Source organism: Artemia franciscana, chromosome 11 (genome assembly GCF_032884065.1).
Source record: "Artemia franciscana chromosome 11, ASM3288406v1, whole genome shotgun sequence".
NCBI lineage: Eukaryota > Metazoa > Arthropoda > Branchiopoda > Anostraca > Artemiidae > Artemia > Artemia franciscana.
In genome coordinates, this window is record NC_088873.1 from 39,301,983 (window position 1) to 39,428,061 (window position 126,079).

Here is a 126,079-nt window from a genome sequence, read left to right on the forward strand (position 1 = left end):
CATTTGTTTTTCTTTTTTTTGTAAAACAGTCACACAGTTTTTACTGTTTATATTTGTAGCTTGTATTGTTGTTCTTTTACATAGTATTAGCAAATTTTTCAGAATAAATAAGCTACCAGCAAAGAAAAATTTCAATACTTTCTTGAAATAAAAAAAAAATCTGTCTACTGGATTTTTTCCCTTTTTCGGCTAGCTCTGTTTCCATTTTTTTTTCTCAATTCAAAGCAATTTCTAAGTAGATTAAGAAAAAACCCTACTCAGTATCACCATAATATCGTGGTTTACTAATCTTCAGATGTTTCTCTGAGAAATAAAAGCAGCTTCTTTCAAATTCAGAAGTAATGAAAAGCATACATCTTTGGTATAGTGAAGATCTCCAATATGTTTTCCAGAGATTGGTTCATCACTGCGTGAATTGAGATCGCCTTGGAGTTCAATCAAAGCCCATTCTTCAGGATCTTCTTTATCCTTGCAAATTTTGCTGAAATTGCAGAAAGTTAATAAATACAATAATAATCCATAATTTAAGAACTGCTTAAAATTCCATGAAAATTTCAGAGCCTGAATTTGGGAAAACCATTACGAATTCTATGGAAAAGAATGTTATTAAATATGAAGGTAGAGGACCAAGGAAGGAGAAAAATGATTACGTTCTGGATAAAGCCTTGTCACTTACAGTAAAATACAATCTCGCCCACCCCACTTCTAAAAAAAAACATGTTAAAGAGTAGCCAAAATGTAGAGGAATAATGGGCATTTTCGTTTGTTACTGCTGTTCAAAGGTGCAACACAGCCAAACAAGAGAACCTGCATACATATTTCCTGGGGAGGGGCTAAAATTTGAAAAGCTTATCTTTTTGGTAAGAAAGGTATCATAACTTTTCTGAAAGGTACAATTTATACTTTCTATATATTTCTAGTCTCCTAGAGCAATTGAGTCCCTAAGCCCATCCCTATCAGTGTCCTTGCAGTTGAACTCTGAAGAGGAGTGGTGCTGAATCTTTCACAAGGGCAGAGTTCTTGAAGTAAATTTCATGTCTTAAGGGATTCTCTAAAACATATGCATTGTTTTTTGTTTTTGTCTTTTTATTGTAGGTCACATGTTTCACTGGGACTTTCTCTTTCTTGCAGAACCAATAATTGCAAACTTGGTTGAAAAATCCCTTGATATTTTTATTTGGATATCGGAATTACAAAATGTTTATTTCAAGCTCTGAACAAAGCTGGTCATTTCTTTTTTTTTACAGATTTTTCAATCTTAAAATTATCATAAATCAGTATATTCAGGAGGCCCATTAATCATATTTCAAATGATTTTAGTGTAACAAGAAAGTGAGCAGTGTAACAAGATATAACAAGAGAATAAACACATCAAAAGAACAATGGTACAAAACCAAACCTTGGAAACCTGGTGTGAGACAAACCTTGGAAAAAAAAAATATGAAACAACAATTTTTATTTTCACAAGAAAACCACAAAATTACATTAAAAAAAACAGTAAAGTGAAATATGTAAAAAAAACATAAAGAATAAATAAGGTATAAAGGTAAAACCACTTTTAAAAATTAAAAAATAATAAAATAAGCCAGAGTCACTGAATGCAAAATGAATCATTATTGGAAGTTAGATATATGCATAAAACAATCATAATGCTGAGAGAAGGGAGGGGTAAGATCAATAAGTATCTATGATAATACACAGATCAGTCTAAATAATACACTGGATAGGGAGCTAAATATGTAGGCTGCCAAAACTGAACTACAATGGAGGGATTGGACTAAAAATAAAAAATAAAGGAATAATAAAAGAAATAAACAGAGCATAAATTAGAACAGCAAACTATCTTCAATATTTTAGAGATATGCAGCTTAACTAAGTCAATAAAAGTCAAGAGATTTTTAGGATATCATATCTATGTTGCTTCCTGAAAGTTTTATTTGCAGGTTTTTATTAATTTTAGACATAAAAAAAAGTAGTTGAACTTAGTGAATGAAACTTTCAACAATTATCAGGAATTTATATCTAAGGTGATTTCTGAAAATCTTATTCAGCTTACCACAACATTTTTTAAAGTTATCAAAGAAATTTTATCCAGAAAGCTATTTTTTACTTTCTCTGTATCTGAAATGTGGTTGTACCTAAGATAATACTATTTGATCTAGCTAAAGTGTAGTAATTTTCAAAATCTAACAAAGAAAAATGCATCAGCAACTTTCCAAAGTAGTAAAAAGCTGTTAAATAAGAATTTACCAAACATTTCGCTGCTATTTTGCTAAAAGACAAATTGGCTTCCTATATTGAGTTTCATGAAATAATTCATAAAATAGCATCACGAATTAACTGATCACTTTAGGCTATCATGAAAGGCATAACTTTCCAAGACTTTGGAATAAGGAAAGAGCAGAGATATAAGCTTGAAAACACCTTTCCAGAGTGTAATTTATGTCTCATGTCACCTCCCATGAGAGAATTTTTTTTTTGCTGACCCTCATGTTCCATCCAAATACCTAAGCCTGGTTGAGAGACCTCTCTGGTTATATTTCCATTGGATCAATGTACTTCCATTTATTTTAATGACAATGCTCTCACCTATGGGCTCTTCATGTCCAATCAATTCTTGAGACAAGATCAAGAGAACAACTTGAGAAATGTAATGCATGGGAGATAATGAACAACCTAGAAAATCAAAACTAACGAGACCAATCCAAGCAGCTAAGGCAGTAGGGTCTGAAACAATGATAAACAAAAATAAAGATCAAACAAATATGTAGCAAGAATATTAGTAAAACCAAAATTCAAAAACTAAACTGAAGAACATAAAAATATGCAGTTAAAAGATAAGTGGCAGCAAGAATCACAACAACGCAAAAACAAAAGTGAAGAAGAATAAGTAATATTGAGTAACAAGACATGCAACAATGAGGATTAGAACAAATCGAAATGAAGATCAGAGGATTGTATGGTTAGAAGATATATGTCAAAAAGAACAAAGAAATGTGTAGTTATAGGATAATCAGCAGCAAAAATGACAAGCAACAGTAGGAATTAGAACATGTCAAAAAATAGAAGTGAAGACCAAACAATTGTAGGGTTAGCAGACACACAGAAGCAAGTATCTGAAAGTGTAAAAAATTACAGTGAAGAACAAAGAACTGTGCAGTTAGAAGACAGTGAGAATCAGAACAAGTCAAAAATGAAAGTGCGTGAAGAAAAAAAAAAATATTATGTTAGAAGAAGAATTCCATTGCAATTTTCTATATGAACAGACTGTGGCAGAAAACCAAGTAAAAATGCACAAGGAAGCCATGAACTATGCAAGTAGTACTTACAAGTCACTCGGACCCTTCAACTCTGTATATATTCACTCTGGAATCCTCCATTATCCCACAAGAAAAGTAGCCAACAAAGATAATTTAATTGGAGGCTGCTACCTGCTTGGTCAAACTGCATTCCTTAAATACCTTAGATTGCATTGTCCAGCAAAATAAGGATTAAATCCTGAAGAATTGTTGGTTAGTGATGACAATGGTTGAACATCTCAATGGCATCCCACTCAGTTTGCCATGGCTTCAATGACCATTCCACATTAATGGCTCTTAAAGGCAGCAGCACTGGGGCAGTGACTGCTTCTTGGGTGAGCATCATTATTCCGTTAGTGAAAAAACTATTATACAGTCTAGTGGCAGCTCTCTTCTGACATAGTTTCTTACTATGCCCCCTAGTTCTGGTTGATTGGTCAATTGAAATGGCTTACTTGACGGAGAGGTAGAATTCAGAAGCTTATGTGTCATAATAAATATCACACCTTTTATATCTGTAGACAAGAGTGAGGAGTTTCAGTTTCTTCAGACAGGATGAGTAGTTTAAGCATTTGTATCCATCAATTACTTTTACAGCCCATCTCTGAGCTGAGTCTAACTCCTGCTGGTCATCTTTGTTGAGGAGGCTAGCAACACACATGCCAAACTCTAAATTAGGCCTGACACATGCCTTATATAACTTAGTCATCACCACATGGTGACCTACTAGTGATTGTTCTTATTATAATGCCAAGGGTTTGGAGTGCTTTGGCTACAGCTGTCTGTGTTTGCGTAGTGAATTTTAATTCTTTATCAACCATGTCCCCCAAGTCTATCTCTCTGCTTCAGACAAGATGATAGTCTGTCTTGATATGTCAATCTCTATCATATGATAAAGCCATTTCTCATTTTTCTTGTCAAATTAAACTGTTCAACATTTATTTACATTGAATTCAAGCCTCCACAAAGTTGCCCACTGGGAAAGTACCCAAAGGTCATTCTGCATGGAGGTTCTCTTATTGGGATGTTAACCTCTTCTGATTTCTATGTCTTAGAAATTTTTCTATTTGAATTGTCTCTACCTATTGGAATTTTGACAAAATAACATTAACCTTAGTTTTTGGTTTCTTTTTCTCTGATTTTGGCTTAGAAAATGTAATTCCTGTTAACTGAGCAGGAATTTAAATTGTATTATTTTTTTTTAATTGAAGAATGTGTTTACAGATCTTTGAAACCTCATAAACTGGGATTATGCCTAAAAAAAAGTTGTGAAGGTGGAAATAATCTGCTAGTGCTTCATTTAAGCAGAATATCTATTTTGCAAGGATTCACTTTTGTAAAACAAAGGTCTTTACATGTCATCAATTGTCAGTGCAGTCTAGAGGGAGAAGGAGTGGAGGTAGATAGTTCAAAATAGCCTTTCTTCCTATGACAGTTCTTCTATTTTGAAAGTTAGCCTACTTTAGTCTATAAATCCATCCCTGAAAATTTCATGTTCCTAGCTTAACCACTTTCCAAGATGGAAAAAGCTGCTTGTCCAGAATTTTACTAAGAATTGTTTTCTTGACATGATTCCTTATCAATAGCCCTAATTCTAAATTGTTACCAAGACAATTTTCCCTTGACATGTTTCCTTCTCAACAGTCCCAATTCTAAGCTTAAATCAGGATCTATTGTATGTTGTTTTGGATTAACGACGCTTCTTGACTACTAAGGTCCCTGCGTTGGCCCTGCAGTGCATTCCTGCAGCATGATTCAATCTCTGGGTCCTGTATTACCAAGCTAATGTCAAACCCACTGCACCACCACAGGGCAAATTAGGATCTCTTTTTAAGCAGTTTTGAGCCTAAGAAATATGAAAAGAACATGCACAAGTGCTTGAAAAGGCCATCCAGGATTCAAATTTATTTTTTGACTTGATTCAAGAAAATTTTAATTTCCCAACTCAGCTAGCCAACTTTTCAAGACAGCCTTTCATCCTGTATTTTATACTATACCTTTTTAAGAATATCTGCATTTTGAGCCTTTATGGGACCAAGACTGTGTTGTTGTTGTTGTTGATTATTAACGTCTCCTCTAGAATCCAGCTTCTGTTGAGACGATTTTCCTTGTTCCACACTTTTCTCTTTGTTTCTTGTTGCGGTAATCTGAAACAAACTTCATAATCTCTTTTCTCTCAGTCCTCTTTTTTTTCTTTTTTTTTATACAATAATACATATATAACACACAACAAGCAAATAAATTCCTGCCCACCCTCTTCAATATTTATTCCCTAATACTAGAACATATCAAAATAATCCTTCCCTTTTTTTTCTTTTTTTATATATATAATTAAAATCATGTAAAATCCTAGCTAAAATCATCCATTCTGCCACTTAATTTCACAAAATTCAAAAACATCATCATCATTTCTAGTCTTATAACATCATCATTGATCCCTATCCCAAGCATAAGACTAACATTGAGACTGCCTAGCTTTTCTCTTTGGCATAAAATTCTCATATCCTTTCTAAGTCTCTCATAAACAGGACACTCAATTAGATAGTGATGTACAGTCTCATTCTGCAAATTACAAGCTTTACAAGCAGGGCTATCAATTTTCCCAATCCTAAATAGTCTAGCATTAGTACTTATATGACCTGATCGAAAACGGAATAACAAATTACAATTTCTCTTTTTCAACATACTATAGATTTTACTATCAAAGTGGGTATGTTTTTTCTGGGCTACAAGCTGACCATGGATTAAATCCTTCAAAAGTCCAAATCTTCTTTTTCTCAATCCTCCTCTGATTGCTCTCAATTCCTTATATTCATTTCCCTCTACACAATCAAGGGGTTGTGCTGCTGCTATTTTTGCATGTTTATCAGCCATTTCGTTGCCTTGTATACCTCCATGTGCTGGTGTCCATACAAGCTGAATTTCATATCCATCTTGGAGCAATTGGAAAAGTGTGTTGTAACAAATGCTGACTTCTTGGTTTTGGTTTGAAGCAAAATGTTTTAAGCTCAGTATAGCAGCTTTTGAGTCACTACAAATAGCAAATTTTCTTTCTTCTTTGTCCTTTATTGTGGTCTTTTGGATTAAATCTAGTGCTATCTAAATTGCTTCAATTTCTGCTTCAAAGACTGTTGAGTATTGTCCTAGAGATCTGGATGCCACTAAGTCCTTCCAAGGAAGAAAAGATGAAGCTCCCACTTTCTTTCCTTCTACTTTGGATCCATCAGTATATATTAGACAGAAATTTTGAAATTTTTCTGTGATAAGTTTGTTAAATTCCATTTTTGTGTATAGTGGATTTCTTTCATTTTTTTGTATTTTTTCTATGGTACAGGGTATTTGCATCCAAAGCCATGGTGGGGTTTCTATGGGTTTCTTATATTGCAACATTCTAGTAATAGAGAAATTCAAGCCTTCTACTCTCATCAGTGCTTCTGCTTTCTCAAATGGGTTTAGATGTTTCCTTAGTTTATTTGGGTTCATGATATGGAATAGCCCATGCTTGACAATATGTTTCTTGATTGGATGATTTTTATCTGCTGTCCATAGTTTTTGAATATATTTAAGTAATAGTACATTTCTCCTTGTTGACAGTTTTTCTATACCAGATTCAATTAATAAGAATGGAATTGGTGTGGTATGTTTTGCACCAAAAACAATCCTTATAGCTGTGTTTTGTATAACTTCTAGCTTATTTAGCTGACCTTCATTTGCACTGCCATATATAGTGGCCCCATATTCAATTTTCGGTTGTATATACTTGATATATACTTGATATAAAATTATCTCATTACTGCTGGGTTAGCTCCATACCTCCCCCTGCCATCATTTTCATAAGATTTATCTTTTTAAGGCATGATATTTTCAGATTTTCTATATGTTTGGTAAATCTCATCTTACAGTCCAGTATTATCCCTAGGGCTTTATATTCTTTTACTATTTCTATATTTTCTCCATAAAATTTCAAAACAGGTTGTCTGATATTTCTCCTTTGTGTTATTAACATGGCTTTTGCTTTGAATAGTTCAAATATTATATCTAGAGTACTTGCCCATGTTTCTATTTGGAAAAGTATTTGTTGGGCTTCTTTTTCAGCTTCCTCTAAAGTATCCTGGACAGTCCAAGTCTTATTGTCATCAGCAAAATAACAGCCATTGCATGCATCATCCTTAATAGGAATGTCATGTTCACATATCTTGTAATAATCAGGACCAAGGACGCTTCCCTGTGGAACTCCTCTTTTAATTTGAACATTGTTTTCTGATGTTGATTCTCCAACAAGTACAGCAACTTCTTTGCCAGACATATATTCTATTGAAAAATTCATCAGTGTGCCTTGAATGTTTGCTTTTAAAAGTCGATTTAATATTTGTTGGTGAACAATGTTGTCAAATGCACCTTTAACATCTAGAAATATAAGTATCATGACTTCCCTGTTATTTAATGCATAGAATGAATCTCTCAAAATGCTTAGAAGACTGTCAGTTGTGCTTCTCCCTTGCCGGAATCCATTTTGAATATCCTGAAGAATTTGTGTTTTTTCCACTGTGTCAACCAACCTTTTTTTGACCAGTCTTTCATAGATCTTTCCTACAACTGGCAGCAGGGTCAGTGATTTTCCACTAAATTATTTTTACCAGGTTTTGGTATCATTAAAGCTATACCTTTTTTCCAACAATCTGGAAATCTTCCCTCTTTCAATAAAATGTTAATTATTTTTAATAGTTCTTGTCTCCATGTAGTTGGAAGATTTTTCAATAATGCTGGGTGGATTCTATCAGGCCCAGGGTCTGTTTCTAGCAATTTATTTAACACAATTTCTAGTTCTACATCTGTGAAAGGCGAATTGTATGGTTCATTACTTTCCTCCTCTGCAAGTTTTCTTGCTTTAGCAAATACTTTAGAGCAAAGGACTGTCTTTATAAATGGATCCTCTTTGCCTATGGTCTGACTTAGGTGCCTAACTCCTGCTTCAGCTTTTTTCTTGTCATCAAATATTAGCTCTCCATTAAATTGCACTGGGGTGTTTGGATTTGGAGGGCTATTTCTACTTCCTATTTCTACTATTTCTATCCCATTCTTTTTATAAATTTGTAGACTTTCCCATATGAATCTCTAAAATTTAAACTCTCTACAAACTTTGTCCATGAAGCACTTCAAGCATCACTTGTGGCTCTTACAAATTTTGCTTTAGCTTGCTTTAGTTTAATGTAGTTCTCTGTAGATGGGATTTTTCCATAGTTGTTTGCTGCCCTATTCATTGCTTTCTTGGTATATTCATATTCAGTATTCCACCATATAGGTTCTTTGTGACTAGTCTTCCCTTTTTTGCTCTGTGGGATGATTTTTTCTACTGTCTCCAGCAGAAGATTGCTGGAATTTACAAATTTTGTCCTCTATGTTGTGAAAAGAATTGAGTTCTTTCTCCAGTTCAATAGATCCTAGACTTGTTCTGTACTCTTTCCAATTAGCTTTTTTGAATATGAACCTTGGCTGGTTATCAATATTTGGGCTATCAATTCTGCCTTCATTATCCACAATTACAGGAAAGTGGTCACTGATGAGGTCACTATTTATTTCTGATGTGACAGCTGTCTTAGTTGCCATTCTACCACATGCACGGGCTAAATCAATTGTTGAATATAAACCCCTGTGTGGATTTGCCCTAGTGGGTAACCCATATGGTGTCAAAAGAATTATTTCATCTTGTCCTTCTAGGATTTTCTTCAATGCATTTCCACTACCATTTTTATTTCCACAACCACACCAAATATCAGAGTGGGCATTAAAATCCCCAACTATTAAAAACTCTTCTGTTGGTTTTACAGCATTTTTTTCTAAATTAAAAAACCATCTCCAAATCCATATTGTTTCCTTCTGGGTTATACACATTGGCTAACATCAGTGCTGGTTCTCTATATCTATAAACTCTACACAACAACTCTTCTACCTTCTGATTTACTAATGATCCAAAATTTAATACCTGATGGTACACTGTCTTTTTGATGGCTGTAATCAATCTGCCTCTTCCACCTTCTTCTCAATCCTTTCTAATTATGTGAAAATCTTTCATTAAACATGTATCTCTGCTTGTCAGCCATGTTTCTTGTAGGCAGATAATACCATTTTCTTTTTTCTTTGCAAAGTTCTCAATTAAGTCCTTTTTAACTCTTTTGACTGATTGAGCATTGAATGATAAAATTCTCATTCAAGGGCTTATGTTGATTAGCTTTAGAATTTCACTAGATTCTAGTTTCTAATTGAATAATGTTTTCATAAGAGAGCATAACTTCTGGACCCTTTCTTGTAATTCCAAGCCCCTCAAGTCAACCACTTCTGGAAATCACTAGCTTTGTTAGAATGTCTTTTTGGATTTTGTTTTGTTCATTGATCTCTATGGCCTTTTTCTTATTTAATGCATCTGCATAGGATCTATATGCTTTGGAAGCCATATTAAAGCCAATATTTTTTTCTTGAGATAATCTTAAAATATTTTTATTTTGATCTCTACCCTACACAATCCAGAAGTAGAAGAATTGTTACCCCTACAATTTACACAGCTATACTTTTGGAATTTTTCTTCTTTTAATGTTACTCTCTTAAGTTCACAATCTTTTGACTGGTGAGGACCTGCACATCTGAGACAAACTGGTTGTGGTGCCCAGCATTGTGCCTACATGTGTCCATACTTTTGACACTTGAAGCACTGGATAATAGGCCTTTGGTATCCTTGAACTTCTCTTTTCCTATCATATAGCCATAGAGCTAAGGGCAAAAGATTATTTTCAAATGTAATACAAATTGATAGGGTATCTTCTAATTGTTTTGTTTCTCTATTAAATCTTTTTACAGATTTCACATTAGCATTAGACTCAGATTCAAGATCACTTTTAATCTCTTCTTCAGTGATTTCTTTAGGTGTTCCTATTATTACTCCTTGACATCTGGGCTTAAATTCCTCTGCTTGGACTTCTGTTTCACCTATTTTCTTAATTGTCAATGCTTTTGCTATCAATGCTTTTGCTACAGCAGATTCAGTTGAAAGAAATACTGTGACTCTCTTTTTATCTTTGCTCAGTTCAAATTCAAAGTGCTCACGTTTCAATGCTTCAGTAAAATTCTAGTCCATTGACTTCTTGCTATCTTGGAAAGTTGTTGGGCTAGAGAATTGAAACTTTCAGGGATGTGTCTACAGGCTAAAGTATATCCCGGGAAGTTATTTTGAGGTCCCTAACTATACCCCTTCTCCCCTCCTCTATATAATGCAGTTTTTTTGTGCATTACAGCTTATATTTTGGTCAAATTTGATCCTATATTACTATTAAAAGTGCAAATCCTTGCTTACCTTAGAAAAATTCCACTTTTCAATGTTTTTTAAGCTACTATATTCCATAATTAATTCACCACCATTGAAAAACAATTATTATCTTTTGTGGTATAGTTCAAAATGTAATGTAGGCATTTAAACGCATCCTGTTTGAAACATCTTATCTTTAAATGGCTTTTGACAGGGGTAATACAGATAAGACTTTGAACTTTTAAGGGGCTTCTCACTCAAAATTATGATTCATTGCTACAATTGGGTAAGGTTATTATGTTATATTAATTGGAAAAAATTAGAAAGATGTATTTGTAACTTACAAATGGGTGATCAAATCTTAATGAAGTTTGATATTTAGAAGGATATTGTGTCTCAAAGCTCTTATTTTAAATCCTGACTGGATCTGGTGACATTGGGGGAGTTTGGGGTGGGGGAACTTAAAATCATGGAAAACGCTTAGATTGGAGGGGTCGGGATGAAACTTGGTGGGACAAATAAGCAGAAGTCTTACCAATCTCTCTCTCTCTCTTTCTCACAACCGCCCACATATTTACATTCTCATTAAAACAAACAGTCTTCTCAATATTTGAACTTCACATTACTTACTCTTTTAAATACCAGATGACACATGGAAAGGTAATCACAAGTGACATAACAATTCCCCTGGAAGCCAGAACAGCTTTCCAGGATCTGAAAGGAGCTTTTGATGAAGTTATAAGGTAATTTAGCATTCTTATTTTTAATATAGTTGTGGAAAATCTATAATGATGGAAATATTGTTAAAGACTGCTTACAAATCTGTAAGTTGTTCATAAGTCTTCTTTGTGTTTGTTGAGTTGAGAGATCCCATCTAAGACAGTGTCAAATAACACAATTTAAGAGGTGCAAAATGCGTTTTGAAAATATAGCAGGGGGGGGGGGAATTTGTTGTTCTTTTTCAAAGAAAACACAAATAAAGGCATTTTCAATGAAAATATAAAAAAATCTAGAGGGGGACTATGAGGCAGTTCCAAGAATATGCAGGGCAAGTTTAAACTGCTGGGAGGAATAAATCATTATTCAAAGTTTCATTTATTCAAAAAAAAAATGTGTTGTTTCCACTTTTTGTTGAAATTATGTCTGTTTTCTCTCTAGTATTTATAAGATAATGCTATATTTCAATGTCTGGACTCCAAGTATATTTTAGCCTGATGAAGGGTTATAAAGCTCTGATAAGTGATTTCCATGAAGGGGGTGCAGGATTTCTTAGAATTTTTTTAAAGAACAATGAAAAAATAAGTATGAAAAGTTTCTTCAACTTGAGAGAGAGAGAGAGAGAGAGAGAGAGAGAGAGAGAGAGAGAGAGAGAGAGATTGGTAAGACTTCTGCTTATTTGTCCCACCAAGTTTCATCCTGACCCCTCCAATCTAAGTGTTTTCCATGATTTTAGGTTCCCCCACCCCAATGTCACCAGATCCGGTCAGGATTTAAAATAAGAGCTTTGAGACACAATATCCTTCTAAATATCAAACTTCATTAAGATCTGATCACCCATTTGTAAGTTACAAATACATCTTTCTAATTTTTTCAAATTAATATAACATAATAACCTTACCCAATTGTAGCAACGAATCATAATTTTGAGTGAGAAGCCCCTTAAAAGTTCAAAGTCTTATCTGTATTACCCCTGTCAAAAGCCATTTAAAGATAAGATGTTTCAAACAGGATGCGTTTAAATGCCTACATTACATTTTGAACTATACCATAAAAGATAATAATTGTTTTTCAATGGTGGTGAACTAATTATGGAATATAGTAGCTTAAAAAACATTGAAAAGTGGAATTTTTCTAAGGTAAGCAAGGATTTATACTTTTAATAGTAATATAGTATCAAATTTGACCAAAATATAAGCTGTAATGCACAAAAAACTGCATTATATAGAGGAGGCGGGAAGGGGTATAGTTAGGGATCTCAAAATAACTTCCCGGGATATACTTTAGCCTGTAGACACATCCCTGAAAGTTTCAATTCTCTAGCCCAACAACTTTCCAAGATAGCAAGAAGTCAATGGACTAGAATTTTACCTTACTCTATTGCCTAGTGATGTGGATCCCAATTACCTGCATCCCAGGTAAAACACACCACTATACTATTGAGTGATGTGGATCCCAATTTACCTGCATCCCAGGTAAAACACACCACTATACCCAAAAAATGAACAAAAATATCAAACCCTCAAATCAAAAATAATATACCAAGCTGAGCCGTTTTCCTCAAGTACACCGAGTGTGGCCACGGGACATGGTTGCCAAATAGTGAACGAATTTCCTACTGTCCTAGTACGATATATGCAAACTTTTCGCAACATTTGACAAAAAAATAAATGGGCCATTAAAAATTGTACCTGTTATTCTGAATTTAAAGCTTTATAGAAACGTAAGGTGCAAGCAACTGAGAAACTAAACATTTTATCAGAACTTGCTCATTAATATTTGACTCATTAATTTTTAATATTTTCTCATTAATATTGTGAAGATCGTGTATATTTTAACATAAGATTTTGATACCCAATGTCTGGGGGAATATTTCCAAAGAAATAAGCATAAAAGATAAGAATTGTATTATTCATTAGGCATTCTTATTCTACGGTAATACAGGCTATCCTTTCGAATATTTCCCTTTATTTTTAGACTCTGATTTAGTCTATTCCCATCTTTTATGCTTTTTACATATATTGTAGTTATTGCGCTTCATTGGCTGCAGTGGACCATTTTTGTGTGAATATTTTGCGATTTTCTTGCCTTTGCTATCCATGAGTCGTTTTGCGTTAAAAAAATTGCATCTATGTCAACAAAATGTTATACCTCCAGCTATACCCCAACTTTACGCCGGTTTTCTTTTTGGCAGAGAATATGTGGTTTTTATGAGAAACGGCGGCATGCAACAGATTTTTTGCCGGTGTCGTGCGACTTGCTGAAGCCAATGTTTCTTATTAGTGGGGAGTTTCAAATATCTTTTAAAAACCCCGAGTGACGTATTGTCAAAATCCCAATAAACTAACAAGTATGTTAAGCCCTTCAGAACTCCAAAGGCCCGTACTACGTAATAATGGTCGTAAATGCGAAGAAAACGCAACGCAAGCAACAACACTCAAACGTTTGTTGGATCAAGTGTTCTTCCATACTTCTTAACCTTTTGCTTTTCAATACACAGTAGTGTTCACTTCCCTCCCTGGTTGTGTTTTCATGATGTCTGTCTTTGTACTGAATAAAATACAGCAATCACTGTTCCATACATCTCAACTCAGTATGTGTCACCGTAGTGAAGTTGCTTTTGATCTTTGTGTTCAGCAGAACATAGAAGTCGTTTGAAATCAGTTTGTTCGGGGGAAAGGGATAGAATGCAACTGCTTCTTTCAAATATCTCTAGCATTTAAATTAGACCCAGTTTGAAGGCCTTAGCCTTGAAAAATTTGAAGATGGAAGTCACAATATATGTTAATGCAGAAGTTGATTTTGCTTTTTATTACCATTTTAACGGGCAGGGTTCCCGCAACGGGAGAGGGGGGCAGCAGCCCAAACCTCTTGAGATTTGGTGAAATATGAATCAATAGAATCCGAAAAAAAAATGGAGTGGCTCCAACAAAATTTCAAAGTCAAAGATTTTAATACAATTCATGACCAAGTTCAAAATACGGTAATGAAGGTCCAAAATTCAGTAGTTCAGCTCATAAATTCTGCGAAGGAAGTCTCGTAGTGATACGTATAAATTATTGAATATAGTTAAAGCCGAATTGGAATATAAAATCGCACAGCAAATTTGGAAAAAAAAATGAGGTTTTGATAAAATTTGTACGAAATTTCAATCTTATTCCTCTCTTTTCTTAAAAACCTAAGTTAATCTTTTGGAACGGATATGGTAAAACACAAAATTCCCCAACCTCGCATTTTCGTAGTTCCACCGAATCGGCCCAATTTAAATTATGAAAGCAAAATCTGTTTCTGAAAATAAACAAATTATTCACTAGCCAAATTTGAATTTTTTTGCATTGGTGTGACCTTTTGTTTTTTATTTTACATTTTCTTTCACCGAAGTTAAAGAGTAAGCAATAAAACAAGCAAATATGGCCTAGGTTGTAAGGGTTCAATAATACACTTTCAGTTCCCCGCTTCTTATAAATATTTTTAAATTTCCCTCGAGGTATTTTTCTCTCAATTTAAGCATGTAAAATTTGAAAAAATAAAATCGTTGTGGCTTTCTCAATATTATCATAGAGAATTTGAATTGGGTTTAATTAAACTTTGTTAAACCGAAAAATAATACACAATTTAATTGTTTGACGAGCAGCCATCTAAGAAGAAACAAAGCTCTGAGGACGGACGACTACAACAGTCAATGTCAATAAATGCAATTAAATAACTACAAAAAATGTATATATAATAATAACAAGTAAATCAATTATCAAAAATCAATCTCTCTCGTCAAAAAAAAAAAAAAAAAAAAAAAAAAGACCAAATAAACTATGATTCCCTATCCTCCGCTCTAAATAAATTCTTCTTTAATCTTTTCTTAAATTGCTGTGGATGTTCGGTCCCCTTAATATTCGCCAGAAGCTCATACTTCTTTAATCTTTTCTTAAATTTCTGTATATGTTCAGCCGCCAAAAGCACATTCCAAGCATTTGGTCCCAAATAGCGAATCATAAATCCTGCCTGAATGCCCGAGTGAAGAAATACCTGGGAATATATTATTCCGACATTGATATACAACAATTTCAGCCTGGTAATCCCTGAGCTGCCCAACATTAATTACTCTTAACTTACTATAGTGTGTCTCTGTATCATTTAAAAATTTTACGTATTCACCAATTATTATCACCACTTTATTTTGCAAAGTTCCGGTACATTTGTAATTAGAGCAGAAATTACTAACCCATAAAACACAACCACACAAGATATAAGGACACCTTCATTCCAAGTTAATAAATCATCCCTTATCTTAAAACTCAAACTTATCTTTACCAAAAACCCAAGGCCCCCACGATTCATTGTAGCCCCAGACATTACTTCTAGATGGTAACCTGGAAAAGAATCAAACAGTTCGTGCTAACGAACTGTAGTAAGGAGCAACCCGGCTCAATAGTAAACGAAACTCTAAAAAACGGAACTTTTGATTTTTAACGAACGTTTTTGTTAGTAAAAAATATACGTAACTTAAGAATTAACTTACGTAACAAACTTTTATATTCTTATATTTTTATTATGTGTGCGAGGGGGTTTGTACCCTCGTTAATACCTCACTCTTTACACTTAATCGTAAGTTTTGTCCCAATTCTTTAAGAATGACCCCTGAATCAGAAAGGCCGTAGAATAAATAGTTGAAATTACTAAACATACTTTAGCATAAAGAGCGAGGTGTTTATCTCCTCCTAAATACCTCGCTCTTTATGCTAAAGTATTTTTAGAACCCCTCATATGCGTAATAATCTCTGTTCGTTTTAAGTTTCAATGCTACTCCTTACTTTCAATTGAAAAAAGTTTTCATGTTTATTTTTTCATTGTTTTTTTATAGTAATACTAGAAAATCCTGTGCCCTTTTCATTGAATTTTTCTTCCCCCATGACATATTCCTCCAAGCAAAGATCCTCCCTCATAGCCCCCTCCCCTCAACCCCACCCCCAAACCAAAAAAATCCCCCTGAAGACGTCTGCACACTTTCCAATAACCATTACTATATGTAAACACTTGTCAAAGTTTGTAACTTACAGCCCCTCCCCCAGGGATTGTGGGGAAGTAAGTTATTCCCAAAGACATAGTTATTATGGTTTTCGACTATGCGGAACAAAATGGCTATCTCAAAATTTTGATCCGTTGACTTTGGGAAAAATGATCGTGGGATGGGGCCTAGGTGCCCTCTAATTCTTTTGGTCACTTAAAAAGGGCACTAGAACTTTTCATTTCCGTTAGAATGAGCCCTTTTGCAACACTCTAGGACCACTTTGTCGAAACGATGACCCCTGGGAAAAAAAAACAAAAAACAAAAAAACAAATAAACACGCACCCGTGATTTGTCTTCTGGCAAAAAATACGAAATTCCACATTTTTGTAGATAGGAGTTTGAAATTTTTATCATAGGGTTCTCTGATACGCTAAATGCGATGGTGCGATTTTCGTTAAGATTATATGACTTTTATGGGGTGTTTCCCCCTATTTTCTAAAATAAGGCAAATTTTCTCAGGCTCGTAACTTTTGATGGCAAAGACTAAATTTGATAAAACTTATATATTTAGAATCAGCATAAAAATACGATTCTTTTGATGTATCTTTTAGCATCAAAATTTTGAATCTTTGCCACAATTCTGCTTTTTAAAACAATTAAAAACTTTAGTGTAAAGAGCGAGGGCTTGCGGAGGGGACAACCCATTTCATATACGGAGTAATTTCTGTTCGTTTTAAGTTTTAATGTCGCTTCTTACTTTCAGTTATAAAAACTAGCTTTTTTTTATTTAATAAGCTGAGAGAGACTGATCCTGACTCATGAATGTTCCACAAATTCCAATTATATCCAATTCACTATGCGAATTCTAAATCAACTGTAAAATATCTAAATAATCAATCATAACGTGGCAATTCCATGTGCAAACACGAATCATTTGCTCATCTATACCTGAACTACAACCATTCTTTGATGGTCTGATAAGCGTACTTTGCCTTAGAGTTTTAATTTGATTAAGCATCAAATCATCACGTCTAATAGGACTTTCAATATGATCCTCCATCAAGAACTAATTTTCTAAATAGCTTTCCAATGCATTATTTGAATCACTATTCATCATGGATTCTAATTACCATAAAACACACCAACAGATATGACGAAAAAAATACAACAAAATAATAATAATAACAAAACAACAGCAAAACACCTACACATAAAAAGAAAGAAAAAAAGATAGGGGTTGAGTAGCCTACATGAAAATAAATGAAAAAAAAAACACCATATTTAACACAATTAACAAACAGTCACTGTATGAACACTTCAAAATGTGTCAGCAAGTGATTTCACACTAAAGCAGTTCAAATTTCAGAGTAAAGTAGTTCAAATGTTTTGTTAATACACGACACATTGAGGTTGTTTTAAAGGGAAGGAAGACAAAGTTTAAGGAAAATGACACTTTGTAATCCACTAAATTCAAAATATTTCGCCGGTTCCTGACATACTGAGTCACTTGAAAGACAGAAACTTATATTCATTAATCCGAGATTGATATTGAAAAAAAAGAAAAATTTCTCCGCAGATACTCCCCCCCCCCATGTAAAATCCCCCCAGAAAATTTATTCGGACAATTCCATCCTCACTGAAAAATCACCCACAAGAAATATCCTCAGATTGCTCCATATGGAAAATTTTCCCTTGCCTACTTTCATCTAAACAAAACATTGTTTATAAATTCAATTTTCGATCGTTTTTAAAATCCTGCCAGAAATCCTCCTTCTTGGAAATTTCCCCGGAAACCTTCCCCTCCTTCTCCGATGGAAAGGTTCACCCGTGGAAAATTCCCCATTGAGAATTTCTGCCATGGGAAATTCACCGTGGGGAGTTTCTCCCAGAGAATAACCCTCCCTCCCCACAGAAAAAAGGCCAATTCCAACAGCACTGAAAGTTTCCTACGGTTATTTCCCCACGACATTTCCAAATGTAAAATTGACTTGCCAAAGAAAAATTAAGACAAATAAAAAAAATTTGCTATGGGAATTCGAGCAAATTGCACCTGTGTAAAATTTCCCCTGGAAAGATGGGCCCGAAAATAGCCCTCTCTAAGGAAAATTCCCTCCGTTGAAGCCCCCCATGCAGAAAACCCCTCCACTTCCAGGAAAAGTCTGTATATACCCTAATAGTAAATACTTTTGTACGCAGTGTGCATATTCTGTAACTTACAGTGCTTTCCCCAGAGGCTGGGAAAAATATTTACTATCGGGACATAAACGGACTTGAGGCGTGTCATCCCCAGAGGCATAGTTGTTGGATCTTTCAATTCTGCTGAACAAAATAACTGTTCCAAAATTTTTATGAGATGACTTTTGGGGAAAAGAAGAAGGGGACTAGTTGCCATCCTTTTTTTGGTTACTAAAAAGGGCACTAGAGCTTTTTACATCAGTTCCAATGGATCCTCCTCCAACCTTCTAGGACGATACGACCGCCCCTTGGGGAAAAAAACAACAAATATCATTCTTCTGGCTGCTAACGCGATACTCTTAATTTTGAAGTGATTCAGACCCTCTCCGCCTCTGGTTACGCCCTTGTTTCCAACAGATTTTTTTAAAATAAATATAGCGAGAAAAGAGAGTTACGCCAAAACAGACGATACAAAGACTTAACAGATTGACTTATTCCTACAACTTTGTGAGATTATCAGTATGTTTTTCCTGGTAAGGATTTGGCATAAAAGAGCATTTTATGCTGATGTTTTATTAAAGGGGAGGGGCTTTTTCGATATGTCTCTAACTGGAAATTTTTCACTATTCTCCATTTTCTATGAAAGTGAATTAAACTGTACTTGTACAGAAGTTCTCTATTTTTTTATGTCTTTTGACTTAAGCATTTTTGTTTGTCAGCATTTGCGTTTACATAAAGCAAAAATATTTTTGAACACATATAGTAGAATCTGAGACGGTTAGAAAACACACTTTATTCTCACATTGAATACATACAAATAAATTTTGCGTTCTTAGGGACGACTTAAAGCACTTGTATCGCAAAAGGAAAAACTGAAACAATAATATTATGGTTATATATTTGGGCACACAAAATATCAAAGTAAATCGACAAAAGAAAGATATCACAGAAAATAAGACACTTCATATGACTATACAGTTATTTTTCATCTTCTAGTAAAGAGAGTTAATCATTCACAGGGTTGCCATTATTTCAGTAGCCAAAGTACTGTTAGTGCTTACTAAAGGACAAAATCTTAGGTCATTCACTGTTTGCCATTTTTTCTTCTAAAAGAGGCAAATGGTGCGGAAAATACTCCGTGGTAGCCTAGTTCATCAAAGTTCAATATATTTTGCACTTTAGATTTGGTTTTAAAAAGTTAGCTATCAAACGGAAAATATTCATCATCATAGGATTCTGGATAATTTCTTGTTTCAATATAACTGTCTTGCTTATAGTACCATTTCTGTGTGGACGATACATCCGGAGAGTTTGTCAGCTCCTGTTCAGGGCTACCAATTGCTGCTTTATTGAATGCAAACGGCCAACTCTAGAAAAGGATAAGAATGGAAACATAAATAACAGAACAAAGATATGAACAGGGGTGGACAAACAATTTGACCTTCTGGAGGGGGGGAGGGTACGTGTCCCTAAGAAATCCACCTTCATCGGGCCCTGGATATGAGCGGTACTAAAGAAAGCATTACAGTCGCACGTGCATGCATTATTATGCACAATTAATTATCAATGATGGGCTGTTAATGCTGGGCTGGGCAATGCAACCCAAAATATTTCCAAGATGTAAAAAAAGACTATGAAACCAAAATTATGCCATGCCCTTTTCAAAACCTGTGTGTATTGCATTGCATTTTTAACTTTGTACAAAACATTTATCCATGTTCAGAGGGGTCAATTGGCGCAGAGGGTGATGGAATATTTCTTCTTGCTAGTTTATATCCCTTAGGTTCAGAGCTTTTTTTTGGTATTATAATTGAAAAATTGTATTAACAGCACCATTATCCCAAGATTTTAAAAAATACATTTTGCCCCTCCATCTGTTTTCATGAAATGACACCGCTGTGCATCTTGCATATTATTCATTATGGATCGTTAAATTATGTACTTGTTAATTTTTATACGGCAAATTCCTGCAATCTGCAATTACAATATGCTGCAATTTATGAGCAACTTTTTGTGTAATTTTTTCTAATAACAAGAGATAACCCTATATATATATATATATATATATATATATATATATATATATATATATATATATATATATATATATATATATATATATATATATATATATATATATATATATCTTTTTTCTTCTGAAAAGTTGACATCCTTCAGTTTGTTAAGGGTCTTCAAGATTAGAAAAAAAGTTACAGAGCCGTTCGGGTTTTTTTTGGTCAAGGAAACCCCTATGTAAAAAAAGAGGCCCATAATTGGGGATATGGGCGTCAAAAATGGGAAAAAAAAAATTCTGATCAACTTCAAAGTTATTGTCATAAGTCTTTGAGCTAAGGGAGTCACATTCAAAAAAATAAACCAAGGAGAAATTTGGTTCGCCCAAAAACGGGGTCACCAGAAAAAGGGTTATTTTTCTTTTTTTCAAAGGGCTTAAAAGTTGTAGCTATTAGCTCTCTGGATAACATATTCCTAATTTATAATAATTTTCTGGGGATTGGGACTCGAGTTTCCCGAAAAAGGTACTTGAAAAAGGTCCAAAAGCCTTTTTTTACTGATTTGAAATCTAGTTCCTTAACTTTTCGGGCCAAGAAGACCTAAATGTGCAAAAAAAAATGAAAACAAAATATATATGGTTCACTCATAAAGAGGTTCTTTTTACTAAACGGCTCGAAGTTTAATCCTGTAAGCGCCCAGGCCAAGGTGAACCTGTTAAATAAACAGAACAGGCCACACAAAATTTTGCCAAAAAATTTGTTGTCGATTGGTTTGAAACTATCATGGTTGCCAGGATAACTGCAACCTTGCAAATAGCGAACCACAGCCATTAATAACCAAAAGTTTAAAATGTCCTTGTAGAAAACTAACTAGTGGGGAAAAAAAAACTCTATTTGTAGCTTATTCAGGTGTTATAACAATTATTTCGATAATCTTGATATTGAAATGTTATTTTGAAAACAAATTTACTGGAGTTTTAAAAAAGAGCCTTAAACTCCTCAAAAAAGGCTTCAGATCGAAATGAATGGTACACGATTAAAATGCCGTTTCCAAAACTCTGTACAGGACATTTACAGACCCCAGCTGGATCAATAAAGAAAATTACTTTTTGGAACGGGTAGCACTGATGCCCTCTCTTGTTCTGTTCCTTTTTTTCTTACACGCTAGCGGAGCACTAGAACATCACAAAGATCTGTCAAAGGACCAAATTATAAGAAAATATTTGTATCTAATCAGTTTTTAAAAATTTGACTTGATAACACCAACATAAAGTGCCATATGCCTTCAGAAAAGCGAAATTTAGTCCGTTCCCGGAATGGAAAGGCTGGAAAGGAACAACATAGAGAGCTGTTCTAGAACTTCTCTAAAGGGAATTTTATGTAAATAACCAGTTTGTGCAAAGTAGACTTGATAACACCATCATAGAGTGCCGTACCAAAAAAAAAATGATTTTTGGCGTTTCTTTTTAAATTTTTTCAATGAAAATAGCAAAATAGGGACTTTAAAATCAAAGACCCCCCCCTTCCCCGTCAAAAAAGGTTTGTGTCAAAATATGAACAAGAGAAAGAAACTATGGAACACGGTAGCTCCTCCCCCTTAATTACTCCAAATGAAACTAACACACAGGTAATGTCGGAGAGAGATGTTTAAAGGCTCAAGTTACAACTATGGGTCATGTCAGTGTGAAAGTTTATTGTAGTTTTGATTCACTATGATAATCTCTGAAAAAAAGAAGATAAAAGGGAGCAGTAACGGTTATGCTACCTTTGATTTCCAAGATGGTAAACAAAAAACCTCCAGTTAAGGGTTGTACACCATTAAAATTGTTTGGATATATTATTTTTTGTATCCCCAACCTTTCAGCCTTCTTTGGGCAGAAACTGATGCTTTGTGACACAAAATGATAAAAAATGGTACTTTACTGTATTGAAAAGTTTTCATTGCTTAAAACGAGTGCTAAAAATTGCAGCTTCTGTTCAAATGAGCCCTCCCCTAGTATTTTAAAACCACAGCTTTAGTACGATCATCATTGCAAATAAAACGGAAAAAAAGAAAAATGTATGCTATCCATTTAAAACTGTGATTTTCTTGTTTTTGAAGATAAGATCCTGTGAGTCACTAGTTTAGGGTTTTTGGCGATGACAATTCCAGTAGTGTGCAAGGTTGCCCAGTTGCTCCTGATATATTCAGATGTATTATAGACAATGTTATGATATGCACGACCCGGATGTTGTAGGCTATGTGGTGTTTGGAAAAAGCCGATGATCAAATGAGCTACCGAAATGAAGATCCTTGATGCCACAGTCTGGTCGATCCTGCTGTATGCGGCTGAGACTTAGCCTGCGACTGCAGCTGTCTAGTGACGTATCAATACTCTTCAATATAACTGGCACCGGAGAATTGAAGGAATCTAATGGAAAGATTTTTCCAGTAATGACCACCAGTGAGGTATGACTTCCCAGTTGTACTTTACACACCAGGCTGCCCTGCAGACACTTTGCTGGTTTGTACATCTTCTGCAGCTACCTGCCGAAGCCCTAGATCGGATTCTCTGTGACTTCTCTGCGATAACCCAATTAGTAGTGGTTGGAAACGTCCAAGAGGAAGTCTCAACTTTCGGTGGAATGAAAATATGGGGAGATTCATTGACTAGGCTGTAATTCCACTGTCAGATGGCAAGGCCCTTGCTACTGACCACCCCACGTAGAAAAAACTGATGAGTTCTTGATGCTACCCTGGCAAAAGGACAAGTAAGAAAGATCTTTTTTTTTCGATTTGATATCATTTTCAAGGATTTCCAGCTTCGTTTCGGAACGTTCCAAAAATTTGATTAATTACAAAGCACTACTCAATTAGACTTGAATAGTTGTGTATTTTTGAATCAGTATACACTTAAAATGACTTTCACTGGACAGTTGCTTTAAAAATGAGCTTCTTAAAATGTTTCATAGTATATGCCGAGGCTTGTTCTTTATTTGGCTGCAAATATGGGTGCAGCTATGATATATAAAAGGGGATATGTTATCTAAGACTTTCGTCAGAGAAACTATCCCAGGAGTAGCACCAAAATGTTTTGTACAGGTATTTTTTTTTTTTTTTTTTTTTTTTTTTTTTTTTTTTTTTTTTTTTTTTTTTCTGTGCGGAATAGGTACAGACCTTAAATCTCTCTTGAATCCCTTGAATTATGCTATTAATGAATTTAATTAAGTGACTACACTGATTAAAAGGGTGTTTTGCAGAATCGAGTAAACATGAACTATGTACTGACAGTGACGTTAATTAAAAGATATGGGGTCTGGGACTCTTAGATTTTCGCCCCTCCCCCTAGATTTTGTAATATACTCTTTTAGGGTATATTCATCGAAAGTCACTTTTGATATTACATAAAAAAAATGGACAAACAACAAATTACCACAACCACCACCCCACAAAAAGGAAGAACACACCCCCTTCTATTAAAGAATTACTCCGTGCTCTCCCCTTGATTCATCGTGAATTGACACCACTGTATACATAACAAGAACAATGAAGTGTCAAATAAGATTTCTTATTAATAGCTTGGTTCTGAATTCATAATAATTTGCGTTAATTTTGTATTTTCTTTTAATTTTCACACTGTGTGCCTTTCCTCTTCTGTTTTTAAGTCCCCTCACTCAAATTATGGAGCCACCATGGCAGGAGGCTATTCTAAAACAGTAGCCAAGAATTGGCTTCTAAAAAACATTTTTGATTTTGTAACACAAAGTTTCGTCTTCTTAAGAGTCCAAATGCAATATTGAAGTTCTAATTGTTCACTTTGTAATTCTTATAATCTCCTTAATAGAACTGAGTAGCTGCGTTAACTTATAGAAATTCGGGAGGGTAGGGGCAAATTTTCTTTTTCAGAATCTAGGTATTTTTTCAGTTTTTTCAAATAAAATTCCAAAATGGCAATTTCAATGAAAATACCTCCTTAAAAATTATGGTTCAAAAACAAGGAAGGGGGAAAAATATAAAAGGCTGGGGAAAAATATCCTTCAATCTCCAAATCAATGCCCAAAATAGAATACAAATCTAAAATTAAATATGTCTAAAACCGAAATTAAAAATGTCTAGAAGTATCAACTTAATGAAAATAAAAGAGGCAATTTATTGTGAGAGCCAGTCTTGGGTCATGCTTAAACTGTCTATAGTTGACCGTTATTGCTAAGGACTCTCATAAGGACGCTGTGGGAAATCTCTACAGGAAGCTAAGTATGCACTTAAACATTTGATTTGTTTTTGATTCTTGATGATTATATTTAGGAAACGCCAAGATCAAAGGCCATACTTAACATGTTTATTTTAACAGCAAGACTAGCCTATCAAAACAATCACGCAGGTGGAAGATCTCATTCGCTGGAATCCGCCAACTCTCGCATCCGGACGTAGAATCATCCTTGGAAAATGGAACGTAATACATTTGTTTTAATCCTTTTGAATGAGTGAAAAATCGTTAACGTTTGTCCTCTGAACGATTTGCAAAGAACGAGAAAAATCTGGCTAGAATAAACAAAGCTTGCTGCTAGTTACACCAAGTTCTAATGATAAATTGAATATGAAGTTAGCGTAGTGGTTATATTCTGGGGCTATGTCCAGACACGGAGTTTGGTTTTCACTCAAGGGGGTGGGCAACTATAGATTTTGCCGTCCCCTGCCACACCATAAATACTGTAAATATTATAATTTCCCCAAAAGTATTACCATTTAAGCTTGTTTTCCCACCCCCGGGCAATTGCCCTCATAGCCCCCTAGACCTGGCCCTGGCTATGTTCTCTTCTCTTTAAGTTCGGAGATAAATAAAATTTGTTTTTGAAAGGCAATATATCCTTAAAACAGGAAAAACAGGGATTTCTTCTGAATTACCCCTCGACTAGGATTATAATGGCTCTTGCTCCCCCCCTCTTTCAAAGAAAAATTGAGAAGAAATTTTTAGTGATCATATATAACTTAATTTTCCTCTCAAAGCTCAAAATAATCCGAGTAAAAAAAAATTTACGCAAAAACGTCGAATCCGGGTATCCCGTTTTTTCGCGCCGTGCTCAAAAGTTCGCTGATAGCATTTTGGTTCCAACAATTAGGTCCCACATCAATGCTTTATCTACATTAAATAAGAAAAACTGAAGGTTAGGAACAATGTTAAAACTTAAAACGAACCGGAATTATTCTCTGTATGAGGTGAATGCCCCTTCCTCAGTCCTTGCTCTTTAAATTAGAGTCTTAAAGTTTTTCAAAAATACTTCTCATTAAAATTCAACGTCCCCTGTGTTTAAGCAGTCTTTCTTTAAAAGCTTTGTCAAGAAGCGATAATTTAGCTTAAAGAGCGAGGGTTTAAGAAGCGGCAGCCCCCCTCACTTATGGAATAATTTCTGTTCGTTTTAAGTTTTAATGCTACTCCTTATTTTCAGTTGAAGCGAACTTTCTTTTAAACTTAATTTGTGACGGTTTTTCAAATCATGCCAGGAAATCCCCCTCCCCCAGTGTAGAAATTACTCTTAAAAATCCCCCCTAGAAACTTTGATAAAGAAAAATTCGTGGAAATCCCCCTCCCCCCCGCAGGAAGGAAAAGTCCGTATATTTCCCAACAACAAATACTATATGTGAACAATAGGCAAATTGCATAATTTAGAGCCCATTCCTCAGGAACTATAGAGGTCATGTCATCTCGAAAGGCATTTATTGGACTTTTCAGCTGTGCTGAATCAAATAGTTAAATCAAAATTTCGATCGGGTGCCTTCGGGGGAAAAGGGACGTGAGAGTGGGGCTACCTGTCTTCTATTCTTTTTGGCCACATAAAAAGGGGGATAGAACTTTGAATGTTTATGTGAATGAGCCCTCTCCCGATCTTCTACGACCTTTGGCTTGGCACAATCAACTCTGAGAAAGATAATACATACATCCGTTATATTTCTTCTAACAAAAAAAAAGAAGAAGAAAAATTCAGATTCTCGTAGATAGGATGTTGAACCTCTACAGCAGGGTTCTCTGATATACTGAATCTGAAGGTATGATTTCCTTAAGATCGCTTGGGAAAATTTAAAAATCCTTAAGCAAAAACAATAGTTTTTTTTTTCATAAGAAATACATTTTTTTATAGTAAAAATTTATGAAAACCTTAAGCAAGAATAGATTGCCACAAATAAGAAGGGGTCTTTAGCATACTATAGCCTAACTATTTCGAGACATCTATATGTAAGATTCAGCAATAAATCGTTTAGAGCACCGATTCTTATCTCCAAATTATTGTGGAAAAACACGCAAAGAGGAATTAATAATAAAATACTACAACTATATCAGGCAATTAGGCCAAAATCCATAAGAAATCGAAGCACTATCATAAATTAAAGGCCAAAAAAGAGAAAAAATCCATAGACTATGACATAAAAATAGATTTATTCTACTTTTTGTTTCCCTAAGAAAGTTAACGCCTCTGGCTCTATCGATGGACAACTGCCCTTATATTCAATTTCTTCTAATATCCGTATGTGAATGGTAAAATATGCTGTCAAGATGTGTCCATAGCAAAAAACATTTTAGTTCATGTAATTCTCAATCATGTAATTGCTTTGAATCAAAGACTGAAATCCCAAATTAAATCATAAAGAAACTTAATTCGAATGTTTTGCAGGAACATTCTAGTTCTGCTATTTCTCTAATTCTTTATTTTATACCAATGAATATATACATAGATAAAGGAATATTTGGATGAGGCAGTCAAATATTTCTTGTCTTGATTTTACACCTAAATTTTTTTTTAAACAGAATCCAAAAGCAGATTGAAAGAATTTCAAGCCCAATAATCTTGTCTCTAAATATGCTTTTAAGCCTTGAATAGTTTTCCATTTTTACCTGCTATACAACCTCAGAAAAAACTTTTCTTGGCTCAACCTCTCTTTACCAGGGCTGATGATTACCAAAACTGGACCCAGGGACAAACTTTTTCGTTGACTAACAACAGCGATGCTAGTTAAGGTAGCAGACCTCAGCCTTGAGCATAAAAAAGGTAGTAAAATCCCCCTTAGCACAAATGTTTTCAAGTGGTATTCCAGAATGCAGGGTTTCTTAGGCCCGAAATTAACTTGACCTTTTTTTTACAGTGCGTTTTTTTGCCGTTTTTACTGTAGCGCTTATATCAGTCAAATGAAAGCATTATCAGAACAACATCAACAACATCAGTCAATCAGAGATCTGACCTAGTAATTAGTTTTAATTAAAAACTAATTTTAATCAATGATTAAACAATAAGAATACTCCTTATATTGTTGCTGGTAAAGAATAGAATAGAATTTATTTGCGTTAAAAACCTATAGGCCAGGGTAAAACTTATAAAACAAAGAAGTATTACAAAGAAATTACACAAATCCTAACATAATCCTACAGAAATTTACTTTTATGATTCATTACGAGACGAAGGAACCGTGTCAAGCTTCTGACACCCATAAACCATTCATCCGCACACACTCTCGCCAACCACTCAAAATCATAATCCCCCCCCTTACCAAACACTTCAAATCTCCAATCACTCAACTCCTCACATTCACACATCAAGTGATATACAGTTTCATTTAAACCTCCAAACAAAGGACAAAATTAAGGACCAGCTTTTGACCTTTCCCTCCCGATAAACTTTCTTCTTTGGCCCAGTGGCAAAGTATCAGCACTCATTTCAATTAATAACTTATACAGAAGATTAGGTGAAATAATTTATACAAAAAAAAGACTAGGTTTAATAGTTCTTAACTTTTGAAATTAATTCCTTTTGTAACTGAAATGGAGACACGGCATTTATCTAATGAAGCAGGAGGCACTTGAATCAAGCTTGAATCACTTCGCTCTGCACCTCCTGTGCAGTAAGACTCAGTTTTGCTTATTCAATTGATGTAATTTTTGGTGCAAGCTTAGGTCCAACTATTCTCTGTTTGTTCATTGAATAATTCTTTTTGTATTTTTAGAACAGTCTCCTAAAGTTTTTTTTTAATTTAAAAATGTTTACCTTTATAAAATTTACGTGCTGAATATGTACCCACCACGATATGAGATAGGGCGTACATATTCTTCAACCTTCAAAGAGTAAGCATACGAAGAAAAAGTATCAAATGGCAGAAATGACAAAATTAATAACACTCAACACAAGTTAATATAACAAATCTTAAAAGTAGGAAGACGCCACTGTTTTAGCAGAAACACCTACCAATACAACTCAGAATAAGGCACAACTTAAAAGATTAATTCTATATAAAACTGTCTGAAAAACAGATTCGATGGATTTTTCATAAAATCTTAATTTGCTGCAAGTATTACAACAGGAAAGTAAAACTATTAAGACCTTGAAGAACTTACCAGAGGCGTTGAGTTGCAAGAACTGACAGTTTGAGAAGAACATGATCCTTCTTCGTCTTCTAACAATGTTTGACGCAAATGGGCAATATAAGTTGTTGCAAGTCGAAGAGTATCCAGTTTTGAAAGTTTTGTATCTGAAGGTACCCATGGCAGAGTTGTTTTTAACCGACAAAAGGCTTTACTTAAAACACGCATTCGGGATCGTTCTCGTGCATTGGCAGCGTTTCTTTGAGGGGGACGAGCTTCATCCCTGGAATTTTATTGTTAATTTCAAATATTTTAGACCCACAAGAAGTAAAAAAAAAAATTATAACACACTATAGAACATTTGAAGAAAGAAGAAAAGACAAATACGATACAGAAACATAAACATTCAGCAAAAACAGCAACCGAAACAAAACTAACCATTATCAAAAAATAAAACTAAAAAGCAGGCTTATTCACACTAAGTATAAGAGTGGACAACTCCATTATGACACCCGTAATATCAAAACGTTTCAAAAAGGTAGCCCTAATGCGACAGCGATTTTCAATTTGGAATATTTTGTCACAATTTTGCATCAATTTACAGTATTGTATTTAGTATTTTTAATCAAAAAACAGTTTATACAGTTTTAACATTAACTTTAGGCCTATAATACCGAAAGTTGCCAGAATTGTGTTAGCCTAAATACAATAAAAACGAAAAACTCTCAATAAACACATGCATGACTTCGTTTTGATTGCTGAATTTTGTGTTACTTGGTGATGAAAAAAACGTCCGCATCGGAAAATATACTGGTCTTTCGAGTATCGACAAAAGTGGAAAAATTCAGGCAGCCATTTTTCTTTTTTCAGGTCAAACTAACTCTTTGCGCCTTATTAAAAATATATTTGTTGCATGTTTCTTTGGATTGCAACTAAATAGGTACCATCATAACAAATCGAACTTAAAGATTTCAAGAAACAGCTCTCAGATAAAGCATTCGCTTCCGTAGGTGGATTCTGTGTCAATCGATGAAAACAAAGCTTGCACATGGGATAATACTTGGTTTGGTTGAGTTTTGATAAGAGTTGACTAGTTCTGGTGGCGACTTTTTTACGAGATAATAGAAGCTGGCTATTTATGCGCTGTCGAAAATGTAAAAGTGGCATTTTTTTTAAATTGCCACCCAAGCAAGTATTAACATGAAAAACCGAATTAAAAAAATCGTTTCGACAAAAACCGGAATAGAAAACAACCCTGAACAAGTAAACACAAAGCTTTCGGTTTTGGTGGCCGGATTTTGTGTCGCTTGTTGAGAAAGAACGTCCGCGTGAGAGGATATCTGTATTGCCTGAGTTTTGGTAAGAGCTGAGGAATCCTGGCGATCCTGATTTTAAAAAAATAAAAGAATTCTATTTATGCACTGGCAAAAATATAGACTCTGCACTTGTAATTTTTTCAAGATGCTATTCAAAAACACTAATATAACAAATTAAGCAAGAAATTCGCTTCGATAAAAATAGAAAAAGCAACGAATTAAAAAAAATGCATAAATTCGCATCGATAGCCAGATTTTGGATCGCTTCATGAGAAAAAATGTCCCCGTTGGAAAATACTAGGGCTGCTTGAATTAAGATAACAGTTGGCAAGTTCTGGCGGCAAATTTTCTAAGATAAACTAGATTAATAATTTGAATAACAAATTTTGTTCCAATAAAAAAAAATAAGAAAATAAGAAATTCTCAATAAGTATACGTAAAGTATTACTTCGATAGTCGGATGTACGATAGCTTCGTGAAAAACAACAACGACAACAAAAGAACACTCGCATGGGAGAATGTACGCTTACAAAAATATAGCACTGGTGTTTTTGTTAAGATGACTAATCAAACGAGCACTAACATAACAAATTGAGTGACAAATTTTTGCCGATAACAGATAGAAAAAGCCACAGCTCTCAATAAAGACACGTCTATATCACAGGCAGCGCAATAGAGCTAATAAGAGTAAAGAGCGATGTGGGCACAATGTATTATTTATTTATATATTTATTTTTTTACACCAGGGCTCTTCGTATAGAAGGAGATGGTGTAAAACGTCGAAAGGGGATCATTTGAGTGGAAATTAAAAAGGCTAATTCAACGATCAAAAGTGATTGGAGGACAATCGTCCTCCATCAGCACATCCATCATTCCCCCAAGCACATTTAATCAGTATTTTGAGATAACTTATGTCTTTGAGGATGACAACCCCCAACAGCTCTTAGGGCAAGGGCTGTAAGTTATGCCATGGGGCCATATAAGGCTTATTTAGAAAGGATGGACAAATGAACTTCGAAAACGGCCCATTGGACAGGTAATCAGAAGTTCTAGGGCTGTTTCTAAGATTCAAAGTGATCGTAGGGCAGCTAGCTCCCTCTTCTTTTTTGGTTTTAGACCAGGACACTTTTTAGAGAAAGAATTGTCGTAGAATCTTTGAAAGGGGATCATTCAATTGGAAATCACAACGTCTAGTGCTCTTTTTAACAGTCAAAAGGTATTGGAGGGAAACCATCCCCCAAGCCCATCATTCTCCCAAATACATCAATAAAAATTTTAGAGAGTCATTTTGTTCAGCGTAGTTGTAAGGTCCAGTAATGTCTTTGATTAAGGCAACCCCCAAGCCCTCAGGGCAAGGGTTGTAATTGATGCCCCGGGGCATATAATGTTTTCATGCAAAGGGCAGTCATATAAAGTTGTGAGGGGCTCATTGGATTAGAAATAAGAAGTTCTAGTACCCTTTTTCAGATTCAAATTGTCAGAAGGCGAAATTCCCCCCCCCCCCCTTACGCTCAATTTTTCTTCAATGCATCCACTAGAGATTTTGAGATAGCCATTTGATCAAAAAGGGTCCAAGATCACATAACAAGGTCTTTGGGGCTGACACAACCCACAGAATCTGTGGGTGAGTATTGTAAGTTATGCCCCTTGGGCATATGAGCTTTTTATGGAAGGGGTAGTTTTGTGAACTTTAGAGGAGGCTTGTTTGATTGGAAATTTAAAGAGTTAGTTCTCTTTTGAGAGTCAAACGTAATGGGAGGCAACTAGCCCCCTCCCTGACACCCTTTTTTCCCCAAACGCATTCTATCTAAATTGTGAGGCAGCCATTTTGTTCACAATATTCCAAAGAGCATATAGGAATGCCTTCAGGGTGGACACAACCCCGCAGAGCTTAGGCGCGAGGGTTGTAAGTTATGCCCAGGGTATATCAGTTTCTTAAGGAACAGATGGTTGCATAACTTTCGGGTCGGATGGGGCTTATTTAATTGGAAGTGGGAAGATCTAGTACCCTTTTTAAGAGTCAAAAGTGAATGGAGGACATCCAGTCCTTCCCACACAAGCTTATCATTCCCCAAAAAACATCCGATCGAAATTTTAAGGGAACTATTTTGTTCAGCATTGTTCAAAGGTCTAGCAATTATGTCTTTTGGGATGTCAACCTCCCCTGAGTCGTCAGGTTAAGTGCTGTTAGCTAGGCAATTCGTTCATTGTTTATGCGTAGTATATATTATTGTGAAAGGTATGCATGTTTGAACATTATTTTCAAAAAATACGAAGGAAATTCAGCTAAGCCTTTCAGAGAATGTTGAGGGGAATGTTAAAGTAAATTAAAACACGTTATGTGTATACGGATTTTCGAAAGTATGTAGCTCATGAATGCCTGGGTATATTGATTTGGAACTTTCAGGAAATGATAAGAGAAGTTATCGAAGAAATATTTGGATGCTACCACTACTACTACTACAAGTAGCACTACTACTACTGACACAGCTACTACTACTTTAACCAGGCTTCTTCATATACAATATTGAGGGAAAATTTGAACTAAATCAAAAGTCTTTATTTGCATGTACATTATCAAAAGAGCGCATCTCAAGAATTAATTCGGTTTTTAAGTTGTAACTTTTAGAGAATACTTAAAGGGCAAAATAATCTGACCAAAAGGCAAAATGTGCACGCTATTAATAATACTTCTATCGCTGCGACATTTAATACTGCTACTTTTTTCTTAAGGGGGGGGGAGGTAAACATAATTGCAACACGCCATCTGTATGCAGGTTGTGAAAAGAGCATAATTGCAATATCTTAGAAACAGTTTGGTGTGTGAAGTTGAAATAAACAGGGCTGGTTGCGGGGGTTGTTGAACTAAAAGAAAATATTTGCATCCTGTTCTTACTGCTTCTACTCATACTACTACTACTTCTACTATGACTACTACTTCTACTGCTACTGCTGCCACTAAAGCTAACGCTACTACTATTAATTCTGCTGCTACTTCTATTACTGCTACTACTAAAACTAAGGGTATTAAGGCGAAAAATTTGGAAAATATTGAAACTGTATGGAAATAAAGGGAATCACACTATGCCCATCTGGCTTGTTAAGAGGACATATAAAAAAGGTTTAGGAAAGGTTCATGGCATTAAGTTTGAACTCTCAGTGTGTGTTGAACGGGATGTTTGAGAAACCAAAGGTGCTATTTGCATACTCCTACTAATGCTATTGTAACTATTGGTACTAAGTAAGCTAAGAGTATTAAGGTGAAGCTTTCAAGGAGTATTTAGTCGAATGCTGAACCAAATCAAAAGATTCTAGTGCAATTTTTAAGAAACAAAAGAGATTGAAGACCAAGTAGCCCTCCTCCCAAGCCCATTCATTTTCCGAACACATCCAGTCAAAACTTTTAGACAGTCATTCTGTTCTGCCTATTAGAACGGTCCAGTAATGTCTCTAGGGATATTGGGTATGTCAGCCCACTACAATTATGCAATCGGCTCAATACGCTTTAAAAATTAATACTGCTTTAAAACTAAATCAAAAAGCACTGTGTACATGGTTGCCAATAAGACACCTCAGCAATATATTGAGAACGGCTGGGGGTATTAAGTTAAAACTTTCGGGGCAACTTCTATTACTACTTCTGCTCTTACAATATAAATGAATCGAAAGAGCGTAAACTTATCCTAGTTGTCAAAGAGCATAGGAAGAATGTTTTGGGGATTACATTATGTTTTGTTTTCAGGTCAATTTGAGTAGATATAAAATTAAATTAATTAATGCTATTTGTGTCAAGATTAAATATTCGTGAAAAGTTTGCTCGAACATACAAATAGCAAGCCAAACTATAGAAAAAACCGTAAAGATATAAAGAAATTTTCTGTGAAAAAGACTTTGTCAATAAACAACGAACATAAATTGATTAAAAATTTGTTTTCAAAAAAACAAGTTTTTCGAAACAAGTAAAGAGCTCTATTAAACAAAAATGAGCAGAAATCAAGTCAAATAATCTTCCAAGCGTAAAAATACCACAAATTATCATCATTAGATAAATTAAACCCAAAACGAACAGAAATTATGATAAATAGCCAAGTCAAACTAAAAACGAGCAAAACTTAACATGAGTAGTGCTGACAACTCCCCATGGCATCGCAAAACCAGAACATAATTTGTACTTGCACGAAAAAATATTGTTCTTCCATTTTTTTATGCTAAGAGCTGTAAATTTCGGACAAAGTCAAGAGTCAATAACATAACACAATTTAAAATATATATTTCAAAATTGTATTTTTCAATTGGTAGAATTTTACATTGTTCGAGAGGCTAGCCACTCTCTGCCACACTAGGAGAATCTTTGAGCACCACTTGTTCCACCATACATGGCATACATCTGCCACATCATCTCTCTCCACACCCATGCACGATATGCTTTGCATCTTGCTGAACACACTTCCGCCACGTGTGGCACACACCGCACAGTCTTCACAATTTTAGAAAGTGGGTGACACCTCGCCACTTGTAACAACCCATTTAGATTTCAACAGACGATTTAAAGACAGAGGTGGGCGCAGAATCAATGATTGGGGTGTACCAACAAAACTGGGTTCTCCCATTGATATTTTTCGTCCTTCTATCCCTCTAATTAATACAATTTTTGAACTTCTGGAGGGGCTATATGTGGCTAAACTAGCCCCCCAAGATCTACCTCTGTTTAAAGATAAGATAAGTTCAGACTTTTTTATAATGAGAAGCACATACAATAATGCACTATAATAACTTCCTAAAGGTTCCTTAGCCTGTAAAGTCGAGGGAATATATACGAGTCACTTACTGAGAGAAAAAAGTCACTTGCTAAGAAAGGAAAGAATGCGTCATCTGAGAAGACAAAAAGGTGATGAAAAATTTTTAAGAGACTAAAACATGGTGCTTTGGAGATAATTAGGGCTTCATATTCCACATAATATAACTCGTCATTAAAGGATTGGAATTTGAACTTATAGAAGGCCTAAAAAGAATATGACATGGACTGTTTGTATTACTAAGATGTTAATTATTTCGGTCAGAGGTAAAAGACGGCGCGAAGCCTAGAAGCTAAGGGAGGTAAAACGTACGCACGAAAGAATATGCAGTGATTCAAGTCAAGTAAAGGGATAACCCCTGAACGATTAGTTTCATGAACAGGTGTTCTAACTTTATTGTAAACCTTAGAAAACGGTTTTAAAAGAAGGAAAAATTGGCATCCACCCTATTGGACAGTAAAAAACACTAAAATTCGACCGAAAAAAAAATCGTAGCAACATGTTATTATTTCTGATCAACATATTTCTTTGCAGCGAAAAAAAAAATCATAGCAATATGTTATGATTTCTTATCAACATATTTCTTTGCAACGAAAAAAAAATCATAGCAACATGATATAATTTCTGATAAACATATTTTTATGCAGTGAAAAAAAAATCACAGCAACATGTCATTATTTCTGATCAACATATTTCGTTTTTGGTCCTTTGTCAGCCTTCAGACTTCACTGTTTCTGCTCGCCTACGGGGCAAGCAAGATGGACAAAAACCATTTCAAAATGTTTTGTGAAAACAAAATTAATGAAGGAACAAGCCTAGTCTCTTAGCATTCCTATTATAAAATCTGTCTCCTATTGGGGCAGGCTATAAAGCCTTGCAGGGAATCAATAATATATTATGTTTGGCAGGTTCATTTGTGTGTACCAACAGTAGCATCAACCGGGGGAGGGGAGCAGGTGGAATATTCCCCCTGTTTTTACTGTCCTCTAGATTTCAAAAAATACCAATTTGGGGGTATATTCTCTATGAAAAAAAAAAAAATTGCGACAAATTGCCCTCCTACACATTGGAAACTTCATTTTACCCTCCCCCTCCTAAATTTCCAAAAAAAATATAATAATAACAAGGAAATACACTTATGGGTTATAATGTTTAACTTTCAATATCAGGTTTACAGATAAGTTATAAATTCTTTTACTGTGTCACACAGCTGTTTAGCACGATTGAAAAAAAAAAAAACATCCCAGATTCCTTGATTAAAAAAAAATATTTAAACTCCTCCCCTCTTAAGTTTCTTGAATTGGCGCTAATGTATATAGATTCTACGCTGAGACTTAGAAGAGAAGCCATAATAATGCATTAAAGCCAGAGACAATATTCGTAAATAAAAAAAAAAAAAAACGAAGAAAAATAAAACCAAAAAAAATATAAGAAAATACATAAAATTGATAAATAAAATTTACACAACGCAAGCTATTTTATATCTTCATTTGAGAATTCAATGGATTAAGAAAAGCCCCGGAGCCCAGTTGGCCTTCATCCAGCTAAAATTTACTTTCTTCAAAATTCTTGGTAATAACTATGATAGGGCTAAATAGTTCAAGCATCCACAGAAACAGGTCAGTTGTCTTTAGAATACCTTTGTCTTTATGTTACTATATGGCCCATTTTTCGTTTCCAATGCCACTTTCACTTGACTTGGGAAATTCGCTCCAACTCCCTCCCCTCTCCAGTGTTTTGAAGAAATTATGCCACCGTCCTCCTCCCCTCCAAATTGATGCAACAGATCACCCAATCTACAAAAACATATTTTACCTTTATTTCTATTTAAAAAAAGTTCAATATTTTGCAATATTCGAGGGAAAGTGGCATATTTCTGGCGAACATCTTTTCAGGCTTTTGGTTCTAGAAATTTGAATTTTTTTTAGTGAAAATTACGTACCAACAGTTATCAATTTCCTCTTTCTTTCTTCTAGGCATTTTTACTGGTAGAAAACAGCAGAAATACTAATACAAATTTTCCAACATAGTTGAATGGAAATAGAATATTTGTAATAGCCCCTCCTACTTTTGGAATTTCCATCCAATGGTGGGGATTATTACACAGTCAAAGTGCTTCTATAAACTCTGATACGTGGAATGTGTTTAGAAAACGGAAAAGGTTCTGCACAACGGTCATTTTCTAATTCTAATATTCCTCTTTTTTCCTTATTTCATGGACGTATCTTTTTTGAAACGAAATGATTTGACTATGAGTAGAATATCAATGGAGAGGATGGGGGGCAGTTCCGGTTTTAGGCCTTTTTAATAGGGCGGGCAAGGTATACCACAGGAGTTTAAAAACATAAAATAAAAGGAACTTAATGTTAGATGTGAGAAAACTGAGGGGGGGGGGGCTGCCACTGATAGGGGGAGTCATCTTTCCCAAGCTTAGGTTTAGTTTTCTTGTGACAGTTTTCACTTAAGGTTATATGAATATTTGAAGCGGAAAAAGTCACTAGAACACTAGTTAGCTACATCCCCCCTCCTGAACCATATAATATATATCCAGACATTCAAGAAACACTGCTAGCAGTAATATTAGTACTATAGTCCTTGTAGCAAAACAAATATTACTGATCATGGTTTTAAATATGGGCTATGAGTAATAATGAACTATGATATTGATAATTACTCATTACCGGAATAATAAAACCGACAATATTGATGACTAAGCTGACTGCACAGGTGGTCGAAGATAATAAAGTTGTTGCCTTAAAGGTCGTATCTGACATGAGGTGAGTTTTGAGGTGAGTTTGAGTTTGACATTTCTTGCTTCTTTTCTTTTTCGAGAAAAACAAGGATTATTTTGCGTCGAAGAAGAAACGGATTTTTTTTTACTTTATGCTTGTTTGGTGTGTTCGATTATCATTTGCATACAAAACCTACAGGTTTATACATATATATATATATATATATATATATATATATATATATATATATATATATATATATATATATATATATATATATATATATATATATATATATATATATATATATATATATATATACTTGTATTTGAACCCCCCCTTCCATCACCTTTGAAATAATTCTTGTTTTTTTTTTAGAAAAAGACGTTGCCAGAGAATGGGAATTTTAAGTTGCCAGAGAATGGGAATTTTAAGACAGGCGTTAGTTCCAGGGAATTCAATTATTAAATTGAATTCGCAATAGAATTTAACTAATTCACCCTTTAATAATGGGAAGTAAACTATTCATGGTCTTGAATAGAAGGTCTTGAGCTTAGACAAACCACAACAAAGTAGCGTTTTCTGTAATCTTGTGTGACAAAACTTCATTTTTGCCCAAAGAAAGTCAAAATACTGAGGAATCCAAGTTATAAAAGAACCATTTGATTTCTCATGGTCTAAAACCCTAAGCACGAAGTGTTTAGCCCCCAGGAATTGAGTTTTTTTTACTCTAACCTAATATAATAAATTTGAAAACGTATGACAATGGGTGGTTTTTTTAGATTCGGATGGAGTAGATTTGGATATCCAAGAGACTAATAAATTACGTTATGTAGTAGAAACAAATAAGCAAAAATTAACTTAGAGAAACTTAAAGTTTTCTTAAAGAAACAAAGAGCGAAGATGAAACTTACAAGTAAAAAAAAAATATTACCTTGCAGGTTACGCAAGATATATCTACAAAACTAGCTTAAATAAACCGGTTAATATGAATTGAATTCTTGAAACTAGTGCTTTACTGAAAAGTAAGCTCATTTCAATTTTTAATGAAATATTATCGCATACTTAAAGTAATCATTTTTATTATAGCTGGAAGACTATCAAGAGACGTTATTTTTTTTCTTTTTTGTATAAGTTAGATTTAGAATTTCCTGCTCCTAAAAGTACATCCCATGTTTTTTGCGGGTCAGTTTTATGTTTTCAGTATAGCGCAAGTATTTAGAATTCGATAGATATTAGAAAATGTCACGAACCAGTTTATTTAAGTTAGTTTTGTATTTATATTTTGCTTGGTCTTGAAAGCAATAATTTTTCTTGGCTTTTACTTTGAGCTTGGCTCTTTGCTTATGTGAGAAAACTTGGTTTTTAAAATTAATAATTCAGGGAATCCCTGGCCTTTGCAAGTTTAATCCCTGCTATTACTGCGACTGAGGAAAAATCAACAGTCTGCATTACTTGAGGAAGTTGTATTAGTTATGTTTTGAAGTAAAAAGGACAGAAAAGGTTATCACTATCTTTTTAGAAACAACAAATATTTAAGCTTTTCATTGTTTGCTTTTCTTTATTCAGTTAGGCTAAACACTATGAAAAGAAAAGTCTAATCTGAAATTTAACAATTTTCTTTAGTGTGATTTAATGTTCTTTTCCTTTGTAAACCAAAATTAGTGATATAGGAAAAATGAAAATAGTGTTTGAATAAAGCTGGTTCGTTTTATATTCTTGGAGTCCTTAGCTTCCACAGTTTAATCCCTGATAGTACCTGACTGAGGAAAAACCAACAGTCTGGATTAATTGAGGAAGTTGTATTAACTATGCCTTCGAAGTACCAAGAGCAGTGAAACTTGAGTCTAATTTTTGAATTGGTTAAGCGGAAACATGCACAACCGTACATATCTTCAAAAATTAGGGAAAATACGGAACTGACTTTTAAACGAAAACACTTCCATATGCAGTTATTATACTTTTGGCAGTAGTGCCTGCCAAATTAAAAAAAAAAGGAACATGGGTGAAAAATCTGCAAGCAATAAGCTAAAAATAAATGGCATCAAACAGCTTCAGAAGGTTAGTTTACTTTCATCTGAAGTTAGTTTCTCTTCGGGAATCAACATGTTGCTTATGCTCAAATTTTTACAGACAAAAAGCGTTGTCAAACTTAGCTAATTAGTTTTCATTATTTATTTTATGGTCAATAAGGCAACACTGACGAAAATGTGGTACTTGCTAAAATTCTCACAGTGCAGAAAAATACCCGAAGAAAAAACTTGGAAAACCATGAATTTTAGGCATAATTAGACACAAGAAGAATCAAAAGGGGGAAAAAACTTTATTTTGATGTTCTTATACTTTAACATTCAGTTTTAAAGTTGAGCCATTTAAAAATATCACGGATATGTGGGGTAGAATGACTATGCTATAAAATAAAGCTTCTTATTAAATGGGCTTCTGTAAATTTAGACTGAACCACACTGAAATAAACCTTTCATCCATTTAATATGAGGCCCCTTATTTTCATTTTCGTTTTCTTTCCTTTTCTATGAAGTATTCAACTTGTTGCTTGCCTTCAAGTTAGATTGGTTTCTTTTCTCTGGTTTGTTTACTCGCTTTTCTGTTCTGTGCTGTACTAATCTGTGTAACATGTTTATTTTAGATGAACAAGTAAAATCTTGTTCTATATTAGGATTAAATATCTCTAAAACTTGATAAGACATGGATATGCACATATAAAACACATAAAAAAGTAATCCGAAGGGATCGCACACTGACCACCTCGAAAGCGGCATCTTTAGTATGAAATAGTCGCTTTAGTTTGTTTTGCTTTTTCTTATGCTTCCATTTTACGTTTTTTGAAAATATAATATATCCATTAGCTAGGCACAAGAACTTATTTATTGTAGTGAAAGGGGGTTCAAAATTTACGAGTCGTATGGAAGGTAGATAAGAGCAATGAAAATAGAAGCATATTATAGAAATAGGAAATTATAGGGGGATTCGTAAAAATCCATGGTTGGCCATCATGTTTTTTGAGGGGAGGGGGAGGGATCCAATTTTTATTCTGCCGTATACTTTGTTAATCTCTGAATTAATCCATTAATAACCTTTTTTATGGCACTTGGTATTAACCAAGTGACATATAGCGATCGCAAATTCTGTCATTCTGTCTGTCTGTCGGTCTGTCCCGGTTTTGCTACTTTAGGCACTTCCAGGTAGACTAGGACGATGAAATTTCGCAGGTGTATCAAGGACCATACCAGGTTAAATTAGAAATAGTCACTTTCCCGATTTGACTATCTGGGAGGAGGAGTGGATGGCCGGTTAATTCGGGAAAATAGAAAAAATGAAGTATTTTTAACTTGCGAACGGGTAATGGGATATTAATGAAATTCGATGTTTGGAAGGATATCGTGTCTCAGAGCTATCACTTTAAATCCTGACCAGATCCGGTGACACTGAGGGGAGTTGGATGGGGGAGCCTAATGTCTTGGAAAACGCTTAGAGTGGAGGGATGGGGATGAAACTTTGTGGGAAAAATAAGCACAAGTCTTAGGTACGTGATTGACATAACCGGAATGGATCTGCTCTCTTTGGGGTAGTGGGGGGAGGGTTATTTCTGAAAAATTAGAATCAATGAGGTATTTTTAACTTACGAGCGGGTGATCGGATCTCAATGAAATTTGATATTTAGAAGGATATCGTGCCTCAAAGCTCTTATTATAAATCCCGACCAGATCTGGTGACATTGGGGAGTTTGGGAGGGGGGCCTAAAATCTTGGAAAACACTTAGAGTGGAGGGATTGAGATGAAACTTGGGGTGGGAAAAATAATCAGAATGCCTATATACATGATTGACATAATCGGAACGGATCCGCTCTATTTGGGGGAGCAAGGGGGGGGGGGGTAATTCTGAAAGTTTAGAAAAAATATGAAGGAGTGATCGGATCTTCATGAAACTTCATATTTAGAAGGATCGCGTAACTCAGATCTCCTATTTTAAATCCCAACCGGATCCAGTGTCATTGCAGGGGGAAGTCGGGGGGGGGGGGGTGACCGGAAATCTTAGAAAATACTCAAAGCGGAGAGACCAGGAAACTGGGTGGGAAGAATAAAAACAAGTCGAAGATACGGAAATGACATAACCGTACCGGATCTGCTCTCTTTGGTGGAGTTGGGGGGGGGGGGGAATAATTCGGAAAAATTGGAAAAAATGAGTTAATTGTAACTTCCGAACGGGTGATCAGATCTTAATGAAATTTGATATTTAGAAGGATCTTGTGCTTTAAAGGTCTTGTTTGAAATTCCAATCAGATCCCCAGACATTGTGAGGGGGAACCGGAATTCTTGGAAAACGTGAAAATTGAGGTATCTTTATCTTACGAATAGGTGATCGGATCTTAATGAAACTTGATATAGAAGGATCTTATGTCTCAGATGCTCCATTTTCGACTCGAATTGGATCCAGGGACATAGGGGGTATGAGGGGGGAAACAGAAATCTTGGGAAACGCTTAGAGAGGAGAGATCGGAATGAAACTTGATGGGAAGAATAAGCACAAGTTCTGGATACATGATAGACAAAATTGGAACAGATCCGTTCTCTTTGGAGGAGCTGTGGGGTGTTAATTTGGAAAAATTAGAAAATTGAGGTATCTTTAACTTAGGAACAGGTGACCAGATCTTAATGAAATTTGATATTTAGAAGGAACTCATGTCTCAGAGCCCTTATTTCAAATCCTGACAAGATCTGTTGACTTTGGGGGGAGTCGGAGGGGGAAATTGCAAATCTTGGAAAACCCTTAGAGTGGAGGAATCGGGATGAAGCTTTGGTAGGTAGATTGACGTAATCGTACTGGATACGCCCTCTTTGGGGAAGTTAGGGATGGGGTTCAGAGCTTTGGTGAGTTTGGTGTTTCTGGACGTGCTAGGACGATGGAAACTGGTAGGTGTGTCAGGGAGCTGCACAAATTGACTTGCTAAAGTTGTTTTCCCTGATTTGATCATCTGGGGGGCTGAAGGGAGAGGAAAAATTAGAAAAATGAGGTATTTATAACTTACGAGTGGGTGATTGGATCTTAATGAATTTTGATATTTAGAAGAACCTCGTGACTCAGAGCTTTTATTTTAAATCCCAACCGGCATAAAGCCTCTGATTTTCCTTTTAAATCAATCTATTGGTTCTTAGAATTTTGCTAGAGTTCATACCATATGAGCTCTTACCTCTTGTTTCAAGTAGCATTTACTTTTGGGGTTTGAAATAGATTCGTTGCTAATAGGATACTATTCCAAGACTTAAAAGCTTTTGACTTTTAAGCTTTTAACACAATTTGTCATAAAATATTGCTGTATAAGCTAGGCAATTGTGGTATTAGAGGCCCAGCCCTGAATTTTGTGAAATCATATTTACATGGTCGGTATCAGGTAACCCAAATTAATGATTCCTTGTCTATGCCTCGTCATCAGTCGGAAAAGGTTGGCGTTCCACAGTGGTCCTTACTTGGTCCCTTGCTATTCCTGATTTATATTAATGATTTTTGCAACTCTTCTGACGGGGGGAGTCTCAACATTTTGTTTGCTGATGATACAGGTTCAACTGTTGCTGGCGAGTCCATAGATGATTTAGAGCAAAAGATTAATAGAGTTTTAACAGCATTGGTTCAGTGGTTACAGGTTAATCGATTGTCACTAAACGTAGCTAAAACAAAATTCATGGTTTACAGCCCCATTTATAAAGACCCTATTGAATTTGATAAGGTGAGTGTTGAAGGCCTAAATATAAGCATCCAAAGAGTAAGTTCGATCCGGTGTGGAGATTGATTATAATCTTTCGTTTAAAGGTCATCTTGGTCGTCTACGAATTAAAGCAGCACAAGGAGTCAGAATCATGTGTAGGTTGCAACATTTTCTCCCTTATGAAATATTAAGATTGTTAGGTTTTTCTTTAGTTCATTCCCATTTATCATATTGTCCTATTGTTTATCTGGCAACATTTAAAACCCATCTTAAACCGTTACAAATTGTGCAAAATCGGGCTCTAAGGATTTTGCATAAGTATCTACCATCACCTTCGTCATACCCTGGCAAGACGATGACAGAAACTCTTTATTTGTTAACGCATATCCTTCCTATTTCTTGTCTATGTAATCTTTCTTCAGTGCTTTTTAAAATTAAGTATGACCGTCAAATGCTTCCAGTTTATTTTCAGTCCATGATATGCTTGAGAGAAAGGGCGAACTTCATCATTATGAGACTCGGCATAAAGACCAGCGTATTTCTTCTCAATTTATGACGGAGCGGTCGAGATTTTCACCAAGGAACATGGTAACAAGCGCATAGAGAAAATTTCATACTATATATGATGATACTACATCATTTAATATAACAAGATATGTACTTTTAAATTTTTTCCTAGAAACTTTTCACCACTAATCTTTTTTTCTCTCTATGGATTCTTTTTTTAAAATTCATCATCTCTGATTGCTCATGATGTCATTCTCCGTGCACGTTTGTTTGATTGTTTTGTTATTGTGGTATTTATTTTGTCATTCTGCTTTGTGTGGTGGGCCGTGGACTTGGGTGTTGGGTCTTCAACTAATATTATTTATGTTGTAAATATTGATGGTGTCACCACAATCACGAGCTCTGTCTCTCCGTGGTAACCCAGTTTATTTTATTTGTTATGCGTATTATATTAATAAATTGAACTTGAACTTGACTGAGCTATAAATGGTAATATCAGTAAAACTTAAAAAGAAATATTACGTAAATATAGCACAAAAATAAATACCAAATAAACTATGTGTAAAGGAGTTTGTTCAATAATATTTTTTCAAACAAATCGTGGTAACGAACTATAAGTAAGGAGCTACCCGGCTCAATAGTAACCGGAACTTTAAAAGACGGAATTTTGATACTAATAAATACATTAAAAAAATTAAATTTTAATGATAACTTCAAATATATAAGTTTCACCAATTTTAGTCTTACCCTTCAAAACTTACGAACCTGAGAAAATTTGCCTTATTTTCGAAAAAGGGGTAATTATTCCGTATTTGAGAGGGTTTGCCCCCTGCTCATTACCTTGCTCTCTACGCCTAAGCTTTTTTTAGTACTTTAAAATTTACTCTAATTAAACGGTCTTTGTAATTCAAGGATCATTCTTAAAGAATTGGAACAAAATTCCAACTATAGGGTAAAGAGAAAGGTAATGACAAGGGGGGCAAACCCCCTCATATACGTAATAATTTCTGTTCATTTTAAGTTTTAATGTTGCTCCTTACTTTCAATTGAATTTTTATTTATTTATTTTATTCTAAGAATAAAAAGGCTTCAAGGCAGAATTACAGCCTTAACAGGATCAAAAATTATTTTTCATTTCATAGCGTTTTCAAAGCGAAGGGCATTTTTTCCCACATTTCATTTGAATCTCTTTTGATGCTTCGTTGACATATTGGCAAACGAGGTCACGCCTAATGAAAGGTGCAGCTAAGTCTCTGATTGCATTTGGGGGTATCATTTAACAGTCACCACTTTGGGGTTGATAAGGCATGTCTAATTCGATTGCAAGATGAGCGTCTAATCCTTTCATGTCACGCAGAGAATTGCTGTCACTATTGTCGTTTGACAACAATAAACATTGTTGTCAAATGCATTTGGCTTAAAGTTATGTGTTTAAAAGCCAGACTTGAAGAGAAAAGTAGTTTTGAAAGGAGAAGGAACATAATAAAACCAAATTGGTTGCGAAACAAAAAATTGAGTGACAACAGGGCTGTGTAAAAATCAAAAAATTGAAGACTAGAAGAAAAATTGCCAGTGACAATTTTTTGGGATATGAGAAGAGTTTTTGACAGTTTGTCCCATAATATTCTTCTTGCAAAATTTTCACATTTTGGTGTTCGGGGAGAAGCATTAGAATGGTTGCAATCTTATCTTCATGGCTGGTTTATTTCTTTTGATCCAAGGTCTAATATTAAGGCCAAAGTGGACCTCGGAATTCCACAAGGGTCTATTCTTGGTCCTTTGCTTTACATTGTATATGTCAATGACTTATATTGGGCTATAAGAGATGCTCCAAGGTCCATTTGTTGCAACAGATGTCACCCAGATGAGTTGCAGTATCCTAATTCAATATATATTGAACAAAATGTTGATTTATTTGCGTGTGCTGATGATGGTACGCTTTGTTTTGCCGAGTAGGATCAAAATAATTTGGCAATAAGACTTCAAATACTGATGGACAGGGCTTATGGAAAGGTTTGAAGCAAATTGTCTCGCTCTAAATGTTTCCAAGTCTCATTTTTTTTTTTTTTTCAGAATTGGCTTGCAATTTCCGTGTTTGAATATTATTCCTAGTTCTAAAGGTATTATTTCTAGATCACAAAATAGGTTTATTTGGTTTCTAGGAGTCCTTGTCGATGTGAATCTTTCATTTAAGAACCATATTAACCTTATCCGATTAAAAATGTCAAGAAACTTAGGTATGATACGTAAGCTAAGGTATATTTTTCCTGGATGTATTTTAAATTACTGTACTGTTGTTTGGATGAGTACTTTCCTATTCCTATTAAAACCACTTTCTCTTCTTCATGAAAAGGCCCGTCAGTTAGTTACAGATACCAACTACCTCAACAAATTCTCTCCTTAGGTTCTGTCCACAGTATTTCTTATCTTGTGCTATTTTTATTCGTAAATATCTTCATCGTCAACTTCCCTCTTGTTTTTCGAAATTTTTACAAGCCCGAGTTAGTGTGAATCTTCATGGAACTCGTAACCCTGAACTTTTATTGGTTGTTAGAACTCCAACCGTGAGGTCAGACTTTAGCCCTATATACGCATGTAGTAGGGTTTGTAACTCCCTGCCGAAGATCATCAGAGATTGCCACTCCATTGGGGTATTCGAAAGATTAATGAAAAGGTATTTGGGTTAATTCATCTTCTTACTCTTTTTTTTATATAAATAATAATAGCATTATATATTAGTTGGTCAGTTCAATTGAGTGTAAATAATAAAAAAAAGGTTTGATAAAAATTTTGCATTTGTGTTTTTGGACGTGGGATGAATCAGATAAAAAACAGATACATATAACATCATTTAAGTTCACTATAATAAGAACAAAAAATATATAAAATTGATACTACGGTGACAACAACTACCTATCACTTCTATACTGTGGGGTCACATTCATCAACCAGTAAACACAAACCAACCATTTCAAAGAAGAAGAAGGAAAAAAATATTGATACTGCACCATATTCCTGTAGTTGTGTCACGAGGTACTATAAGCATGTTTTTATTTAAAACCTTACAGGCAATCTGTGTGTATATGCATTTAGTAATAGGTAAATGTTTTGATTTTTAGTTGTATGATAATTTACAATGAATATTTAGAAAGAATATTCAATAGCAACTATTTTATGGGAGAAGTAGGAAAATCAAAACATGGATACTGCTCCGTATTCCCGTTATTATATCACCATGAAGTACATATATATCTAAAATCGAATGAATGTACTGAATGTACTATTATACTATTCATTCGATCACCAAGAAACTGTAAGAAGTTGCTGAGTCTACTCTTTTGAAGGTTTTATGAACAGCCATCCCCCTCAATGTCCTTTTAATACTTTTCGCGCTGACTGAAATCAGACACCCCACAATGCAAATACTTGACATTGCTTTCGGTCATATTAATCTTATTTTCTGGACATTTTCTGGTTAATTAGGAATTCTGTCCTCTAGCACACTTCTGAAATTATAAATTAGTTTTTTAATAATTTTTTAAGTTTGGTATTGTGAATTTTTCAAATTTATAAATACCACCGTTATTTCAATTATAGGAAAATTTTCCAGGAGGCATCGTTAGGGGAAATTTTCCACGAAGGGAGAATTTTCCATATTAAATGAATCATAATTTGCATATATTTTTCTGTCTCTTCGCATATGCAATCAAAATATGCAAATTAGAGAATGTATATAAATTTTGGGCAAAGGACAACTTTCTCTAAGTCTGGGAATTGTAGAAAAAATGGCTTTTGCAAAAAAGAAATCGATCTTCGTTTTCATCGATTCAGTGCATTATCGAGTTTTTTTTTATTTTTGGATTCCACAATTAAGATGAATAATCACGGGGTGGGGGGACCTTCCCAGGGAGAATTTTCAGTAGATGGAAATTTTCTGCATGAGAGATTTTCCAGAGAGAGAAATCTCTGCAGGGGAATTTTTCATAAACTTTTAATTTAAAAATACGATTGTTATTAATGTGTAGTGGGGGGGATTCTCTGTGGAGGAGGTGGCAATTTTCTGCTGGGAGAATTTTTAAAAGAGGGAGAGTTTTCTGCATAGAAAATTTTCTGCGAGGGAATTTTTCGGTGGGATTTTTTCTTGAAATTGCTTTCTTTTGAAATAACTGCAACGCGCAAATGGTAAGCTAGTATTTTAATATTTCTTTATTTTAATTGTTATAAATAGGCAATTAATAACAGATAAATGTTTTCATTTTTAAATGTTTCAATATTTGAATTTTATGGCCAAATTGCATTTTGTTCCAATCCCTTTAAGATAACATTTAAAAATTATGTTTAATGAAAATTATTTTCAAAGAGTAGGACAAATAAAATTTAGATACCGATCCCTATTCCTGTTATTCTGTCACGGCAACGTATTGCTATTATTGGTAATTAAAAATAGGCAAATTTAATTATAGGGTGTTTATTCTAATATTCACATCTTATGTCGATATTTATTTTTATGAAAATTTGTGGTAAACATTTTATGGCAATATCCAAACTTTTATTCATTGGTAACTATTTGTAGGGAAAATTAAGAAAAACAAAATGCAAATACCGTTCTGTATTCCAGTTATTACATCACTAGAATGGTATTTATTTATTCGAAATTTTATCAATACTACTTCTACTGCTAATTTACTGTAGCATCAAGTCACGTGAAGCCCTACAGCTATGCACGCATCCCCCCCCCCATCCCAATCTATCCAAAGCCACCCTTTTTACACTCTCCCAGTTGCTAATAAATTCTAAATTTATTAAAAGGTGAATATTTTAATATCGAAGTGATAAAAAACATATAAGTTAAGTTGTATTTTCATTTTATTATATCATGCCGAAGTAGCTATTGATATAATTGATGTGCAATTCTAACTTTGATAGCCTCTGCATCAAAATTTCTTTTAGCTCTGCATTCAAGAAAATCTGCATCAGAATTTGCATGAAAGCAAAAACAAAACAAAGGTACGAGAATAATTAAATTTAAACCCTCGCTTTAGAGTTCCAACAATGAATAGAGTGATTAATTTTGTAGTTATAATGCTATTTCATAGTTTTAATATATTCTAGACTCAATAAGAGGGAACTTACAAAATGGTTGGATTTGACACTAAACGTTCTCTATCCGAAATATATGTAAATAACTTATAAATTTTACAACAAAAATAACCGGGAGAGTTGTCCACCAAATCAATTTTAGCGAAGGAATACCAAACGCTTGTGTTTTTTGCTCAAAATCAAGTAAAAATTTCCCCTAGCACCCATGAAATAAAAAAAAATACCTCTAGCGTCTTTTTATCGGAGACTTTCACTAAAAATTGCTAAGAACAAATTTTTATTTGTACGCAGGAACACATCTATTTTTAGAAATTTTTACAAGGTCGACTTTCGGTGACTGTTTTTTATAACAACGGTTTCTAATGTACTTAATTATGAAAACTTTTAAGCTACACTCAAAATTTTCACTAGCCTCTTGCTAATGGACCCTGTGGCCGTATATTTTCGAAGTCGGCTTAATTGTACAGAAATTTACAGTTTAAGTGACATCCTTAAGTAAAACATAGATCACGCTGAGCTTCTGCAGTTTTCATCCGCAAAGCAACAATTTGTTCCCGAACAGGACTCCCCCCTAAAACTACCTCTGACTCTTAGAGGGGTTAATTTATCGTTAGCAGATTATGCTGATGATATTTTTAGGATTAGTCAAACGCGGACCGATTTAGAAGAGAATATTTTAGGGATACAACCATATCGGGCTAACTCTAGAATGAAACTGAATTCCTAGTTTTCAACCGCCATAGCAGTCATTTTTACTGTCTCTTGGTGATCATGTTACTCTTGAACAGGTTCATGTTACTTACCTTGGAGTATCAATTAGAAAGAATATGTGTCGAACCAAGTTTTGTTAAATCATTTTTTTTTAATAAGACTAGGAAAGCTGGGCTGCCAATTTCTTTGGAATTTAAAATTAGCCGCTGTATTCTAGATTCCGTGGATAATAGCTTTGTAGTCCCGCATTTGCTTGCCCTTTCGCTATTTTTCTTTACTTTTCACGTAGGGTGACTCACAGGATATGTTTTTTTAAATATGGAAAGCACCTAATTCTGCTGTATCTTTGGACTAGTAATACCAAATAGTGGAGGAGAGATACGGGAAAAAATGCTCAAAACTCGTGGAAATTGTAGCACAATTTTTTTTTATATCAAAATGTTTAGAAAATTCAGATAAATTACATGAAAAATATCTACCAAATCCTCCATGTACAAGTGTCCCAAATTTACCCTTGAAGGGGGAAATGAGAGGGAAAATTAATTTTTGTGTTTATAAATATTTTGGAGTTTAAATAGTAGTTTACTATCAAATTAAGCATGCTGATACAAACTTTGAATTCAGATTCCATTTTTCCCAACCCTTATGCCCATTTCCACCATAAAAGGACGGTGAGGGGGTTAAAACTCAAAATTAAGAGGTTATCGCATTTTTATTGTTTCCTATGAAATGAATGGTAGCGAATTTGAAAATAAAGTAAAAACTTGATTTTACTTAGTCAAATAGCCTATCTCATCTTACCTAAAACAGTTGTGAAAATTGACCTTCATTAACTAGTGACTTTAGTCATTTCTGATTGATTCACCATTTCCTCTCAACCTAGGAATTGCGCGTTTTTTTAGGGTCGTGGGTAGGTAGGTAGGTACGCGTTTATTCCACCCCCCCCCCCAAAAAAAAGGAAAAAACATAAATTATACTATAATCAACATTATGCTGCTCAGTTCAGGGACCTAAAATGCCCCTGTTAAGCAGCAAAACAACAACATATAAATCATAGCTTATTCATTCAAGGTCAAAGAAATACGCAAAAAAGAAAAAAACAGACGAAAATATGAATATGAGTCTGAAACGGTTTAATTTCAAAACAGTATTCTAGAATCCTCTCCCTCGAGTTCGTGGTTTTCGTTCCTTAGTGCCATTCTTTAGCTGATATAGATCACTGAAGCCATTTACCGTAGTACTTGCTTCATGACTGGGTTCAAGGCTATATAAACGGTTTGTGCTGTTTTATTTACTTAAAAAAAAGGTAAAGCAAGAATTGAGTTGAAATATTTTGTAAGATATTGCTTAGGATTATACTTCCGATTTTGGAAAAGAATGGATAAGCATTTCCAATTTTAAATAATTTTCTGGTCTCCTATGTTTATTCTACAGTGATGCATGCTATCATGCTCGCTAGTCGATCTGGAAAAACTCTAATCATTACCTTTGACCTACAGCTTTACTAGAAGGCCAAGTGTATCGTCGATACACTTCACCAGTTTCCTAGGAGATAGCTCTGCTGCTCGGAGGCAGCAGAGCTTATCTATGAACTCTTTCATAGCGTAAAATACCGATTATCAGAGTCAAGAACTGTCCATCATTGGCTTGGAATCTTGAGAAAGAACCTGAGAGCTGAACGAAGTGGCAATTTTGAGCTTTATCTACATACTTTGTTAGAAATGTTTCCTTACTTTGCTGCTTCGAGCCACAATCTTTAGACGAAGTCTACTTGGCTGTTCGTGCAGTGCAGTGCAGTTGATTTTTCAGTTGAGGAAAGACAAGCCAGAGCAGTTCAGAATGTTACAGGAATTCCTGTTCATCTGGACAACTGATAACTTCTGGGTGGCACTTTCCCCTGACCTGGTGATCGAACCAACGTTAATAAGAAGTATGAAAACGAGTGGTCGCCTGACGAGAGGTAGACGTATGACTGAGTTATAGCAGGCAATTTGGACAACCGCTATGCCTACTTTGGTTCTATTTATTGAACGCATGTAGAACCTGACTGGCCTTGCAGAATTGACAGTTTAAAATCACACAGAAGCGATATCTTCGAGGAAAGCTAGAGATCTGCTGGACATAAAAAAGATAGTTCCATACACTGAGTCTCTAGAACCCTTCAGGCAGGATTCACAGCTGCTGAACGTGGTTATTGGTGTCCACGCTTCATAATCTGTAAATGTAGACGATGCCAAATCTGTAGGAATTAAGATCCTGAAGGAGATGAAGCGAAAGAAACTGAAAAATATGTTTTCAGGAGAAAGGAGAAAGATTTAACTATGGCTGAGAAGTCATTTGTGGTGATAGATAGCGTGAGGGAAATTGAAGAACCAGTTCTAATCTAGCCGCAGTGGATAGTACCAGTGGTTCTGACTTGAACAAGGTTCTATCCTTCGAGCTCTGTTCTTTTCAACCATTGCTCTTTAGTTCGTTCGAGGTGACAAGGATAGCCGACAAAGCATCTCTAACAAATATACTGATGAAAATTGAGGGGATCGATGGTCCAGTAACAAGAGTTTTGGACGGTGGCTGGCTAGCCCACAAAATATCATGGACTACTGGATTGGCATTCTCTAAGGTGGCAGAATCTTACGTAGATTAAGTCAAAAGATATTTTCGCCAGGCAGTGGTAGTTTTTGGCTCTTACGCTGATACACCAACAACGAAAAATTGCACACAGCTGAAGAGAACCAAAGGTTAACCGCATTCAACAATTAAATTCTCTACTAACCTGAAGATCGTTAAGAATAAGGAAAATTTTTTGAGAAGTCCAAAAAATAAAGAACACTTCATTGACCTACTAACTGAGAGGCTGGCCAATTCAGAATTTCAAGTTGTACATGCTCTGGATGCCGATATCTTAGTTGTACAAACTGAAGTCAGTTGTGCTGAAACTCTGTGGATCACTTTTGACTGGAAATGATACCAACCTATTAGTCATTCTGCTCTACCATTCTAAGCTTGATCTATGTGATATCTTTATGCAGACAGACATGCATGAAAATAACTGACGAGTTTGTGACATAAAAAGGATCCAGGACAAACCAGGAGCCGAAGCAGCAAAAAAAAATACTCGTTTGCCACGGAATGTCTCGCTGCAACACGACATATAGACTTTACGGTGTAAGGAAACCAGCAGTAGATTCCTTGTCACTTAAAGATGGTATTCTTAAGAATGCTTTGCAAGATCTTTATGACACCTGGATTCAATCAGCAGGAGATCACCAAAGCTGGATAGAACACTTTGCTCCACATATACAAAGGGAAAAGTAACAAGAAAACCCTTAAGGATGTCCGGCTACGGTTATTTACTATGAGGGTCGTAATTTTAAATGCTTTCGTTCAGGCAGAGCGGCTTCCCCAAACTTTGGCTGCCGCAAAGTATCACTTTTACAGGTGCTATTTGCAAATAAAGAAGTGGCAAGACATGTCCGATTCGCTAGGCCCCAAAGAGTTGGGTTGGCATCTTTTTTCGTCACGGAATATGCAGAGGCGCCATTGGGGGGTCAGGGGTGGGCAAATGCCCACCCCAGATTTTACACGGGGGCCCAAGCTTCCACCACAAAGGGCCCTTTTCCGGCCATAATTATCCATTATGTCCAACATAGTCTATTCTGTTCAGATGATTTGAACTAACTGCACGCCTATTAGCCAAAGAGCCTAATTACCTGACGACCCTTGGGGTAATTACGCTATTTGCTATTAATCATTGTAAACTTTGAAAGTAGGTTAGATTCATAATAAAAGTCTCAAGTTCTGTCAAATGCCCCATGCCCACCCCAAGATTTGGCACAAATGGCGCCTCTGGGAATATGTACCTTCACATTATGATAGATACTTTACCAGGAAAATAAAATCTGCTTAAGATGGTGTGGTGCTAGTACACCAGCGGGTGCAAGTCTCTCAGATGCAGCTGTCGTCAGAACGGTTTACCCTGTAGCTGTGTCTGCAGGGAGTGTAAAGGGGCCTTATGCACTAACGCTGCAGCAAGACAAGATGAGGATGATAACGAAGACTGTGTTTGTGTGTGAAGTGTGTTTGTGAAGACTTTAGGTTGTGTTTTAAAATAATTAAATAAAAAAAACTAGTTTTTTTAACTGAAAGTAAGGAGCGACATTAAAACTTAAAACGAACAGAAATTACTCCGTATATGAAATGGGTTGTCTCCTCCGCAGTCCCTCGCTCTTTACGCTAAAGTTTGACTCTTTGCCACAATTCTACTTTTTTTAAAAACTAAAAACTTTAGCGTAAAGAGCGTGGGACTGCGGAGGAGACAACCCATTTCATATACGGAGTAATTTCTGTTCGTTTTAAGTTTTAATGTCGCTCCTTACTTTCAGTTAAAAAAACTAGTTTTTTTTTATTTAATTTCTGAACGTTTTTGAATTAATGCATGTTTGATTTTGGCTCTCCGCACATAAATTATTGAAATGAAATTAGTATATTAATTTTTTTTTGGCTAAATGGCTTTCTCTTAGTTTTGATCAGACGATTTTGAGAAATACGGGGTGGGGAAGGAGGCCTAGCTGCCCTCCAATTTTTCGGTTACTTAAAAAGGCTACTAGAACTTTTAATATTCAACGAACGTTTTTATTAGTAAAAAATATACGTAACTTAAGAATTAACTTACGTAACAAACTTTTATATTCTTATATTTTTTTTATGTGTACGAGGGGGTTTGTACCCTCGTTAATACCTCGCTCTTTACACTAAATCGTATGTTTTGTTCCAATTCTTTAAGAATGACCCCTGAATCAAATAGGCCGTAGAATAAATAGTTGAAATCACTAAAAATATTTTAGCATAAAGAGCGAGGTATTTATCTCCTCCTAAATACCTCGCTCTTTATGCTAAAGTATTTTTAGAACCCTACATATGCGTAATAATCTCTGTTTGTTTTAAATTTCAATGCTATTCCTTACTTTCATTTGAAAAAACGTTTTCATGTTTATTTTTTCATTGTTTTTTTTATAGTAATGCTAGAAAATCCTGCACCCTTTTCATTGAATTTTTCCCCCATGGCATATTTCTCCAAGGAAAGATCCTCCCACATAGCCCCCTCCCTCAGCCCTACCCCCAAAACCAAAAAAATCCCCCTGAAAACGTCTGTACACTTCCCAATAACCATTATTATATGTAAACACTGGTTGAAGTTTGTAACTTGCAACCCCTCCCTCAGGGAGTGTGGAGGAGTAAGTCATCTCCAAAAACATAGTTATTAAGATTTTCGACTATGCCAAACAAAATGGCTATCTCAAAATTTTGATACGTTGACTTTGAGAAAAAAATGAGCGTGGGAGGGGGCCTAGATGCCCTCCAATTTTTTCGGTCACTTAAAAAGGGCACTAGAACTTTTCATTTCCATTAGAATTAGCCCTCTTTCGACATTCTAGGACCACTTGGTCGATACGATGACCCCTGGGAAAAAAAAACAAAAAACAAACAAATAAACACGCACCCGTGATTTGTCTTCTGGCAAAAAATGCAAAATTCCACATTTTTGTAGATAGGAGCTTGAAACTTCTACAGTAGGGTTCTCTGATACGCTGAATCTGATGGTGTCATTTTCGTTAAGATCCTACGACTTTTAGGGGGTGTTTCCCCCTATTTTCCTAAATAAGGCAAATTTTTTCAGGCTCGTAACTTTTGATGGCTAAGACTAAACTTGATGAAACTTATATATTTAAAATCAGCATTAAAATGCGATTCTTTTGATGTAGCTATTTATATCAAAATTCAATTTTTTAGAGTTTTGGTTACTATTGAGCCGGATCGCTCCTTACTACAGTTCGTTACCACGAACTGTTTGAAAATGTTTTTTGTGATTAATTTACCCGGGTTCTAAACATTACTTTTTGTAATTGATTGATCTTAAGTTTTGACTCCGATTAAAGAATTGGTTTTTAAGATGTTATGCTTATCAACACTTCATATTACAGGGCCCTCAGAGGTGGATATTAGGTAAGTAGCAAAAAAACTGCTTTTTTATCTTATATTTGGCATTACCCCACTTTATTTGATATAAAATGATCCTTTAGTCACAGGAATCCGTCAAATAATGATCTGCGTACTTTACCCACCCCTTTGCCCCATTCGTTCAAACCTTTTAGTCCACCCTGGATACGGCCTTGCACGGGACCAATAATTCCAATGTTGCATATATCCCAGTTTCTAAAACCTTCACAGTGTGTAAGCAAAATGGTCAAAAATAGCCAGACTGGTGGGCCACTTCGTTAAAACAAAACTGAGGCGTGTTAACATTATTCGCCGCTCTGTGATAGTAAAGTGCAAGGAGTAGTTTGTATTAGGTGGTTATGCCAGATTGAATGGATCCATATTCTCTTAAGAGATTCAGGTATCATACTCATAATGATTCTCAGCAATCACAAGCTACTTAATTCATTTCCAGTGATTTTTTTTTTAATTTTTCATACTGTGGTCATTAGCCTAAAAATCGTGCAAGGGCTACTGCTACTCATGCATAACGTTACATATCGTATTTCATCTTGATGAATTCAGTTTGTTATCCAACATTGGCCTAATCAGAAGTGTCAATTAGTTAAACAAATTTATCTCTGTCCACTGGTGGTCCTCAGCTGACCATTTGGAAGCCCAAATCCATTTGCGGCATTTGAAGGAATCAGGTTTCCCCAAAAACTAAGCTTCTACCCCTTTGCGGGCGTTTTCTTTTTGCGATGCTAATTTAGATAGACACAGTTTTTCCTAAAGGAAATTTTGTAATTGTCAATAATTTACTTTTAAAGCGAGTGGTGTAGACATGATGAAATGTGGGCAGAGCTATTCCTAGGCACCGGCGAATCCGGGGGGGGGGGCTATGGCCTCTCCAAGATTTTTTCTGGGGTCCTCTTTCTCTGTTTCTTTTCTTTTTTTCACTCTTTTTTTTTAAATAGATTTGTCTATTTGATCGATTATTGGCACCTTTGTCACATTGCCCCCTCAAGATTTTGGTCATTGGTGCCCTTGTTACATTTGGGCCCCCCAAGATTTTGCTATAAATGGTCACTTTAAAGCTAATATTATACGATAATAAATACAAAAAAGGACCATGGCAAAAGACAAAATAATAACAATTATAAATTGATAACATGTTATTCATATTTTTTACGATTCGCATTTCTGTGAGAGGTGAGGGGTTCCACTCACATATGGCTAATAGATAAGAAAATACAATTTCTAAGAATGGGCTTTCGAAGATAGTGGATTGAACTAATAATGTTCAAAATCTGGATATTTTGGACACTTACCAATACGACCAAAGTCAGAAAAAAACAAAAAAATAAGAAGCAAAATAAAAGAATTAAAGAGCCTTATATTGTTCCTTGACCAGATCAGGAGCACATATATAGCCGAATTATCCAGTTTTGAGCATTTTTAGCCACTGTCTTGGACTCCATTAAAGAATGTTTTTTTGTCTACACACACAATGAAAAACAAATTTCAAAAAGGAAAAATCGAGGATAGTTCTAGCCAGTAAAAAAAAAAGGAAGACAAATACACAGACATTTTGGTCGCTATCTCCACTACCATCCTCAGCGCACAAAGTAAATAAAGAGAAAAAAATTATACGAATAAAAGTCCCAAGGACAAAAAAAAAACAAAAAAAAAAACACAAAAACAGACACTAAATTAAATTGTTTTAATATATTCTGATAATTTTTTTACTAACTTAAAATCACCGATTTACAGGGTTTATTTTATGTTTGAATAATTGCAAAGCTAAATTATGACGGTACTTAATTCAACGTGATGGTTAAATTCAACGCCACCAAAAACGACCAACTTGACCAACTTTAACCTTTTTGAAACCCCTGGAGCCCTAATGACCAGTTTAACATTGTTTGTATTGGTTTTCTGCTTATATGTATATTTTCAAATTTCAAAGTTACCAATACAATGTGTAATATTTTGACTTACTGGAAAAAATAAGGAAAATATATTTGGCTAATTTTTATTTGGCTGGGTTGGATTTAATCATGACATTGAATTAAATACCATCATGGTTTAGCTGTTTTAATAATTAAAATTTAAAATCAACCCTGTAAATCAATGACAAATCCGTAATACACAGAATTAACTCTGGCATTCAATAAAGACTATACCAATTTACCTTCAAACAATTGAATTCTAGCAGCATCAACGACGCTTTAAGAAAGGATGCTTCAACTGGTATGCACTCAGTTAAATTTTTATGCACACCACATAAATTATGTTGCCATCGGGGTCGTATCCAGGATATAGTCTGCGGGGGGTGTTTTACACAATGATTTTTATTGGGGGGTGGGGGGGTTAAACAAAAATCTCAAAAAAAATATAAGAAAATTATATCCTTTTTGTCACGTTTTTACGAGTCATATAAACAGTTCGGGGGGGAGTGTCAAACCCCCTACACCCCTGTATAAAACCAAGGTTACAATACCCATAGTAAAACCTCCACTTTTATATAGAAATCCGCAATGAGCTCAATTCCATATTTTAAAATACTCAAATTTTACAACTCATTCTTTGTGTAGTTATGTTTAGTTGGGCCTTTTCCCATCTTTTTCCAGTAATTTATTATTTTTCTTCCCTTAAGTTTAAATCTCTGCATTCGTGTACCAGGTTTTTGTTTTATTTTCTGTTTTAAGAAAACGGGAATTTCATTAGAGTAGATGAAGACTAATTCTACCAGAACAGGCTAATTATACAAAGTGATCACGAGTTAGTCTAGAAAAAGTATCACAACCTATAATATAATGAGGCGGCTTGGAAATTCCAAGGGTACTGTATTCCTCAATAGCGTCATAACAACTAAAGTGCTTGTACGACTCGGGTTGCCAATTTTTTTTTTGCTCCTTGAATGTGTCCCCTGAGCATCCAAAACTGTGTCATTTTTAGCCATAATGTGTCTATGTTGAACTCTCAAAAATTAGAGTAATTTTGTTTACCAGTTGTATTATTGACCAAAAGGCGCTTTGTAAACCCATTTCAAAGTGGCCAGCTAACATTAAATATAACGGAAAAAAATCCATATAACATTCATGCAAAACGACTTAGAAAGAAAGCACGAACACATATAAACATGTAAGTTTCTTATTTTAGAAAAATTCCTTTCTTACGACATCTCTGGTAAAATCTGGATGCTATAAAAAAAGAGAAAAAGGGGAAAAGGCATTAATTTGGCGAGAAGTTTTATTTTTCTTTACCAAAATATATATCCAATTTTGAAATATTTTGTTTTATGTATAAATTGACAAAATATATCCCTTTTTTATCCCTATTATGTCCCATTTTTTTAAATATGCCACTTTTTTCCCTTTTCTGTCATTGTGTGCACATTCATTTCTCTGGAATATCTTTTCCCAAAAAATGTGTATTTGTTCCCTTTAATTCATATTAGGATGAGTTTAGATTTTACAATAGACAATAACTATAGACTTGGAAATATCCTTTAAGAGAATTTGATTTGACAATCAAAGCCCATAGATGAAGTTGCAAGACCCCTAACAAGTCCCAAACCCTCTTGACATAGAAATCCACAGTGACTATTAAACGTCTTTGTCTGTCTCTTATTTCCTCAAACCGTTATCTGTTTCGGCATTTATATAACAATAAAAAGATTACAACTAATTTTCTGCATGATTATATTTACGTCTTAGAAACTGGCTTTAATCCATTGGAGGTCAAAAAGTCAAAGACAACCCTTAAAAGCAAATGGCACAGATCAAGGGGGGCACGCGAGATGCCAGACAGACAGGGGCCAAAACTATTCAACTGTCATCGGCTAATTTGCGACTGGAGATTCCTTGATGAGGTGTGAATAAATCATGCGCTTCTCGTTGGGGAAGAAAATATAATCTTCGAGATAGATGAACATATTTTTTCATAGGATTTACAGAGACAACATGATTAATTGTGGTCATATGATCACATGATCATAACTTCTACGGAGAGCAATAATCTCAGCTCACGAAACTTTAAAGGAGGAGCTCAATTTCTTTTTTAAATCCTAAGAGGGGTGGAGGGAGGTTAAACTTGTCTGTTTTTCAATTTTTCCTATCAAAATACCAAAAGATGACCTTCTTTAATGAAAATACCCAAAAAAATCTAGGAGATACGTGCCCCTCTACCCTCTATTTAACGCCAAATGATGGAGGGTACGCAAAGGACGGGGATTCGGGAAAATCGCTTTACCCTTCTCAAGATCAAAGGTTATATGAAGTGCAAAATGAAAAGAATTTTATTCTAATTCAGCAGCAATAAGCAAATCTATTGTTCAGATTTTCTAACCTATTTTAGAGTGACTGGTGGATCTAATTTTGAGCAGAACGTCCAAAAGCGAATCCGGACCTTCGCTTAATTTCGCTATTTAGAAACCGATTGTCTAATTAGAAATTGGAATTAGAAATAATTAGAAATTTTATTCAAAAATTTCGCAACTGGCATTTCAATTTTGAGACTGAGGTTTCAAATTTAATGTGGATGTCCCTCATGATAATGCATACACAAAGATACCGAAGCCCCATAAATCCTGGGAAACAATAAGGGATCAAACAATATATAAATAGGAAAACAGGGAATATTCCCATTTGAATTTTGATAAGAACAAAGCTCTTAGTAGCACTTGCCCGCGTCCTGGGAAAGCTGATGGTTGCACCCTCGATGCCCCTTCCCGCCTCTCCACGACTTTTTCTAGGAAGCATTTGAATGTAATCTTTTACGGTACATAAAGAATTTTCTTGTGGAACAAGAGGGAAGCTATCACCACTCAGCAAAAATATTCCTGGAAACGAAGGGTGTTTAGAGGTTATTTTCAACTCCCGCCACAGACTTCCTTCAATATTTACATGAAAGCTAATCAAGGAACGAAAAATCAGGCATAAGAAGGCACTTTTTGAAGCTTCACCCCCCCCCCGTACCTACACAAAGATTGATCAGTTCCTTCATAATAGCTGATGCATAATTATACAACACAAAAAAACACAACTTTATCAAGCCGCAAATGAATCAACTTTGGTATTAGGTAAATTAAGCTATTAAACAAATTTTGTATTTTGACCGTTTATTTCGTACAGACTACACGGAGTTTTAGGAAATAATGTGTCACTATTCGGAATAGCTGAATTTTAAATTTATAAATTTAAATAAGTTTAAGCACGATTTATAAATTTTAGATTGATTGGCTATCTCAGAATTTTCAATCTAAGGTTTTTTTCCTCTTTGGGGTGAAATACTGTTTTGTTTCACAAATATATATATATATATATATGCGCATTTTCCACTCCATCTTTGACACTCGTTTTCCCGCGATTATTTGTAATTCTCACTTTTGTTTTTGAGTAGTTTTAATTCTTTCTGCAACTTATCTTCGAACTTCATATTTCTTTGCTGTTCACTTTGTTTTGACTTGTTGTTATTATTTTCCAAAAATTCTAAGCCCTCCCAAAGCCCCCCAAGTCCAAAAAAATTGGGGGTGGGGGGAAAAAGTTGGGGGGAATGGCATTGAAGCCTCCGGAGGGGGACATGGGGCCCTCAATGGGAACGTGGGGACCCTAACTCATGCGTAAGCCTTGGTAATGGAAAACTGGTGTGCTCAGGATCATTACATTACAAAAAATTATACCTGGCCGGCTGTAGTCGTTACAACTTAGGGACCGAAACAAGTGTTATTGACCATCAAAAAAATATGTCTGTCAAGCAAGAATCTCTTATCATTCTGGTACGCTTATTCCTGGAATGACGCCAAAAAAGAGACCCGAAAACAATTCACTAATAGCATTTACCATATATCCGACTCCAATTAAGAATTTTATTACGCAATTGACAAGGCACAATACAATGATCCTTAACACCATTTGCATAGTGCCCAGAACGTCGCCATCTATGACTGTAATTAACAAAAATGCTATATATGACTTGGGTTATGTAGAAAAGAGCAATGGGAATCTCCATTCTATGTGATCTAAAAAAGTGCAGTACCAGGGATCGACGGGGGTGGGCTGCTTTGGGATTTTTGTAAGGGATACTACCGTGCCGTTATCCTCCCTAGGGTAGGCCCTTGGGAAAAACAGCTGTTATTGCCGTCTGTTCCAAAGATAGTTCATACACTTACATCCATAACTCCATAAGTGTCACTAGCGTTGATTCTGAGCACAATGTGAGTGACCACCTTGGTTTGCAACTCAAAGTTCCCCTCGTGAAGCCATCTAGGAAGAAAACCACCAAGTTTTACACTAAAACTGGATGGAAAAAAATTAATCGTGTTTTGTATCAGGCCAATTGTGATTAAGTTCTACAGAAAATCAAGGTTCCGTACCATTTACTAATACATGGTTTCTCTAATACTCTAGCATTACATTTGTATTGTTGTGAGAGAGTCCACGCTGTGAAAGTAGCACAGTCAGACGTCGTTCCTGAAGAGCGGATACGGGTAGAGACCCACAAGCCGGGTTGGAATAAAAATCCCCATATAAAGGATGGAAAACACCGATCAAAGTTATGGTACAAAGTTCAGCATGAGTGCGACAGACCTCATTCTGGTCCCGTCTTTACTTTATTTTGGGCTTCTAAAAAAGCGTATAATAAAGCAGTTGACAAGTTAAAGCTCCGGCAAGCCGAGAAGGCTTCTATACAAGCTATTTGTTCGCCTAATGATATATGAAGGTCTTTTAAGCAGAATAATAAATATCAGCATTCAGATAATTTACCTGAAGATAAGTGGGTTGAGCCCTAAAAATCTGTTTTTGAGTAAGAAAACGTAGTTCTGGAAGATATTGCAGGACTGAGCTCGAAAATAGGCTAAAGTTCTTAATGACAAAAAGGAATTATTCTATGGCTAAGCAAAATGTCGTGCGGCATATTACTCGGAAGCTGAAGGCCGGTAAAGTGCCCGACATTGATGGTATTGTTAGCGAACACCTTCCTAATACGTCACCACTACTCCTTGAGCACATCACTTTGGTCCTCCAGATGTGCACTGATTCAAGAGCGGTCCCTTTGCGGCGGTGTTGTTTCAAACCTTTTGAAAAAGGGAAAACCTCAAATCTGTGTGCTAGTTACCATCCCATTAGTGTCCGGACCATTAAGTAAGGTTTTGAACGCATACTACTTTCTGAACTGGTATTTAAATATAAAGCTGCAAAACGCAGGTTTAGTTTTCGTAAAAGAATAAGTTGTGCGTTTGTGTACAGGCTAATAAAACAAAATCATGGCAAAAGGTCACGCTCATAATCTATCTCTATTTTAATGTAGTGTCGATTAGTGTATGGACTATGTAGTGTAGTGTCGATATTTTACGTATCCGCCGCAGTTGACTCGGTTGTGGATTCCCTACTCTTCCTAACTTTCTTGACTAAGGAGTTAACCCTTATATAGCAGCCCTTTTGTGATATTGGTACTCGTATAGTTCTCTTCGTGTTAAAATCTCAGAGGAAAATTTACTGTCACCCATACTTCTTTTAAAATGTGTAAGACAGGGGTCGGCTCTGATCCCCTGCTTTTTAATGCTCTGATCCACACTATTACAAAAAAAAACAAAAAACAAACGAGACATTTTGTATTTTTAATTTTTTGAGCTATACCTTATTTGTTATGCCAATGACTTACTTATTATAAGCAGTGAAGTACACACACTTCAAAAGAAATTTGGAGTTACTTGTAGAAGGATACCAATCTGTTGAGTTTATCGGTTAATACTGATATTAACCGATTAACGGCCCTCATTACGAGCCGTCTCGTTTGTGTGGGCTACATAGCAGCGTGGATGTAACTGCAGACGGCCACGAAATACGTTTAAGTAAATCTATGTAGTAACCTTGGTGTAACATATGAACCTAATACATTTATACAAAAAAAAAAAAAAAAAGTTGAACAATGACAGGTGACAGAGTTTTAGCGGGTTTAAGGATAAGTTACGCTAAACTGGCTTCATTCAAATTCAGTTTAAATAGAAAAGCTTTGTCACGTCTTTATTCAGCCGTTGCTTTAATGGTTATTTTTTATGTTTCACCAATGTGAAATGGGCTATTTAATACAGAGAAACTAAATATTAAATTAGCTGTTTTCAAGTACCTGAAGTTTCTCCTCCGAGTCCCTCTTCATACCAGAAATACTTCCCTGGAGAATGAGTATCAATTGCGCAACGTTTCAATTCAGCTACCCAGATCATGCTCGCTTGAAAGCACTAAATGGTCTTTCTGATTTTGTATCAATATATGTGATTTACAATGTTCTTTACTGAATGTTTAATTTTTCCTGTTTTGTTTAAGTGCTTATATGATGTTTCTTTGTTTGTCTATCTCTTTTTTCCTTTTTTGTTCGTTCACTAAACCTATTCTTCTTTTAAAAATAAAATTCATCATTCTTATCAGTAGTTATGTTTCGCTTAAGCTCTTTAATATATATACTCCAATTTTAACATACAGCGAAGTGACGTTTTTCCACTTTGATTCAAAACAAAGGGGAAATGAATATTCGGTGATGTAAAGACCATTATTTTGTTGAATGACTTGAAATATGGCTCGTGGAGCGATATTTGACTCTAATCAGAATCAAGCTTTGGTTTTTACCCGATTTCCGTTTTCTTTTGCAATCAGGTCTTTTTGCGATACTCAGCCACCAACCAAAAAAGCAACTAAATTCCTTGCTTTTATGACAGAGCATAAAGAAGTTTCAAAGAAAGAGAAAAGAAAAACGAAAGCGATAAGAAAAGAAGGAGAGAGAAGTTCTTAAGCTCAGTTCAGACAGAAGGCGATATGTTGAGTCAAGGCAAAAAGATAAAGGGACGACACTATCTGAATTCTAGCTCGTATGTCTGATGAAAAGAAAAATTTGTAAAGCATTCCTAGAAGAAAACAAAAATAAGACTACTTTCAATACTGACCTGAAAACTATGCTGACCGTACATTTATAGTAATGCATCAATATCACATTTAAAACTAAAAAGGTCCTATTCAGTCGCTTGTCTTGAATCTCCGATATCAAAAGAATTAAGTACCAAAGGCGACTTCTTTTATTTTATGGCAATTACTATATCCACATATTTTATTGTAAACACAGTAATTTCTAACTAAATTTTAACTATAAATTTTAATTGAAAGGAAAATAATTCTGAATTAGAAAAAGCACTGGAAAAATACGAATGTGTTTGCATTTAAAAGTTAATGACACCTAGTATGACATAGTTGGGTTAACCAATCTTTTAATCTCGGTTTGGAAGAAATGTAGGAGAAGTTAGAAATCGTATCAATAAAACTGAAGAAACTCACAATATTTTTCTTGTCGGAGATAATTTATTTAAAAGTCTAATTAGCCAATCAGATAAATCATATTATTACTGGGTTCGGCATTAGCTAAATCTCATTGTGAATGACCCTTCCCAGAAACTGTTTAACCAAGTTTTGATACTGTATAGATTAAAAAAGATAGGAATATAATCGACAAATTTTATAAAAAAGACAAAAAAAATTATTTTCTTTTTTAAAAATAAAAAATGGCCTCATTCTATTAACGTTTGTTCCAGAATTTTAAAAACGAAATAGTTGATTTTATGAAATCTTTTCCCATCGGCAACTTTTTTTTGCTCATAAAATAACGTTGGACAGATAAAATAAAAAGTTAGTTTGGATACTTTTCTAATTATTAAATGTATCTAATGATTCAGAATGATAATGTTATATAGATCTAAATATGCTTGAAATTCTTCGTCAAATTTATTTAATTCTTAAAAGTATTTCAGACCCATATCAAGGAGGCACACTCGTGCCTCTATAAAGAGGCGACACACGACAATGTTAAGCGATCTTCTGTTTCAGTGGTCGCAGAGGGATGGGGAGGGATGCATTTCGTAGCTCGAGCTCCAACTAAGAAACCTCCCAAATTTCATCCCCCTCCAACTTTTCCTTCATGGGGAAAATCTGGCCGAAAGTTTCGACCCGTCAACCCCAGCCCCCCTTTAACGTTGTCCGATCGGGCTGAAATTCACAAGTTAAGGTCCCCTAGGGCCCAGGAGCTTATCCGCGAAATTTCAGCTCGATCCGATAACTCCTTCCCTGTTTTCCAGAAACCACGCATAGGCACTTAAATTTCATTTTCTTTTTTTTCCTCGACGCCTACAGGTCACAGCCGACATCGGGTCTGGGTGTACGAGGACTCATTCGATGCGGAATTCTCCGAGTAATTTTCCTGGAAAGTTTCGTAGGAAAATCTTAACCCCCGAAAGTTTCGACCCCCCAACCCCACCCCCCCTTTTAACGTTGTCCGATCGGGCTGAAATTCACAAGTTAAGGTCCCCTACGGCCCAGGAGCTTATCCGCGAAATTTCAGCTCGATCCGATAACTCCTTCCCTGTTTTCCAGAAACCACGCATTAGCTACTTAATTAACGCATTTCTCTCCATAAGAGCCCATGTTAATTTGAAATTTTTAAAAGTTATTGAGAAGTCATATTTACACGCATGCAAGTGATTAGCTCGGTCGGTAGAGCGCGGGACTTTTAATCCTCTGGTCAAGGGTTCAAGTCCCTGACGGGCGGTTTTTTTCACAACATCAAAATAAAAGTGTATAATTTTGATAACACCTGGACAGCTTATCAATTGAGAGATAACAGAATATTAGCTTCTTATGAGCAAAAGAAACATTTCGGTCATTCTATCTGTTTTTTTTTCTATTTTATACAATGATTTAAAAGCGGGGGGGGGGCGGCAGCCACCCAAGTTCCTCTCCTAATTCCTGTACGAGGAGTACAGGAATTATTAAATTACAACCACCATGGATTGTAGAAAAACGTACAGAAATAATATGAAAAAAACTTCGTTTTCTTAAAGAGTTAAAGAGGCTTCGTCCCAAAGTCGAACCTTAAAACGTGCAGGAATTAGAAGAGGCAGTTGGGGGGCCCAGCTTTTAAAGACTCTTTTGTACAGGTTTTTTGTTTTATTGCTAACCCCCCGCTCTTGGCTTCGGAAAGGCCCTCTTTTAATTAACAAAAAATTGAAATGAATGAATAATGGAATAACTTCGAAAAATGTTAAACACAAGAGGACAGGAGAACCATTGCGCCGAAACTAGTAATTAGTAACAATGAAGTCCCCCCACAAACTAAAACCTGTACAAAAGAGTCTTTAAAAGCTGGGGGTTTGGGGGGCGGCAGCCCCCCAACTGCCTCTTCTAATTCCTGTACGTTTTAAGGTTCGACTTTGGGACGCAGCCTCTTTAACTCTTTAAGAAAACGAAGTTTTTTTCATATTATTATAATATATAAATCCAAACAAACTGTATCAAAAGTGAAATAAATACTCAACCACCAAAAAACCTTTTCGTTCACTAGATGGTTTTAAATTTGGTTCATGAAACAAATATAAAGCATACCTTGGAAGAAAACCTGACAAAGAAAAGTACACAATTCACACAAAATTACTACTATCAGAAAAACTCCATATAAAACCTAAGTAAAATGGTGCAGTCATGAAATACTAAAAATGAGAATGACTAAGAAAAATTGTCAAACTAAACCTCAATAGACCAAACGAAGAAATTAAAATAAGAAGGTCATCAGGTAAAACCTCCTCCCCCTCACACTGGATTCTCCTTAGGTCAATTCATACCTGAAAATTTAATGAGATTTTTCATTTAGCTGTTTAACATTATGAAGTTTTTTAAAGTAGTGCCAAATTTTTGTCCGTGTAACCACGTTGAACCATGAAAATGAATAAGTAAAAGCAGCTAGTTAAAATTACAATGCTTTAGGTCCGTCAAAAATTGATGAAACTATCATATATCTGTTGATTCTCAAGACAGCTACAAAATCAGAGGAGAGCCACAACTTCTGTGGCTCTGGTGTCAAATGTTTTAGCTTTTTTTGTGCTAACTTCTCACCCACGTTTTACTTTTTTTAATTTCGCACCCCCTGCTACCGAAACTTGCATAACAAAAGTATGGAGGTCTATTTCATTTAAAACTGAGTTCCCAATTTTCCTTATTTTTTAAATATGTATATAACAAATTTTAACAATCGGACTTCTTTTATTATTGTATTAGGTACTTTCAGCTAATTTGGCATGCCAGAACAAAGAAACATGTTGCAGCCAATTACAATTTTTTTTTATTTTGGATGATATAATAGTTGAAGATATTGAGTGAAACTCAAGTTAACTCATAGAAGAACAATAGAACTAACCAAGAGGCTAGCACCAATCGGCATAGTTTGAAATAACGTCAAATGAAAAAAAGAATCATATTTAGAAGATAAACAAAGAACAATAAGTATATATATATATATAAATAAACAAAATAACAAAAAACAAACTTGCATGGCAGTAAAGCAAGAAAAACGAATCTATACAAAGGGTAACCATCAACCAATATATGCAAACGAAAAAGCATCTACGACCGTCAACCTATCTAGTTCTTATAAAGGAATCAATAAATAACTAAAAACAGAATCATTTCTACTTTATGGGCTTTTTTTAAGTCCAAAAACCTTCAAATACTTGGATAATATCCTACTAGCTGGAGTAGTTGGATGTTATCCAAGTAGTCGGATAACAATTTCGATAACGAAATTGTCGTAAGAGTTTACTGTCCTGCTAAAAAGTGTTACAACTGAAAAACTTCAAGTAGTTGTGTCGCTATGCCCAAGAGATAAAGACTATCTCGCGCTTTTTTTTAAATGTGTTAGAAAGCACCGAGTTTTACTTTAATAATTAGAAACCCTAACGTCCCCTGGCTACAGAGGATAACAAATCAGACCACCCACTAAATGACAAGCCAGCCTCTCGTGACAAATATAAGATTCCACCGACTGAGGAGGTGCATGTTCTAAGAATGAATGACTACAGAGTCCCAGGTGCACCACTACACTGGCAACCATGGGAACCTTGTTGCACACGATCAACTGACTCAGTTGCACTTGTTGCAACTGAGGAGGTGCATGTTCTAAGAATGAATGACTACAGAAACCCCAGGTGCACCACTACACTGGCAACCATGGGAACCTTGTTGCACACGAGCAACTGACTCAGTTGCACTTGTTGCAACTGAGGAGGTGCATGTTCTAAGAATGAATGACTACAGAGCCCCGGGTGCACCACTTAATTGGAAACCATGGGAATCTCGCTGCACACGAGCAACTGACTCAGTTGCGATTGTTGCAACTGAGGAGGTGCATGTTCTAAGAATGGATGACTGCAGAGTCCCAGGTGCACCACTACACTGGAAACCATGGGAACCTTGTTGCACACGATCAACTGACTCAGTTGCACTTGTTGCAACTGAGGAGGTGCATGTTCTAAGAATGGATGACTACAGAAACCCCAGGTGCACCACTACACTGGCAACCATGGGAACCTTGTTGCACACGAGCAACTGACTCAGTTGCACTTGTTGCAACTGAGGAGGTGCATGTTCTAAGAATGGATGACTACAGAAACCCCAGGTGCACCACTACACTGGCAACCATGGGAACCTTGTTGCACACGAGCAACTGACTCAGTTGCGATTGTTGCAACTGAGGAGGTGCATGTTCTAAGAATGGATGACTGCAGAGTCCCAGGTGCACCACTACACTGGAAACCATGGGAATCTCGTTGCACAGGTAGACCGATAAATACCCTCAGATGAATGTACAACAGTGTATTTCAGAGCCTTCACACCCTATTTCATTCCCAATGAAAGGACATCTTCGCAACATAAAATGACAATAATGACCGGCAGCCCATCCTTGAATGGACTAAATGTCTTAGAGAGAAAAACTGCTAAGGTACAGTGTTCACTGGTACCATTTGTGCCACCCAATGGCGGCGCTAAAGATATATCAGCACCTCTAGCTCAAAGAATATATAACGTAATACTATATACCAGATTTAAGTCATATGAAACAGCATATAATAGAATAACTGTTGTCGATATTTATGAAAATACACTCCTAAATAAACGCAATTTCATTTGAGAAAATTCAGGCACGCACTCAGAGGGGAAGTAGAGGTGTTTATCATTTTTGATTAGCATAAATGATTTGGCTCTTTATGTTTCCAAGCGGATTTTTTACTACTGAAGGTTTTAGCAAAGGCTACTTCGGACCTAAAGTAAGGTCCGAACTTACATCAGACCAGAACCTGACACAAGTTTACGTATTATCTATCAACATACAACGAAATTATCTAGCTACTGAACAATTATATCAGAGGGGGATATATTATAGCTTTTTTTCGGTTTCCGAAAAAATTCAATTTTTTAAAATATATCAAAGTTTTGTGCAGTTTGTACACATTTGGTCTTACGAAAAAGTAAATTTCCGGCTTCCCCCCCCCCCGTGAAATCTGAGATCATCCAAGGATCAATGCATTAGTCTTTGATTTTTTTTCTTTAAGCTTTGCGATATCATCACCTAATTGATTATATATTACAAATATTGGCAATTAAGTAATTACCAGCCGTATGGGTTAGTAGACCAGACAATAATCAAAAATTAACCAGAGACACAACTGCTTCGTAAAACAAGAGAAAAACAAACAAACAATGAATATAAATTTAGCTATGATCTAAATCCAATAATAGCTTATTTCTTAGAAAACATCACGCAAGCCAAACCATTAAAATAGAGATCTGATTTCGTTGACGGCCAAGATGTTAAACTATAAACAAGTCACAGCTTTAATTTACTGAATAAATACTGGTTCATTTTTCTTTTTTCTTCCTGCTCTTCCAAGACGTATTATACCACTTAACAATTGAACTACCACTTCTCTAAATGTTAATTTGTGCGTTTTTCCATAATAGTTAACGTATATACCAATAAGCACTAAAATTCCAGACCATAAATACCTGAAAAAAAATTGAATACAAAAATCTTAAAATCAAATTCAAATTTAATATAAATTAATCAAGATTCATTTGCAAAATATTTTAGCAGCACCAGGAGCCAGTGTACTTAAAATCAAATTCAAATTAAATATAAATTAATCAAGATCCATTTGCAAAATATTTTAGCAGCACCAGGAACCAGTGTACTTAAAATCAAATTCAAATTAAATATAAATTAATCAAGATCCATTTGCAAAACATTTTAGCAGCACCAGGGGCTAGTGTACTTAAAATCAAATTCAAATTAAATATAAATTAATCAAGATCTATTTGCAAAATATTTTAGCAGCACCAAGAACCAGTGTACTTCAGAACCCGGTCTTAGCTGAAACTAGCGCATCAGATTTTACGCACAGTTTCACTTTTGGCATCAGTAGATGACGCAGTTTTCTTTGGTAAGTCCAAAAACCTTTGGCATAACAATTCTGTGAAAAACGTTCTGAATAGAACGCTGGAAGTCCATTTGCAATGACATTTCATAAAAAACCAATTTAGTCAACTCTCAAAAATAATGTTAGTTGATGCTGTCACAGAGATTGTAAATAGCTAATTTAGCAAAAACTTGTAGGATTGAATTTGACTTTTCTGACACCAAACAAATTTGGCGGCCAATATTGCCTTAGATTTGTACATTATAGTTTTAATTATCGTTGATTTCCTTAATTTTAGGTCTACATACAAAAATATTCCCATATTCAAGGTTGTTGTTGTTGGGAAGCGCCAGAAGAATTGGGTAACAACCCAACAAAGTTAGATTTTATCAACTTAACAAATTAATTGACCAATCAACTAAAATGGCGTCTAAAATGCTATATATTGGCTAAAATTAGGATCTAAAATGCTCTAATAAATATTTTTTTTGTCAGAAAAGACACAACCGATGCTAATTTCAGACGCGTAGGTTTTTGAAAAATTATTTTAAGGGCTTTATTGCTATTTTCAACATAGAAATTTCTAAAGAAATCCTATGATTTTTTTTTCTAGGGCAAAACGCAATAAAAACTTTTATATTTTTCCTAACAACTATATACCCCAAAAAGCATTTTTCCAAAATCCCAAAGCCTGTTAATGATGGAAAACAAGGAATGTCTTCCTGTATAACTTTTTGTTATACAACCAAATTGTGCAAATTGTGCAACCAAATTGTACGGAAGTCATAAAAGAGCGGGAACAGGCACTATTGTTGAAAAGAAAAATGACTAACCCCATCTTGCATTAGGCCGCTTTGTTCGACTAAAAATTGCTTCATGCTTATCTTTTCAGGTACTTTGAGGTGTGAGAAGGGTAGAAGAAAGCAGATATATGTCCTCAGTAGGCCTACCAGCTAAAAAGTGTTATTTTGTGAGTTTACTGTCCAGCTTAAAAGTGTTATAGTGAAAAACGTAAACTAGTTGTGTCGCTATGCCCAGGAGAAAAAGACTATCTCGCGCTTTTCTTTAACATGTGTGAGGAGGATAGAAGAAAGCAGACATATGTCCTCAGTAGGCCTACCAGCTTCAAGTGAACTAGCCTAAATAGGCTGCCAAGATTTTCCCAAACTAAACTATGCCTACTTAGTTGAGACCAGATTTTGACTTTCAGTAGTTCCCGATAATAAGATCGGGAACTACTTAAAGTAGTGCTGATTAGCTATCACCAGCACAGAAATTTTTACTTTAATACAATTGTATTGTAGAACAATAATACGAAATATCCGATTTTCATTAATTTTTTTTTTCCTTTTCTTAGTAAAGCAGCCAGACGACATTATGTAAGAGGCAATAGCAATTTTTAATGCTAATCTTCTCATATTAATGTGGTAAAGATCCCATTCTTTTAAATTTTCTATTCTCTTTGGATGATACTTGCGAGGTATTGGCGTTTATCCAAATTTTGAAATTAACAAAGACTAAGACTGGTCATGACTCTGGCCAAAGCTACAGATTTTGAAGATTCTAGCCAATCAAAACATCCACGACAATTCTCTGATTGATCAGCCTTAACTTGGTTGAAATCTATCAAATTTACGTTCAAATGTAATTAATTCCAGAAGCTAGTTAAATCTGTATACTGAATAGGTTTGAATTAAGCTGGACGCATTAGCTGTATCTCAATATTAATAAAATTTCATCGCAAATTCTCAAAAACAACGCAAGCTTGATATGTGAAAGCTCAAAATGAAGTGTCTTTATCAAAACCAAAAATATTTTCCAAAAAATGATCAAATTTTCTTTTTTCAATGTTTTTTTTTTAATACTTAGTATTTTGTCTTCTCGATACAGTCTTGTTTAAAGAAGTAGATGATAGAACTTTTTTTTTTTTTTTTTTTTTTTTTTTACCAAAAACAGAAATATCTAAAACAGATGTGACGTTATAAAATAACTCAGTACAAAAAGATAGTTTTATCAAAATAGATAGCACTGTGCGTTTAAACTTGATAATGAAAGCTTGTTACTTGTTACTGTATTCGTATATATATATATATATATCCCTTGGGATATATGCGGAGGTCAAGGAGAACTGGGGCGAAGAAATTCACAAAAAAATGGGATTGTCTCCGGAAGATTTGAAACGGGTAGTGAATGTAAGGGGGAATTTTATGACTCTTGGAGAACGTAGGAAACATTTAGGGAGAAATAGATTGAGGGATGGTCCTTACAGTTGCCCTATGTGTGGAGAGATGGATGAGTCTTTGCATCATTTTTTAGAGGATTGTAGGGAGTTATGGGATTTACGGATGGAATTATTTGGTAGGGAGGTCGGGGAGAGAGATTGGATTTTGGGAATTTTGAGAAGTAGGTGTTACTTAAGTATAAATAATATTGGAAAGTTTGTCGGGATAGGTATGAGGTATCATGATGATTTTCTTACATAATTAGTTTTAGTGTCTTTTCAGTCTATATTTTGTTGCTGTATTTTTTCGCTTGTATATATAAGTACCTTTTATAAAGGATAGGTCAACTTTAACAGTGGAACTTTACATGAGCCTTAAATCATGATCTATATCAAGGGAAACAGGAGAAGACCTATACGGTGTCTAGTAGGGCAAGTTGCGAGTAATAAGTGAGAATATTGAAGAGATAACGGTAAGAACAACAATAAATAAAACAAACACATTCCATCCCATACAAGAGCATAAACAGGCAGCAACACAGAGAGGAGCATTCCTTCGAATCTGTACATCACCCCCAAAAAAGGAGATTTCTTAAAGTGTCCCTATAATTTCTTTTTTTTTGTAGACTTTGGCTCTTTCCGCATATTATTTTTTCTGAGCTTACTAATCCCCCCCCCAAAAAAAAATCTTATATAAGTTCCAACCAGAAAAATGACTACCTGTTTGTTATTCGCATTGACAAAGCCTTTCCTATTCACTTCATAAGGAATATCTTGGGTTTAGGGAAAGCATTAGGTATAGGAATACGAAAAACCTTGGGTATACGAAAAACCTTGAGTTTAGGAAATGACGTGGGTACACAGAATGTCTTGGCTATAAGGACCGCCTAGGAAATAGGGAAAGCTGGAAGACCTTAGACATAGGGAGTGCCTTCAGTACAGAAAAGTCTTTGGGTATTGGGAAAGCCAATGCATTCTTAAAATAACTACATTTTGATTAGGATATTCATATAAGGAAATTACTTACTGTATTGTAAAAGGTTTCTCAAAGAAGAAGAAAGATAAACCAATCGTCAAAGCTTTTCGGAATGTCGTCACTGTCACAGCCGTAAATACATCACACGTTCGTACTAAAGTCAGAACCACATTGACACCACAATATCCAGCCAATGAGAATAGAAACCCATATCCATATGTTTCAGTAGGATACTATAAATAATAATAAAAAAATTAAGGGCATGATAAGGATCTACTGAGTGGCCAGCACCATCACCAGACCCAATAGCATGGGAAAATTCATGGGATGCATTCGAAGATGAGACTTAAAAGCTGAAAACAATTCCACAGTTAACAAATGCAATTTCAAATAAATTTAATGTAATTACCATAAAAAATTACCAATTTTCCATTATGCCAAGGGTCATTTTCAGGCATTCTAGGCCGTTTCAGTGGCGACAACAGGGCTGGGAGGAGTGCCTCAAATTCTAGGTTTTGAAAAATACCATTTCTTTGGATATTTTCATTGAAAACGCCCTTTTTTGGTATTTTCACTAATAAAAACGTCGAATTTTCTCTCCCCCCTTAGATCTAGAAAAATAAATTCGGCCCCTCTTTGAATTTTCGTGAACTGGCACCACTTGGCCGTTTTCATCTATTACAAAGCTGAAATACACCTGTTTTCACTTTTCGAGGGGTGAAGGACAAAATCTGAAGGCCCCTTTGAGTATAGCTTTGAAGAGATATTTTGTAGGTAGTTAATTTCCATTAAATATCAACTGCATGCATATAATTATCACACAAGAACAAATTAAACAAAATTTATTAGTAATTTGATTTGAATACAAAACAATTTTTTTTTCTTCAAAAAAGTGATCTTAGCGAAACAGTTTAAATTTATACTTAAAAATTCCGTGGATTATAATTTTGTTTTTAAAAACTACCAAGTAAAACACTTCGAATGGATTCGGATTTCATTTATTTTAAGTAGCCTACTTTGAGTGGAAGGTTTTACTATTTAGAGGGAAGGTTTCGGCTCCTTAGCGGACAAGCTTAGCATCTATACGTTTTTCGAATTTAGTTTTTAAAACTGTTCTTATCTTTTTTAATTACTATTTCGATCTCTCTCTTTTTTACTTTAAGTGCAATTGGAATTACATTAATATTGTACATTCAAATTGCAATTTCATGGAAAAAATATGGTTGTTGAATCTTTAATTATTGAAAATTTATTAGTTTAATCACTGAATTAAACCAATTAAAGCAAACTTCAATAGCGTATTCTAGTTATGTAGGCCTAATTTAACCAAAATTAAGCCACGCTATTAGGCTCAGCTTTTTCCTGTTAAGAATTTGTATGTTCGATTCACATTCTTTTTTATATCTTTTTTATTTTTTACAAATCATTCGCCTGTCAGAACCGTACACGTCGTTGGTAAAAAAAAAAGGTAAAGGATACGGCAATAGACACTTAAGGTCCGAACCGGCGGTGCTAATCTCCGTATCAAGGCCTTTCAGCCAGGAAGTGCAATAGGGGGATAAGGGCCAGCCATCCTGTGCTTTTTGCACACCCTTCCTGTTTACCTTCCCCAGATTTCTCTAGGTACCCATTTAGAGCTGGGTCGACTCTGGCTGAGCTTACATAGCCACACAACTGACCCCCGTCCCAAGCCAGATAATTGGTTACACTACGATTCAAGCCCTCGTCCTCTCAGACAAAGAACCTTAAACGAACCCCGGACGCAAGAACCTTAAAATTAATCTGTTGCGTATTTATCCACTAGGTACAGCACCAGCGTTCGTGGCACTATTAGTTTTCTTTATTCCTATTAGGCCTATGCTAAAGCACCTCGATGGTATAGCTATATAGCTGTCTTTTTTTAGGTATTGGAATGTAATACTTTTATCGGAAACATTCAAGAGAAAGTCACGCCAAAATTTAAACAACAGGACACGCCCTTTCAATTGGAGCATGACTACACGCAATATGTACATATAGATATTTACATGTTTATGGCACGTATAAGATATATATAGTGTTTACATTGATGATTTAGTTTTGCTAGAGTGAAGGGTAATTCATATTTATATTCGTGAGTTTTATATTCGTAAAAATCTATATTATATACGATCCTCTATTGCGGTATGAATCTTACGACGAATACATCGTCGTAAAAATTTAAGGTACTTGTTAATTATACGGGACATACTCAAGAAGTGGAGTTGGGTTAACCCTAATGAAAAATTCCAGAATCTGATGATAATATAATATTTTAGAAACAAAATTATGGAAACTACGACAAAGAATTACGGAAAGCAGGTCGTACAGAACGCATTATATTAAATACCTAACCTAACCCCAAACCAACTCTGTACATTAAATATTTAATAAAAACATACCTACATCGTAGTTTTTCTCACTCAAAATAAGCAAATTATAATCGATTGCATGGAAGCAAACCAGTTTTTGTCAGATCTAACAGAGAGTAATTCTTAAGTGTGTTTCATTTGATTAAAAGGTACCAAATCTAAATCATGTTTGAAAAAACCTATTGCTAAAAAAAAACAGAACATTGTTATATGTTTATGGCAATATCCTGTATCTTTTTAAAAGGTTTTAGAAATGCTCCGTAGAGCGTAAATGCTAATGGGCTATATATCGTCCAAGGCCTGTATACTGTTCCTCGACTAATATAGAGAAATATAAATATACTATCAATAATTATGGACTTTGTATTCAGACAGATAAATCTGAGAGCTTTGGCTCATAGTTATTTATGCCCTGGAAAACATGACAATTTATTTGTCTTTATCTCAAATAAATTTTTATTTGATATCAAATATTTTTATCTAACTTCAATTTCATTATCTGACCTGGTTTGATTGTCGTTCTTTCTTCGGTTATTTATTGTATATAGAGGTTTTTGGCAGTTTCTGTTATCTGAATTTAACCTTTAAACTTGTTTATAGATGCGATTTATTCGTTTCTAACTTAAGTGTTTATATTGTTGACATTCACTTTGACCTTATTATTCGATGAGAACCACAAATTGGACATTTGTAGTTTGTGATAAGTGTTGTGAAGTGAAACCGTATGCTGCAACGTCAAAAACAAAAAAACCGCATCAGATACTAGAACCCAAAGAGTATTGGCAACTCATAAGAGTGGAAACTGGCGCTAGTGTTAAAAAAATCACCAACGCCAACTAGCATCTGACGAAATTTGGCATTTTTCTAAGCCTAATTAATTAGCCATGATTTGCCCTCATCAAACCTTGGCTTGGTAAATATTAGGCCTAGTAATATGTACTACGCCTAATTATATTAACAAGGCAATTAGGCATAACCCTTTGTCATCACAGAAAAATAGGCTAGGCCTTATATATGTCTTTTAAACGTTAGGTTAGCCTACCCTAAACTGCCAAATATTTGATTTTTAAGACTTACACAGAGACTTCACGTTTAAGTGATATAAATATACAGATTAGACCCAAAGAGCATGGGAAACTATGAGTGTTCAATACTATTTGGTTAGGCCTTAACCAATTATCCAGTTCGACTTAAATTTTTTCTACTTATTCAAAGACATTTTAATGATTTCACCAGCCACTACGCTGTGTCTGACGCTAGTAGTTTTCAACTCCTTTCTTTCCATGTTAAATTGCCGAAGTTTCCACTCTTATAATTTCCCATGCTCCTTGCTAGAACCTTTTATTGGCTAACCAACTTAAGTAACTACAAAGAGTACATTTCTGCCTGATGTACTTTTTTCTATGCAAATTTTTCATGGCAGATATCTGTGCCACTTACAGATATCTTCTTTTTGAAAAATTGTTTTCAAAGTTTTAGGACTCAGAGGCTGCGAAGTAGGGTGTATCAAACATGCAGAAAAGTCTCTTCAAAAAATGCATATTTTTCTGTACAAAAGGTGCATTTGATGCAACGTGACACCCTATAATCTAAAAAAAAATTAAAAAAAAATTTTAAAAAAAATTTCTACAAAATTTAATCAAAGTAATTCTTAAGAAATTAGCCATTTTTCTGAAACAATCGACTTCTAATATACAAAAATCTAATATATATTAACAGTAGCCGTCCTCAGCGAAAAAGAAACCAAATGAAACTATAAAAAACAACTTGGAATAATGCAATAACTTGTTGAACTCTTTTTTAATTGCAACATATTTCATTTTCGGATACTTGTATGATCAACCCCCAATCGCTCATTGAATATTCAATGACGCATTATAGAATAGTTTTATTCGTTAGTTTCTTTCAGCTTAACGTGAGAAAAGACACAGAGAAGTGACAGAATAAATGGAAAATATATAATTTGGGATATATATTTGCACATTAGGGGGTGGGGAGGGGTAAATTATTTGGACAGTTTGAACTTAGAAAACAATTCTTACTACATAATATGCATAATAATTGTGCAGAGCACATTTCACATGCAGATCCGCTATACTTTACCCCCCCCCCCCAATATGCAAATACATAGCTCCAATTTGTTTCTAAAGTATTATATTTTATCTTACTTTGGTATATTTCGTTATGATTGAGTATTAGAGAAACATATTCGAAGAACATTAGTTAGGGGTTATATCATACAAGTACCCATTTTCCATAGGGATTTAGCCAAAAATGTTCTTGTTGGTTGGGCCTGAAAATCCCCCCCCCCATATATTTACACATTGTGGATGTTAAAAAAACCTGCGAATACCTTGGAGCATATATGAATAGCGGGTAGCAATTGTCCAGTAATTACAAGCGCAGCACCAATGTATAATACACCAATTGAATATGAATACAAAACAATCTCACTGTTTATAGCTTGATAACGCTTCATAAATTTCTCTTGAATATTTCCCATTAAAGCATCACATAACAAAGCCAGGGATATCATTGCAATACCTAGAAAATAGAGCTATAGTACTATACCAAACAGTGTGATAAACTGATAAGGGACAAAACTCCGGTAATTTAGTAATAAATCAATAGGGATAATAGGGCTTAACAGAATATATATAATTTATTATACCATAACACACACACATATAATATATATATATATATATATATATATATATATATATATATATATATATATATATATATATATATATATATATATATATATATATATATATATATATATATATATATATGTTTATATACATATATATTTATGTATATCACATACTATACTATAAAATAATAATAAAAATAAAATTAATATGAGATATTAAAAAATTATTATTTATATCATAAGCATTAAGTAAAGATCTAAGTGGGTTCTAGGCATTTTTTTTTCTCTCAGGTCAATTCGCATGGAAGGAGTTGTCGTAGGAACTTCGCGGGGGGCTCATTCGATCGGAGATCGAAAGTTCTGGCGCTAGAGTCAAAAGTCAAAAGTGAGTCAAAAGAGTCAAAAAGTTAAAAGTGAAGAGTCAAAAGTGATTGGAGCAAAGTCACTTTTGATTGTGCTACAAAACCTAAAAAAGAAATATAATTCTATACCAAAGATTGTGAAACTGATAAAAGTAAAAAATCAAGCAATTTAGTTTTGGATTAATAGAAGTTAAGCGATTTACAAGGGGAAAAAGCGGGATAAACGCAAGCGCTCGGGAATTCGTTTTTACATGGAGCCAATGTTACCGTGGGGGAGAAGTGATTCTAGATAACCCAAAAATAGGCATATTATGTTGAAAATACAATAGAAAAAAAACAATGAAGAAAATAGTAAAATATCAAGACTCCAAGTGGATACAAGCCCGACACTCCCCAAGAATAGGAGCCTAAGGTAATGATTAAAAACAAAGGGCTAACTTAGAAATTGAGAACTTCTAGCGCCACTTATAGTGCAGTAAAATCATACAAAAAATACCATTTATCGATACAGTTGCCGTTACCATTTAGACAAAGGTTCAAAGTTATTTTGATCCAACCAGCAATTTTTTGAAAGTACATAGTTTCTCTTTAGTATAGAACACTTTGGGCTAGACAGAATTCAGACGAAAGGTTAGTTGGAAGAAAAGGCACACACAAACACACTGTACCCTTTTGCCAGAAGTGATTCTTTTTATCATTGGCGCAATGTGAAGCAAACAAAAAAGTAAATAAAACTTTTATTTAGGTTTTAACAGTTTCTTTATTATTGATTTCACTGGGCAATAAGAGAGGTGCTGGTTACTGACCATACTAATTGCTCAAAATCACACAAAAAATACCTAATTAGGCATAATATGAAGCATCAATTGCCCTCTCTCAAAGTACAAGTTTGAAAAAGATCTATCATGAGTTTATTAATTTCAAATTACTAAAAACGAAGCTTACATTGTAATAGAATGCTTCTAGGAAGAAAAAAAAGAATTCAAATTAAAAAAAAAGAGTTGGTCATATCAAAGACTACTAAGAAAGATGTTATAAAGAAGGAACATTTTCATGCAATTATTATACTCAAATGAAATAATGCCAAATTAGAACAATAATTTTTACTGACACTTTTACTGAGACTGGCTAATGAATCATTACAAGAGTTCGGAATACCAAAATCATCCTGGATTTCAATTACTTTGAGTTGCCAATTACAATTCACAGTAAAACTGTTAACCAAAAATTAAAAAAACAAACTGTATTACAAATACCGCATAACATATATACCGTGTTACCGCAACAAATATACCGTATAATTGAATAAAAATACCATATAACAAACTTAAATAGAAGAAAATAAAAATGATAAATACATTAATAAATTAGAAAATTTTCAAAGTAGAAGTAAAACCTACAAAATACCTGTCTGAATGACCATATTTCATACAGAACAGCTGTAAAAAAAAATCTGGTTCACTGCTTTCCAGTGGAATAATGAGAGAAAGGTTGAAATGGTTAGGACACTTTTTGCAGATTCGGGATAACAGGTTGCCAAAGAAGGTCCTTTTCGGCCATCCATTTAGGACCAAACGAAAAGCAGGTCGGCCCAAACAGGGTGGAAGAGGTCGTAAGGAAGAATCTTAAAAAAATGGAACTACTTAGTAGGGTTTAAAGAGGGAAGCTATGAATAAATTGGGGCAGACGAAAATGCGTAGCGGTATTGGACTCAGGCAGCCTTGTGCTGCAGCAAGTCGTTAGTAGTAATAGTAGCAGTAGTAGAAGAAAAATTACAAAGAAAATATTGAAAGATCGTAGACAGATGGAGTTGAGAGAGGGACAATTCAGATCCATGCCCTTGCATCGGTGATTCTCAAAATGTTCACGAATTTCATAGCAATTCTTCCAATTTTCACACGATTCGCATATATTTGAAGTTTCTTTTTTAAGTTGTGCCCCTGTCCCAAAATAAATGCCTGGTTACGCCATAGCTGCTTCATGTCCTAAAAAACATGTACTTGAATGACACGGAGCATAATGGCCCAATACTTCCTGGAAAAATAGCTGACATTTTTCTAAATTATTCTGCTTGCAACCCGCACGCAGCCCACAGGCTGCGTATTTAATACGCCTGGGCTACAGCCACACTATTTATCTGCCAAGAAAAGAGACCAGATGTCACCACTGGAATAAAAGATGGAAGAGAAAGAAATGATTAAAAAAAAAATAAAGCTTACCAACAGGGTGAAAGCGGGGTGACACCTGCACATCTGCTAAAGTAAACCAAGTGAGACCTAAAGACATCAATATGGCTGCACTGAAATCAAGACAGCCATAGGCTTTCCTTTGAATTACTATTCCACCAATAAGAACTGGTATCAATTTACAACACTTGAATATTACCTAAAAATTTTGAAACAATGGAAATTAAAGAGGTTTATTTAACTATTACACACTAAAAAGGAAAAATCAAAATTATAATTGAATAGAAACTATAAGACAAGGTGACGTATCAATACAGTTAAATCAAGGGCTACTGGAATCAGATTCTCAAAAGCCTTGCTTATGAGATTCGTGTCATAAAATTCTTTTTCAACTCTTAAAATTTTTGTCTAATGTACATATCAACAGTTTTAGATTTGAATATCTTTAGAGGAGCTTTGGCAAGAGACGGACTATAACACGATTACCCTAAAACTGTTATAACAGCAAGAAGGAAGGCCACAAATTCCAAAAAAGTTAAGGGGCCCGATAGAAAACTTTTCAGGGGGAAGAGGATATGAGGCCCCCAAACTTCATGTTGCATGCAAAATTATGTACCTCAAAACCCTCTGCACTAGTTCCAGGAAAGGAAAGGATATTCCTCCTGTAAATAGGTATGTGACAAATACATAAATTTTCCAGTGATGCTGGTTCTAGAGAAGACGATTGACATGTCGTTACGGACATGCCTGCAAAGAAACAAACAGGTAATAGTAAGCTCATATCAAACTGGCTTCCCAAAATCAGTTGCTCAGCCTGGAAAAATATTTCTTTTGACTTATTTTACAAGCTGAAAACGTCTATTTGATGGTTATCTCTTGTACTTTTACGTTCCTCTTAGCCCTTCCTTTCTTCGAGATAATGCACACAAATAACAAAACGAGAAATATGGCTCCAGCAGTTGTATGTATTCCATGGATATTATAACTCACTTCGCGTTGTCAACTGAACCTGCTTGTTTGATATATGCCATTCCGATTTCCAATACTCGACCGCTATAGTAGGACTGTCAAGGTTTTTCAACGGCCGTTTTCATAGGCTATGACATGGTCTTACGAGTGGGTTAAAACTATCACTACTGTTTGATTTTTATTGTTCCTAATTTTTTTAACATTTTCAATAATTTGTTGGTGCTCAAGCATCAATAGAATAATGAAATCTTATAATACAAAAATATAAAGAAAATGATACTAATAATAAAATATAAAAATAATATTATAATAAATGATAGTAGGTATATAAAATAAATGATTATTATAAATAATATGTACAATATGATAACATAAAATGCAATAATAATAAAATAGTTTGATAAAGTCTTCCACAAGAAAGACAAATGATTGCCTAAATTTTTGTATTGACCTCATTTTTGTCAAAAAGGTTTTTTTTTCACAAATTTGGTGTTCCAATCACAAAAAGGATATAGGAAAGAAAATTTAAATGCCAGCTAACTAAGATCCAATTATAGTTTCACTCAAATTGTCATCATAAATTTAGTCGAATTTGCTATTTAAGGGAAAATTTCTAAAGAACAAACCACAAAAACTGAAGAATTTTTCAACGTGTATTTCCTGAGAATTTATATTTCCTGAGAAATATAATATATATATATATATATATATATATATATATATATATATATATATATATATATATATATATATATATATATACATATATATATATATATATATATATATATATATATATATATATATATATATATATATATATATATATATATATATATATATATATATATATATATATATATATATATCTCGCTGTGGCATACCTTTAGCCACACATTTCTTCATTCTTCACTTTCATTTCTAATTCGTTCCACTCCTTGCTGTCTAATGTATGGTAACCGCATATTTCTCCAATCTCCACTTTTGTTTTGACTTATCTTAATTCTTGCTGCCGATTATCTTTGAACCAGATATTTCTTTGTTCTTTGCTTTTGTTTTTGACTCATAGTAATTTTCAGTGAAAAGGATTTTGACAGTATATTTCTTTGTTCTTCATTTTCATTCATCTTTACTTCAGACTTCTTTATTTTGGATTCCCCCCTCTCTTTGGAGGAGGGTTCTTGTGGACCAGCTTAGGGTTCATCTGCTTTTACTTTGCTTGCTGGTTGTGGGTGTTTAGACTGGCGTTCTACAAAACTAAAGGCCTTAGTACAGATGAAAGATTTCAACGAATGCTGGATTCCCACCTTTCTTTGGAGGGGTTTCCAATGGATCAAACTTTAGAGAATATCCTTCTCTAATACAGAGTGTGCTGGTATTTTCATTGGGACAATTAACGCAGAAATATGCTACTAGGGATAGTACAAATCATAGTTTCACAGAATAAAACCTCCTAGGTCTAAGGAACTGGAAATGAGTTTAAATTATGCACACAAGCAGACTATAAAGACTACAAATCTACTCAGGACTATGTGACAAAGGCACAAAAAATGGCTGCAATTCTGTCAAGTCTCAAACAGGCCAGGATTTACCCATAGGCCCACTAGGCCTGGGTTTAGGGGCACACAATGCCAAGGGGAAAAAAAACCAACAAAAACACAGATCAATTTTTTTTTTCTTAGCAAAAACTGAACTGATGTGACTTATCCTCAAAGTGCCAGGTGCAATTTGCTGCTGTACTGCCTACTCACAGAAAAGCAATTTCAAAATAACACAGGAGTTTGACAACTGCTTATACACTGTCAGATGTCTCCCAAGAATGGCTGCTGAGAGTTTGGTATCACCTCTCTCTTGCACTACTTTTGGCTCATTGTTCATCAGTTGCCTTCTGTTCAGGGCTTCCATTATTCCTAAATTTTCGGATATTTCCCCAGAAATCACTTGGGCTTATGGGCACCAAAGACTTAAATCTGGCACTGGTCTCAAAAGCATTTGGAACAAGAGGCGATGTTTTCTAAACATCTTTTGAAATCAATATTGATTCTTCAATATTGGCAATCAAATCCTTCATCTGATATTTCAACATCAAATATTATCCAAAACTGGTTGTAATCCTAAGAAAATTTTCAGTGTGTGCACTTTACAATATCTTTGGAGAATTTAAGCAGACTGCAAGAAAATTTGTCTATTTTAGGTCGATATGTTTTTTTGCTGGAAACATGGTACAGGTGCTGAAAACGCAAAATGGTACACAACTAGAAACACAGTACAAAAGCTGGAAACAGGAACTGGTGCATAGGCTTTCTCATGACTCTTAATAGTTTTCCTATTAAGGAAAAACATGGTACAGGTGCATGGTACAAGTGCTTGTTGCTGGAACTTTGTTGCTGGAAACATGGTACAAGTGCTGGAAACGCAAAATGGTACATAATTAGAAACATGGTACAAAAGCTGGAAACAGGAACTGGTGCATAGGCTTTCTTATGACTCTTAATAATTTTCCTATACTAAAAAGACAGGTATTACATGAAGAGCTAATATATAAGCAAGAACTTACTTGAGTAGGATAATTTAAATAGCCTAGTGATGAGTTGGATAGTGCCATTGTGCCAACTGTTAAAAATGCCAGAACACAATAGATTCTAATTGGTATGCTCCTTGAAGTTTTCCCTTCAATCCTTGTTTCAATAAATGCAAATAGTGAATATAAACAAAACTGATAGAAGGTAAGGTACAATCCATATGGCTTAAAGTCACCAGTAGAGAATATTAACTCCTATAAAAGAAAACAAGTATTAAATAATGCTAATAGAAATTATAACCGATTTTGATCCTGAATCAGGTTTTAAAATCTAAGAACAATAAGAGCAATTCTATCCTGCAAATGTTTCTACAACTATTTACCATAATTATTGCAACCTTTGAAATTTGTAAGCATTTGACTTGACCTTTTAACTGTTTTTGTTGCAACATAATTTACCATGACAAGTGAGCATAGTAAGAGATAGTAACAACTAAAGTATTTACAAAAAAGAAAAGAAATCCCACTGTAGCTTTCAATTTCCAAGCATTGAAAGATTTACACTTGTTTTTGCTTCTAGTTGGTGTTACCACCCCTAGGGATTTTTTGCAAGGCCTAAACAAAAAAACAAAAAAAAATCAGCAGATAAATCACTGGATTATTGAAAAAAACACTAAATTCTAGTGATTTTTTCTCACTGGGTGGCAACTCTGCTTCTAGTCTAGTGAGTTCAACAAAGTTTGCTGTTGAATGAAAATTAAGAAGCTACGAAAAGCATATTAACTTGTGATGTCACTGACAATGGTTCTGCAAATTTTCTAGGAGAAGGATTAAAACAGCCCCAAGGTTAAGCTTTGTTTGTATACTTTCTAGTCATAAAAAAAAACTTGAAGAGATAATTATAAAAAAAAATCAATATTAAAGATTTAATTCTTTATTTCTTGGTATGACAGAGATTCAAAGGGTAATATGTATGGCCAGTCAATAAAAATACATGGAATCACAAAATTACTACCAAAGTGCCTCAATTTACTAACAATTTGCCTCAGACTACCTACAACTGTTTTTGCTATTATTTACCATAATTTTTCCAACCTTTAAAATTTGCAAGCATTTTACTCTACTTTAGAAATATTTTTCAACCTACTTACCAAAGTCGAAAATACCTTACCCTAAAAGGCGAGTACAATAAGTGATAGTAACAACTAATGTATTTGCCAATATTGAAAAACAATTCCACAGTAGATTCCAGATTACAAGTATTGAGGCAATTATGCTTGTTTTTCAATTCAAGTCTGGGGAGTTAAAATCATAATTAAAAGTTACCATAAGCATAGTAATTTTTGATGCTGCTGACCATAGTGCCCAAGATTCTAAAGAAGAAGAATTGAAACCGTCCCATGGTTACGCTTTTGTTTGTATACTTTTTTGTCAAACTTGAAGAGGTAATTATAAGAAATTAATGTTACAGATTTAATTCTTTGTTTCTTTACTATACTACTAATAATAATAATAACTCACTGCAGCATCACGCCGCCTGAGGCCTACACAGCTACGCACAAACCTCCTCCAACCTAATCTATTCAAGGCCTCATTCTTTACAACCTCCCAGGAAGTTCCCATTTCCTTCAAATCTTTATTTATGACATCCTCCCAACCCAGACGAGGATGACCTGTTTTCCGTGTAGCCACAGATGGTTGGCCAAAAAGGACAATCTTTGGCAATCTGTCATTCTTCATCCACAGAATGTGGCCTATCCATCTCAACTTTTCTTTCATTATAGCCCTAGAAAGCGGGATTGAACCACATTTTTCGTGCAACCTACTGTTTGACATACGGTCAGTCAGCCAGGTAGCCAGAACAATCCATAGGAAATTTCTCTGGAAAACATCTAGTAAATTTCCGTCTGCTTTTCAGAGCGCCCATGCTTCAGAGCCATATTTGACCACAGTCATCACTGTAGCTTTCAATATTCTAATCTTGGTTTGCAAACTTATCTTCCTATTCTTCCAAAAAAAATTTTAACTGTGAAAAAAACACCCTGAGCCTTAGCTATTCTACTTTTAACATCTTCACTGCTCCCACCATCTTTACTGATAGTACTACCAAGGTAAGTGAAGCTGCCAACCTGATCAATCTTTTCATTAGCCCACATCACCTTTTTATCTTCACTTATTCCTAGCCTTAGTGACTTAGCCTTCTTAACATTAATTTTCAAGTCTATTCTAGCACCCTGAACTGGCAAAACCTCTATAAATCTGTCCATTTTGCTCACACTTTTATCTAATATGCTGAAATCATCAGCATAATCTAAGTCCAGGAGCGTTTTTCCTCCCCATTTGATTCCGTGGTCTCCAATTGCCTTTCCTGTGCTCCTTCAGATGAAGTCCATCAAAATGATCCATATAAAGGGGGATAGAACACAACCCTGCTTAACTCCTGATTTAATACAAAACCAGTTGCTAACCTCATTTCCAACCTTGACCACAGCAGTATTATTCTCGCACATAGCACAAATCCCTTTAATGTATTTTTCTGGTATGCTATATAAGAATAAGACCTTTGCTAATGCTCTTCTATCAACAGAATCAAAAGCTTGCTCATAATCGATAAAACTGAGGACCAAAGGTGTTTGACAACAAAGGGACTTCTCAATCATTAACCTAAGAGTGAAAACTTGGAGGACACATCCTCAACCGTTTCTAAAACTGAACTGTTCTTCCCTTAAAGCTTTTTCTAAAGCATCTCTCAGTCTAAAAAGTATCATACTGGTAAGTAATTTGCTACCTACAGAGATCAGACTAATGCCTTGATAATTACAACACTCACTCTTGTCACCTTTCTTATACAGGGGTTTAATTAAGGTTTTCTTAAATCATTAGGTACTTCCCCTTTTTCAAAAATCATATTCATTTATTTCCTTATCACTAATTGTTGCCCCATTCTTATCTTTAACTGGCAGTAGTCTGGATTGACTACTCCCTCTCGATTTATTAACATGCCAGTATAATACTTTACTATTATGTCATCTTGCTGTATCTTCCAGATCCTCAGCAATTTCATACATGGCCTCCACTTCACATCTCCTTAGTTCATATTTTAATGCTTTCTCCACTTTCTTTACATTCCTTTTGTTTTCATACAATCTATCACTCACATAATTCTTGTACAAACCCCTTCTACTCTCTATTAAACATAAAGTTTTTCACTAATATTCCTAGTTCCAGTCTTAGCACTCTTCCCTAAGACACTGTCAGCAACTTCACAAATCGTTTTTCTAAAATTATTCAAACCATCTTCCACATTATCAAATTTTAAACTCTCAAGTTTAGTATTCAGCTGTTCCTGGAAGGTTTTTCTCAAATTTTCATCCTGGAGTCTACCAGCATCACAACTTTCCAGGAGGAAGTTACCCTTCCAAAATTTCAGCTTTAAATTAACCTTAGACACTACTAGATGGTGATCTTTACTTTTAACATCAATAACAGCACTCCTATACACCCTAGTATCTTGTATTGATACTGCTAGTCTTTGGTTTACAATAACATACTCAATAAGGTTTGCTGTCTTACCACAACATGAATACCATGTCAACTTATGGGCAAATCTGTGACCAAACACTGTATTGGTTATAACTAGGTTGTTATACCTACAAAATTGCAAAAGTTTATGGCCACTACTGTTTTCTTTTCCTACACCAAATTTACCTAGGCTAGGATACCATCTATCCCTATGTCTACCCACATTGGCATTAAAATCTCCTAGCAAAAACACCATATTTCTACCTGGTACCCTGTCTATTTGCTCCTGTAACTGTAAGTAAAATTCATCTGAGTCACTAGTATCTCCATCAGCTGGTTCAACAGGGGCATATACTACTATAACTGATACCCTGAACTTTTTAGTCATAAAATGAGCAATTAGTATTCTATTATTAATACCTTCCCAGCCTAAAAAGACTTAGCAGCTTCCTTATTTATCATGAGCCCTACTCCCTGTCTATGTACCCCATCCTTCCTGCCTGAGTAAACAAATTCTATGTCACCTAATTTCATACTTCCTACCCATTATTAGGAGTTTCTGAAACTCCTAATAAATCCAGTTCAAACCATTTGAATTCATCAGTCAAAATGTCAATACAATAGTCATTTTTTAATGTTCTAGCATTCCAAGTTCCAATTTTCATGTTCTTTAAATCTTTGAAATTATTTTGACCTCAGGAAAAGCAATGATTCTGGATACCAGTACAGGACAGGGACCAACATATCTTCTCAAATCTACACCAAAGCGCTTAAGCCAGCTTAGAACTGGACAACAAGAAGTCCCTGGGACCTCCAGTGAGTTTGAGGCTTTGTGCAATCCTGGGCCCATCTTGAACACAACATGGTTTTCAGCACTTAGTGATGCTCTTCTATCAACAAGAGTCAAAATCCTGCAAAGACAGTCCCAAGCCTATTACCTCCAACTCATGATATATTCATGCCTATAAATATTATGTTACTACAGGGGGGCAACCCATAGTAGATAAATTAGCTAGGAAGAGGTTTTTCAGCCCAAAAATGCCCATCAAAACAAACCAAGCCCCAGAAAATATCCAATAATCAGAATCCCATGCAAGTGCTGTGTTGTTTACTAGGCTATAATTTCATCAAGGGGTGCCACTCCTCAAGTGGGAAAAGTTGACCACAAGTTTCCCAGTCTTGCAGGCACCCCAAAAGGGTTGAGGCAGCCCTTTATAGAGACCGTTGTCCATAGATCTGGATCTTATGCCCTGTTGCAGTTGTTCTCCTATAGAGGATCCTTCCACAATGGTGTTCTGCATCAACTTGCAATTTAACCCATTACTAGGAGAAGGTTTATAACTAATAGGGCATGTGGACATGCCAGTGGGCCCTGTTGAGTGTACATTTGAGGGGTCTTCTTTCTCCACCTGTATTTATAGCCCCAGGAGAGGATGCCCCAATTTCTATTATCAACCCCCAGGGACAAGGTCCCCCTTGGTCCATGCCTCCTATGGAGGTAATCAGCATATCTGTAGGGCATTTCCATATCTGTTGTCTCTACCAAAACCTAGCATGATTATCTGATAATTAACAAACTAATGCAACTAATAAATAGTTGCAGTAAATTGCAACTTTACTTTCAATTTAGACTGTATAGTAAAGGCCAGTGAATAAAAGTTTGGAATCATAGAATTACCACCAGAGTACCTAAATATTGAGGAATTTACTGGCTTTGACTAATTTTATTTAATGTCTTTCAATTATAATTAATTCAGCTGCTGTCTAAGCACTTTTTTCTTCTAATTTTGTTTATACAGTGCACCAAATGAATTTTCTCATAAAACAGAAATCACTTAAAAATATTGCTTTCAGTAAAGCACCAATGGTGATTTCAGTAAACACAAATTGCAGTATAACAGGGGAACAAGAGGGATGACTTCCCACTTCATATATCTAGTAATTTCAGATCATTCTGAGCTTGAGTTAAATATTAGTGTCATTTTTGGTATAATATAAATTCCATATTGGTTCCAGCAAAAAAAAAAAGAACATACCATTAGATTTTCTATTCAGTTTTCTTTCCAAATATAAAAATCATTGCTATTGCCAAGTCTTATCAATTTGGGGGGGGGATTCTTTTTTGTACAGTATTTCTCATGAACATTTAGTTCATAATACCAAATAGAATCATTAAAAAAAAAAAAAAGAATCACTAAACTTTTGTGTATATTCTACTTTATGGGAATCCTTGGTCCTATTAAGGGGTGGGGGGGATAAAGTGTCAAGAATAGCAGTTATTATTTTATAAAGAGTTTTGGATAGGGAATCAAATTTTACAAGTCTTTTTTGATGTAACACCATTCTTTTCTTTGTGTTTTATTTATTTGAAATAAAAATTTATTTATTCAACATTTCTTTTTTTCTAGGCCTATTGAAGCTCTGTCCTATAAGTAACTTTAACCCTGTAAATAGGCTAATCTTAACCTTAACCAGATTTTCATCCTAACTTAAGATAATGGGGATAGAAGCCATTGGGTCATGTGCAGGATTTCAGCATTTTGATTTTTTTTTTAAGGGGGAGGAGGTGGAAGGATTGGGTCCATATGGATCACTTCCCTGGAAAATTTAAGCATAAATCTGTTTTTTAGGCTGTTCAAAACTTATTTTGGAAAACAATTTTATAATGGATACTAAAGACCAAATGGTAGAAAAGGAAGGATGGCATGGGCAGGGCCAGAGCTTTTCAACAAAGAAAAGTATTATTCAGCAAAGATCAGTGGCAGATCCAGGGGGAATCCCCCCCTGGAAGAGGGGGTGGATTTGTGGTTGGGACCATTTGCTCTGGTTTGGGTTGGGACACAAGTTTTTTTTTTAATCAGTTTTAATAGTTGAGATTTTAGTCACTTTTTGTGGTCTCTGCTAGATTTTACTAATGTTGCATATCACCAAAATGTATTTAATTAAATTTAGATTTATCAAGGGAATCTGTCTGTATTACCACAAAAGCCAATAGGGAGGCAAAAATCTTCATTTTATAATAACAAGGAGGGGAAATTCAAAATCCTAACTTGTCAAAAATTTATTTTCCAATCTTGTAATGACACTGAGTTGAAGAAATTGATATCATTACTTTTTTTGTTGTCTGTTTTGGTTTATGGGTTTGCTTTTTTGCAAAGCAGGGTGGTTTCTTCAACAATGTTGTTTTTTAGGGGGTATGAATGATAGAAAGTAAATTTATGAGAAATACAAAAATTATTAATTTAAGTTTTGGATTTTGGTGAGGAAATGGCAGTCACTTTACTGCCAATTTTCATCTAACTAAGGCTCTGCATTATATGACATATCACCTCCTCTGTTCATCCTAAAACATTAAAACAAAGGTCAAACTCTTTAGAACTTTAATAAAAGTTCAAATAAGTATATAGGCTACTTGAAACTAAGTATATGAGTCAAAATACTCCTTCCATGGTCAGAGTAATCATTTAAAAAAAAAAATTCTAAAAATTGTTCATAAAAGAAGGCAAATAACTATGTGTTTATTTTTGTATCAATGGCATCAATTTTTTTTCAAACATTTACTAATAAAATGTTGATAAAAAGTGGGAATTTATACAACTTGAGTTAACAACAGAAATAGAATGTAAGTAACATATTACTTCAGAATTTCTCACCTTCTCAATATCAACCAATCACAAAATATGGTTATGTTCTTGAATAGGGGTTGCACATATTTGTCCATAAAATTGTCTAAACTGATATATATATACTGCTGGGGGGAAAGAGCATAGAAAAGGATTGAGTAGTCTGCTCCCAATGTGTCTATATTACTTGTGGCACTTGTTTATGACACATGTTTATGTGACATATGTTTGTTGGAATAATATAGGCTAACATAGGCCTAACTAAAATAAGAGTTTTAGAATTTTTTTGAAATTTCAAGAATATAATGGTGTTTCCTTCTGAAAATTGGGATGCCAAACTGATACCAAAATATATTTTAGTGAAATATTTGGTAACATTCTAGTTAATTGACTTCTTGCTATCTCAGAAAGGGTTTAGGTTAGGAATATGAAACTTTCAGGGATGAATCTACAGACTAACATATGTCCTGGGAAGGTAGGCCTATTTTGAAGCAACTACCTTTACTCTTTCTTCCTCTAGAGGGCCCTGACCTTTGATGACCTTTAAAAATATGTGTGTTATAAAAGTGAAACCTTGCAAAATAGATCCTCTGCTTAACTGAAGTACGACAAAATTGTTTTCAGCTTCATAACTTTGCTCAATTCCATTTTATAAGGTTTTCAAGATATGCAAATAGGCATACATTTCCTACATTTTGAAAAAAAACATTGACATGGCTCAAAATTCTACTCAAATAACAGGAATTGCATTTTCAGAACTAAAGGCAGAGAAAAAGCAACTGGTAACTGAAATTTAAGGTAAAATTTTGTTTTGGCAAAATTTCAACAGATATAGACCTGTCATGTAGGCAAATTTCAGGGCCCTCTAGAGGGAGAAGGAGTGGAGGTGGGTACTTTAAAATACCTTCCTGGAATAGACCCATTACTATCAGTATCAGATACTAGACCCATCCCTGAAATTTTCATTTTCCTAGCCTAAACCCTTTCCAAGATAGCAAGAAGTCAATTAACTAGAACTTTACCAAATAGGCCTATTTTTCCAAGTGGATAAACTGGGAGTATTGCTTTAGGCCTAGCCTACTTGACTTCAGATAAGGCTAAGTGAATTAAGTCTAGTCACCTGAAAGTATCCATATATGATGTAGAAAACAAAAACTCCAAATATACAGAAAATGAATTGCTTAGTCTTAGAAAAACGACTGATAGGAAAGCAAAGAATCCTGCTTTCACTTGACCTAATTGGACCATCCCTGATAGTAACAGGTAAAACAGGACCACTCTGAATGTATCTTGGATCTTCCATTAGATAATATGCTAGAGCCAGAAGCTTTGGTTATCAAAGTCAATATAGTATAATGGGTGTTTCTAGTTGCATTGAAAAATTTCAGAGAAGAATTATATAGCTTATCTTCTATTTCGTTCTTAAACCACAGAACAAAAGATGTTCAGCGTTTTCACTTTTCTTTTCAAACAATTTGAAAAACTTGTTGATTTTCGGAGGAAAATCGCTAGATCGGTCTCAGAATTCGGTAGAATTATCAGTAAGAATTCCTCTTATTTTGTATGTGTTCAAGCAATTTATGAATAAAGTACCATATTCTAGGAGTTCAGAAAGTAGCAGGAGCCAAATGTGATTCCGGGAAGAAAGTTGGGATTTTGTTGATCAATTTTATCAAACTTGACAAAGGAAAGCAGCTAGAAGCTTGAAAAAATAATGAAGTGTATTTGACGTGGTAACTGAGCCTAGTACCTTATTTTTCCTCACCTTTTCAAACTCTATACGACAGCCTGCTAAGTTAAGGACGGTGATAGAAAATCAGAACAAATTTCGAACACCAGGCCTTTAACCACTGAGTCTGAGTTAAGTCGATAAACTTTTCTAGCCACCCTCTCTAAACAGATTCACGAATGATAAAGGGAAAACGTGAAGTCTCAGTTTACTAATATTCAAATAACTGAAAAATATATAAAAACTAGCACAACTTTCAAATATATATACTTCATTAACAAAGGAATAAGCCTAAAACAAAGGAATAACAGTGTTCACTTCAGTTATTCATTTCCCACTGTTGTTTAAAACCCTTGAAAGACATTTTAAGACCAATTGACGAAAAGCAATAGTAACGCACTGGAAAAAAATGAGAGAAAGCAAAACAATCATTCGTTTTTTGTTCTGCTATTATGTTTTATTTTTGTATTGTATTGTAAATTAATCAATCAAATAAAATAACTTAAGAAACCTGTAGTTTTGCCATTATGGTAAAAATCGAGGTAGAAAAACGATGAAAATGAAAGGCTTAAACGAAAAGGGAAAACAGCGTCTTGCTTTGAAAATGAACAAGAAAGGTTTTATTGAAAATGAAAATGAACAAAAGGTAAACGATAGCTTCTGGGTTAATGTCGCTTTTGATTTTGTACCTCAAAAACTAAGACTGAAAACAAAACCAAACACACAAGACAGGGGAAAGAGATTTTCTTCAAGCCATCTATTGCTTTTAGTTCTACAGAGCTGCTGCACACAAAGTCTAATTTTGTCATATTTCTTTCATTTTTAGTAACTTTGGACCATTTAAACCTACTAAATCAGAAAAACCTACATAGTGGTACTTCCCATCTTCTTGAGGCTAGCCATCCCTGTTATCAGTTTATAAAGTTGAGTAATTACAAACCTTGAAGGTGTTTAAACGATTAAAAATAGAAAATCAATGCAACCACTGTGAAATGGATAGCGGGCAACATTCATATATGAGCCATTAAATTCAAATCATGTTGTCTCAACTACCCGTGACGCGGCTACGCTCTTTTCCCCCAGAAAAAAGCTGTTGTTCCCCCAGACTACGAACAACAGTCATGTAAAAACAAAGAATGACCACGGAGTAACATTTTTTGAGGATTAAGTAGATGGGTCAGAAATTCGGTAGATCTCCCAAAAAACTGGTAGAAGTGGAAACAGAAAATGGAAACGTTTTCTGTCAAAATTTTGAAAGGTAAAAGACCTGTCATCTATATAGTCTTCTAAGCCCCAGAAATAACAAAAGGGTAGACACAATAGCTTGGCAATACTTTCACATAGTATACATTTGATGATCAACCAAGAAAAATGATTTTGTCTCTGGAACAAGGCCCCTCCCCCTTTTTTTACCTCAAATTTTGTTGAGTTAAATGTTGGAGAAGTCTAAATATTGGTTGTTACAAGATCTAAGAACTAAGCCATGGAGGTAGGCTTTGAAACGGTAAGGGAAAAAACATTTATACATTTGAGGCTTGACGACTTCTCGTTTCGATACTTTTGATGATCAAAGAAGAAAACTGATTTTTGTCTCTGGACTAAGGCCCCTCCCCTCCTGGATCCGTCCACTTAAATTTTGTTGAATGAAATGTTGAAAAAGTATAAATATTGGTTGTTACAAGGTCTAAAAACTAAGCCATGGAAGTAGGCTTTGAAACGGTAAGGAAAAGACATTTATACATTTGAGGCTTGACGATTTCTCGTTTCTAAGTTTGTTTTGCCAATTATAATATGGGGGTAAGATGAAAATTTGTATGTGAAAGCTTTATCACCCTAATTTCTGGACGGAAGAGGACCACATAACATGGGAATCTGAGGGCCTTTGCTAAAGAAATCGACGAATAAGTAAAGCCGCATACATGGCTTGAAAGAAAACATAATTCAGCATTAGTATTTTTATGGCTTATAGGGGAATGTCCTTTCCACAAGCCATGTTCTTTGCGCCTCTTGAAACCCCTTAAAAATTCATCTCATCAGAGACCTTTACTACAGACAACACTGTAGCGCTGTCCATAGTAAGACCATAAGGCTTCAATGTTTTATTTTTAATTATTTATTAATTTTTTCCCAGAGGCACTTTATATGGAAGGTGTGATCGTATACACTTCCAAGGGGGCTCTTTGGATTAGAGCTCGAAAGTTCTGGTGCCTTTTTAAGAGCCAAAAGTATTCAGAAGGCATCTATACCCCCTTCCTTCCCACGTCCTCTTTTTCCTGAATGCATCTGGTAAAAATTTCCAGATACCAATTTTCTTCAAAATAGTCCAAAGATCAAAAAACCAGAGTTATGGAGTCGATAAAACCTCCAAGTGGTCGTACAAACTTTGAAGGGGGCCCATTTGATTGGATTTAGGAAGTTCTAGTACCTTTTTTTTACAGTCAAAAGTTATTGTAGGTCAACTACCCCCCCCATCGCATGTCTTACTCTCCCCAAATGCATCTGATTAAAATCTAAGATTGACATTTTGTTCAAAATAGTCCAAAGACAAGTCAATAAAATTTTGGGGTCGACATACCCCCCCCGGAACCCCGGAGGGAGTGTTCTAAGTTATGCCCCGTGGTCCTATAAGGTTTTTATGGAAAGAGTGGTCACAAAACTTTGGAGAAGGCTCTTTTGATTGGAAATTTAAATCTCAATTACCCTTTTTAAGGGTCAAGAGTAATCAGAATGCAAGTCACCCCCCATGATCTCTTTTCCGGAAATGAGTCCAGACAAAATTCTGAGATGGCCGTGTTGTTCAAAATTGTCGAAAGATCATATAACAATCCAGCCCAGGAGGCCTTGTCCCGTGGGCTGTTGTTAATTTTTAACTTAAGTTAACTTGTTTACATTGCTAATTTTTAACATATAAGGTTTGCGTGGAAAGGGTGGTCATTTTAACTCTGAAGGGGGCTTATTTGAACAAGTGACCAAAGGACAACGAGACCTCACTCCCCACCTCTTTTTCCCCAAATGCATCCAGTCAAAACGGAAAGCAAGTCGTCCACGACTGGGGTGGGAGGATGTCATAAAGAAAAATTTCAGGGAAACGGGAACTTCCTGGGAGTGTGTAAGGAGGGAGGGCTTTGAATGGATTGGGATGGAGGTAAAGCATCCGTAGCTGTGTTGGCCTCAGGCGGCCTGGTGCTACGATGAGTTGTTGTTAGTAAAAGCAGTTGTAAAATTTTGAGATGGTCAATTCATTTCAAATAGTCCAAAGGCCAAATAACTATGCGTCTGGGGTTGAACACCCCACCTCCCACCCCCCGGCCAAAGAATGTAAGCTATGCAAGTTGCTTATTGTTGCTTTGATACTTTGTTTTACTGATTTGCAAGGCGTTGATTTGCAGGGCATGGTCTGTAAGTTATGCAAGCTGCTTATTATTACTTTGATACTTTCTTTACTTTGATACTTTCTTAATGTTGATACCTTCTTTACTTTGATACCTTTTTACTTCGATATTTTTACTTTGATACTAGTTTTGACACCTCGATGAAACTTTGATGTCGAATAAAAAATTGATTTTGAAATGGGGTATTTTGAAAAACTTGAAACTTTGGCAATCAAAAACAAACGGAAATTTTTTTTATTAAAAACTTTCAAAAAAAGAAGTTTTTCAAAGAAAAGTAAAGGCTAGATTAGAATTAAGAGCAGCAGATAAAATTCTTGTAATAGTTACAACTCAAAAGACCAGCAATTACTATTAAAGAACAAATGAAACCCAGAACGAACAGAAACTAAATAAACAATTATAGCAAACAAACATAGAACGTGTGCTAATATAAATCATTAAATAAATCCAAAAACGTGTAAAACTTGAATTGTATATACAACTCAAGATGAAGACAAGCAGAAATCATTGCAAACAAGAGTTTGACTACTGCCCCCTTCCCTAACTGTAAAACTCTAAGGCCTACTGCGTCATTGACGATTTACTGAAAATAATATGTGTTTTGAACTGTCTTGCAAAGAACTAATAAAATTAAACTGATATTTGATATGTTAAGATATTTGCTGCTGAAACCTTTCTACTTCAAGATTTTAGCTTGCTTTAATTTTTATTTATTTTCAATGTTGTGATGAGTGCAAAAGCAACTATTTGTAACATAACTCATTTCGAACAGTCTGTCGTACTGAGCTGTAAGTAAGGAGTGACACGGCTCAGAAGTAGCTGAAACTAAAAAAAAGCACAATTTTGATGTCAACTATATGTGTTTTGAACCGCCTTGGAAAGAACTAATAAAATTTAACTGAATATTTGATATATAAAGATATTTGTTGCTGAAACCTCACCTAGTCAAGATTTTATTTTACTTAAATTTTTGTTTATTTTCAATGTTGTAATAAGTGCAGAAGCAACTATTTCTAATATAACTCATTTCAAACAGTCTCTCATTTTGAGCTGTAAGTAAGGAGTGACGTGGCTCAAAAGTAGCCGAAAGTTAAAAAAAAACTTTGGTGTCAATAGCCAAAACAAAATAATCAACTTATTATACTGATTTCAAATATATAAGCTTCATCAAGTTAAGTGTCAAACAGTTTGTGGTAACGAACTGTAGTAAGGAGTGACCCGGCTCGATAGTAAATGAAACTCTAAAAAACGGAATTTTGATGCTAAAAGATACATCAAAAGAATTGGATTTTCATGATGATTTTAAATATATAAGTTTCATCAAATTTAGTCTTTGTCATCAAAAGTTACGAGCCTGAGAAAATCGCACCATCGTAATCAGCGTATCAGAGAACCCTGTAGAAAAAATTTCAAGCTCCTATCTACAAAAATGTGGAATTTCGTATTTTTTGCCAGAAGACAGGTCACAGGTGCGTGTTTATTTGCTTTTTTGTTTTCTTTTTTCCCAGGGGTCATCGTATCGACCAAGTGGTCCTAGAATGTCGCAAGAGGGCTCATTCTAACGGAAATGAAAAGTTCTAGTGCCCTTTTTAAGTGACCAAAAAAATTGGAGGGCACCTAGGCCCCCTTCCACGCTCATTTTTTTCCAAGGTCAACGCATCAAATTTTGAGATAGCCATTTTGTTCCGCATAGTTGAAAACCATAATAACTATGTCTTTGGGGATGACTTACTCCCCCACAGTCCCTGGCGGAGGGGCTGCAAGTTACAAACTTTGACCAGTGTTTACATACAGTAATGGTTATTGGGAAGCGTACAGACGTTTTCAGTGGGATTTTTTTGTTTGGGGGTGGGGTTGAGGGGAGGGGGCTATGTGGGTGGATCTTTCCTTGGAGGAATATGTTATGTGGGAAGAGGAATTCAATGAAAAGGGCGCGGGATTTTCTAGCATTACTATAAAAAAAAAACAATGAAAAAATAAATAAGAAAAAGTTTTTTCAATTGAAAGTAAGAAGTAGCATTAAAACTTAAAACGAATAGGGATTATTACGCATATGAGGGGTTCTAAAAAATACTTTAGCATAAAGAGCGAGGTATTTAGGAGAAGTGTATTTAGTAATTTCAACTATTTATTCTACGGTCTGTCTGATTCAGGGGTTATTCTTAAAGAATTGGGACAAAACTTAAGATTTAGTATAAAGAGCGAGGTATTAACGAGGGGACAAACCCCCTCATATACATAATAAAAGTATAAGAATATAAAAGTTTGTTGCGTAAGTTAATTCTTAAGTTACGTATAATTTTTACTAATAAAAACGTTCGTTAAAAATTAAAAGTTTTAGTTGCCTTTTTAAGTAACCGAAAAATTGGAGGGCAACAGGTCTCCTTCCCCACCCCTTATTTCTCAAAATCGTCTGATCAAAACTAAGAGAAAGCCATTTAGCCAAAAAAAGGAATTAATATGCAAATTTCATTTTAATAATTTATGTGCGGAGAGTCAAAATCAAATATGAATTAATTAAAAAACGTTCAGAAATTAAATAAAAAAACTAGTTTTTTAACTGAAAGTAAGGAGCGACATTAAAACTTAAAACGAACAGAGATTACTCCGTATATAAAATGGGTTGTCCCCTCCGCATTCCCTCGCTCTTTACGCTAAAGTTTGACTCTTTGCCACAGTTCTACTTTTTAAAACAATTAAAAACTTTAGCGTAAAAAGTGAGGGATTGCGGAGGGGACAACCCATTTCATATACGGAGTAATTTCTGTTCGTTTCAAGTTTTAATTTCGCTCCTTAGTTTCAGTTTAAAAAAAACTAGTTTTTTTAATTTAATTACCCATCAAAAGCTACGAGCCTGAAAAAATCTGCCTGATTTTTGAGAAAGGGGGGAATCATCCCCTAAAAGTCAGTCAAAAATTTCTTAATGAAAATCACAGTATCAGATCAGGTTATCTGTAGATGTTAATCTACTGTAGATGTTTCAAGTTCCTATATACAGAAACGAGGAATTTTGCAGTTTCACCTGAAGAAACATCCCGGATGCGTGTTTATTTATTTTTTTTTTTTTTCCAGGGATAATCATATCGAACCAATGATTCTAGAAAATCAGGAGAGCCATTGTTTGATCAGAAATCAAAAGTTGTAGTGGCCTTTTTTAAGTGACCATGAAACTGGAGGGCAAGTAGCCCCCTCCTACGTCCCTTTTTTGTTCAAAGACGCCTGGTCAAAATTTTGGGATAGCCATTTTGCTCAGCATAGTTTGAAGATTCAGCAGCCACCTCTTTGGGGAAAGTTTAACCCTCACAGGCCCCATCTGTTTAACCCTCACAGCAGCCATCTAAATTGGGGAAAGAGCTGTAAGCCATAAAATTTACTCGTTGTTTACGTATAATATTCTTTAACGACGATGGAATTGCCCGAAAGGGATTCTATAGGGAAGGAGGGGTTTCTTGCGTGGGAGTAACTTTCTACGGAGGAATTTCTCGTGACGGGAGTGAATTACCGATATTATTTGAAAAACAATCAGAAATTGATTTAAAAGAAGGGTTTTTTTCAACTGAAAGTAAGGAGTAACATAAAAACCCAAAACAAACAGAAATTGTTTCAAATATTTCGTATATAGTTGGTTTATTTGCACTAGTTTGATCGAAATATGTTAGATAGGCTGTGAAGTAATTCTTTTTCGTTTTAAATTTCTACTAAGCTATGTACGTCCCTCAGAAAAACTTTTTTTAAAAATTAATCTTTGCCAGTTTAAAAAAAAATATATATAGAAGGTGCAAAACCACAATTGAAAATAGAAAAGAAAAAAAGAACACACTTGACACCGGTACCAGCGATACCTAATATGCCCGAGACCGATACGTACGATACCGATACTCCCAATACCGATGCACTCGATACCAGATACAGGCCTTTCCCCAGGAGCAATGGAGGGTCATCTCATCACTAAAAGTATATTTTTTTTTACTTTTGAACTATGTTGAACAATCGGGCCATCTCAAAATTTTGGTCGGACAACTATAGAGGACGGGACGCAGAGAGAGGGGGGTTAGCTGTCTTGCGATATTTTAGTCACTTATGAAGGGCACTAGCAATTTTAATTTCCGCTTGAAGGAGCCATGAGACATCTCTCTATGTAGTTCAGGTAGCCTACTAATGTTGCTGTAGCCTGATGGTGCAGTAGCCTCCAGTAAAGGGTTTTGGACCATTTACAATTGTACTGTTTTACGCTTCCAAGCTTTTCCAATTACAAAGTGGCACCAAAAGTGCCGTTTTTAGTGCTTTGTTGCACTCAAGAATGGTAGAATTGACAAAAAACTCCTAGATATGAGAGATAGCTTTCAAAAAAGCCACTAAACATCTCTCTAAGAAGTCCTGGTAGGTCACTAGCCCCAGCTTTTCCACTTGAGACATGGCACCCAAATTGCCATTTTTAGGCTCTTGCAGATGATGGAATTTATAGCAAGAACGTAGATATAAGTAATAGCCATTATATTAGCTATTAAACATCTGTCTACGATGTTCTGGTAGCCTGCTGGCCCCACCCCTTGGGAAATGTTACAAACATGCCATTTAAGTGCCATATGGCACTTGTAAATGGTAGAATTTATATAAAAAAAAACCACGTAGATATGAGAAATAGCTTATAAACGAGCCTTTAAATATCTCTCTATGATGTTCTGGTAACTATTAGCACTAAACAAAATAAAAACGAAAAACATCTGCGCTCCCGATGCAAACAAGTGATTTTCGTTTATGGTGAGGGACTGTAAATCCCCTATTAAAGGTTTTCAACAATGGTGATTGCAAGGGTGCACTGTTCAATCTGACGCCATTTTTAAGAAGTTTCAGGAATTTTTGGAAATTAACATGCATTTTTTTCGCAATAAACGTTTACTTTTAAGATGAACCATAACTTTTAACTTTTGGTTACTATGGGCTGGAGTTCGCTCTTTACTAGGATGCAACTTGTATTTCATAATGCTTCTATTCCTTTGGGAGAAGTTAGGGGAGTAGAGTTTCTTTCAAGGTGATGGTTTTTATATCTGCCTCGTTCCCTATCAACTAGAATTCAGATACTTCAGATATCGATATTTATTTTAAAGATAAAAATTACAAAGTGTTTTAAGAATTTCACCAGTAGCCAAGTCCACGGCCATAACCGTAGCCACTGTAAAATGGACTATAAATGCCCCTGTATAATCCAGCCCCATAAGATCCATAGAGTCCACCATAACCATAGCCGAGTCCAGCGCCATAGCCAAAACCATAGCTTGGAAGGAAGGATTCACTTCCTTGGATGTCTGTAACCTCCTTTTTTTCTTCTGCTGATGCGCAGAAAGCAACTGCAAAAAGGGCAAGGAAAACCTAAAAAAAAAAATTAATAAAACTTAAATTTTACAAGTTATTTGCAGTAAACGACTAACATATTTATCTTTCCATGCACAAATTAACAGTGTTTTACTGGAAACTGTCTTACTGTTTGTTCCATTGTTTCTAAAAAAAAAAAATTGGGAAATAACCCCTTGACAAATAAAGTTTTATATTTTTTAAGCAAACAATAATTAAATTAATCACGTAAAAATACATGGTTATGTGGGAAATAGCTCAGATTAGCTACTGCAGATTGATATAAAAAGTATTTCATTTGGTAACGATTATCTCATCGAGTTCAGTAGAACACGTTTGAACTTCCAATTTCATCAGTCAAGGCAATAGGAGATTTCAAAGAAATGACTTTTTTTTGCAAATTTTTGAATAGCTGGACAAATTTTCTAATTGATAATTAAAAGCAGCTTCAAACAAAAACCAGACAGAAGTGTACAAAGTGATATCAGTAACACTTTAAATACGAAATTTTATTTAAACTTTTTTAGTGATTGACAAAACCGGAGGTTTTTTCCAATGTCATTTGATCGTTTTTGAGAAAAAAATTCAGATCATTCTAAGGTGGCACTCCTTCATCACTTTAAGGGGACACTAGAACTCGGAATTTCTGGTATTATTACCCTTCTACCGCTTCTTGTCACCATAAGCTTAATATGTTCATCCATGCCCTACAAAGCCCCAATCCCAATTACTATGTTTCTAAGGATAGTTGCATTTCGTTGGTATTTAATCGAAACTAGGTATATTAAATTTCATGATATGGGTTTCGTTGCAGTTGTCCCAATTTTTGGAATGAGTTCTGCGCTTCAGTTCAGTAGAGTCGTCCAAGTTTCTTTACATCAACCATTTTTTGAGTATATACCTTTTTGATAGTTTGGACTGGAGGAAGAATATTGCTAACAGTAAGATGATGATGAACTAATCAATTTTCCAACTAAGGAATTCCAAATTGCTTTCGTAGTAGGATCGAAAAACGAAATACTTACAAAAATTTTCATCATTTCGGGTTGTTTTAGATGACCAAGCTTCTTAGCAAACTTATTTAGTTTTGATGAAGAAATAGTGTTTCTTAGGTGCTTATATTCAAAATGAGAATTCCTTGAGACCTTGAGGCATGCGGAACGTTAATTTTTCGAGAGAAGGTTTAAAGAACTTGAGAAACAAAATGTCCATTATTGCATCCAATTGTATTTTCAGGATTTGGAAAATCTTCCGGATTGCTTAATCTGTCTTTTGTGATAAATAAAAAACGTGGATTGTCTTCACAGTTAAATATAACGATAAACACTTAATTAACCATGAGATTCGTAATGATAAAATGCCGAATAATTATACTGAAAAAAAGGAATTAGCTCTTTCATGTCTTCCTTGTTTTAGAATCTAGTTCGAGTCCTTACTTGTCCATGTAGACAAAAGAATTTAGAAACCAATTTAGAGTGGGGTTTGATGCCTTCGTCTAAAAACCAATGGCAGTAAATTTAGCGTAAATTCTAGCATTGACTTTGCCGCATTTGCTTTTAAAGACTTTGAAGTAATTACATTTTGAATTTTCAGTTACAAGTCATTCTGTCGAAGTCAGTATTTTTCCTTACTGGCTTTTGATGGTTTTTGAAATTGATAAAAGTCTTATATTTGCTACTGGGCTTTTTAAAACTCGAAAGGTAATGAAAAGCCAATGACTAAGTATCAACTTGTTAAAAGCTAAGGACCTTATGTGTTATTAAATAATAAAAAACGGCGAAAACAAGAAAACGATGAAAACATTGCCACCGAAAAGTTTTCGTACGTCAATCTGGGAGCCAGCGTTCCCCCCAGAAAATTCTTCCAAGAAATCCCTCCCCATCGAAGAAATTCTCCCCCCTCCCAAATAAATTCCAACCGAAAAACTCTCCCCACGGAAAATTTTCCCACATGCAAAATTGAGTAGCCATAGAGAAAGTACAAATTAGGTACCTCTAAATGTCGATGAAATATCAGATATTAAAATGGTTTTTGGACAGAGGCTGGCTGGTTTTCTGTCACTTTCAAATTATAAAAAAAGACTAGGAATCTCAATCTCTGATTCTGCGAGCATCATCCGAAAATTCAACAAACACAAGGGGGAGGCTTCAGATGAGAAGGGGACAGCCCCCCTTCTATACAGAATGAATTCTGCTAATATAGTCAGCTAATAGAGAAGGATTGAGTTTCAGGTTCAACATCCACCGTTTTCAGATAATTGTCCCCCCCTCCATTTTCGCAAGTGCATCTGATCAATTATGATAGCCATTTTGTTACTCTGAATTTATTTTGCCATTTTGTTGCATCCTGTAATGTTTATACGACCATCCCTTCCATAAAAACCTTATATGCCCCTGGAGCATAACCACAACTCTTTTCCCTGTGCTCTGGGGGGTTTTGCCGACCCTGGGGTTTTTGTTATCTATTGTTAAAACTAATTTGAACAAAATGGCACAGTTTTGAGCCGTATATTTGGAGAAAGGAGGGCGTGAGGAGGCCACCCCACACCATCTGGCTCTTAAAGGGCACTAGAATGGGCCCTCTCCGAAGTTTTTATGGCTACTCCTTCCAGACGATGTTCCTCTGGCGAAAATAAATAGCTAAATAATGACACATTGATGCCTTAGAGCCTTTATATATATTTAACGCTATAGCGTTGCCTCTGATAGATATTTTGGTTAGTGCAACATAATAGAAAAACTTAATGACCTAACATAAATTATAAATAGAGTCATAGAAGACACTTGCAAAACCTATTCAATAAGATATTCAGTCAAAGTTTAGATCCTTTTTAAAAAGTACTCAACTATGATGTATATATATTGTAATATTCTTCAGATCTATTACTTAAAATAACTTATCACATTTGTTAGGTACGTAATGTCTAATGTTGGAATTTGAAGACATTTTTTCGAGAAGTTTCAGGAGAGAGCTTGTACCGTAAAGGCTATCTATATCTTAAATACAACAAAAAGGAACTATAGGGAATTGAGTCCAAGTTTAAAAAAACAGGAACTCTAGGAAATTGTAGAAACTTTACTCAAGTCGTGCTGAGCTCCCAATAAAGATAAATTTCATTTAGGTTTTAATTTTGGAAGTTCATTTACACCAGGAGGGAGAACCAAGGGGGAAGCCTCGTTGTTTCTTTCGATTTTTTTTTTTCAATTAAAATACCAAACAAAGCCATTTTTAAGTGAAAATACCGAAATAAAAAGGCATTTTTCAAAATCTAAGGGGTGAACAAAAGTATCCCCCCCATTAATTGACACAACTCTTAAAGTGATCAAGTCTCGATCCTTTTGCCTGTGCCTGCAGGGTCACCATTTACTTTTGGCTTCATTCAAGAGAATCAATACCGAGATTCTTAGATTAGAGGGCTTGGAAAGAGGAGCTAATTTGATAATTTGAGCTACTATGTAATTTTCCTTAAATTTTTCCTTTTTTTCAAATATTCCGAAAGAACATCATCCTCTTTCAAATTAGCTAACTGTCAGTCGTTTTGTCTTGAATCCCAAAACAATCCTGAATTGTTAATGAATACAATAGGCATATTGAGCAATCTGGAAGAACATTTTCTGTATTTTTAATGAAACTATTGGACATAATAAAGAACATTTTGCTTTTCAAGTTCTTTGACCATTAGATGCAAAAAATTGAGTGCAATTCAAGGTTTCGAAGAATAAGACATTAAATATAAGTCCCTAAGAAGTGTCTTTTCACATCAGAGCTGCATTAGTTTTGTAAGAAGCTTGCCAATCGAAACAACCAAAAATGATGAAACTATTTGTAAGTCATTTTTTTTCAACACATTTTGACTCTATTAAAGCAAAGAAAAATTCCTGATTAATAAAAATATTTTTATTTTGTCTTCTTCTCAAGTTCTATTTGAACTATATTCAGGAGAGCTAAACAGGGAAGCAGGGGGTGATTGTACCCTCCATGGATTTTTAATTTTGTTTTTTGTAGTTTCAATAAGAAAAAAATTAGAGAGCCTAGATTCCATGGAAAAGCAGTGTGGTCTTTAAAAATACCTAGATTTTGAAAATGCGATTTTTTTTATCTTCATTGAAAAACGAATTAAAATATTTGCTCTTGCCCCCCGCGTTTTCAGGAATAGGTACCCTTGACTAATGAAGTCAATTTAAGAAAATCAAGATGGTAAGTTTTCTTTTAAAATTAAAGGGATGGGGGCATTTTTTCATTTTTTTTTTTTTTTTTAGTCAAATACCATAAAAAACATATTTTTAACAAAACTACAAAGGAAAAGAGATTTTCGATATCCGAAGGGAGAGGGTAAATTACGGGGAATATGTACCCTGGGTCCCTGCCTCTATTGACACCACTGCCCCTGATAACATCTCCTCTATTACGTCTCTATATGTCTCCGATCTATATACCTTCTTGGTTCTATTTTATGTCTTTCTTGATGAATTTCTTACTCAGAGGACTCAAAGCTTTTTACATTGCACAATTGATTAAGGCTGAGGATATAGACATCAAACGAAGTCAGTCCGGAAATGAAGACAATGGATTTGATTCCCATCTTAAATCTTATTATTAAAATACTTCAGTATCTGATTCAAACTGTGATAATATTTTTCTCCACGATAGGCTACTAGAATAAGAAAACTTATAATATATTAAAAGGAAGGTATCGTATCGATAAATAGGGGCAAAATTTTTCTCTTTAAAGGTATCATGTAACAGGTAAAGATGAAATGCTTCGGCATTTCGCTTTTTCTTGAAAACATCACCAGTGTGTGGGCCCTGTACACCAGGGATGGATGTTGAAAGCTGATTATGGTAAAATATAAGAGGGGATTACCGTTAAAACCCAAAACAGTGCTTCAATGCCTGAACCGGGTCTCAAATTAGGGCACTAAATTAGGGCACTGAATTGCTAGTTTCACTTCCGAGAAATTTAAAGGTTTCTGAAATATGGTATGCCAGTTGCTAGTTTCAGTCTTCAGTAAAGTGATCTTGGTAATATGACAGTATATTTACATATGAGAACATTACGTGCTAAAACAAACATGCTAGGAATCAAATAAGTTGTTTAAAATGATAGAATAAAGCTGGGAACACCAAAGTTGATGAAGTTTCATCATACCATTCAATCAAAGAACCCAAAATATGAAATCATAAAAATAACATTTACCTATGGTTTCTTTAACTGAAGAAAGGGGCTGGAAAACATTTTGTCCCACGCCTTACAGCTCAATTTAAAATTTGTCCGGACACAAATCCAACTTACTGGATTCCAAATGGAAACATAACTAGCGAGTTGCTATGCTGATTCGTATTCCTTTGGGTCCCAAAATTAGCTAGTTGCTACCCTGATTTCGTAAGCCAAGGAGCATTGGCTCTGCACTGAGAACCCAATTTAAGTAAGAGCTGGGTACTACTAATATTCTTAGTTCTAATTCCTTTTTTAAGTTGCGAAATCGACAGTGTCACATCAAAATTCTCAACACAAAAATCACTTTGGCTTAGAAATAACCAAACTGACATCAGGGAAAACTCAGGAACAGCCAATGAATAAGAAATATAGAGGCCATAACGTCTGCTTAAGGTCAGGTCGACATTAGCGCACATATAGATTTAAAGCCAGATCTGCCTTTTTGTTGTCAGTAAGACAATTGCTGCCAAAATAAAACACTTGCTATTGTCAACTTATAAACACCGCAATTTATGTGAGTTATTTTCCACTTCACCATTTATTTTGTATGAGATATTTTCTAACAATATTTACTTGGGACACAAACAGGTTTGTTTTATTTACTATGCTGCCCACTACAATAAGAGTATTAAAAATTGAGGGAAATAGAATGAAAACAAAATATAATAAATGTGTGTGTATGCAAAAATGTTTAATTTATTTATTTATTGGGAAAGTCTGGCAAAATCTATATTAACGCTAATCAATCTCTCTTTTTTAGGTTATCCTTGCCCTTTTTGCAATTGCTTTCTGCGCACCAGCTGAAGAGAAAAAAGAGGCCACAGACATTCAAGGAAGTGAATCATTCCTTCCAAGCTATGGTTTTGGCTATGGCACCGGACTTGGCTTTGGTTACGGTGGACTCTATGGAGCTTACGGGGCTGGATTGTACAGAGGCATTTACAACCCCTTTTACGGTGGTTATGGCTATGGCCGTGGACTTGGCTACTGGTGAACTTATTTTGTAATTTTTATCTTTAAAATAAATTTCGATGTCTAAAGTGTACTTCCTTTTTGTAAAACATATATATATATATATATATATATATATATATATATATATATATATATATATATATATATATATATATATATATATATATATATATATATATATACATATATATATATATATATATATATATATATATATATATATATATATCTTATATATATATATATATATATATATATATATATATATATATATATATATATATATATATATATATATATATATATATATATATATATATATATATTTAATATATATATATATATATATATATATATATATATATATATATATATATATATATATATATATATATATATATATATATATATATATATATATATATATATATATGTATATATATATTCCTATAGACATCCAGGACTGGTTTGCATATTGAAAAGTATAAGAACCAGATCGAGGAATGAACGTAGGTTTAGTTGCTTGGGAACAAAACAACTATAAGAAAAAAAAGCATTGAAGGATAGGTTTATCCCCAACCGCGTTTTCAAACTTGAAACAGAGGAATAAAAGCTACGTTAAGAACAAATAAATTAAATACTTAAAAAAAACTGTGCATAATAGCATGCCTGTATGACCCTTTGAATTTTATACATTCTGCATTAGATTTAGGATTAATTCCGGCTGCTATATTCCTTGGTATTCCCAAGGCATTCCATTCCTTAATCCATGAAATTCTTCTATCGTAGATGTCTCGTTTTGGCGTCAGGGGTAATGTATTTTCTTGGTTTCAATCTTATTTGAATGATAAGTTAACTTTTGTTGATCCACTTTTCTGTTTACCCTCACAAGTGAATTTTGGCGTCCCTCAGGGATCACAGTTTTAGGGCCAGTGCTATTTTTGGCTTATGTAAATGATCTTTTTTACGCAGTAAAAAAGCAGAAACCTATTAATTGCTGTAGACTCTGTCATCCTAAAATTTCCCTTGCCCACAGTGCCAACTATAGTTCACCATGTTCTGATGTCCTTGTTTGTTTTGCTGATGACAGCACACTTGGCACTTCGGAAAATTGTAAATCTGAGCTTCGATTAAATTTGGAAAATTTGTTTGAGAGAGTAATTTTATGGCTTGAAACTAATTATCATCCTAAATTAATCCAAGTCCAGTTTTATTGATATTTTCGCAAGTTTCTCAGATTTATCCCCAGTTATAAGAAATTCATCGGCCAAATGGGATAATTCATAGATCTAAAGATCGATAGGTTCGTTTTTTGGGCATTTTTGTTGATGAAAACTTGTCTTTCAAGCTTCAAATTGATTTGATTAAAATGAAGATATGCAGGAGTACTTAAGGAAACTTAAACATATTTTCCCTGGATCAGTTTTGGAAATCCTTTTTCACTGCTTGATCCAATTTTGTCTTTCTTACTGTCCAATAGTATAGATGTCAGCCTTTCCTTCATTGTTAAAACCACTTTCTAAGCTTTACAATAAAGCTAGAAACCTCATTAAGGAACCGAATCGTTCAAGAGTTATCCCACTACTTGATCTCGAGTCACTGTATATTTTTTTGTGCATGTTTTACTTTTTCTCAGTTTCATAGTGACCTCCCACATCCCCTATGTGTTGTATCATCTTTCAATTCTGATCAGAATAATTACAATCTTCGCAATACCAAAAATCATATTCAAGTTCCTTTTACTTCTTGTGTAAGGTCAGATTTTACTCCTTTAATTGCGAGTCATATTGTATGGAATAAGTTGCCCGAATTAGCTCGGGGGTGCTACTCATTCGGTTTGTTGAAAAAATTGTTAAAATTCTTTGGCTTCTTAGAAGTTATTTTATATATTTTTATATGTGGATTTGCGTGTATATATATATATATATATATATATATATATATATATATATATATATATATATATATATATATATATATATATATATATATATATATATATATATATATATATATATATATATATATATATATCTATATATATAAAAATAAGTTGTCTGTCTGTCTGTGGATGGATCAGGTGACGTCACCTGAAAAAACTGGATCAGGTGACGTCAAAACTGAAAAAACTAAAAAAAGGCAAAAACTACAAAAAAACTAAAAACTAATAAAAAAAATAAAAAAGCTAAAAAACTAAAAAAAACTAAAAAAAGGCAAAAACTACAAAAAAAACTAAAAACTAATAAAAAAGCTAAAAAACTAAAAAAACTAAAAAAAGGCAAAAACTACAAAAAAAACTAAAAACTAATAAAAAAAATAAAAAAGCTAAAAAACTAAAAAAACTAAAAAAACTAAAAAAAGGTAAAAAACTAAAAAAACTAAAAACTAAAAAAAACTAAAAAAAAAGGAAAAAACTGAAAAATAAGCTAAAATAAAGGTAAAAACCAATAAAAAACTAAAAAAAAAACTGAAAAAACTAAAAAAAGGCAAAAACTACAAAAAAAAACTAAAAACTAATAAAAAAAGTAAAAAAGCTAAAAAACTAAAAAAACTAAAAAAACTAAAAAAAGGTAAAAAAACTAAAAAAAATAAAAAATAAAAAAAAACTAAAAAAAAGGAAAAAACTGAAAAATAAGCTAAAATAAAGGTAAAAACCAATAAAAAACTAAAAAGAAAAAAAGGAAAAAACTAAAAAAAATTTTCATCTAAAAAACTAAAAAAAACTAAAAAAGGTAAAAACTAAAAGAACTAAAAAAGAAAAAAATAAATGACGACACTCAAAGAGAAAGCGACCAGGACAAAAGGAATGTTCGATTAGCAATCAACAAAGCACCGGGACACAGGGAGTATAAATGACGACCAGGACATAAGTAAAAAAAAAAATTAACAAAACTAAAAAGAAGGTAAAAACTACAAAAAAACTAAAAAGAAAAAAAAAATAAAAACTAATAAAAAAACTAAAAAATCTAAAAATCTAAATAAACAAAAAAAGAAAAAAAAAGGAAAAAAATAAAGGAGAAAAACAAAACTAAAAAACGAATGTATATACAGACCGGTACACCGGGATACAAATGACGACCGGGACACAGGGAATATAAATGACGACCGGGACACAGGGACACAACTACAACGGGGACACCGGGGGAAACAGGGGGATATAAATGACGACCGGGACAAAAAAACTAAAAAGAAAAAAAAACTAAAAACTAATAAAAAAACTAAAAAATCTAAAAATCTAAATAAGCTAAAAAAGAAAAAAAAAGGAAAAAAATAAAGGAGAAAAACAAAACTAAAAAACGAATGTATATACAGACCGGGACACCGGGATACAAATGACGACCGGGACACAGGGAATATAAATGACGACCGGGACACAGGGACACAACTACAACGGGGACACCGGGGGAAACAGGGGGATATAAATGACGACCGGGACACCGGGACAGGGAATGGTCGATTAGCAATCACCATCAACAAAGCTCAAGGGCAATCATTAGAATCATGAGGTATAGATCTGAATACAGATTGTTTTCCCATGGACCATTATATGTTGCATGTTCAAGAGTCGGTAAACCTGACAATCTATTTATATGCAAAGACAATGGGACAGCAAAGAATGTTGTATATTCGCAAGTTTTACGTAGTTAAAACCATATATATATATATATATATATATATATATATATATATATATATATATATATATATATATATATATATATATATATATATATATATATATATATATATATATATATATATATATATATATATATATATATATATATCTATCTATATTCACAGGTGGGACATAGGGACACAACTACAATGGCGCGTAGCTATTATGGCGCGTAACGACTTACGCGCGCGGGGGGGCTTGGGGGGGGGCGCGAAGCGCCCCCACCAACTAGGTGTTGGGGTGGCGCGAAGCGCCACCCCAACAGCTAGTATATATATATATATATATATATATATATATATATATATATATATATATATATATATATATATATATATATATATATATATATATATATATATATATATATATTTTTTACTAATAAAAACGTTCGTTAAAAATCAAAAGTTTTAGTTGTATTTTTAAGTAACCGAAAAATTGGAGGGTAACTAAGCCTCCTTCCCCACCCCTTATTTCTTAAAATCGTCTGATCAAAACTAAGAGAAAGCCATTTAGCCAAAAAAAGAATTAATATGGAAATTTCATTTTAATAATTCATGTACGGAGAGCCAAAATCAAACATGCATTAATTCAAAAAGGTTAAGAAATTAAATAAAAAAACTAGTTTTTTAACTGAAAGTAAGGAGCGACATTAAAACTTAAAACGAACAGAAATTACTCCGTATAATGAAATAGGTTGTCACCTCCGCAATCCCTCGCTCTTTACGGTAAAGCTTTTAATTGTTTTAAAAAGTAGAATTGTGGCAAAGAGTCAAACTTTAGCGTAAAGAGCGAGGGATTGCGGAGGGGATAACCTATTTCATATACGGAGTAATTTCTGTTCGTTTTAAGTCTTAATGTCGCTCCTTACTTTCAGTTAAAAAAACTAGTTTTTTTATTAATTTTCTAACAAGAGTTCGGTTTTTTGTCCAGGGTGGAAGATACAGAAGAAATTTCCAAAATTTGAAATAATTTATCCGAATTCTTTTTAAATTACCGTTATTAAGAAGGGGGAAAAGACCTGAAGCATAAAGAACAGAATGATCACAGAAAGTAGAATAAAGTTTGGCCAGCACACGTCTATTATACTTCCCTCTGTTTGCAATAATTTTTGCCTAACCAATGTGAATCTTTTTACTTATTACATAAAAAACTAGTTTTTCTAACTGAAAGTAAGGAGCGACATTAAAACTTAAAACGAACAGAAATTACTCCGTATAAGAAATGGGTTGTCCCCTCCGCAATCCTTCACTCTTTACGCTAAAGCTTTTAATTGTTTTAAAAAGCAGAATTGTGGTAAAGAGTCAAACTTTAGCGTAAAGAGCGAAGGATTGCGGAGGGGACAACCCATTTCTTATACGGAGTAATTTCTGTTCGTTTTAAGTTTTAATGTTGCTCCTTACTTTCAGTTAGAAAAACTAGTTTTTTGTTATGTAATTTCTGAACGTTTTTGAATTAATGCATATTTGGTTTTGGCTCTCCACACATAAATTATTAAAATGAAATTTACCTTATAATTCCTTTTTTGGCTAAATGGCTTTCTCTTAGTCCTGATCAAACGATTTTGAGAAATAAGGGATGGGGAAGGAGGCCTAGTTGCATGAAATTTTTCGGTTACACAAAAAGGCAACTGTAAAATTTAATTTTTAACAAATTTTTTTATTAGTAAAAAATATACGTAACTTAAGATTTAACTTACGTAACAAACTTTTATATTCTTAAATTTTTATTATGTATATGAGGGGTTTTGTACCCTCGTTAATACCTCGCTCTTTACACTAAATCGTAAGTTTTGTGCCGATTCTTTAAGAATGACCCCTGAATCAGAAAGGCCGTAGAATAAATAGTTGAAATTACTAAAAATACTATAGCATAAAGAGCGAGGTATTTATCTCCTCCTAAATACCTCGCTCTTTATGCTAAAGTATTTTTAAAACCCCTCATATGCGTAATAATCCCTGTTCGTTTTAAGTTTCAATGCTACTCCTTACATTCAATTGGAAAAAACTTTTCCATGTTTATTTTTTCATTGTTTTATTATAGTAATTTTAGAAAATCCTGCGCCCTTTTCATTGAATTTTTCTTCCCCCATGACATATTTTTCCAAGGAAAGATCCTCCCACATAGCCCCCTCCCCTCAACCCCACCCCCAAAACCAAAAAAAAAAATTTCCCTGAAAACGACTGTACACTTCCTAATAACCATTATTATATGTAAACACTGGTCGAAGTTTGTAACTTGCAGCCCCTCCCCCAGGGACTGTGGGGGAGTAAGACATTCCCAAAGACATAGTTATTGTGGTTTTTGACTATGCGGAACAATATGGCTATCTCAAAATTTTGATCTGTTGACTTTGGAGAAAAAATGAGCGTGGGAGGGGGCCTAGGTGCCCTCCAATTTTTTTGGTCACTTAAAAAGGGCGCTAGAACTTTTCATTTCCGTTAGAACGAGCCCTCTTGGAACATTCTAGGACCACTTGGTCGATACGATGACCCCTGGGGAAAAAAAAACAAATTAACACGCACCCGTGATTTGTCTTCTGGAAAAAAATACGACATTCCACATTTTTGTAGATAGGAGCTTGAAAATTTTGCTATAGGGTTCTCTGATACGCCGAATGCGATGGTGTGATTTGTGACTTTTAGGGGGTGTTTTCCCCTATTTTCTAAAATAAGATTCTGTGACTTTTAGGGGGTGTTTTCCCCTATTTTCTAAAATAAGACAAATTTTCTCAGGCTCGTAACTTTTGATGACAAAGACCAAATTTGATGAAACTTATATATTTAAAATCAGCATGAAAATCCAATTCTTTTGATGTATATTTTAGCATCAAAATTTCGTTATTTAGAGTTTCGTTTACTATTGAGCCGGGTCGCTCCTTACTACAGTTCGTTACCACGAACTGTTTGATATCACAAAGCTCGAAAGATTTTTAGTAATAGAGATACCAAGCCAATGAATACAATCAACAAGAGGGATAGTGAAGTTATTACAGTGAAGGGGAGTAGCAGTAGTACAGTTATAGGGAAGAAGCTCACATTTATCTATATTAAGTGAAAGGCCAATATCAGAGAAAGCATCAGAAACTGTAGAGACTATTTGGGAAAGACTCTTTTTTGGAACGGCTAATCAGAAGCAAGTCGTCAGCATATGCAAGATAAGAAACATCCACAAGACCTGAAAGGCATGTACCTGAAATCTTAGCCAGCACACTAGAAATACAAATCTTAAAAAGCTTAGGGGACAGAACACCGCCCTGCCTAACTCCTCTTCGTACCCTTATAATAGTGTCTGGTGCAGATCTTAACTGAAGAAAAGAATTTGAATACCAAAACCTAAGAAGCATTATAACAGAGAGATTGACCCAGAATTATACAAAGAAAAGAGGAGCTGTCTATGGACCACACTATCAAACGCTTTCGGAAGATCCAAAGCACAAATATAAAGAAAATTTCCCTTGGAAGAATTATCAGCCAGTAAAGAAGACAGAAGCTTATGCACATAAGCTATTAAACATTTGTCTGCGATCTTCTGGTTTCCCGCTAACCACACACCTTGAGAAACGGCACAAAAATGCCATGTTTAGTGGAATATGGAACTTGCAGATGGTGGGATTTCTAAAAACACGTAGATATGAGAAATAGATTTGAAATGAGCCGTTAAACATCTCTCTATGATGTTCTGGTAGCCCATTAGCCCTGAAAAAAGAGACACTTCAGCGCTGCCGATGCAAACAAGTGATTTTCCTTGCTGTTCAAGGTTATGGACTGTAATTCTTCTATTCAAGGTTTTCAACCAAGCTGATTCCAAAGATGTACTTTTCATTTCGATCTGAAACTATTTTTGAGAGTTTAAACGCTTTTTCTGAAATAACCATAAATTATTTCTCGTAATAAACTTCTACTTTTAAGATGAACCGAAATAATAGTTACAATTCGTGAATCGGTGTCAGATGAAAATTTTTCTCACTAGGCAGTACTTTTAAAACGTGTTTTTTTAGCTTTTGGTTAGTATTAAATAAAAAAAAAACAAGTTTTTTTAACTGAAAGTAAGGAGCGACATTAAAACTTAAAACGAACAGAAATTACTTCGTATATGAAAGAGGCTGCTTCCTCATCAACGCCCCGCTCTTTACGCTAAAGTTTGACTCTTTCTCTCAATTCTTCTTTTTAAAACAGTAAAAACTTTAGCGTAAAGAGCGGGGCGTTGATGAGGAAGCAGCCTCTTTCATATACGAAGTAATTTTGTTCGTTTTAAGTTTTAATGTCGCTCCTTACTTTCAGCTAAAAAAACCCTGTTTTTTTTATTTAACTTCTGAACGTTTTTGAATCAATGCATGTTTTGGTTTCGGCTCTCCGCAGAGGAACAATTAAAACAAAATTTCCATTTTTTTGCTAAATGGCTTTCTCATAATTTTGATCGAATGATTTTGAGAAAAAAAGGGCGGGGGAGAAAGCCTAGTTGCCCTCCGATTTTTTGGTTAATTAAAAAGGCAACTAGAACTTTTAATTTTTTACGAATCTTTTTATTAGTAAAAGATTTACGTAACTTATAAATTAGCTTACGTAAAGAACTTTTGTATTCTCATATTTTTATTACATATATGAGGGGGTTCGCCCCCTCGTCAGTACCTCGCTCTTTACACTAAAGCTTAAATTTTGTCCCAATTCATTAAGAATGACCCCTGAATCACAAAAGCCGCAGAATAAATAGTCGAAATTACTAAAAATACTTTAGCGTAAAGAGCGAGGTATTAGCAGGAGGTGAGCCCCTCATACGGGTAATAATTTCTATTTGTTTTAAGTTTTAATGCAGTTCCTTACTTCCAGCTGAAAGAACTTTTTCATATTTATTTTCTTCCCCCATGACAAATTATCGATGGAAAGTTTCCCCAGCATATCCCCCTCTTCTCAACCCCTCCCCCAACCAAACAAATCCTCCTGAAAACGCCTGTACACTTCCCAATAACCATTACTATATGTAAGCACTGGTCAAAGTTTGTAACTTGTTGCCCCTCCCACGGGGACTGTGGGGGAGTAAGTCGTCCCCAATCACATAGTTATATGGTTTTTCGACTACGTTGAATAAAATGGCTGTCTCAGAATTTTGATCTGTTGACTTTGGTAAAATAATTGGCATGGGAGTGGGTCTAGGTGCCCTCCAATTTTTTTGGTAACTTAAAAACGGCACTAGAACTTTTCATTTTCGTTAGAATGAGCCCTCTTACAACATTCTAGGACAACTGGCTCCATACAATCACCCCTGGAAAAAAAAACAAAAAAACAAATAAACACGCATCCGTGATCTGCCTTCTGACAAAAAATACAAAATTCCACATTTTTGTAGATATGAGCTTGAAACTTCTACAGTAGGGTTCTCTGATACACTGAATCAGATTGTGTGATTTTCGTTAAGATTCTATGACTTCTAGGGGGCGTTTCCCCCTATTTTCTAAAATAACGCAAATTTTCTCAGGCTCGTAACTTTTGCTGGGTAAGATTAAACTTGATGAAGCTTATTTATTTAAAATGAACATTAAAATGCGATTCTTTTGATGTAGCTATTGGTATCAAAATTCCATTTTTTAGAGTTTTGGTTACTATTGAGCCGGGTCGCTCCTTACTACAGTTCGTTACCACGAACTGTTTGATAGGCTGTAGTCCGCTGTTTATTAGACTGGAGCTTGTGTTTCATAATCATTCTATTCCGTTTTAAGAAGGTAAGAGGGTAGACTTGCTTTCGAAGTGATGGTTTTTATAGCTGTGTCATTCCCTATCAACTAGTCTTCAGATGCTTCAAATATTGATATTTATTTTAGAGATTAAAATTACAAAGTGCTTTAAGAATTTCACCAGTAGCCAAGTCCACGGCCATAGCCGTAGCCACCGTAAAATGGACCATAAATTCCTCTGTATAGTCCAGCACCGTAAGATCCATAGAGTCCACCATAACCCAAGCCAAGTCCGGTGCTATAGCCAAAACCATAGCTTGGAAGGAAGGATTCACTTCCTTGGATGTCTGTGGCCTCCTTTTTTTCTTGTACTGGTGAACAGGAAGAAACTGCGAGAATGGCAAGAAAAACCTAAAAAAAAGCGAACTTGACCAATGAAGACTTAAATTTTACAGGTTTTTTTTTTAATAAATAACTAAAATAATTATCTTTTTATGCATAAAATAGCAGTGTGCGACTAAAAAGGATCTTACTGTTTGTCCCATCATTAAAAAATAAAACAAACAAAAAAGAAAAAAAACTGGGAAGCCATCCCTGACAAATAAAGTTTTATGTTTTCCAAACAAACATTAATTGAAATAGTCAAGTGAAAATACATGGTTATGAAGAAAAAAAACCCACATTAGCTACTGTGTTTGCAAGTTGATACAAAAAGTGCTTATTTTGGGAACGGTTACCTCATCGTGTTCAGTAGAACACGTTTGAACTCCTAATTTCATCAGAAAAGGCAATGGAAGATTTCGAGGAAATGGCTTTTTTTGCAAATTTTTAAATAGCTGGGAAAATTAATGAGGTAATATTTCAATATCTCTTGATCGTTTTTGAGAAGAAAAAAAATCCAGAGCATTTTCAGGTGGCACTCTTTCATCAATTTAAGGAAACGCAAGAACTCCAAATTTCTGGTATCATTATCCCTCTACCGCTTCTTCTCATCGTAAGCTTGATATAGTCATCTCTGACCTACAAAGCCCCAATCCCAATGACTATCTTTCTAAGGATAGTTGAATTAGTTGGTATTTAATCTAAACTCGGCATATTAAATTTCGTGATACGAATTTCGTTGCGGCTGCCCCAATTTTTTGAATGATTTCTCCACTTGAGTAGAGTCATCCATGTTTCATTTCATGAGCCATTTTTTGAGTACACATCTTTTGATAGTTTGAACCGGGGCATGAACAATGTTAACAGTAAGATGATAGATGTCAATTAAGTATTACTTTTTTTCTCAGTTGACTTTGCCCGTTGTCTAGCAACGGGCAAAGCAGGAATCTAAAAAGCTCAGAGTCCCTGGTGTGAGAAATTTAGGAAAGGAAAAACTTTGCAAGTCAGGAATTCAAAATTGGTTTCGAAGTAGGATCGAAAATAGAAAGACTTACAAAAATTTTCATCATTTTGGGTTGTTTTAGATGACCAAGCTTCTTAGTAAACTTATTTAGTTTTGATGAAGAAATAGTATTTCTCAGGTGCTTATATTCAAAAATGCTAATTCTTGGAGACCTTGAGGCATGCGCAACACTGATTATTCGCCAGAAGGGTTAAAGAACTTGAGAAACAAAATGTCTTGGTGATTAAATTTTAAAGGCATTAATAGATAAATATGGAAAGGGTAAAACTTGTCTTTATGTTGGATTTCTGGATCTCCATAAGGCTTTTGATAGTGTCGACAGAGAGTTATTGAAGGATGTCATGCTAAATATTGGCCTTCCCCATTCATTTGTTAGATTGATAGTGAGCATGTATACTTGTGGGAGTGGAATCATTCAAGTTGGTAATAGGTTTTCTAAGCTTTTTGATATTAAGCGGGGAGTAAAACAGGGCAGCACCCTTTCACCTAAGTTGTTTAATATTTTTATTAATGATGTTGTTAATTTTCTAGAGAATAGATGGGCTCCGAAAGTTAGCCTAGGGACTCAAAAACTATCTCTCTTATTATTTGCAGATGATATTGCTTTGGTGGCTAATAAACCGCAAGATCTACAGACTCTTTTGAATCTCATAGAAGAATATTTGCATATAAAAAAGTTAAGGCTGAATACTGAAAAGAGCGAAGTTGTTATTTTTAAAAAAAGGAAGGTTGGGGACGATGAAAAATATACGTTTAAATTTAATAATAAGGAACTATTTATAAGTAAAAGAATAAAATATTTAGGCTTTATCTTATCGGAAAATGGAAGCCTAAGGAGTCATGTTGATGAAATAATTAAGAGAGGTAGGGTGGCCATGTCAGCTATATTTAGAAACCCGACGATAATGGGGATCAAAAACCTAAAAATGCATAAAAGAATATTTAACACAAAAATTTTACCCGTAATAGAATATGGAGCAGAGATATGGGGTGGAGAAACGGTGCAGCAACTGGAGTCCCTTCAGCTCCAGTATTATAAAAGAGTGTTTGGTTTACATCAGACAACTCATTCACAGATTCTGAAAGGTGATATGGGCCTGTTTTCTTTAAAGCTACGTAGGTATATTTTAATGCTTAGATTCTGGTTGAAGTTAACTAAGAGTAATGAAGATAGACTAGTAAGAGTGGCATATGAAGAGATGTTGAAATGTGGTTTAAAAACCTCGTGGCCATCCCAAATTAAATCATTAGTAGAAAAAGTAGGAATGCCTTATTTATGGAATAATGGTCTTTGCTCTCGCGATGTACCAGCAAATTTAGAAAGCCAGGTACGATTTATATTAGAGAGTCAGGAAATTCAGCATTGGCAAGGGCTGGTTCTTGATTCTACAACCCTACAACATTATAATCAGGCAAAACCTAGTTTTGGGGAGGAAGTTTATTTTAAACTTAATTTACCGGCTATGATTCTACGTCGTTGGATTCAGCTTAGGGCAAATTGTCTTCCAATCCAGAACAGGCAAAAAACGTTCGACAAAAATAAAATGATAGTTGGTCCTGATAGGCGGTATCTTTGTCCTCTTTGTAAAGATGATGATGAAGACTTGGATCATTTTCTCCGGAAATGCCCGGTGCTCTTGGATTTACGGGAAATTTATTTGCATGGGATTAATTTGATGCTTCCGGGTATTCTACAAAATAGTAACCCAACCACAATATTTCGAGTGGGAGTATATATAGAAAAATCTTTAATAAGAAGAAAAAGTTTTATATGATTAATTTCTTTTGTAGTTAGATTAGGTACGTTTTGCGTTGAATTCTGTTTTTTTTTGTGCGTGTTCGTACTGTTGTTAATTTCCTTGCTTGTCTGTTATTTATTTATATTTTGTGTGTATATGGCCCACGGGTTTTTGAAATACACTTATCTATCTATCTATCTATAACACCAGGTACTTAATTAATCATGAGATTCATAATGACGAAATGACGAGTAATTCAACTGAAAAAAAGGAATTGACTTATTCAATGTTTTCCTTGTTTTAGAATCAATCTCGAGCCCTTATTCGCCCATGTAGAGAAAAAATTTAGAAACTTATTTAGAGTGGGTTCTAATGCCTTCGCCTTATCTAATAGCAATAAATTTAACGTAAATTCCATTATTGACTTTGTCGTATTTTTTTTTTTTTTTTTTTGAAGACTTAAGTAATTCTATTATGAATTGACAGTTACAAGTCATTCTGTTGGAATCGGTATTTTTCCTTGGCTTTAATGGGTCTTTAAATTTGCTAAACCCTTATATTTTCCACTTTGCTTTTTAATACTCGAAAGCTAATGAAAAGCCAATGATTAAAATATAAACTTGTTAAAAGCTAAGAGCCTTATGCGCTATTGAATTATAAGCAAACGGCGGAAAACATTGCCGCCGACAAGCTTTTCCACATCACTCTGGGAGCCAGTGTTCCCCTCATAAAATTCTTCCGAGAAATCCCCCCCTCGAAGTCCCCCCGAATAAATTCCACCCGAAAAAATCAACCCGCGAAAAATTCTCCCACACGCAGAATTGAGTAGCCACAGAGAAAGTACAAAATAAGTACCTCTAAATATTGATCAAATGTCTGATATCAAAAATGGTTTTCGGACAGCGGCTGGTTGGTTTTCAATCAATTTCAATTTAAGAAAAAACGACTATGAATCTTAACATCTGATTCTGTGAGCATACTCCGAAGTTTCAGCAGCCACAAGGGGGAGGTTGGAGACGAGGAAGGGGCAGTGCCCCTCCTATACGGGATGAATTCTGCTAATTTTGGAGTCTGATGTCACTCTTTACTTTCATTATAATAGCGTAGACCAGATATATTCTTAGAAATCAGGAGGGATTTAATATCAGTTTCTACATCCACCCTTTTTGGATATTTCTCCTCCCCCCTTATTTACCCCAAGTGCATCCGATCAAAATTTTATGATAGCCATTTTGTTGCTCTGAATTTTGTTTTGCTATTTTGTTGCCTCCTGTGAAGTTTATACGACCAACCCTTCCATGAAAACCTTATATGCCCCCCAGGACATAATCATAACTCTTGTCCCAGGGCTCTGGGGGGTTTTGTACACGCTGGAGTTTTTGTTATCCATTGTTAAACTAATTTGAACAAAATGGCTATCTCATAGTTTTGATCCGATGTATTTGGAGAAAAGAGGGCGTGGGGAGGCTCTTAGGCCCCCTACACCATTCGGCTCTTAAAGGATCTAGAATGAGACCTCTCCGAAGTTTATATGGCCACCCCTTCCATATGATATTCCTCTGGGGAAAAAAATAATGACACATTGAAGCCTTAGAGCCTTTATTATAGGCAACGCTATATCGTTGCCTCTGATAGATATTCTGGTATCTGGCGAAACACAATAGAAAAGCTTAATGACTTGACAGAAATTAATTAAATAATTGAAACAACATATATACTTATAATAATGAATTATAATGAAACAATATAATTATAATTCAATAAAAGAAATAGACAAAGGCCAGTGATCCGGCTGGACCGCTGGCCTTGGCACTTCCACAAACCTTCTGGAGATCGGGCCCGGTCCACCAGTAACTGGACACTGAGTGGAATTCTTCGTTCTAAGAAACAATTTCCATCTAACTTATTTATCTCCCTCCACAAGACTTACATTAGGTTTATAGTTGAATAGATAGATGGATAGGTTAGGTTAGGTTAGGTTATTCGTTGATGGTTAGGAAATGTTGTGGTAGAAAAAGAAACTAGAAAAAGAAAAAGCTGTGAAGCAAATAAATATTATTAACAACGTACGTGTCTCATTACAGTATCACCTGTGATCGTCGAGTACCATCGCCGTGGAACATCTTCAGCTTCATCTATCACAAACCTTGGATGTTTGAACGAGGAGATAGCTATGGCACCGGGCACGATATAACCGGGCACGTTATATGGCACGATATAACGCTATATCGTTGGCGAAACACAATAGAAAAGCTTAATGACTTGACAGAAATTATAAATGGAATCATAGAAGACACTTACAAAGCCTATTTAATCAGATATTCAGTCTAACTTTATATCTTTTTTAAAAAATAGCTTCAACTATGGTCTATACGTATTGTCATATCCTTCAGAGCTGTTAATTAAAATAATTTATTCCCATTTGTTAGTAACGTATTGTGGGAGTAATGTTGGAATTTTTAAGATTTTTTTTTGATAAATTTGAGGGCAGAGCGTGTGCCGTAAAGGCTATGTATATTCTGAGTTCAACAAAAAGGAAACTATAGGGAAATGAGGCCAAGTTTAACAAGAACAAGAACTATATGGAATTGTATAAACTTTACTCAAGTCGTCCTGAGCTCCCAATAAAGAAACATTTCATTTTGGTTATAATTTTGGAAGCCATGTAGTGGGAATTGATTTTTTGGAGGGGGGGATTGAATTTTGGACTGGGTAGGTAAATTTGTCAAATAACTCAAAACCGAGAGCATGAGTTGAATTGGATGATAAGAAAAATGGAAAGTTCTGATCCACCAGAAGGGAGAGCCAGGGGGGAAGTCTCGTTGTTTTTTTCATTTTTTTTCAATGAAAATGCCAAACAAAGCCATTTTAAGTGAAAATACCAAAATAAAAAGGCATTTTTTTTAAATCCAGGGGGGTGGACAAAAATCTTTCCCCCCATTAATTGACACAACTGTTAAAGCGATCAAGTCTTGATCCTTCCGCCTGTTCTTGCAGGGTTGCCAATTACTTTTGGCTTCATTCAACAGAATCAATAAATTGTACCTTAAATTGTTCCTTTTTTTCAAATAATCCGATAGAACATCATCCTCTTTCAAATTAGCTAACTGTCAGTCGTTTTGTCTTGAATCCCAAAACAATTCAGAATTGTTAATGAATATAATAGGCATATTGAGCAATCCGGAAGAACATTTTCTATATTTTAATGAAACGATTGGACACAATAAGGAACATTTTGCGTTTCAAGTCCTTTGACCATTAGATGGAAAAAAATAAGTGCACTTCAAGGTCTCGACGAATAAGACATTGAATATAAGTCCCTAAGAAGTGTCTTTTTACATCAGAGCTGAAACAGGTTGATGCTTGCGAATCAAAACAACCAAAAATGATGAAACTATTTGTAAGTCATTTTTTTTTCAACACATTTTGACTCTATGAAAGCAAAGAGGAATTCCTGACCAATAAAGTTGTTTTTATTTTGTCTTCTTCCCAAGTTTTATTTGAACTATATTAAGGGGAACTAAACAGGGAAGCAGGGGGTGATTGTACTCTCCATGGAATTTTAACTTTGTTTTTAGTATAATGAATAAGTAAATAATAAAGAGCCTAGATTTCATGGACAAGCAGTGTGGTCTTCAAAAAAACCTAGATTTCAAAATACGATATTTTTTTACCTTTATTAAAAAACGAAATAAAATCTTTGCTTTTCCCCTCTGCCGTTTTCGGGAATAAATACTCTTGACTAATGAAGTCAGTTTAAGAAAATTAAGAGGGTAAATATTCTTTCAAAATTAAAAGGAAGGGGGCGTTTTTTAATTTTTTTCAGTGAAATACCATAAAAACATATTTTTAACAAAGCTAGAAAGGAAAAGAGATTTTCAATAGCCGAAAGGATAGAGTAAAGTACGGGGGGGGGGGGTATATACCCTAGGCCCCTGCATATTAAAAAAGGTATCTTCCTAAAAAAGGGGTTATCCCAATAAAAATCATATTGTGAAATATATCATGTATCAGATGAAGACGAAATACTATGGCATTTAGCTTTTTCTTAGAAACATTACCACTGTGTAGGCCTTGTACAACAGGTATGACTGCTGTAAGCTTATCATGGTAAAAACATGAAGGAATTACCGACAATACAAGTCAGTACTTCAATACCCAGGTCGATCCTCAATGGATCTCCAATAAAGATAAGTGGCTAATATGACAGTACATTCAATCGCTATCAATGGCATCATTACGTAATAAAACACATATGCTAAGAATAAAATAAGTCGGTTAAAAGGGTGGAATAAATCGGGAACACCAACGTTGATGTAATGCCGTCAGACCCTTCAATAGAAGAACCGAAATATAAGATCATAAAAATGACATTTACGTGTACTGCTGGAAAGTACCTATGGTCTCTATAACTTAAGACAAGTGCTGGAAAACATTTTGTCACATACCTTAAAGCTCAACTGTAAAAAAAATGTCTGGACTCAAATGTAACTTACTGGATTCCAAAC

At 34.7% G+C, this 126,079-nt stretch overlaps 4 protein-coding genes and 2 long non-coding RNA genes across 7 annotated transcripts in view; 1 reads left to right on the forward strand and 5 right to left on the reverse strand.

Annotated features, from left to right (window-relative positions):
- Positions 1–12,904, reverse strand: part of LOC136033206 (chromosome transmission fidelity protein 8 homolog) — a 22,461-nt gene extending 9,557 nt beyond the window's left edge. Inside the window, exons 1-3 of one of the 2 annotated variants that reach the window (XM_065713917.1) lie at positions 12,856–12,904; positions 5,297–5,446; positions 355–481 (exon numbers count right to left, since the gene is read on the reverse strand). In XM_065713917.1, the coding sequence (XP_065569989.1) occupies positions 355–481; positions 5,297–5,316 (147 nt within the window). In that variant the 5' untranslated portion in view covers positions 5,317–5,446; positions 12,856–12,904. Of the gene's footprint in view, positions 1–354; positions 482–5,296; positions 5,447–12,833 lie in introns of both variants that reach the window. The other variant, XM_065713918.1, reaches the window with a different exon arrangement.
- A 6,470-nt stretch (positions 12,905–19,374) lies between these two features.
- LOC136033207 (transcription factor 21-like) lies at positions 19,375–36,938 on the reverse strand. The gene is made up of 3 exons (XM_065713919.1): positions 36,887–36,938; positions 28,866–29,115; positions 19,375–19,862 (listed from the first exon to the last, which is right to left on the reverse strand). Exons 1-3 carry the CDS (start codon positions 36,922–36,924, stop codon positions 19,692–19,694), a joined length of 459 nt encoding a protein of 152 aa, XP_065569991.1. The 5' UTR covers positions 36,925–36,938; the 3' UTR covers positions 19,375–19,691.
- Positions 36,939–69,903: 32,965 nt separating this feature from the next.
- Positions 69,904–93,843, reverse strand: LOC136033208 (adenosine 3'-phospho 5'-phosphosulfate transporter 2-like). The gene is made up of 6 exons (XM_065713920.1): positions 93,532–93,843; positions 85,303–85,521; positions 81,810–81,975; positions 78,923–79,113; positions 74,231–74,412; positions 69,904–70,572 (listed from the first exon to the last, which is right to left on the reverse strand). The coding sequence occupies exons 1-6, from the start codon at positions 93,712–93,714 to the stop codon at positions 70,407–70,409; spliced, it is 1,107 nt and encodes a 368-aa protein (XP_065569992.1). The 5' UTR covers positions 93,715–93,843; the 3' UTR covers positions 69,904–70,406.
- Positions 93,844–102,611: 8,768 nt separating this feature from the next.
- Positions 102,612–103,978, reverse strand: LOC136033209 (uncharacterized). Its single transcript, XR_010618890.1, has 2 exons — positions 103,910–103,978; positions 102,612–102,902 (listed from the first exon to the last, which is right to left on the reverse strand). It is a non-coding gene; the product is annotated as an uncharacterized LOC136033209 (long non-coding RNA).
- Positions 103,979–106,596: 2,618 nt separating this feature from the next.
- Positions 106,597–109,147, forward strand: LOC136033210 (neuropeptide-like protein 29). The gene is made up of 2 exons (XM_065713921.1): positions 106,597–106,709; positions 108,863–109,147. Exons 1-2 carry the CDS (start codon positions 106,695–106,697, stop codon positions 109,094–109,096), a joined length of 249 nt encoding a protein of 82 aa, XP_065569993.1. The 5' UTR covers positions 106,597–106,694; the 3' UTR covers positions 109,097–109,147.
- A 9,400-nt stretch (positions 109,148–118,547) lies between these two features.
- On the reverse strand, positions 118,548–120,005 carry LOC136033213 (uncharacterized). Its single transcript, XR_010618891.1, has 2 exons — positions 119,864–120,005; positions 118,548–118,838 (listed from the first exon to the last, which is right to left on the reverse strand). It is a non-coding gene; the product is annotated as an uncharacterized LOC136033213 (long non-coding RNA).
- Positions 120,006–126,079: the final 6,074 nt, after the last annotated feature.

Bases quoted from the DNA above. Each gene is read 5' to 3' on its own strand.
- LOC136033207 (XM_065713919.1), bottom strand. From the start codon at position 36,924: ATGCCTAGAAGAAAGAAAGAGGAAATTGATAACTGTTG. The intron at 29,116-36,886 runs GTACGTAATTTT...ATAAAATTCCAG, and splicing joins GAGGAAATTGATAACTGTTG to GGATGAAGCTCGTCCCCCTC. The intron at 19,863-28,865 runs GTAAGTTCTTCA...ATCCTTTTCTAG, and splicing joins CTTGCAACTCAACGCCTCTG to AGTTGGCCGTTTGCATTCAA.
- LOC136033208 (XM_065713920.1), bottom strand. From the start codon at position 93,714: ATGGAAGATCCAAGATACATTCAGAGTGGTCCTGTTTTACCTGTTACT. The intron at 85,522-93,531 runs GTGACTAGACTT...TTTCTTTTATAG, and splicing joins TCATATATGGATACTTTCAG to GAGTTAATATTCTCTACTGG. The intron at 79,114-81,809 runs GTAAGCTTTATT...TCTATTTTCTAG, and splicing joins ACCCCGCTTTCACCCTGTTG to GTATTGCAATGATATCCCTG.